Source organism: Rhinolophus sinicus, chromosome 16 (genome assembly GCF_057876585.1).
Source record: "Rhinolophus sinicus isolate RSI-liver-muscle chromosome 16, RSI-T2T, whole genome shotgun sequence".
Lineage (NCBI taxonomy): Eukaryota > Metazoa > Chordata > Mammalia > Chiroptera > Rhinolophidae > Rhinolophus > Rhinolophus sinicus.
In genome coordinates this window covers 74,711,121-74,835,521 of record NC_142516.1, presented here as the reverse complement: position 1 = coordinate 74,835,521, position 124,401 = coordinate 74,711,121, and the positions used below count along the sequence as shown (strand labels likewise).

The 124,401-nt window shown below is 40.9% G+C and overlaps 2 protein-coding genes and 1 non-coding gene across 3 annotated transcripts; 1 reads left to right on the top strand and 2 right to left on the bottom strand.

Moving 5' to 3' along the window:
* Positions 1-21,531: 21,531 nt before the first annotated feature.
* Positions 21,532-21,605, top strand: TRNAR-CCU (transfer RNA arginine (anticodon CCU)). The gene has a single exon. It is a non-coding gene; the product is annotated as a tRNA-Arg (tRNA).
* A 14,002-nt stretch (positions 21,606-35,607) lies between these two features.
* LOC148755032 (uncharacterized) lies at positions 35,608-63,428 on the bottom strand. The gene is given in 7 exon segments (XM_088792868.1): positions 35,608-36,241; positions 36,244-38,643; positions 41,706-41,804; positions 43,018-43,110; positions 56,658-56,784; positions 61,166-61,261; positions 63,297-63,428. Coding segments are annotated over 6 exon segments (2,928 nt in total). The 5' UTR covers positions 63,297-63,428; the 3' UTR covers positions 35,608-36,128.
* On the bottom strand, positions 62,979-120,156 carry LOC148755031 (uncharacterized). Its single transcript, XM_088793423.1, is given in 6 exon segments — positions 62,979-63,296; positions 77,835-78,685; positions 117,341-117,725; positions 117,728-117,831; positions 117,917-118,568; positions 120,112-120,156. Coding segments are annotated over 6 exon segments (2,355 nt in total).
* Positions 120,157-124,401: the final 4,245 nt, after the last annotated feature.

The following is a 124,401-nucleotide window of genomic DNA, read 5'->3' as shown; positions in this document are numbered from 1 at the left end:
CAGGAATTATTAACACTAGAGCAACCCCTACCCTGTTTAGCTATATGGTGAAGAGCAATTTTGTTGTGTAGTATAAGTCATGCAAGGGACTTTATAGATTTTTTCCTTTTGGCTAATAGTTTGGTTGTAGCTCAAGCAATTCCTCCAAAGGTTTTTGAGAAGTTCCTAATCATGTTTTTATGTATTGCAGTATGTGTCAATGGAAAAAGTATTCTTCCAAATCTCATACCGTTGCTGTGCTTTGACTACATGTGCATCTACGTGTGCATTTCCTTATGGCAGGAGATATGATGTATAGACTGAGGTTATTTGATTGACATATGTTGGTTATATAACTAGTTTCTTTCTGCACATGCTCTTACCCAGAATTATACAGAAAAACCCACAGGGGGGCCAAGCCTTAATGTTCATTCCATTCTAATGGCAGTAGAATTAGGTGAGAGTTCAACTAACGGGCAGGTTTTGGCAGTTTGCACATGTGTGAAGAGCCAGTTAAAACCATTTGGGTCTTATCTCTTTTTATGAGGGTTTAGACATGTTAGGTTTATTTCTAGGAGATGAGCCTGGGCGGTTCCTGGGGAGGGTATGCAGGCCTGGGCAGTCCCTCTTCATGGTCACTTTTATTAACCCTTTTCTGCCTCATCAAAATCCATGAGTGATAGATTAAGGGGCTGTGAGAAAGCAAAGCTTGAAATCTCTGGACTTGGATGAAAGCAAATGGGAGAGACAGGTACTTCTACATAGGTGGATACATGAGAGTTAATACTTCACTTTTCATAGAACATAGAGATGGTAATCGGGAGAAGAATAACAGTGTGAGTTTCTGTGCTTTCCTGGTCTGGGAAACAAAAGGGATTACTCTGACATTACAAGGCCATGTTATATTAGATGCAAAAAGACACTAGACAGGCTCCCTTAAGGTAAAGCTTGACGTTTGTCAAGGAAGGTACAGACTAAAGATGTGACTTCCCGCCATGGCCCACGTTAGTTAGGAATTTTTATGTTCATGCCATCCTATGTGGTTATTTTCAGTCTCCTGAGATTGTCAGGTTTAACATGGGGCCCCTTTCCTGTCCACAGTGATCAATAGCTATTCTATGGTTTAAGATAAATAGGGCAAGGGAATTTATAGATTTTTCCTTGTTGGCTACTACTTGGTTGTAGCTCCAGCATTTCCTCTAAGGTTTTTGATAAGTTCCTAATCATGTATTTAGTTATTGCAATACCAGCCCCAGGAAAGAGTATTCTTCCAAATCTCATAGAATTGCTGGGCATTGACTTTGTGTGTAACCAGTTCTATGTTTTTACCTGCCTAGTTGGTTTAAAGATGACGCCCCACGTTTAGTTACATTTGCAGGCAGAAGTAAGGGAGGATAGGAAAAAAAATAACATAGTGAGTTATAGTTCCAGGCAGATATAAGGATGGAAAGGAAACAATAACATAGGGAGGTAAGAAACAATCTCATATTATTTGTGAGATTGGAAAGAACCAATGTAAGTATGAAAGAAAAACGGTCTTGATTTTACAACCTCGTCCGGGTCTTGGATTAGGTGTCCATAACAGATGTCATTTGTTTTACTTCCTAGTAATTTAAAATTTCAAATCCTTCTTGTTGAGCATTCCAGTTAGATGCGTGAGCTTTTGTTAAATGGGAAACATGAATCAAAGAGTCAACACTGTTACATTTGTCCATGCACAGATTAGTTAAAGGTACCTGATATGGTCCTTTTCATCTCTCTGTAAAAGGTCTATTTGAAGGTGTCTATTCCACTATACATAATCTTCCGTAAATCTTAGTGGTTAACTTCTTTATGTTATGTATGTTTTATCACAGTTTTCTCAAATGCAGCTTTAAATAATACCTGAGATCTCAGCTCTGCCAATGGGAGAGTAATTGGTATCAGGATGGCCATCAGGTGCTATAAAAATTGACATAATAGGAGGAAACTGATTTCAGGCATTGTAAATTTCAGGGCAGAGATACTTCAGAGAGTTTAAATGCACCCTGTTAGACCCTTAGTCCACTACTTCTTCACTTTACGGATATTTTTCTGATTTGCCCAGAGTTGGAGCTCAACTGAGGGTGGTCTTGCTGAAGAAAGAAGTAATCAGAAATTAGTGGGAAAAGGTGCTTAGGACTAGAAAGCTTGTGTGTGTGTGTGTGTGTGTGTGTGTGTGTGTGTCTGTCTGTCTGTCTGTCTCTCGTATGGGGGAGAAGTGAATGACAGAGGTCCGTTTCAAATTCAAAATTGGTCCTTGGCCAATAGCTGTGTTGAATGTATGCAGGCTGAGACTTCACGTTATCTACTATAGGTTGTGTGATGTGGGCCTGAGCTAAATCATGACACCAGGTGTGATGCACTGAATTAAGACTTAAGCGTATCTGATGAGGGCTGGCATGTCTTTAAAAAGTTGCCAAGGGAGTTATAGTTCTGTATTTATATTTATAAAAACTTATGTTTTCTTGAAGCACTAGTAAATTCCCAGAAATATTTAAATCTTAAAAGTTACTTATTTACGTGAGAGCTGTGAGTATGGCCCTAGTGTATCCCAGTGCCTGCCTGGTTGTCCTAACAGGGGTGATAGAAGGTTCTCTGGCCCACTGTTCTGAATGTAAGCTCAGGCATATCCTATCTTCTCACTTCTCTTTTTCCTGGATCTGTATTGTTGCAGTTAAATTGTTCCATGGTGTAGCAACAGCTGTGTGTTAATGTGTGAGACACTGCTGTGTCTTTCAGTGCTTCTCTGAGTATTGCTATTTTTTATCCCAATGCCGTTTTGGATAGTTCTTTTAGGTAAAAAAGTAAAAAATATGTCGAAGATAGAGAACAAGCTGACAACATTTTGAGATTCAAATTTTAATTTGAGCAAGGTATCTTTAGCATTCTCATATAGAGAAGTGTCACTTATTCAAGTTCTCTTTAATGTCAGGAGTAAAGCTTTATGCTGTGTTGTCTAAGACTGAAGTAACCTCTTGATGATCCTGTTCTTTTTCTTCTCTCAGGTGTAAGATCCAATATAAAAACCTATCAGTCATAAAAAATAAGTAATGCTATAAAATGTTTAGAAAAATGTACTCATCAGGCATAATTTAGTAAAAAGAAGTTCATACAATATTATGACCACAGTCCTGTTTGGTAATAGAACAAGATGCACATATTGGTTTTAAAAAGGATCATCTCTGGGATGTGGACCACTTGCATAATGTCTATTTTCTTCTATTGGGTTGTGTATATTTTGCTGTATTAGGCAATTTTGAAACTGTTATTTGTTTCTTTGTCTTTCCTGAGTTAAGCCATTCTTATAATAGATACGATTCTTTTTTCTGTCAAAGATAAGAGTTTTGTTTAAAACTGGACGCAGGGGGTAGATGGGTGGTTCAGTTGGTTAGAGCGTGAGCTCTGGGCAATGGGCTGCTGGTTCGATTCCCACATGGGCCAGCGAGCTGCGCCCTCCACTAGTAGAATGAAGTCAATGAACTGCCGCTTAGCCCCGCGGGTGACCAGATGGCTCTGTTGGTTGGAGTGCGGGCTCTCAACTACAAGGTTGTTGATTCCACTCCTGCAAGGGATGATGGGCTGAATCCCTTGCAACTAACAATTATGACTGAGCTGCACCCTCCACAACTAAGATTGAAAGGACAACAACTTGACTTGGAAAAGTCCTGGAAGTACACACTGTTCCCCCAATAAAGTCCTGTTCCCCTTCCCAATAAAATGTTTAAATAAAATAAAATGAAACTGGACACAAAGTGGGGAGAAGAGATTTTAATTGGTAATATATACTTACAAGAGATAAACGAGTCCAGTGTGAATTGAACTCCACTTTGATTTGTACACAGGTGACTGGGACTTTAAAGGGGAAAATGTGGAGAAAGAGAGAGAGGGTGGGCTGGGGCTCAGCAGAGCGAGGGAAGTGAAAAAATACAAAAAGCACGAAGGCGGAAGTGGTCCATGTAAAATCCACCTGCGTTTTCTAACTGGTGCTTACTGAAAGTAAGCTCTTACCCTCTCACAGAGACTGTGAGACAGATGCCCTAACTTCAGGTGGTGGCTGTAAGAAAGAACTTATTTGGCTGACTTGATTGTCTCAGGCAGGCACTTTGAGGGGGTTAAATGTCATCCTAAGGATGAATCCTAAGCTATTAGAATCTGTGTTTTCTTCAGATCTTTATAGTCCAAAGTTGATACTCCTATATGAGATGCAGGTGTATCGATAAGTATTATCGATAGCTGTGCACAGACTTAATTTCAAGGCCCGATACGCAAGACACACCACCACATGCCAGGATGAAGGGGTTAAAGTTTTATTACAAGGTGAAAGTAAGTAAGACAAGACAGAGATTAGGGGAATATATCATCATACCACTAACAAGCAAGGAGGCAATTCATCATACCACGAGGGCCCAGTCAATTAGCGTCGTAGAAACAGCACCGGCCCTTCATCAGCATAGGCAAAATCCCAGTCGAGTAAAGTCATCAACAAGGGCGGAATATCTTGCAGCAGCCGACGGGGCCAGGGAACAACAACAACTACTGCTGTGCCTGCCTCGGCTTTCTGGGATTTTGAGGACTTCACTAACAACAGCGGCAAGGAGCCAATAAGCATACGTGTTAACAATACAAGGAACTGGACTTGGATCTGGCTAGGATCCGGGGCCAGTCCTTGGTACCAGATTAGATGTATCGGAGCTCGGCCCACCTGCGCCAAGGCGAAGGCCAGGTTCCACATCCTGTAAATATTTTCTTGTTCCTTGGGAGGGTAGCCAGTCCTTCCAAGGCCAAGCACGTACTCCAGCCACTGAGAGAATTTACATCCCCAAATGTTCCCAGGCAGACCTTCATATTTTCTGTTCCTTACAGCAGGCCAGGAGAATATTATGTAGATTTTCATAAAGGAGAGAAATATCTTTTTTTTTTCTTGCATCGCTGTACTCCATTTTTATTTTATTCCCCCGTCACACCCGTATTCCTAAGTGATATCTTTATGAACCTTCAATTCCTATGGCAGCTTTGAATTTAAAAGGTAAACTCATGGACGTAGTACCCGTATTCTTCTCCCCCCTTTTTAACTATGTATTGCAAAATTTTCAAGCATTAAGAAGACCATACAATATGCATTTATCTACATCTGTTACCTCTATGTAAACAACTTATAATTTTGCCATATTTTGTTTAATGGCTTTCCGTGAAAATTTGTTAAATATGTTTTCAATGATATAATTTCAAACCTAAATACATTACTGTGAGTGGCTTTATAAAGCAAGTATGTTTTCCTGTGTTATTTCAATATTATTTTTATGCTTAAGGGGAACCCACCGCACATTCAAGTTTCCCCAACTGTAACCAATGTCTTTAACTGCTGTTGCACTTTGAATCAGGATTTTTTTTCGTAGACTAAGCATTGTATGTGGCGATGAACTTCACGTTCAATCCCTGGGTTTGGGGATCCGGTCCCGAGATAACGCTGGGCAAGAGAGAAGGTCAAGCGCAATATCCTAGCAACCACATAAAGAAGTGGGAAGGTTGCTAACTCGTGAAAACAGGCGACAGTGGTGTTTTCTGGGAAATGTAGTCTTCTATGAAACTGGCAGGCACGCAGGGCCCTGGGAATGGGTCTTCTAGGCTCTGTCCTCTCCTGTACAGCTCTAGTCCCGACTCCCTGCTTCCTGGAAATCAGCTGATAGTCTTACAGGGGTTCCCTTGGAGGTAAGTAACTACTTTCCTCTTGCTGCTTTTCGGATTCTCTCTTTGTCCTTAAGATTTGGCATTTTAATTATGATGTGTCTTGGTGTCGGCCTAGTTAGGTTCATCTGGTTTGCGACTCTCCGTGCTCATGGACTTACATATCTATTTTATTTTTCAGGTTAGCGTAATTCTGTGTGATTATTTCTTCATGTAGGTTTTCAATTGATTGCTCTCTTCTTCTGGTATCCCTGTAATGCAAATGTTGGTATGCTTGATGTTGTCCATGAGGTCCCTTAAACTCTCCTCAATTTTTTTGATTCTTTTTTCTTTCTGCTGTTCTGATTGTTTTCTGCTACCTTGTCTTCTACATTACTGATTCTACATCGATCCTCCGCTTTACCTAATCTACTGGTGATTCCCTTTAATGTATTCTTCATTTCCATTATCGTATTCTTTATTTCTGACTGGTTCTTTTTCATCTTGCCTGTCTCCATTTATATGTTTCCTATCTCATTGTGGAAGTTCTCCTTGAGGTCACTGAGCATTTTGATAACCAGTATTTGGAACTCTGATTTGGGTAGATTGGTAGTCTTTACTCTGTTGTTAGTTCTTTTTCTGGACCTTTGTTCTTTTATTTGGGACATAGTTCTTGGTCTCCTCATTTGGGCTGCCTGTCTATGTTTGTTTCTATGTACTAGGCAGGGCTGCTATGTCTCTAGATACTAGTATGGGTGTCCTTGTGTCGTAGGTGAGCTGTGGGGTTCAGCAGCGCAGTATTTCTGGTCATCTGAGCCACGAACTCCAGTAGTGTCATTGTGTGGGTTGTGTGTGCCCTCCTCTTGTAGCTGACCTTGGTTTCTGTTTGCAGGTCAGTGAGAGGGACTGACCCTCAGGCTCTTTAGTTGTGAGGACTGGCTATGACCATAGTGGAGAAGTTGTGCAATGGCTGATCCTACAGAGCAGAATCTGCCTCAGCAGGGCTTTGGTATCTGCCCAATCTGCCCCTTGGGTGTGCCGTACTTTGAGGCATCTGGGTGATGCTTCAGCTCATTTCAAAGCTGGCCACTGAAACTGAAGTGGGAGAGGGAAGAACTCAGACTGCTAGGGCTCCACTTATGGCCCACAGGGATGAGGGGAAAGCATATAACATGGCTGAACCCAATGCTCATGGAAGATACCTCGGAGCAAAGACTGAGGGAAGAAGGCTGAAAACTGTGGTTTAAGCCCTCAGTGCTGCAGGGAACGGAAGCCTTAGGCAGTGAGACTAGCTGCTCCCTCCCTACCTTCCAAGAGCTTGCCCCGACCCCACCTGCCCAGTGCTAGAAGCAGAACAGTAACAGTGTCAGATCAAAATAACAGAATATTTGCAGTTCTGAGAACTGTGGTCCACAAACACCGACTCACAGCCCAACTAGTTCCGGCCAAGGTGAGGGAGCCGTGGAAGGAGGACTGGATGTGGTGGTGGTCACTGCCATTGCTCTGGGACACCGCTCACAACCCACCCCACCCCTGTCCCCACCTATCTGGGTGGATCCCTGCAGGAGTAAACAGAGCTGCTGAAACAGCTTAGTGGTGCAGGAAGAGCTTTGGAACTTCAAAAGCTCTCCATATTCCCACATGGACGTGGCACACTATGACCCAGGCGACCTGTTCACAGAGGAGAAGCCCGCCTTCTAGGAAATTGCCCCATTGTGTGAGAAGCTAGAATGGTGCAGAGAAAATATAACACTACAGTGTGAGAGAGAATAACAGGCTGCAGTCAGAGAAAATAAAACATTCTACCAACACCTACTAGGAAACAAATGAAAGACCTTTTCCTATCAACCTGTTGCAGAACCCACTCCTGTAGATGTCTAGGAAGAGAAATAATAAATCACTATTTGCCATGAATAACCAAGGCAACAAGACAACTCAGATAGAAAATGAAAAGTCTCCAGAAAATGAACTTAAAGATATGGAAATATGTGACTTAAATGACAAAGAATTGAAGATTACAGTTCTGAAAAAACTCATCGAGATGCAAGAAAACACAGATAAGCAATTTATTGAACTCAGAAGCACAAAGAACAACATGAACATTTTACCAAAGGGATAGAAATTTTTAAACGGAACCAAATAGAATTTCTGGAAATTAAGAACTCAGTAGAAGAAATTAAGAATGAAATAGTCAGCTTAGGTAGTAGAGTTGCTGATAGAGGTTCCAGATAGAGGAAAGAATCAATGACATCGAAGATAGAAACCTGGATATGACACAGATGGAAGAAGAAGAGACTTGAGACTTAAAAGACATGAAAGAACTCTACAAGAACTTTCTGACTCCATCAGAAAGAGCAATGTGAGAATAATGGGCATACCAGAAGGAGAATAAAGAGAGAAGGGAACAGTGAGTATATTCAAACAAATAGTCGACGAGAACTTCCCATACTTGTGGAAAGAACTGGACCCTCGAATCCAAGAAGCAAATAGAACACCGAATTACTTCAACCCCAACAGGCCTTCTCCAAGGCACATTATATTGAAGCTGTCAAAAATCAACGACAAAGAAAGAATCCTCAAGGCAGCCAGGGAAAAGAAGATGGTAACCTACAAAGGAAAGCCCATTAGAATATCATCAGATTTTGCCGCAGAAACTCTACAAGCCAGGAGGGAGTGGAACCAAATATTTAAATTATTGAAAGAGAGAAATCATGAGCCAAGAATAATTTACCTAGCAAAGATATCCTTTAGATATGAAGGAGGACTAAAGACCTTTCCAGACATACAGAAACTGAGGGAATTTTCTAACGACCTGCACTACAAGAAATAGTAAAGGAGGCTATTCGATCACCATCAACAGGGACAATTTGGCAACCAAAACATAAAAAGGGGGAGAGTAAAGACCTGAACTGCAATATGGGAATGGAGAAAGTAAGCATGCTGGAGAAAATGGAATACTCTAAATATCAAACTTTCTTTTATATAAACTTAATGGTAACCACTCAAAAAAAATCCAGAGCTGAAATATATACTGTAATAAAGGAAGAAACAGAGGGAATCATCATAGAATACCACCACAGAGAAATAATGGACAACAGCAAAAAGGCAAAAAAAAAAAAAAAAAACAACAACAAAAAAAACCACTGGAGATACAGTCTTACCAGAAAACTAAAGATAGAATGACAGGAAATCCTCACATATCAATAATCACCCTAAATGTAAATGGACTGAACTCACCATAAAAAGGCACAGAGTAGCCGACTGGATCAAAAAACTAAACCTAACCATATGCTGTCTCCAAGAGACACATCTCAGCTACAAGGACAAATATAGACTCAAATGGAAAAGATGAAAATTGACACTCGCAGGAAATGGTACCCAGAGAAAATCAGGTGTAGCCATAATGATATCAGGTGAAACAGACTTCAGGGTAAAAAAGGTAACAAGAGGTAAATATGGACATTTTATAATGATAAAGGGGACTATACAACAAGAAGATATAACAGTCGTTAATATTTATGCCGCCATTCAGGGAGCACCGAAATATACCAGGCAACTGCTAACAGAACTAAAGGGAGAAATTGACCAAAACACAATTATACTAGGGAACCTAAATACATCATTGACAGCTATGGATAGATCATCCAAACAGAAAATACATAACGAAATAGCAGCCCTAAATGACACATTAGATGAAATGGACATAATTGACATTTTTAGAGCACTTCATCCTAAAACATCAGACTATACATTATGCATTTTTTTTCTAGTGTACATAGAACATTCTTAAGGATAGACCATATATTGGGACATAAAACTAGCCTCAGCAAATTTAAGAAGATTAAAATCATACCAAGCATATTCTCTGATCACAAGGCTTTGAAATTGGATATCAACCGCAAAAAGAAAGCAGAAAACAACCAATGCAGGGCCCAGATAACGAGCTTTTTACTGCCAGCATGAGATCTGGTTTTGGACACTGCACCTGCGAGTGCTTTTGGATCCTTGGTTGCTATTCTTACACCGTATGTAGGGCGACGGATCCATGAAGTTACAACTGCCATGGCCACCCTAGGGGATGTTGAAAGCCAGAGGCGAAGGAAGTTAAGACAGGAGGTCCGCACAGTTGAGACCTGGAAGCCCAAACCAAAGGTAAAGGGGCGAGGTCGCGGGCCTCAGAGAGTAACACGCGCACAGATGTGGCGTGATCTCGTGGCAGCAGGTGTTGATCAGGAAAAAATAGACCAGCAACCCAATGCACTCCTGCTTGAACTTTGGAAACAGTTGCGTCCGGAACAACAATTCCGGAGAAACATAAAGGAGGAGTCTGGCAAAGCGCGACCCGTGTCCCTCCAGGACTTCATGCAGCCGCTTGAGGCCGACTCCTTGCAGCTTGATTAGGGGTGGGGCCAAGGTACCCGGTCAGAGGGGACGAGCAGGGACCGGAGGCCCCACGTGGAACTGTCCATACATTGGTCCCCTTCGAATGTACAGAGGATTTTGGCTCTAGTTGACACTGGTGCTGACTGCAGTCTCGTTTATGGGAACCCAGAACTGTTTCCCGGACCAGCAGTCTGCATTGATGGCTACGGGGGAAAAACTGTGACTGTGAAAGCCGTTTCCTTACCACTGGGTATAGGAAGGCTCCCTCCTCGTACCTACAAGGTTTATGTCTCCTCCGTTCCGGAGTATATTTTAGGGGTGGACGTGCTACATGGCCTCAGCTCACAGACGTCGGTAGGAGAGTTCCGTCTCCGGATCCGGGTGGTGAAAGCGGTGACACGCAGGCATGCTCACCACCCTCCTCAAGCGTTGCCACAGCCCTGGCGCGTGGTTACAGTGCGACAGTATCGCCTGCCAGGAGGACAGGAGGAGATTGGTCGTACAATATTGGAATTGGAGAAGGCATATATTGTGAGGCCAACGCACAGTCCCTTTAACTCCCCAGTATGGCCTGTCAAGAAGCCAGATGGGACCTGGCGAATAACTGTGGACTATAGGGAGTTAAATAAGGTGACGCCACCCTTGCACGCTGCAGTGCCTTCAATTCATGATTTAATGGATCGTCTGACTGTCCGCCTAGGGACATATCACTATGTAGTGGACTTGGCCAATGCTTTTTTCTCCATTGACATTGCACCCGAGTGTCAAGAGCAGTTTGCTTTTACGTGGGATGGGCGTCAGTGGATTTTTCAAGTCCTTCCGCAAGGATATTTGCACAGCCCCACTATCTGCCACGGGCTTGTGGCCCAGGATTTGGCACAGTGGGATCACCCATCCTCTGTGGCCTTGTTTCATTATGTTGATGACATTCTGTTAACCTCAGATTCTCTTTCTGATTTAGAGCAAGCAGCTCCCTCTCTTCTCCGCCACCTGAAGTCACGTGGCTGGGCGGTGAATGAGGAAAAAGTCCAAGGCCCTGGCTTATCCGTCAAGTTTTTGGGTGTTGTGTGGTCGGGTAAGACAAAGGTTATACCTGAGGCAATCATTGACAAAATACAAGCCTTTCCCCGGCCGACCAAGGTCTCCCAACTGCAGACGTATTTGGGTCTGCTAGGATATTGGCGGGCGTTTGTACCCCATTTAGCACAAATGGCAAGGCCCTTGTACAATATGATAAAAAAGGGGGCCTCATGGGATTGGACTGAGGCTATAGAGCAAGCCTTCGTTGCCACGAAATGGCCAGTGCAGGATGCACAGGCTCTGCAAGTAGTGGACCCAGGCCGCCCATTTGAACTTGATGTTCATGTAACCCAAGAGGGGTATGGATGGGGCCTCTGGCAACGGCAGGAGCGTCTCCGGTTGCCAGTGGGATTTTGGTCCCAATTATGGAAAGGAGCGGAGGTCCGCTACTCCCTAATAGAGAAACAGCTGGCTGCTGTGTATGCAGCCCTAGTGGCCACAGAAGCCATCACAGGAACGGCACGCATATTGGTTCGAACAACCTATCCTGTCCAGGGGTGGGTCCGTACATGGACCCAGGGACCCAAAACGGGGGTGGCACAGACCACCACCCTCGCCAAGTGGGGTGCCTACTTGGAGCAACGTAGCACCCTTAGTTCAAGCCCTTTGAGCACAGAGCTACAACAGGTCCTGGGGCCTGTGGAGCTTGTAGCCCAGGCTGAGCCAAGTGCTCTGCCTAGAGGGGAGGACTTGGAGCCCTCGCCCTACAAAGAAGGACGGTCCCCAGTACCTGAGGATGCCTGGTTTACCGATGGTTCTAGCCGAGGGGCTGCAGCTGTTTGGACGGCTATTGGTGTGCAGCCCAAAACAGACACCATTTGGTTTGATACTGGGATGGGCCAGAGTAGCCAGTGGGCTGAATTACGGGCTGTGTGGATGGTGATCAGCCACGAGCCTGGGCCCCTAGTTATTTGCACTGACAGCTGGGCGGTGTTCCGGGGCCTAACGTTGTGGCTCCCTACATGGAAACACCAAAACTGGTTGGTGGGACACCGTCCACTGTGGGGTCAAGCCATGCGGCAGGACCTCTGGGACCTAGGGCAGAAAAAGGAGGTGACCTTAATGCATGTCACAGGTCACTCCCCCTTAGTGTCCCCAGGTAATGATGAAGCAGACACCCTAGCACGGGTACGATGGTTAGAGCGGGCTCCTGCCACTGATGTGGCCCATTGGCTGCATAGGAAATTACAGCACGCTGGAAGCCGAACCATGTGGCAGGTGAGCAGACGCTGGGGCCTGCCTTTGAAATGGCAGGAGATAGCAGATGCCTGCTATGACTGTGCCGTCTGTGCCCAGGACAGCCCCCAAAGGCGGAGGCTCCCCTGGGAGACACAGCAGATTACGCGAGGGAGGGTGCCCCTCACTCGCTGGCAAGTGGATTACATTGGACCCCTGCCTAAGGCCCACAATGCGATATATGCATTTACAGCAGTGGACACTGCTACGGGGTTGATGTTTGCTTGGCCCTGTCCGGCTGCGGATCAGCGGCATACAGTGGTCGCCCTTACACGGCTGTGCGCCCTCTATGGGCGCCCCCAAGTCATTGAAAGTGACAGGGGTACCCATTTTACGGGGCAAGAAGTGCAGCGCTGGGCTGCCAGGATGGACGTGCAATGGTTGTTTCACACCCCGTACAATCCACAAGCAGCTGGCATGATTGAACGTTATAATGGTCTTTTGAAGCAAGGTCTCCGGGTGTCAAAACACCCTCCCACGATGCGTGACTGGGCCTCGCGTCTATGGGACGTCCTGAGAGTCCTGAATGAGAGACCACGGAAGGGAGGGCCCGCGCCAGTAGAAGCTCTGCTACATCGAATGGCCGCTCCCATTCAATTACAAGTTACCACCAGTGAGACTCTGTTAAAGCCAGGCTACGGCAGAAATGGGAACATTTTGCTGTCAGCACCCACATGCTTGAAAGCAGGGGAACGGCAGCAATGGACTTGGCCCTGGCAGGTCAAAAGCCCCCACTGTCGGTGGTTGTGTCTGATAGCCCCATGGGGGGCCGGTTTGACTCATGATTTGCAAGTGACGCCAGGGGTGGTGGCTGAGTGGCCACCACAAGTGACTGTAGTATACAGAGGTCCCGATACCGGGATGATTTTGCGAGGAAACTATGTGCTCTCACTATGGCCTATTATGGGGTCCCCTGTTCTGTTACATGCTATGATGTCTCTACTGCACTGCACATTTTCTCCTGTACTGAGAAGGGTGACTTTAGCTTGAAGTTATCACACATTTATCACATTTTACATTTTCTTCATTGTGTGAATTCTGTACTCCAAGAGATTCAATCTTTGACAGAAAGCTTTCATTTTTTCACTACAGTCAGTATTTTCCACAGTAGAAGTGCTGACAATTGAGTTCCTACAGAATATTTGCTACCATGTTTCCCCAAAAATATGACCTATCCAGACCATCAGCTCTAATGCATTCTTTGGAGTGAAAATTAATATAAGACCGGGTCTTATATTATTTTTTGTTCCAAAACACACATTAGAGCTGATAATCCAGGTGGTCTTATTTTCGGGGAAACATGGTATATTCATTACGTTCACAATGTTTCTTTCCCCACAGAGTTTTCTGATGTCCGCTAAACTTATCCTTAGTGGCTGAAAGACTGTCTTATACATTTCAAGGGTTTCCTTCCAGTGTAAGTTCTGAAAGGACACAAACTGAATGTTTCTGTCCTCCCCGAATTCATCTGTTGAAATCTAAACCCAAAGGTGCTGGGATATGGAGGTGGAGGCCTTTGAAGGTGATGAAGTCATTAGGACAGAGTCCTTATTAAAGAGGCCCTGACGAGTTCCCTTTCCCCTTCGATCATGTGGGGCAGCCTGCAGGGTCTCTGGTCCCGATCCCCACATAAGAACGCAGACCATGGTGAGGCCAAAACGGAACACCCACGGAGCCATAGATAGGGGAGTCATAGCACTATATTCTCGCTGGCGGCTGGGTTGGAGAAACAAGAAACAGGAGCCACACAATCCGCAACCCGCTGTCCACTTGTCTCTGCCAACCAACCTCACTCGCTAGCTGCAATCTGCTCTTGCTAGCTCAGCCACCATCTTCTTGCTAGCCCCGATTTTTCTGCTAGCATAGCCACAGCAGTTATATTAGTGGCCAATGGCTCACTGGTTACAGCTGACAGCCAAATAGCCACAGCTGATGGACATCCAATCACAGTTGATGGCCATTTACTACCTGAGCCACCCCTCCACATGAGGCCGAGAGCCTGGGAACTGCTCTCTGGGGCTCTGTCCCCACACCTTCGTCTTTGTGAGGACACCAGAAGATGATGGCCATCTATGAACCAGGAAGTGGATTCTCACCAGACACCAAATCTGCCAGTGCCTTGAACTTGGACTCTCAACTTTCAAGAAATGAGAGAAAGAAATGTTTGCTATTTCAGCCAATGAGTCTAATGGTATTTTTTTTTTTTATAATAGCCTGAACAGACTAATGGAGTTCTCTTCTATTTAGAGAGGACCTTCTCTAAGTTCTGAAATCTTTACTTTACCCTGACTAGTAAGTTTCCATACATTCATCTTTATGATTTCTTGTGAGTTCTCTGATGTTCTCAAAAGTGTCACTTCAGGCTGAAAGCATTCTAAATTTGTAAGATTTATAGGGCTGTTCATGTGTGAGAGCTCTCTTAGGTAATGTCCCAATGAAAGTTTTTCCATAATCGTTACATTCATGTTTAATTCTCTGTGAGTTTACTAATGCTCTCTGAGGTTGACTTCTGGTGAAAATTTTCCCCACCTCTGTCACATTTATACGGATTCTCCCTGGTATGATCAATCAGATCAAAATATGCCACCCTGAAATTATGCCACTTTGGCAAAAGGATTCTTCTGAGCTGAAAGCCACTGAAAAATAGTAAACATAGAAAAACCCTTTCACTCTCTCTCCACCTTCCGAAAGGTAGGGTATAAATCTCCTTCATAAAAGTGTTCCCCATCCTCTCTCTGGTATAATCCAAAGGAGGCAATTCTTATCGTTGTAGATGACACCAACTAATGTCCGCATAAACAAATCTTAATGAAATACCACTCATCTTCCATTGGTTTTCCCGTCTATATACTTTCCCACCATGTACCACCTGTTTAAGCTCGAAATAGTATTCCTTTGATCACTTGTTTGCAAATGGTATATAAGCCAGAAGGTCTGATCACCTCTTTAGTTTCATTCGATTTATCTAAGACTCTCCACATGCGTACGAAATAAATCATTTCTCTTCCGCTGTTAATGTCTTTCAATTTGCACGGCTCCAGCCATGGAACATAATAGAATACAAAAGGAACAACAACAACAAAAAACTAATTTTTCCTTCCCTTTGCTTTTCACATCGGACGAGTCTCTGAACACTTTCCCACATTACCAAGTTTACAGGATTTTTCACCCTCTGAGTTTTCTGATGTTTCCATAGGTGACAGTCATTGGTGAAATTGTGTAAATCACTACACTCCATTGTGAGAACTGTCTTCAATTTTGAGAGTTAAGTTGCAAACAAAAGCTTTTCTTCCTTAGTTACACTGGTAGCATTTCTTCCCTGCAGTCTCTGTTGTATTAGGAGGACTGATTTCCAAACAAAAATATTCCCAAATGTCATAGATTCATAGGGTTTTTTCCTGAGTAAATTCTCTGATGTCCTTTGAGGTATGATATGAAAACGAAACTCTTCCAGATGCATAGGGTTTCTCTTCCGTGCTGAGTGTTTGGATGTGTTTCCAAGGTTTGACTTCTGCTTCAAAGTTTTTCCAAATTCATTACATTGGTAAGACTTTAACCCTTTGTGGTTTCTCTGATGTACCCAAGGCTTGATTTCTCGATTAAGTTTTACCACATTCATTAAATTCATAATGCTTGTCACCTGTGTGAGTTCTTTGATATTTTCCAAAGCTGCTCGGTGGCTGAAAGTTTTTTCACATTTAGTACCTTTGCAGGGTTTCTCCCGTCTAAGTTCTCCGATGATGTCTTCTGAGGTGTGACATGGAGGTGAAAGTGTTTCCGCATTCAGTACATTTGTAGGGCTTCGCCCCTGTGTGAGTTCTCTGATGACTTCTGAAGTGCGACATGGAGATGAAAGCTTTTCCAATTCATTACATTCATAAGGTTTCTCCCGTGTGAGTTCTCTGATGACTTCTGAAGTGCGACATGGAGATGAAAGCTTTTCCAATTCATTACATTCATAAGGTTTCTCCCGTGTGAGTTCTCTGATGTACTCTGACAAGTGACATGGAGATGAAAGATTCCCCACTGAGTTCTCTGATGTACTCTGACATGTGACATGGAGATGAAAGATTTCCCACTTCATTACATTCATAGGGTTTCTCCCCTGTGTGAGTTCTCTGATGTACTCTAAGGCTTGACTTCTCGGAATAAGTTTTACCACATTCATTACATACATAGGGTTCCTCACCTGTCTGAGTTCTCTGATGTACTCTAAGGCTTGATTTCCAGGTGTAACTTTTACCACATTCGTACATTGATAGGGTTTCTCTCCTGTGTGAATTCTCTGATGTACAACGATGGATAATTTCCAGGAAAACCCTGTCCCACATTCATTGCATTCATAAATTTTCTTACCTGTGTGAGTTCTTTGATGAATAATGAGGGATGATCGCCTAGAGAAGGATTTTTGACATTCATTCCCTCCATGTGTTCTCTGCTGTCTACAGAAGGCTCACTGAGAACAAAACGTTCTTTACCTGTATTATTATCACAACACAGCTCTACTGTGTGTGTTCTTAGTTGCATGTTAATGGCTGAATTGTAGCCGTAGTTCTTCCCACACTCAAGAGTTTGCCCTTCTGTGTGAGTTGTCTGACATTCTCTGAAATGTGCTTTTTGATCAAAAGGTTTCTCTCTTGTATCAGTTCTCTGAAGTTGAGCAACCCTCCTGAAACTCGTCCACGTTTTATTACATTTATCTTCATTAAATTCACAGTGACTCTTCTTTATGTGAATACTTGAGAAACAAGGGCCCATTTATCACATAGGTTTCTTCCAAATTCATAATAAGCTCTCTCTTCTGTGTAAGCACTCTTCCGTGTAATGGAGGCAGCCTTATCATGCAAAGCACTACCACGTTCATCATAATCAAAAGACTGTCTCAAAGTAAGTTCGTCCAGTCAACTATTAAAGAAAAATTGCACATTTTGATTGCATTCCAAAGACTTCTCTCCAGTGTTTCTTCTCTAGCATTGGAATGAGAGGCATTAAATTCATAAGTCTTCTTTTTTGAGTCTTTATGTAGAGCCAATGGGTAGAAACCAAACTATGTGGGCCACACAGAGTCACATGTAGAGAGTATTTTTCTTGAAGGAACAATGTCTGTGCCTGGATTAAATGGTCTTCCAGAAACTTTCTCTTGCTCCCTAGTCTATGTTCTCTTGGTGGTGAATAAAACTGGACATAAATACTTGGTTTCCGTGGCTCTTCTCTAAAAGATCAACTCGGCAGTTTCTATAAATGGGAAAGTTTAAAAATCCCTTATGAAATTTAACACATATTTCATGTAAAAAGTCTTATAGACATATGCCCTACTTTATTTTTAACAGTTTCATTTCTTGCAATGTCTCGCAACACTGTACTAATTCAAAGTACACACTAACTATACTCACTTTACTTGGGATACAGGAGGCTTGCTGTAAGTGGAAAAGGGGAAAAGAAATTGGAGGTGTATATCGTACGTACTTTGGCATTTTGAAATATAATTTTTAAACTAGGGCATAAAGGAAAGGAATAATGGATTGGAAACATTACGGTTTCAAGAAACTTGGGTCCTGGAAACAAATAATGTCAGAGAATAGTATTAATTCATTAACAACAACAACAAAAATTCTTAACGGATTTTAGGTGTTCCAGCAGAGAAAGAGTTTGAATGGAAAAGATTATCAGCATCTAGGTTCTTAAACTCTCAAATGTAGATCAAAATGGTAGGATACTCATAAGTCTACATGCTCCCATTTGGAGGCTCCCCTTTTTCATTCTACATATCAATACAAAATAAAGGAACAAATTTCTTTATATTTAAAGAAATACTCCTAAAACAGAAGCTCTGATTCTCCTGGCTGTCATTCTTCGGATCACAAATGACCAAGAGGAAGTGTAAAAGTAACTGGAGAAAAAGCCATCGTTCCACCTGTATTTTTTCATTGCTCCATTCTGGCTCTGATACTTTGGTTTCCATTAATGTTTTTCAAAAGTAAATGTTTTTTGACCTCCAAATACTAAGTATCACCTTTTTAATATGCTTACTCATGTTCTTCAAACTAGTTTTAACTCTTTCCCATACTTAACTCGGCTTTCAATTCACTTTACAACATATCAAGTTTCTACCGATTGTGAGAACCTTAAGCAAGGATCACATCTTTCAACCTAAACAGAATAACTAAGGAAGAAGTGAAATTTATGTCCTATTACAGTACTGTTTGGCCAATGTATATATTAGGTTCTGGCAGGCGCTGGCTGCTCAATAGATCCTTAGATTATTATACTATTTTGCAACTGGAATTGTTCTGTTAGAGGTCTGGAAAATAGGATGAAATTTCTTACGTACAAGCCTGTATGACAGACTCTGAAAAGAAGGGATCTAAACTGGTAGTTCAGAGAAAAGGGGAATCTATCCATCTCCAAATCCACTTACCGTATTGCCCCGAAAATAAAACTGGGTCTTATATTAATTTTTGCTCCAAAAGATGCATTAGGGCTTATTTTCAGGGGATGTTTTATTTTTTCAGGTACAACAATCTACATTTATTCATGCACAACAATCTACATTTATTCATTTATTTGTGTACAGAAATCTACATTTATTCAAATACAGCCATGTCTTCATTTTATGGAACATCGTCATAACTCTCCAAACCCAAAATTACTCCTGAATTTCTTACAACTCCATTTCCTATAGAACCTTGGCCTCACCCTCTCATGTCCAACAAAAGAGATCTTAAATGAGCACTTCTTGTCCATGTAGCCTGCTCATAGTGCATTGGCAACACAGCTGTCAGTGATTTTATCCCATAAATTCTTCACGCCAGTCACGACCTATTGCAGACTAGGTTTCACAATGTTTCCACACTGGTTTCTCTCCATTCTATTTTCAATGTAGTCATTGATTTCCATGCGCAAATAGTCCTTGATTGGCTTGCGTATTGCGGTATCAAGTGTCTGGAGATAAGCAGTCATTCCTGCGGGAATCATTATTTCATCTATTCTTCTCTCTGCAAGGAAGTTCTTCATGTCTTTAGCGCAGTAAGTGCTGGCTGAATACCACACTAGCAGACCTCTTTGGCCCCCTCACAAAACAAGTGACAGCATTAAGTCGACCCACTTCCTTGTAACTGCTTGTGTGCACCAAAATTTTTCGGCTTCAAGAACATAAACGCCTGAAACACATTTAATAACTTCACTGTCTTCCAGCTTGAACAGTGTTGTCAATCTTCTTAGAGACAGTTCATATTGCTGAAGGAAGCCATCCAGCCTGTGTTGTGATGCTTTGAATTCTTCTGGGGATATTTCTAACTCTGGTGCCATGGCAAGGGCAAATGCTTGAGTATCACCCCTGGGCACAACCAAAGCGTCTGTTCTGTCAGCAATCCATTCACAGATGATGTCTTCCAACTCAGGAAATAATGGTTGCCGACCTGATCGACACTTGGGCTTCTTAGCATTTCCCTCCTCCACCTGTTGACTGAGGTTATCATACTCTGCTCACCATTTTCACACCATTCAGAGATCCAACTTCTCTTTGCACACAGCTGTAAGATTCTTGCCCTGGGAATCCTCCACGATTCCTTTCATGTACTTGATGGACTAGCTTTCTTTTTGCACTCATCTTGTCTGGGGGTCTAAATATTCCCTTTATATCCACCAATAAATCAAGTGTTAGTTGGAGACTTACAAGACAGGAGTGGGAACAAAAATGATGACAGTTAAGAATGATGCTCCACACAAAAGCAATGAAAAATTGCAGGGACCAAAATTCAGAAATCGTTTCTTTATTTCACACGAGTGCATTAAGTACATCCGTTACAACATATGACATACTGAATTATGAAGATTCATATTAGACACAACCACGTCTGTTCATTATCAAGTGCGCATGTAATTCGTTCATTGTGTCTGTACTCCGATTGGTCATTTGACAATAAGTCTCGAGTTCATCTGTTTTCATAGGCGTTTACCTCTCATTCCAAGATGCCCACTTGGGTATTTATAAATACTTATAATTTATATTATCATTTACTTTAAGTATTAACGTCAATAATCTTTATTTGTATTTATATATTATTTTAGAATTCAATACGTCCATGATGTGTTGCAACGGAAGTACTAAAGGCGTCCATTTGGCTGCCGATCTTACCTGGAGCTAATTTTGGGGGTAGGCCTTATATTACGAGCATCCTGAAAAATCATGTTATGGCTGATTTTCCGTTTAGGTCTTATTTTCGGGGAAATAGGAATGCCTAAGGCTGATGTAACTGAAGAAAAAAGGCATTTCAAAAAGAACAAGCAGCTGATGTCACAAGTAGGACGCCACCCCTTGTTCCGCCCTTTTTGAAATCGTAAGAGCTAGGACCTCTCTGCAATTGTTAATAGGTCTCTTGATACCGTGTTTCCTCGAAAATAAAACGTAGGCAGACCATGAGCTCTAATGCGTCTTTTGGAGCAAAAATTAATATAAGACCCTGTATTTTTTATATATTATATTACATTGTATTGCATTAAAGAACAGGTCATACAGTATGGAAAAATAAGGCTAGGTCTTATATTAATTTTTGCTCCAAAAGACGCATTAGAGGTGATTGTCTGGCCCGGTCTTATTTTCAGGGAAACATGGTATGTTTATGCTCTCTGATATTTGTGTTTGTCTATATTTTATATATAACATCTTTCCTTGGGATGGTATTACCAAATTATATTTGATGGGATTAAATTGAAAAAAGATTAAGCTCTTATATATAATTTAAATAATAAAAAGTTAATCCAAGTACTTGTCAGAATCACACAATCTAAGAAAATATTCCAAACTAAGCTGGTTTAACTTTTGGTTAAATACATGTGTTTTAAGGTTATTACCATTAAATATGGTATCTTTTGTTTTACCTGGCTTGCAAAAGTAAATTCATGGTATCTCTGTTACAAAATTTGTCAAGAAAATAGCTTGAGTAATAATTAACATTGAAATGCCATGACATGAAGAACTAATTAGGGGCAGCCACGAGGCTCACTTGCCTAGAGTGTGAGCTCTCAACACCAAGGTTGCCAGTTCAATTCCTACATGGGATGGTGGACTGTGCCCTCCAAAACTAAATTGATGGACAATGACCTGACTTCGAGCTGATGGATCCTGGAAAAAACAAACAAAAAAGCACACACAGAATACAAAGGGCCGGCCTGGTGGCTCAGGTGGTTGGATCGCCATGCTCCTAACGTGGAGGTCGTGGGTTCAATTCCCACATGGGCCAGAGAGCTGTGCCCTCTACAGCTAAGATTGGGAACAACAGCCCTCCCTGGAGCTGGGCTGCCGTGAGCAGCCGGAGGTTGGCGTGAGCTGCCTGAGAGGTGCCTTGTGCTGCTGCAGGCTGCTGTGTGCCGCCAGGAGCGGCTGGTGGCCAGCATGAGTTTCTGTGTGGTGCCGTGGGCTACCCTGTGCTGCTATGAGTGGCCGGTAGGTAACGTGAGTGGTCGGCAGCCAGCCTGAGTGATCGGCAGCCATCGTGAGCTGCTGTGTGCTACCGTGATCTGCTGTGAGAGGCCAAACAACGACTGGCGACCGACTGCCTCAGCCAGGGGGAAGCACGAGGCACACAATACCAGCATGGGCCAGGAAGCTGTGTCCTACACAAGTAGACTGAGAAACAACGGCTTCAACAAGAGTGGGGGAGAAGACAGAAGAAAGGGGGGAAAAAACTAATTAAATGTTAACTGAGGGCCACCCGGTGGCTCAGGCGGTTAGAGCTCTGCACTCCTAACTCTGAAGGCTGCCGTTTCGATTCCCACATAGGCCAGTGGGCTCTCATCCACATGGTTGCCGGTTCAGCTCCTCGAGTCCCGAAAGGGATGGTGGGCAGTGCCCCATGCAACTAAGATTGAATACAGCACCTTGAGCTGAGCTGCCGCTGAGCTCCCAGATGGCTCAGTTGGAATGCCCTCTCGACCACGAGGTTGCCGGTTCGTCTCCCGACAAGGGATGGTGGGCTGCAGCCCCTGCAATAAGCAATGGCAACTGGACCTGGAGCTGAGCTGTGTCCTCCACAACTAAGACTGAAGGACAGCAACTTGACTTGGAAAAAACTGCTGGAAGTACACACTGTTCCCCAATAAAGTCCCATTCCCCTTCCGCAATAAAATCATAAAATATATATATTAACTGAAATAAGGTTTTAGATAAAATTTTTCAGTAATAATTATGTTGTGTGCATGGGTGAACATGGTTTGTCAGCATATGTTCGTAACATTAAGATTTTAATTTTACTAAGCCATTTAAATGATAAAGATTGTTGAATCTCTAGGTATTTCAACATAATGAAATGCTAAACTGTTGCTTATTAGATCGCTCTGAGTTCATCTATTTTTGGATTCTTGTCACAGGAAACCTAAAAGGCAGATTGATATCCGTCAATACATATGTCTAGTATATTATTACAAAAGCCTATGCTTTTGAAGGTTGCAAATTATGTTCCTGGATTTGCCAGTGGAAATGCTAATTTCTTGCTTTAATTGTCAGCATAAAGTTCTGAAGGTTATGGATTCTAATTAATGTGAAAAGACATGATGAATGTCTTCAGGGAAGGTATAAGGCATGGGAACATACTTTTGAAGGAAGTGTAAGAAAGTAGTTTGTCTTAAGGATGGTTATTTATGAATGAGTGAGAAGAGACAAATTAAAGAAGTTGTAGATTTGTGGAAAAAAAACAAACCTTAAGAGAATTTTATAGGGTTTAGCTAAATGTGATTAATTAACTAAATTTATATATCAAAAGTAAAATGGCACAAAATTGGACGTCATAGGAATGGCGGCAGTGGGATGCACTTTTTGAGTTCTCCGTCCGATCTTATCAGAAACGGGAAGCTTATAACCCATCAAAGGACTCTCTGCTCATCACGCAGAACAGCGAAGAGACTCGCGCAGGGATTTCTTGCAGGTGGGGAAAAATTGAGCGAGCAGGGGAAGAAGGAAGGGAGCGGAGCGGAGACACGCCGCACCTGCGGCGGCGGTGGGGACGCGGGTGGAATCGCGGTCCACACCTGTGGCGGTAGAAATTCGGCCCCCACCCTTGGGTTGTGGAAATCTGCTCCGCACCTGTGCCTGTGAAATTCCAGCCCACACCCACGGCTACAGATATGCAGGATATTCCAGGACGGAGGAGAGCCCGGAAGCCAGGAGGTGGGCGTTTTGCCCTGCGTCCCACAGCCGGACCTCTCCGCTGCAGGGGCAGCGTATCCAGCAATTGAGGCAATAACTCCAGCTATCTCCAATAAGTCTTAGGCCGGACAAAGGACACAAACTCCATACCTGGGCTCCTCCCCCCGCTCTTCCGACACTACCCCCGCCTTTCTAGAGACTTGATCTAGCCCCTGCACTAAGGAGCAGCGGCAGATTACAGAGGAGCCTTGGAGCCCGGGCTCCGGGAAGACAGGTGGGCGGCTCTGGCCCAGGGAGGAGGCTAGGAGCTGGGCAGGGAGAGGGGGGAATCTTCCGTCCCCAGCCACCACCTTTTCTGGCCTGCGGGAAGAGTGTTAAGACAGCGGGGCTGGGAAAGAGAAGACCCCTCCTTCCATCCCCAGCCCCCACCCTTTCTGGCCAGCCTAGGGTGGGGCAACCACATCCCCAGCTGCAGAGACGCAGGGGTTCCCAGGACAAAAGAGAGAACACAAAAGCCAGGTAGCGGACTCTACTCTGCGTCCCACAGCAGACCTCTCCCCCCCGCAGAGGCAGGATATCTAGCATTTGAGGCAATTAACCTCAGCGGGACAAAGGACACAAACTCCATACCTGGGCCCTTCCCCCCGCTCTTCCAATCCTACCCCCAACCTTCCAGAGACTTGAACTGGCTCCTGATCTGAAGAGCAATGTCAGATTACAGAGGAGCCTTGGGGTTTGGGCTATGGGAAGACTGGCCGCAGGCTCTGGCCCAGGGAAGAGGCTGAGAAGAGTGTGGTTTGCCCTGGCCTAGGAGACAGGAGACTCATCCATCCCCAGACACCACCGTTTGTGGCCTGCGGGTGGGGTGTGACACAGCTGGACTGGGAAAGAGAAGACCCCTCTTTCCATCCCCAGCCCCCACCCTTTCTGGCCTGCCTGGGGCGGGGCAATTACATCGGCGGAGGCACTCCCAGGGATCAGCAGTAAGTGGCAGATGCAGCTCTCAGCTTTCAGCAGCTGAGGAATCCCCTGCCCGCCACACACACACACACACACAGGGAAGAGGTGCCCTAAGACTCAGGAGAACTGGACACAGGGCTGGTGGTGCTATTCTCGGTGTGCATATGTGCAGGCAAGGGCAGAAACTGCACTGGCTTTGTAAAACCTACTGTCCAGACCCCTCAGCCCCACGCATCTAAAGCTGCAGCCCCAGCGTCACTCTGGGCACCAGGTGACAGGCTCTACCTGCACAATACGCAGGGGACTCTGTGCTACAGCAGAGAACAACCTGGAGATTACTTGGTGGGCTTAAGCCACAAGTGGCGCTGTTTTGTTTTTTTTTTGTTCTGTTTTGATTTGTCTTTATATTTTTGACATCTTTGCCTGTGTTGAGTGGGGACTCTGTGCTACAGCAGAGAACAACCTGGAAATTACGTGGTGGGCTTAAGCCACAACTGGCGCTGGGTTTTTTTTGTTCTGTTTTGATTTGTCTTTATATTTTTTTGACATCTTTGCCTGTGTCGAGTGGGGGTTGTCCATTGCTTTTTTACATGTGAATGTATTTGACTTTTTCCTTGTTGTTGTTGTGCTTGGTGATTTGCTTTGTTCTGAAATTGCCCTACCAGTGCCCAGCTTAAGAGGCACAAGATTCAACATACCCAGCGGCCAACTCCAGACCAAGCCAGAGTACTACCGGGTTTGACCTACAAGTGACACACCCAGAGGGGATTCTTTACAGGCACATAGAGGCCAAAGGGCAAACCACATCTAAGCAGTCAACCCTCACGCAGCAGAATACCCTGCGTGGGCATAGTCAAGTCTCACAACTAGTCAGCCTAGGAGTTAACCCCACCTACTCACAAGCAAAAAGCAATTAAGGATCTTCTTTAACAGGACAATATACACAACACAAGAGTCACTTTTAGAGCACACGCAGGGGAGAAGAACGAAGTAGTGCAAGTCAAATATAAAGGACATTTACTATATACTAATCCAGCAAGAACCAAGAACTCCAGGGCAACTACCTAATACATCGAAGCAAACACAGAGAGTCAGCCAGAATGAGGAAACAAAGAAACATATCCCAAATAAAAGAACAGAAGAAACCTCCAGAAATGGAACTAAATGAAGCAGAGGTAACCAAACTATCAGAGATAGAGTTCAGAATACTGATAAGAATGTTTAAGGAACTTAGAGAGGACATCAAGAAGGATGTAGAAATCATAACGAACAACCAGTTAGAACTAAAGAACACAGTTACCGAAATAAAGAACTCACTTGAAGGAATTAACAGCAGGTCAGATGAAGCAGAGGATCGAATCAGCGATTTACAAGACAAGTTAGCAGAGATCACCCAAACAGAACAACAGAAAGAAAAAAGAATAAAAAACCATGAGGATGGTTTAAGAGACCTATGGGATAACATCAAGCGCAACAACATGTGCATCACAGGAATACCAGAAGGTGAAGAGAAGAAACAAGGGATTGAGAACATATTTGAAGTAATAATGTCTGAAAATTTCCCTAACCTGATGAAGGAAACCAACATACAAGTCCAGGAAGTGCAGAGAGTTCCAACCAGGATAAACCCAAACAGGTCCACTCCAAGACACATTATAGTTAAAATGGCAAAGGTTAAAGACAAAGAGAGAATCCGAAAAGCAGCAAGAGAAAGACAGAGGGTTACATACAAGGGAACTCCCATAAGACTATCAAATGACTTTTCTGCAGAAACATTGAAGGCCAGGAGGGAGTGGCAGGAGATACTCAAAGTGATGGAAAACAAAGGCCTACAACCGAGGTTGCTTTATCCAGCAAGGCTATCATTTAAAATTGACGGGGAGATAAAGAGCTTCCCAGAAAAGAATAAGCTGAAGGAATTCATTACCACCAGGCCAGCATTGCAAGAAATACTAAAAGGACTTCTGTAAATAGAAGAAAGATGAAAACAATCTAACCACAAATTTAAAAATGGCAATAACTATGTACTTATCAATAATCACTTTAAATGTAAATGGTTTAAATGCTCCAATCAAGAGACATAGGGTGGCTGAATGGATAAGAAAGCAAGACCCTTGTATATGCTGTATACAAGAGACTCACCTCAGATCAAAAGACACACAGGCTAAAAGTGAAGGGTTGGAGTAAGATATTCCATGCAAATGGAAATGAGAAAAAAGCTGGAGTTGCAATACTTATCTCTGACAAAATAGACTTTAAAATGAAGAAAATATTAAAAGACAAAGATGGACACTATATAATAATAAAGGGATCAATTTGACAAGAGGACATAACCCTAGTAAACATCTATGCACCCAACATAAGAGCACCTAAATATATAAAACAGATATTGACTGACATAAAGACGGAGATCAACAGTAACACTATCATAGTAGGGGACTTCAACACACCTCTGACAACAAGGGACAGGTCTTCCAGACAGAAAATCAATACGGAAACAACAGCCTTAAATGACACATTGGACCACTTGGATTTAACCGATATTTTCAGAGCATTCCACCCCAATGCTGAAGAATACACGTTCTTCTCAAGCGCACATGGAACATTCCCCAAGATAGACCATATGTTAGGCCACAAAGCTAGTCTGGATAAATTTAAGAAAATTGGAATCATACCAATTGTCTTCTCTGACCACAGTGCTATGAAATTAGAAATGAACTACAGGAAAAAGACTGGAAGATACACAAATTCATCGAGGCTGAATAACACGTTAGTAAATAATGAATGGGTCAAGCAGGAGATCAAGGAAGAAATCAAAAGATATCTCGAGACAAACGAAAATGAAAATACAACGACCCAAAATCTATGGGATGCCACGAAAGCAGTCCTAAGAGGGAAGTTCATAGCACTGCAGGCCTACCTAAAGAAACAAGAAACATCACTAATCAACAGTTTATCTTCACACTTAAGGGATCTGGAAAAAGAACAACAAAATAAGCCCAAAGGGAGTACAAGGAAGGAGATAATAAAGATCAGAGCGGAAATAAATGAAATAGAAACCAGAAAAACAATACAAAAGATCAATGAATCCAAGAGTTGGTTCTTAGAGAAGATAAGCAAAATTGACAAACCTTTAGCCAGATTCATTAAAAAAAAGAGAGAGAGGACCCAAATTAATAAAATCAGTAATCAAAGAGGAGAAGTGACAACAGACACCGCAGAGATACAAAAAATCCTAAGAAATTACTATGAGCAACTATATGCCAACAAATTTGACAACCTGGAAGAAATGGACAATTTCCTAGATGCATACAACCTTCCAAGGCTAACTCAAGAGGAGACAGAAAACCTGAATAGACTGATTACCACCAAGGAAATTGAATCAGTAATCAACAATCTCCCAACAAACAAAAGCCCTGGACCAGATGGCTTTACAGGTGAATTTTTCAGAGCGTTCAAAAAAGAATTGTCACCTATTCTCCTCAAACTCTTCCAAAAAATTGAGGGAGGGAAGACTCCCAAACACTTTTTACGAAGCCACTATCACCCTGATCCCAAAATCAGACAAAGACACCACAAAAAAAGAAAACTACAGGCTGATATCGCTAATGAACATAGATGCAAAAATCCTCAACAAAATACTAGCGAACAGAATTCAGCAATATATTAAAAAGATTATACACCATGATCAAGTGGGACTCATCCCTGGTATGCAAGGGTGGTTCAACATCCGCAAATCAATTAATGTGATACACCACATTAACAAAATGAAAAATAAAAATCATATGATCATATCAATTGACGCAGAAAAAGCATTTGATAAAATTCAGCAGCCATTCATGATAAAAACCCTTAAGAAAGTGGGAATAGAGGGATCATATCTCAACATAATAAAGGCCAAGTATGATAGACCCACAGCTAACATCATACTCAATGGGGAAAAGCTAAAACCATTCCCCTTAAGATCAGGAACAAGGCAAGGTTGCCCACTTTCTCCACTTCTATTCAACATAGTGCTGGAAGTTCTAGCCACAGCAATCAGACAAGAAAAAGAAATAAAAGGCATCCAAATCGGTAAGGAGGAAGTAAAACTGTCATTATATGCAGATGATATGATACTATATTTAGAGAACCCTAAAGACTCCACCAAGAAACTATTAGAGCTGATAGATGAATTTAGTAAAGTAGCAGGATACAAAATTAATATTCAGAAATCAGTTGCATTTGTATATACCAATAATAGAACATCAGAAGGAGAAATTTAAAAAGCAATTCCATTTACAATTGCTCCAAAGACTATAAAATACCTGGGAATAAATTTAACCAAAGAAGTAAAAGATCTGTACTCAGAAAATTATAAGACACTGAAGAAAGAAATGAAAGAAGATACAAATAGATGGAAACACATACCATGTTCATGGATAGGAAGAATTAATATAGTTAAAATGTCCATACTGCCTAAGGCAATATATATATTCAACGCAATTCCTATCAAACTACCAACGACATTTTTCACAGAAATAGAACACATAATCCTAAAATTTATATGGGATAACAAAAGACCCCGGACATCTTCAACAATCTTGAGAAATAAGAACAAAGTGGGAGGTATAACAATACCTGACTTCAAATTATACTACAAGGCTACAGTAATCAAAACAGCATGGTACTGGCATAAAAACAGACCCATAGATCAATGGAACAGAATAGAGAGTCCAGAAATAAATCCATGCCTATATGGCCATTTAATCTATGACAATGGAAGCAAGAATGTACGGTGGGGTAAAGACAGTCTGTTCAATAAATGGTGCTGGGAAACCTGGACAGACACATGCAAAAAGATGAAGCTGGATCACCTCCTTACACCACATACAAAAATAAATTCAAAATGGCTTAAAGATTTAAATGTAAGAACTGAAACCATAAAATTCCTAGAAGAAAATATAGGAAGAAACTTCACAGACATTACCCGGAGTAAGATTTTTACTGATATATCCCCTCGAGCGAGGGAAGTAAGAGAAAAAATAAACATGTGGGATTACATCAAACTGAAAAGCTTTTTCACAGCAAAGGAAACCAACAATAAAACAAAAAGGGATCCTACTGATTGGGAAAAGATATTTGCCAATGATATATCTGATAAGGGGTTAATATCACAAATTTATAAAAAAACTCACTCAACTCAACTCCAAAAAAACAAACAACCCAATTAAAAAATGGGCAGAGGACATGAAGAGACATTTTTCTAAAAAGGACACACAGATGGCAAACAGACATATGAAGAAATGTTCAACCTCACTAACCATCAGAGAAATGCAAATAAAAACCACAATGAGATACCACCTCACCCCAGTCAGGATGGCTATCATCAATAAATCAACAAACAACAAGTGCTGGCGTGGATGTGGAGAAAAGGGAACGCTGGTGCACTGTTGGTGGGAAGGCAGATTAGTGCAGCCACTATGGAAAACAGTATGGAGGTATCTCAAAAATCTGAAAATGGAACTACCTTATGATCCAGCAATCCCACTCCTAGGTATCTATCCGGAGAAATCCAAAACTCCAATTCAAAAATCTTTATGCACTCCTATGTTTATTGCAGCACTATACACAATAGCCGAGACCTGGAACCAACCGAAATGCCCATCGGTAGATGACTGGATTAAGAAACCGTGGTATATTTATACAATGGAGTATTACGCAGCCACAAAGAAGAAAGAAATCTTACCATTTGCAACAACATGGATGGACCTAGAGAACATTATGTTAAGTGAAATAAGAAAGAAAGAGAAAGACAAATACCATATGATCTCACTTATATGCGGAATCTAAAGAAAAGAATAAGTGAATGAACTAATCAGAGACAGTTTTGGAAACATGGAGGAAAAACAGAGGGTTGCTAGAGGGGCGGGGGGGTGGGGATAAGGGGAAGGTGAGAGGTTTTGAAAAATAGTCGGTAACCACAAGATGGTCATGGGGGTTTGAAAATTAATTTGGGGAATGTACAGAGGGATAGTGGATGGGGGAAGGGGGGTTCACACAGTGTGAGGGACATAAATGATAAACGTCTAAGTTTTGCTTTGTCTTGTGCACCTGAAACTAATTAAAATATAAATAAATAAATTTGAAAAAAAATGGCACAAAATTAAAGTTTTCTGATGCTGCTAAATAACACACAGTTTGTTAGACAGATATTATGAAAAAAGTTTTCTGCCTAAAAATCAAAGATTATATTCATCATCAATAAATTTCTATGTTTTATATTGATTAATTGGGTCTTTGGTTACTCAAGAAAACTAAATCTAAGAACTAAGTTTTGCTAATAGCTTTGCAAACGTCTGTATTTTACGAATACCAGAGTTCAGGTGCCATTCTCGGCAATAAGAGTATAGACCCACCCACGGAAGTTAGGCTATTGTTTTTCCTAACCTGTTCGTGTATTACAGTGGTTCTACCCCACTGTTACATCCCTGATAAAGAGGCTAAGATAGTAAAAGCAAGCCAGGGAATATGTTTAAATGTCTTTAAACAGTGAGGCTGGAGATGAGGCCAGAGGAAGACCAGATTTTGGGCTGCTGTTAGTAGAGAAGCAAAGGCCAGGGACATAGCAGCAGCCCCAGAAGAGGAACACCAGGTAAACGAGCATGCGTTGGACGTAGAACCCCAGATCACTAGAGTAAGGAATGTCCCAATCCTCCTAAACAGCCATGGCCCCTACGCACACTAAAAGGACAGTGGAAGACGGATTGTCCCACTCTGAAGGGAGCAGGGATCAATTCCTTCCCTACAAGTGCTGATGAGTGAGACAGGTCTGAGGGTCACGGAGCCCCTCAGGAGAAAGAGGCTGTTCTCATGACAGGGGAGAACTGCAGGTGACCCTTGATGTGACAGGTAAGCCTGTTAACTTCCTGAGTGATATGGGAGCCAATTATTGTCTTGATCGCTCACTCTGGACCCAATTCTTCTGAAACCTATTTGTATAGATAAACAAAGCCCCGAAATTTGGGCTCATATTCAAGCTTGTTCCTTACCACTGGCCTATACCTTGCACAAAATGTAAAACAAGCAAATCTGACTTAAAAAGAACTCTGGAAGTTTTCTCAAAAGATTTCTAAGCCCTGGCTCTAATTGCTGCCCATGGCTTTGGATTCTCACCTCAAATCTGTTATTTCCTATGTTGTTAACTAGGGAGAGGTTCCGCCAACACTTCGGAAATTTGAGAGAATGGCATCTACCTAAAGCCCACTCTTATACATATAGTTGTCACCCCAGAAAGCCAGGGCAATGAATACTATTAGAAGCCTAGAGTGGCAGGGTTCTCTTACAGACCAGTCACTTCCTGAATGGGAGGGACCCTTTGCACTTTCCCGAGCACCACAACTGTTATCGGGCTTCTGAGAGTTGTGGTTGTGTCCACTTCATTTAAATCTCCACAGGACGCCCACAGAAGGAAGACTGTCTCTCCTCTTCCTGTAAGCCAACTGAAGACCTTAAGATCCTCTTCAAACAGAACTACTGGAGTTGCTTGGTATTGCCGCTCTACTTGTGCGCTCCCTGGGATACCCATTAAAAGCCTTTAGGCTCTCCTCTGCCCCCGGCTCCTCTAGGGAAAACAAGAATCTAGTATCTTTATAAAATTGTTCTAATAGCTAGGTGCAACAGGCTCTCTGACTGCTTGATATGCCATAAACATCGCTCTCCCCACTATGATAAATTAGCAAGAAATTCTAGGGCCCATAGGCAGGGATGATGCCCACTCACAGGAAGCAGCCAGGAAAAGTCATTGTCCCCTCCCCTTACAACCACACTAAATTTATAGAAATAAAATGAATAAAAGGGTAATTGAAGCAGGGCCTGGTTGCCTCCCCCTCACCCCCCATAGTACAGCCCTGTCCGTGACACCAGCCTCACCTTTTCTTGACCTATAGCTTAACAATAGATCATCTCACTATGGCTTGAGTTCCAAATGTCCCCTCTCCTACCCACTTCCCCGTTTTAGAAAATTACCCTGAAACTTATGATAAATACCCATAGGCTTATTGATCACAGTCTGGTCTAGCATTCTTTCCAGGCTACTCCCATCAGTGTTCCTGGGTTTGACACCACAAGAGAATGACACTACCAGAGGGAAGGCTCCTTGTAGACTCGCCAGAACCTTCACGTAGCCTCTGGCAGACCACCAGATATTCCCCTAAAATACCCCAAGCCGGAGTGAAAAGCTTAAGGCAGAGGTGTAAATCCTCTGCCTTCTCAGACCACTGGGGCTATGATAAAAAAAGACTTATTCTATGACCCAACTCCTGCATCAGTCTATTGGCTGCATGGTGCAGGCAGCACTAGCCCTGACTCGGTTGGCCTCTGGATTCAACCCAAGACCCGGACGAGTCCTGCATAATCAACATTTTTCCTTCTTTCCTTACTTTATTTACTTCCTTCCATTCTCACAAATAATGAGAGGCAAAGCACTCACTATAATGTTAAGGTTTCCTTTCCCCATTAATTTCTGCCTATAAATATAGCTGAACAGGGAGCATTATCATTTAAGTGACTTTGCAGGTCAAAACGTGGAACTGGATGCACACGTAGTCAAAGCACAGCAACGGTATGAGATTTGGAAGAATACTTTTCCATTGCCACATACTGCAATACATAAAAACATGATCAAGAACGTCTGAAAAACCTCTAGGTAATTGCTGGAGCTACAACCAACTAGCCAAAAAGGAAAAATCTATAAAGTTCCTTACATGACTTATATTACACAACAGAATTGCTCTTCACAATATAGCTAAACAGGGTAGGGGTTGCTCTAGTGTTAATAATAACTCCCGTTCTACTTGGATAAAACACCTCTGGTGAAATAGAGTAGGAAATAGATAAAATATGTGTGCAAGCCAAGAAATTAAATACATCGCCCACTGACATCTCATGGCTCTTTAATATCTTCAGCTGACTGCCCTCAGGTATTGTCTCCTGGTTCAGGTCTAGTCTTGAAATTGGACTTATTTTGCTTGTTGTTACATGAGTATTTCCTGCTCTAAAACTTTATTTTGCATCGGTCAATGTTATAACGACACTACTCTGAAGACGGTCGCTCAACGTTTTCAGGTGATCGCTAACGCCTCTGAGACTTCATAGGAAAAACCTCAAGAAACTTCAGAAGATGTTTGCCCTTAAAGAAACAAAATGGAAAAGACTTCCTGTGTTTTGCGGCAATTGCTCAAGTGCGGTCTAAGGCTCCTAAGAAAAAATAAAACCACGTTCCCTTCTATGTGGGACAGAATGCACAGCGGACGGGGTCTTCCCAGCGATGAGAGACCAACAATCCTTTAATAAGTGATCAGTGTTGCTTTCTGATGATTGATCAGTGAGGCTTCCAAGGCAAGACCTCAATCAAAGGGGAGAAATATAAAAAGTAACAGAAACAAAGCCACTTTAAAATGGATTTGGAGCTGCCATCCCAAAGGAAGTACCTTGCACATCTTATTCCCCAGACATTTGGAATGTTAAAACTGGGCAAAAGAACCTTTGCACTGGGCCTAAAGCAGCATTTCAGCATAACAAGAAAGCAGACAGGATGACTATGGTGGAAATTTTTAAATAATCTTTAAAATTAGAAGCAGTATGGGCTGAAAATTTAAAATTCATTCAGAATGACCATCACTATTTTAGCTTTTCTGCACATAAATTCCTTCCTTGTATTCATGTAATTGTTCCCCTTCCCTTGCTCATCAATAGCCCTTGCCTTGCCTGCTAATCAACACCCTTCTGTTTCTGCCTAAATCAATGCTTCACAAATAGCTATTCTTTTGGATCTCAAATAAGTGCTTCTTGACTCTCACTTTCGTCTTTTACTTTTAGGTTAACAGTCGACAAATAGATTTTGTAAAAAAATCAAAAAAATGATCCCAATCATTAATCAACAAAAACTCTAAGGCCCTGCATGTCTCTGTGTTCATTGGGAGACGCACAAAGAGAGGTGAAAGCAGAAATGTTGGATTCAATTGGGCAATTTTCTCACCACTCCTCTCTTCCCTTTAGTGTATATAACATATAGAAAGGTGTGTCAAAGCAGCAAGCTTCAGAATTTCTGAGCCAGAGCACAGGATGGAATCTCATTCCCTTTTTAAGTGATAAATTGATTTAGGTCATTTTCACTGATGAAAACTGCTCAGTCTCCTAGGGGCTTTCACAGACTCCTAAATGGAATTCACAAGGACTTCCCAACACCTCCAGTCAGTGTACATGGGTGAGCTCATCCCTGTCCTCGTGCTGTTTCATACCATGATGAGGACATACTGGGAGGAATACTGGGGAAAGTAGAATGGTTTTGTAACTATGGTAAAAACTGATTTGGGTGACAATCAGAAATAAATGCTAAAATTTGTGAAAGCTTGAGGAATACAAAGATATAGGTATCGTTTGAACGTATCTCAAGACACTTCTGACTTTTTTTTTGTGAAGAAATATCGAAGACACCACATGAACCAAATAATGCAATTTCATTTCACCATTTTTGGGACCAAGTAAAAGTATGTGTGTCCTGGTATGATGTATCGAGAAAATCTCAATATTTCTTTTGTATTGCTACAAAAGGTACACAATCTAAATGTAATCATAAGAAAACATCGAACAAATCATATTATTTACATGATTAACAATAGAGAAGAGCTACGGTTAATAGGTACTGATCATTCAGGATACAGTCGGGGATTTCTCCATGTGACTCTTCTGATACATACCAACTTGTCCTTTATACAGTCAGTTTGTCATAGCTGCGGGATGTCTGACACGGAAAAGTAACAAGCATTTCCAAACCTATAACAACTCAGCAGAGAACAAGATTTTTCTTTCTTGCAAAAGTTATACTTTCAAAGAAGGAAACAGTTCCACACAGTAATTCTTGAACCCTGACTCCTTCCATGTGGTACTCTCTCATCATCCATAAAAGGAAAAAACAGCAAGGATAAACAGGATGAAAGTGTATTCATGCAAACAACAGCTTTTCTGCATTAGTTACATTCGTAGCATTTCTTCCCTGCATGCTGTCTCTGATGCATTATGATGGCTGATTTCCAAAGAAATATTTTACCAAAATTCATACACAGAGTTTTTTGCCTGCATAAATTATGTCATGCCCTTTGAGATATGACATGAACATGAAACACTTCCATATACATAGGGTTTCTCTCTTGTGAGTACTCTGATGTTTTCCAAGGTTTGACCTCCGCCTGAAAGTTGTTCCACATTCATTACATTGATAGCGTTTCTCCCCTGTGTGATTTCCCTCATGATTTCTAAGGCATGACTTCTGGCTGATTTTCCCACATTCATTACATTGATGATGTTTTCACCCTACGTAAATTCTCTGATGTTTTCCATGATGTAACATCAGGTTGACACCTTTACCCCATTTATTACATTGAAAGGGTTTCTTCCCTGTGTGAGTTCTATGACGTATTCCAAGAGTTGACTTCCTGTTGAAAGTTTTACCACATCCATAACATTGATAGTGTTTCTCCCATGTCTGACTTCTCTGATGTCTTCTGAGGGTTGTCATATACATCAAAGCTTTCCCACATTCATTGTATTGATAGGGTTTCTCCCGTGTGAGTCCTCTGATGTATTCCAAGAGCTGGCTTCTGGCTGAAAGTTTTACCATTCATTACATTAATAGGGTTTCTCCCGTGTGAGTTCTCTGATGTATTCCAAGAGCTGACTTCTTGTTGAAAGTTTTACCACATTCATTACATAGATAGGGTTTCTCCCCTATGTGATTCTCTGATGTACTACAAGGCCTGTTTTATGTTTGAAACTTGTCCCACATTCACTACATTCATAGGGTTTTTCACCTGTGTGAGTTCTCTGATGTTGTCTGAGGTTTCTCGCCCAGGTGAAAGCTTTTCCACACTCATTACATATATACGGTTTCTCTCCTATGTGAGTTCGCTGATGTTTTCCAAGGCTTGACTTCAGGGTATAACTTTTACTACATTCATTACATTTATAGGGTTTCTCCCCTGAGTGAGTTCTATGATGTAGTGCAAGACTTATCTTATGCTTGAAAGTTTCACCACATTCATTACATTGATAGGGTTTCTGCCCTGTGTGATTTCTCTGATGTCTGCAAAGATCTGACTTCTGGATGAAAGCTTTAACACATTCATTACATTGATAGGGTTTCTCCCCTGTGTGAGTTCTCTCATGTATTCCAAGAGATGACTTCCTGTTGTAAGTTTTACCACATTCATTACATTGATAGGGTTTCTCCCCTGTGTGATTTCTCTGATGTCTGCAAAGATCTGACTTCTGGATGAAAGCTTTACCACATTCATTACATTGATAGAGTTTCTCCCCTGTGTGAGTTCTCTGATGTATTCCAAGAGATGACTTTCTGTTGTAAGTTTTACCACATTCACTGCATTCATAAGGTTTCTCTCCTGTGTGTGTTCTCTGATGTTCTGTAACCTGTTCTTTGTATGCAAAAGCTTTTCCACATTCAACACATTCATAGGGCTTCTCCCCAGTGTGCGTTCTCCAATGTACATTCAGATTAGATTTCCTGAAGAAAGACTTACCACATTCAGAACATTGATAGGGTTTCAACCCTGTGTGAATTCTCTGATGATTTGTAAGAGTTGACTTCAGCCTGAAAGGTTTCCCACATTCAGTACATTGATAGGGTTTCAACCCTTTGTGAATTCCCTGATGTTCTCTGAGGCGAGATGAGGAGGCGAAAGCTTTCCAACATTCATTACATTGATAGGGTTTCTCCCCTGTGTGAGTGCTCTGATGTCTTCCAAGATGTGACTTCTGGTTGAAAGTTTTACCACATTCATTACATTGATAGGGTTTCTCCCCTGTGTGAGTTCTCTGATGTACTTCAAGGTCTCTTTTGCGCCTGAAAATTTTCCCACATTCAGTACATTCATAGGGTTTTTCACCCGTGTGAGTTCCTTGGTGTTCTCTGAGGTATGACATGCAGGTGAAAGCTTTTCCACACTCATTACATTTATACGGTTTCTCCCCTGTGTGAGTTCGCTGATGTTTTCCAAGGCTTGACTTCTGGGTATAACTTTTACCACATTCATTACAATGATAGGGTTTTTCCCCTGTGTGAGTTCTCTGATGTTCTCTGAGGAGTGACAAGAAGGTGACAGCTTTTCCACACTCATTACATTGATACGATTTCTCCCCTGTGTGAGTTGGCTGATGTACAACTAGGGCACATTTCCGGGAGAAAGCTGTCCCACATTCATTACATGCATAAATGTTTTCACCTGTGTGACTTCTTTGATGTAAAGTAAGAATTGACCTCTTAGAAAAGGATTTTTGACATTCATTACACTCAAACTGTTTTTCACTCACTTGAGGTCTCTGCTGTATATCAATGGGTGACTGAGAAGTGAAAGTTTCCTTATGTGTATTATTATCATCACAAGGTAGCTCTACCGTGTGAGTCCTGTTTTGTACCTTAGTGGCTGAATTGCAGTTGAAGTGTTTCCCACACTCAAGTGGTTGCACTCCAGTGTGAGTTCTCTGATATTTGCTGAACTGTGGTTTTGGACCAAAAGTTTTCTCTCTTGTACCAGTTCTCTGAAGTTGAGCAACCCTCCTGAATCTGTTCCCAATTTTATTATATTTATCTTCATAAAATTCACAGGGACTCTTCTCTGTTTGAATACTGGGAGAAACAAGGGCTGATTCTTTACATAGCTGTCTTCCAAATTTATAAGCTCTCTCTTTTGCATAAGCACTATTCTGTGTAATGAAGACAGGTTTATCATGCAAAGCACTACCACGTTCATTACATCCAAAAGACTGCCCCAAGGAAAATTCCGGCACATAACTGAAAGTTTGCAAATTTTGATAGTAATCAGAAGATTTTTCTCCAGTATCTCTTCTCTCATTTCGAGTATAGGAATGATATGCGTTACACTCATCAATCTTCTTTTCTGACTCATTATGAGAAGCCAATTGGTAGAGAACCAAGTATGTATACCCTACACTGTCACATGTAGAGATCATTTTTCTTGAACGAACAATGTCTCTGTGCAGATTACATGTCTTTCCTGAAATTTTCTCTTGCTCTGCAGTCAATGGTCTGTTGGTGGTGAATGAAACTTGACATAAATACTTGTCTTGAATTTCCTGGCTCTTCTCAAAAATTTGGCAGTCTTCTAAAAATGAAAAAGTTAAAAAAATTCTTTAAGAAATGCAACATTGTTAATATAGAAAGTCATATAGCTATATACCCCACTATATATTTAACTAAATCCAGGTTCTTAAACTACCAAATGCAGATTACAAAGATAGGATACTCATCAGTCCACATGTCCCATCTGGACGTTTTCCTTTCTCATTCTACGTATCAAAACGAAAATAAGTTTATAATGTAACAAATTTCCTCATATTTAAAGAAATAATCCTAAAACCCAAGTTCTGATTCTCCTGGGTGTCATTCTTAGGAACACAAATGCCCAAGAAGAAGTGTAAAAGTGACGGGAGGAAAGGGTATCTTTCCACCTCAATGGGAGTCATTGCTCTATTCTGGCTTTCATACTTTAGATTTCACTACTGTTGTTCAAAAAGGAAACGTTTTCTGACCAACAATCCTAAGTATCATGTTTTTAATATGCTCACCCATGTTGAAAACACCAGTTTTAACACTTTCCCAAATTTAACTCTGCTTTCCATACGCTTTTCAACATACCTGGTATCTACCAGTTGTGAGAACTTTAGGATCACATGTTTCAAATTCAACAAAATAAGGATGTCTGCGTTGTGAGAGAAAATTTTCATCTTCAGTTGGTCATATTTGAAATAAAGACACCATAACAATGAGGTACAGACGCCTTAAATGAGGTCATCAGGATGAGATATAAAGGTCTGAATTAAGGGGATGGAGGACACAAGTATGGAGGGAGTTACTGGACGGAAAGAGCAGATAGAGAGGACAGAGCTCAGAGAAAAATTAGGAGAAGAGACTAGGAAACAAAACTTATTCACTCAAATATCCATTGTATGCCTATTCCTATTCCTTGTTGTGACTCAGGTACTAAGGATACAAGGTTATACCAGGCCAATGAAATGTGAATAAGCATTCAGTGAAGCACAGACAAAAGTAGGATCAAATCCAAGGAGAGAGTGAGCTCGGGAATCATGATTAGTGCCATCACAGGAAGCAGACAATGTATGGGAGGGAGTATAGGCCTGTGAAGTTTGCAAATGGGACATAAAAGTAGAGATTCTGAAATATTATTCGAGAAGTAACAAGAGCTGATGAGTGCCTAGGAAAAAAATAAAACAAGGGCATAGATGGACTGACTGCTGGAGAAGAAGAGAGCCGCTATAAATAGGGCGCCGTGGAAGGACAGAGTTAGAAAGTGATCACAGGATCTGAATTCTTCATAGAAACAACACATTTGTGAGGAATGTATAGAGCAAGTGTCTCCCACTCATTACTCTGTTCCTTCCCAGCTTTTAGAACATGGAAACCAAAACAAATGCACATAAATCCCTTCCGTATGAACGCACAGCAAATTGAGTTTTATGGTAGGGTATAAAGCTGGAACAAAATGCCACTTTTCATATAAATGTCTTTTGCAGCTTTCTACACTGTCATCCGGTTCATGAATCAGTTGTCATTAGAGCATGCATTTGTTTCTGGACCCTCTACTCTGTTTCAAAGGTCTGTAATTGTCCCCATGCCAGTACCATTCTGTACCAGTTACAACAGATTTACAATATATCTTTAGTACCTGTTAGAAAAGATCCTACACCATCCCATTCTTCAGTATGTTTATACAACATGGGTAAGAATTCAGAATTTTAGAGTAGTATCCCAATCTACGAACATGGTATATCCTCCATTTACTTCAATTTCATGTTGCTTAAAGATTTTCAAACATTTCCATATTTTGTGCAGATGTATTTCTAAGCATATTTCCATTGTAACTCCTTATATAATGTGTTCTCTCTATTATCAGCATAGGATAACTACTATATGGATTCTATTTATTCTTTTCATTCCAAGAACCATATTTTGGCTTTTATTTAATTTATACTATTATAGCTTTCCAATTAATCCATTTACATATTTTTTTAAAATTAACTACTTCTGTTTTGCTTAAGTTTTCTCAAAATTCCTTGTACTTCAAACTTTCCATTACGTGATGCTATACCCATACCCCAAAACTGTACGCAGTAAAGGGTAATCTCAGCAGGTTTGGTGTTTCACAGCTGCACATTCCAAAGAAATGACTGCTCTCTGACAAAGTCGTTGGTGATGACTTGTAAGCCCGTGGAACATCCTGCCTGATAATAGTGTCTTTACATACCGGGGGCTAGGGCCAAAATGAATAGTTCAGGCTAACACTGGGATATATGGTTGGGGCCTAGGTCCTCCCCAGACGGGCTACATGCTGAGTAAATGAGGTCAATCATACAGGTGGTCCGGCCCCACATGACCGACCCACAATAAGAACCTTGGACACCAAAGCTCGGGTAAATTTCTCTGCGTGACAATACTTCATGTGTGCTGTCATACATTGCTGCTGGCAGAATTAAGCACTTTCCATACAACTCCACCGGGAGAAAAAAATAAGTTTGCATTGAGTCTCTCTTGGATTCTGCCCTGTGTGACCTTTCCCTTTGCTGATTTTATTTGCAACCTTTTGTTATAATAAACTCTAATATAACCGCTTAACTGAGTTACCAGAGACCTCCACACACAGGTTCACAAACACATTTTATACTTTCATAATTTTGATAAACCCGTGATCAAACAGATTTTCCAAAAGTTACATGTATTTTTAATTAAATATGGGGTATTTTATTCTCATACTGTAACTTCAAGTTCTATTCAATTATGTTGCTTCACGAACTAAATGTTTTCTTCTAACCCAAAATAAAATTATGCTTTGTTACTCCACTGACTCTTCAGAGAAAGCTTATACTATATTTTCAGAGCACAGAGCTTAAAAAACACATATCAATGTATATTAGCACGTCATAAAATATGCTATTAATATCTAGAGCAGGGGTCAATCAACATTTATGTACAGGGCACGATGGTGAATGCTTTTGTCATTGTAGGCCGTATAATATCAGTCACAACTATTCAGCCATTTTGTTGTACCACAAAGCCAGCCATAACCAATACACAAATAATGTATTCAAAAAACCTGTTATTTATAACAACAAATAGCTAGCTGCATTTAGCTCAAATAACATAACTTACCAACTCTTGACCTAGAATCACGGTTGTCGTTCACTGTATCTTGTTTGAAATCCGAGTGGTGTATATGCAAGGTCAGACATTTAAGTCCGTGAACTCCTCCTAAAAAAGTGCTACATATCTTATCATTGAATATCACTAGTGACCTTCAAAGTACTCCCCTTGGGAAGCTATGCACTGATGCCAGAGCCAAATCTACCCATCAAAGCAATTTTGGAACTCTTTCTTTAATGGCCATCAGAGCTGTCATATTACCCTTGATGTCTTGAATGTCATCAAAATGACTTGCTTTCCATATTTCCTTCATCTTCAGGTAAAGAAAGAAGTCACCAGGGTATAGAAAAGGTGAATAGAAAAGGTGTTCCGATACCCTTATTTGTTTATTGGCTAAAAACTCCCTCAGAGACAGTGCGGTGTCAGCCTGTGCACTGCCACGACGCAAGAGGTCCTTCAGGACCATTTTTGCACACAACTTTTTGATGCCAAGATTTTCAGTTCAGATTTTCTTGACTGTTTCTCTATCGATGTTTGCTTGGTCTGATATGCTACTCACAGTAAGCCAACGATTTTGACGCACAATTCAACGAATTTTTTCAATGATTTCATCAGTTCTGTTTGTGACTGGCAAACCTGACTTATCTTTATCAGTGAGGTGTTCTCTCCTCTCAGAAAAACGTTGAATCCATTTGTACGCTGCTGTTTTCTTCCTGTATTATCCCCATAAACCTGGACTAACATGTCTCTCGTTTCACTTCCCCTCTTGCAACTTGCCAAGAAATTTAATGTTTGTTCATTGCTCTAATTCTACCTCACACATTCTTGAGACAGCACACAAAAACACGCAACAACAATGTACGACACTCAGCAAGACACCACCACACGTCGACACAAACACGGTTGCGAGGCACTGACATACCAAGATTATGAAACCTTGGTGAGCTGTTTGTACAGTGCTGCCAATGTAAGCACATGCTGGCAAGTTCGTGAACTTAACTGTCAGACCTTGTATCTCTTCTCTCTCTTTTGCCATGCTTTAACATTCCATTTTAGTTAGCATTATAATCTTCCTCTATATTTAACTTTCTACTGGTTAAACAAAAATTCATTATTTAATTTGTCAGGTGTAAATGATACACTGTTGCCTAATTCAAAAGATGAACACAGGTAATGTTGTATCTTTTAAATTTACACCCTCCATATCCATATTTTATTGGATCTACTCGTATCTAAACTTCCAAAGGTGCCCAATGTTGAACTGATCCCATTTTGGATTTAGTTTTCCAGGGATACCTTCTACCAGTATTCTAAAACTCACCTGGATAACTGCCATTTAGAAATTTGTCCTCCACTAACAATAGGTCTTCCTGTTCCAACTGGAAGATCACTTCTGGTTTTATACAACAATACCCTGTAAACGGGAAATAATTTAGGAGATGGTTTCACTTCATGGGCTTTGATGATTCTAAATGTTTAGGAAGATGCGGCTTTAAGAGTGGCACAGAAACAATATTCACTTGACCACTTCTAAGGGGAGGTGTAAAACAGAAATATTTTCAGCTGCTCAAAGAACATCTCCTTAAACCCCTAAATCACAAGCCTAAATAACATTAAACTCTAATAAAGGTTCATGTTTAGTAGCTACAGTGAGAGAGAGAGAGAAAGAGCTACGGAGATCTACAGAAGGGTCCTTTCAATCTTTGATTGGATACTAACTTGTGGTCACATGTGAGGAAACTACGTAGGGGTGTGGACTTACCACAAAAAAGTAGAACGAAAAATCACCAAGGCACACACAGAAGTGGGAAGCTTCTGTTTCCAGAGGAGAGAGGCAAAGACTCCTCAGTAAGATTCGTCATCAGAAACCATAAAGGGCAGAAGGTAGTGGGGTGATGATATACTCTTAACTACTCAAAGAAAAGGACTATCAGCAAAGAATCCAGGAAAATGATCTTTTAAAGATAAAGGTCAAGTGAAAATATTTCCAGATGAACAAAAATTAACAGATGTTTGCGGCTAGTAGACGTGCCTGACAAGATACAGTAAAGAAAGTTGTCTTGACTGATTTAAAAAGTCATTGTGTACAACAATGAGTACATGTGTGCAATGTTGGGTTTCTAACACACACACGTGTGTTTTTATCTTTCCAAGAAAACCATAAAAGCGGTAGCAGGGAGTCAAGCTATACTAGAATAAGGAAATAATACCAAATGGTAACTCAAATGCACAATAAGAAATGAAGAGAAACAAGAATTAGCAACATAAAACATATATAACAAAACATAATCCCTAACAATACCACAAAAGAGGGCGTAGGAAGAATAAACTTACATAGGAGGAACCTGTCTCTACATCTCTAAAATCAAGTTAAGATAACTTGTAGATCTGGTAAGTGCAGCTGTGTAAGGTAAACAGTAAAGGAATAACTAATTAAATGAACTCTCAATAAAGGTTGTGAATAAAATCATTATATAAACCAAAATGTTACATGAAAATATATTCACATACTACAAAACAATAGAGAAATAGACGAGAAAAATACATGACACATGTAGAAAACAAAATGCAAAATGGCGTACAAATATCCAACCATATAAAAAATAACATTAAATGTGAGCAAACTAAACAATCCAGACAAAAAGGAGAGACTGTCAGATTGATGAGGAAATAAAAAACAAAACAAAAACAAGCTCCAACTGTATTCAACTATACGCGGTCTAAGGACATATACATTAAATTCAAAGATACAAAGATGTTGAAAATAAGAGGATGGCAAGAGATATTCCATGCAAACAGCAACCATAGGAAAGCTATAGTAATATGAAACAAAATACACTGTAAAAAATGTTATTAGAGATAAAAAGACATTAATATTTATACCGACAAATGGGTAAATCCATCATGAAGATATTGTAACAATTATAAACATGTACACATCCAACAACTAAGCCCCAAAATACATAAAGTTAAAACTGGCAAGTGAAAGGAAAAATAAACGATTAAACAGTAACAGTTAGACACTTCACTGTCACACTCAATATGGAGACAGAAGCTAGGTACAAAATACAGGATTTGAACAAAACTATCAGCCAACTAAACCTAACAGACATATATATACAACACATCTCACATAACAGGAGCACAATTCAAATTATTCTAAACTGCGAATAAAACAGTTCCTTGATGTGCTATTCATTAGGCACAAAACAAACTTCAATAAATTTAAAACTACAGAAATAATACAAAGTATCTTTTCTGGCCCAATAGAATGAAATCAGAAATCAGTAATGGAAAGAAATTTGAGCAATACACGAATATGTAAAAATTAAACACCAGTCTCCTAAATTTGAGGAGGAAATTACAAAGGAAATTGAAAATACTTTCTGATGACAGAAAGAGAAAGAACAACATACCAAACCTTGTAGTATGAAGCAAAAACAGTTTTTAGAGGGAAATTTATGGCTATAAACAACTTTACAGTTGACTCTTCAACAATGCAGGTGTTGGGGTGCCGCCCCTTGAGCAGGTGAAGATCCACATATAAATTCTGACTCCTGAAAAACTCATTCATAACTTATATAAATGGGGGTTTGCCTCCAGGATGATCCCATCCCACGGAGACTAACATCTATAGCTGCTCAAGTCCCTTATATAAAATAACATAAAACAATGCATCCCGTCTGCCCTCCGCATCCATGGACTACTAACCAGACTCAAAATACTGTTTTCAATCTACAGTTGGTTGAATCTGTAAATGAAAAACCCAGGGATGTGCAGGGCCAAATGTATATTTATTGAAACAATATATGTGTATAAGTGGACCCAAGCAGTTCAAACTCATGTTGTTCAAGGGTCAAGTGTATTAAGAAAGAAGATCTCACATCAACAACTTAACCCTTACATCTTCATGCAAACGAAAAACAAGTAGTACAAACTAAACCTAAAACAAGCAAACGAAACAAACAATAAAGACTGGATTAGAAATTCATGAAAGAAAAGATACAAAATCAAAGTAATTACAGTTAGTTCTTTGAAAAGATCAGCAAAACTGACAAATCTTTACCTAGATTAACCAGAGAATAAAGGGAGAAGATGCAAATTATTAAAATCAGAAATGAAGGAGATGACATTGCTATTGACTATACAGAAATAAAAAATGAGTATAAGGGAATATTATGAACAAATATATAGCAATATATTAGATAACTTAATAAAAGGGATAAATTCCTGGAAAGACACAAACTATAGAAACTAGGTCAAGAAGGAATAGAAACTCTGAATGGAGTTATCACAAGAGATTGAATCAGTACCCAAAACACTACACACAAAGAAAAGCTTATGCCCATAGGATTTTCAGCTGAATTCTACCAAACATTTAAAGAACCAATAATACCAATTCTTCACAAACTTCCAAATGACAGAAAAGGGAATATTTCCTATCTCATTGAAACAGGCCAGCATTACCTTGATACCAAAACCAAATACAGACATCACAAAACAACTACGGACTGCTACCTCTTATGAATACAGAAGCAAAAATCCCCATCAAAATACTAGCAAACTGAATCTAGAAACATACTCAATGTATTATACACCATGACCAAGTGAGACTGATCCCAAGTATGCAAGGCTGGTGTAACATCCAAAAATCCAGCAATGTAACTCACCATATCAATAGATTACAAACCACACGATCATCTTCATAGACAGAAAAAGCATTATGACAAAACTCAACACTCTTTCATGATAAAAGTGCTGAACAAACTAGGAACGGAATGCAACTTCTTCCATCTGATAACGGGTATCTAAGAAAACCCCACAGCTAGCATCACAGTTCATGATCAGAACCTGGAGCTTCCACCTAATATTAGAAGACAGGATGTTCATTCTGAACACCTCTATTCACTATTGTACTGGAGGTTCTAGCTGGGTCAACTATGCTACGAAAAGAAAAGTTATCCAGATAGCAAGGGAGGGAGGGAGGGAGGGACGAAAGGAAGGAAGGAAGGAAAGAAGGAAGGAAGAAAGGAAGGAAAGAAGGAAGGAAGGAAAGGAGGGATGATCGATTCACAAATGAAAATATCTTACGTAGCAAGAATTCGAAGAAGGGCTGTTAGAAATCAAACATCAATAATGGAGTCAGACTCCATTACAATTCACATCTGATGTTTGATGACTGAGAGGTGCCATGTTCCCCTTTATTGGATTTGAACTCATTAGCTAATATGGCACTCTATGAGGACTGCAGCATGAGGTGTAAAGAAAGTAAAAGGTTTTTGTTCAAGAGCCCAGTACTGTATATTTTGAGAAGTGACATTAAGCGCTTTGGTCATCATCAATGACATCAAGACTTCAAAGGAGTATCTTAATGACGCCTTGTATCTTGGCTTTAGTAGGGCCAGACTCATGTGTAACCGTGATTTATATGTTTGGGTACTGGGGAGGCAAGATGTCCAGAGTCTTTCCCCCAAAGGGGACTAAACTGGAGAGGAAATTGTCATTGTCATTGGATGAACCACACAGTCAGTTCATTGGCAATAGCTGAAATGTCTGTAAAACGGTGCAGATGGGACCGATATTGGTTAGTGCATCCTCAAATTCCAAGATGAGTGCTTGAAGTTTGGCCAGTTGTACTATCTTAGGTCCAGTCTTGATCACAGAAATCCCAGGTAAAGGAGGAAAAGAAGCAGTTCTCCAGGGAGATCCGTTACGAGTCACAGTGGCACTGCCATCCGCAAAATGAGGGAACTCCTTCTGCTGTTCGTTCAGTTGATCCCAAGAAGTTCCCTAGGGGATCAAGAGGTCTGGAATAAGGATGACCTCCTTCAGCACTGCACCATCTACCCATGGACTGAGCACAGGGCAGGCCAGGCCCCTTCCTGCTGCATGTGGGATGTGCCAGAGAGCTCGTGTGTATCTGTCTTGTAAACACCACTTGCACTTCAGCCAGGAGGTCTCACTGGCCATTCCGAGGTTGACGGACACTGCTTCTAGGACACAAGGCACACTGTTCAGCTGGGTACTGAAAGTCACAGACTCAGGACATGTGAGTATCTATTTCCAGGAAAGGCAAGTGTGCAGTCCACAATGCTGCTCCAATGGCATGTCACATGACAACGGGGGTACTTTCCTGCATCGGAGGCTCATGGGCATTTTATGTGTAGCATGGGTGGTCCAGAAAGTCCAAGAGGCATGAGAAGAGGTTGCTAAAGCCTCTACAGCAAGTCTCTCAGGGATAGAAGTGCCTCTTACATAACAATTTAGACAGATTATACAGCGTTTGGTTGTAGGAAACATCATTCAAAGTGGATGGTTTGTGACTAATATTATGAAATTTGTTAAAAGGAATATGTTGTCACCAAAAATCAAAGGAAGTAAAAAAAAAAAGCACAGGTATTGGTAACGTTGAGGATATGGAGAGTGCTAAGAGCTATTTCATGAATGTCAGAAATACAGCAGTCCCTCAACTGATGAAATAATTCTCAGGAATTTAACTGAGGAGGTGCGGCTTTGTACTAAGGATGGGACAATGACTCACTACGTTTTGTGAGGTCTTTTATGAGTATCTGTATGATCTGAATGACTGTGTCAAATGCATCTCCTCAGAGGAGCATGTCATGAATGTAATAATCTTATCTGTGCTCCTGAGAAAAGTTGGATGTGGTTAAGATCTCGCCTGCAAAGACTGTGCAATGGCATAACTGAGGGGTGGGTTCATTGAGTTACATTTGTCAAGCCAATGAAGCGTAAGTGTCAGACATGTAATTTCATTACCTTTCTTGGGTCACTAGGTCCATGATGCACTACAATGGGTGCTGTGTCACCACAGTGAGGTTGGTTAAGGCAATCATTCCAATGGTTCAGGTGAAGCATAACTATTTGTCCTCTATACAACACCTGCCCTTACAGAAAGCATCCTGTTAAAAGTCACAGGAATCCCCGTGTTAACTGTAATTTGAGCCCCAGTATGGATTAAGGCCTGATGTTTGCCAATTTGCCAATCAGTACATCTCAGCAGATGTTAATTAAGGATATGTATTTGAGGCGCAAAAGGAAGTTGGCACCATTTTTTTTTTTTTTTTATATTAGTATATCTTGGACTTCCAACTGGGTTAGTTTGCAGACTTCATTTCCAATACTTTGTTTCCTGCCTCTGTAACTATCCATGTTTGGGCTGTTTTGTAGTGCATACCAGGACACAAAATAGTTTGTTGCTCACATATTGAGGCAATCAGGAGAGAGCAGGGTAGGCACCCAAGACAGAACGAAAACAGTTTGAAGGAAGGAACCAGTGGCCCTGGATTTTACTGTGGTCAGAGGATGCAGCCAGAGTGAGAGTTGCTATTTATTACATTGGTGCAAAGTAACTGAGGTTTTTGCAATTATTTTTAACCTTTTAAACCACAATTACTTTTGCACCAACTTAATATAACTGACAAGTTATAATAAGCCAGGATTTGCGTGGTTTAAATGGACTGATTTGTGCCAAGCAAGGAAGGGGCGGACTTCATGATTATCTTGCACAGATGTGGAGACAGGACGGAGGACAAGAGGCTTGCCAGCTCTCAGAGCTAGACATCAAAAATGCAGACAAACTATTTCCTAAGGAAATGACAAACAGAATTAGCCCAAATAAAGCCACAGTCAGACATCTAAAAACTATAGAAAAATTTAAAAAATTGTGAAAGCAACAAAACAAAAGTAACCTTAAATATAGGGAAAACACAATTGGAACAGCGACATCTCATGACAAAGCACAAGGGCTACATAGGAAAGTGGCACAATGATTCAACTGCTAAAAACTCTTAACCCAAAATTCCACATGCAGTGAAAATACCATCAGGAATGACGTGTAATCGAGACATTCTCAGATGAAGAAAAATGTACACATTTATCACCAGCAGGACTACCCTAAAAGAATAGGACAAAAATTCTTTCACAGATTTTAAATGTCTAGGGATCTTAAGCTATCAGGAAAAAAAGTGATATGACAGATAGAAGATTTGTTCTTACTGTACATTGTAGCAACTTCAGCATATGGTTTTTTTTTCTCATTATGTCAAGAATGTTTACCTTTTCACTTAAACGAAGCACTTTACGGCTTCTCTTTGGCATGTCAGAATTGCCAGCCACTATTCTTGCGCTTTAGGTCATTATGAAATAAATCAAGGATGACTCGAACACAAACACTGCAACACCCTGACAGTCGATCTCATAACCCAGATGGCTACTAAGTGACAGTAGCAAACAGTGCGGAGACACTAGACAAAAGAATGACTTATGTCCCACACAGAACAGCCAAGATTTCATCACACTACTTACTCAGAATAACGCACAAGTTAAAACTTATTGTTTATTTCTGGAATTTTTCCGTTGAATCTTTGCAGACCTCGGTTGACCGCAGGTAACTAAAACCACGGAAAGCACAACCATGGATGAGGGGGGCTACGGTATATCCAACACGTATTCCTGCTCTTATGTTTTCTAAACTCCTTCATGGTGGAAGCAGCATTATAACTGTCTGATATAGTTATGAGTATGTGGAGAGAAAATGTTTGACAAAGTTACATTATAAATTAGGGAAGGTAAAAGGAGGCACACTTCACTCAAACTAATAAAATATGAACACTAGCAGCCTGTGATAAGTTATATAAAATGGAATTCCTAGAGAAAGCACTAAAAAGAACTACACAAAAACCTCAAAGACACTATGGGCAGATCAAAATGGAATTCTATAAAATTCTGAGGTAGCCCACAGGAAGGAAAAAATAATGAAATAGAAGAAAATAATAAACAGCAGACTTAAGCCCTAACATATCTATGATTACATCAAATGCAAAAGATCTAAAGACAACTTGTAAAACACAATCAGACAGATTTACAAACAATGTGACTATATACTGTCTACAAGAAACTCACTTCAAAGTAATGATGTAGGCAAGTTTAAACGTAACACACCAGAAAAAGATATACCGCACATACATTTAGAAAAGAAAAAAAAAGGCTGAGGGACTACATTTCTAGCAGATAAAGTAAACTGAACAGAAAAGAACATTAAGAGAGACAGAGAAGGACAGTACATAATGATTAAAGGAACAACCCACCAAAATGACGTCAATATGAAATATGTATATAGCAACAACAGAGACTAAAAATACATGAAGCAAAAACTAAGAGAATTAAAAAGAGAAGTCGACAAATCCATAATTATAATCAGAACCTTCAACATCCCCTTCCAACTACTGATAGAACTAGACAGAAAATCAGCAGATACACAACTTAACAAAACCATCAACCAACATGCTGTCATAGACATGTATAGAAAAGTCCACACAGTAACAGCAGAATACACATGCTTTTAAAAACTATAGAACATGTACCGAGATAGCCATTATCCTGGGACATTAGAAAACCACAACAGAAAAGAAGTTTAATAAAAATGAACTAAAGCGTATTCTCTGACCACAATGAAATCAAACTAAAAATCAGCTACAGAAAGTTTTACAAAAACCTCCAAAGATGTGGAAGTTAAACAACACATTTCTAAAGTCTTTCAAAGAGGAAGTCTCAAGAGAAACTAAAAGAAATACACTGAACAAAATGAAAGTAAGACATATCAAAATTTGTGGGAGGCAGATAAAACAGCACTGAGATAAAAACTGATACCACTAAATGCTTACATTAGAAAACAGGAAAATTCTCAAGTCAATAATCGAGCTTCTATCTCAAGAAATTAGAAAAAAAAACAAAATGAAGCCCAAATAAAGAGAAAGAGGGAAATTAAAGCCCATTCATGAGAAAATTCTCTAACTTAACTAGCACAGAGAATGTCTTCCACTTGATAAAGAAAACTTATAAAAATCGTATAGTCAACATCATATTTAGGTAAGAAACAATACCAGTTCTATTCAATCTCTTCTAGAAAATAGTACAAATCTGTGGACTCAATTTATAAGTATTACCATGGCATCAAGTCTTGAGATGTTACATCTAAAAATATCCTTTAGGGGCGGGCCCAGTGGCTCAGGCAGTTAGAGCTCCATGCTCCTAACTCCGAAGGCTGCCAGTTCGATCCCCACATGGGACAGTGGGCTCTCAACCACAAGGTTGCCAGTTCAATTCCTCAACTCCCGCAAGGGAAGGTGGGCTCCGCCCCCTGCAACTAAGACTGAACATGGCACCTTGAGCTGAGCTGCCACTGAGCTTCCGATGGCTCAGTTGGTTGGAGTACGTCCTCTCAACCACAAGATTGTCGGTTCGATACCGCAAGGGATGGTGGGCTGCACCCTCTGCAACTAGCAATGGCAACTGGACCTGGGGCTGAGCTGCGCCCTCCAAAACTAAGACTGAAAGGACAAAAACTTGAAGCTGAACAGCACCCTCCACACCTAAGATTGAAAGGACAACAACCGACTTGGAAAAAAGTCCTGGAAATACGTACTGTTCCCCAATAAAGTCCTGTTCCCTTTCCCCAATAAAACCTTAATTAAAAAAAAAAAAAAAAGCTTTCAACAGATGAGAGAATTTCCTGAAACTGATAAAGGTCAGTTTTAGAAACTAATAATTGATTCAGTTAATTAATTATGTCATGGTGAAGAATGAATGCTTTACCTCGAAGATTAGAAACAACAAATAAGTATATTCTGTCACCACTTGTATTCAATGTTACATTGGTGGCCCTAGCCAGTGACGAAACAAAAAAAACACACAAAAGGCGTATAGTTTAAAAATGAAGAAGTAACATATCTTAATTCAGATAACATAACTGTTCATATAAAACATCCTTCAGAAGCTCCAAAAGATCTGCTACAATAAGAATAATAAAGTTACAAAACACAACGACTATAAATAAATCAACTGAGTTTCTATATATTTCTAACAAACAATTGGAATTTGTAGCTGTAAAGTAGAGGCCATTTACAGTAACATCAACTTCATAAAATACATTGAACAAAATATGTGTAAAATACACGCAGAGCTACAACTCATTGCAAACAAAAAAGGTAAAGACCTAAATAAAAGGGAGAGATACACTATCACTTAATGTATCAGAAGATCCATATTATTAATACGTAAATCCTTCTGGACCATTGTGAAGACTCAAGCCTATATCAACCAGAATTCCAAGCAAAAGTCTTGAAGAAATTGATTCGAAATTCTAAAAATTATATGGAAATTACAAAGAACGTATAATCAAAATAATTTTCAAATTAAAAATATATTTGGAGGACTAAATCCTCCTTATTTGGTAACTTTCCAGAAAGCTACATAATCAAGAAGGTGCGTTTCACACTCACAGAACCATTAAACGGAATAGAGTCCAGGTACAGAACTACATATATATGGTCAATTTGTTTTTGGCAAAGAACCAAAGCCAATTCAATGGAAAACTAATAATCCTTCCAGCAAATGGTGTGACTATAACTAGACACAGATATAAAAAAGTGAACCACAACTCTTATTTCACAGCACATAAAAAAATTTGCTGGCAGTGAATCAAAGCCCTACATGTAAAATTATAAAATATGTTCAAGAAAACAAGGGAGAAAATTTTAGTGACTTTAGATTCAGCAAAAAAAATATTTAAAAAGATACAAAAACGATGAAATATAACAAACAATGAAAAAACCTTGGGAAAAAAAAAGAAAAAAACAAACGATATCTTAAAAAACAAAAAATTCTGCTGTTCCAAGACACTGTTAAGAAGAAAAAGCAAAAGATAGGAAGAAAACTTAGCAAAAGATTTATCTAATCCTGGTCTTCCATAAAGATTATATAAAGAACTCTGTCAATTTAATGTAACTCTTTAAAAGAAACAGTCTTGAAAAATGGGCTACATATTTGAACAGATTTCAAGAAACAAAATCCATGCATGGCAAAAAGTACCTGAAAAGATGTTCAACTAACTTAGTCATGAGGAAAACACAAATGAAAATCCAGTAAGATACAAAAACATCTACTAGATTTAAAAAAAGAACAAAACAAACAAACAAAAAAACCACTGTTTAATCATGCTCCAAGATAAAAGTTACAAAAGCACAGTTATTTAATATGCAGTTATATGATATGTAAAAAGTATTTCCTAGCTGTCTCTTACATAAATTAGAGATCTTTGTGCACATCCAGAAAATTCATTACGGCACAAAGTTATAGGAAAAAAAATGAAAGCACTACTGGTTAAAAGTCACATGTAAATTGAAAACAACATTTATTGGGCTTCAAAAATATGGAAATGTAGAAAGGAATAGACTAAAACAAAAAATGATTTCTACTCCCACAATTTTAAGTGGTCTCTTCATCTTGTTTTAAATATCTAGTTTATGACTATAAAAAACAAAACAAAAACAAAAACAAAGTAACGGCCACCATGGGAGCACACAGTGAGAGGCTGTCAGCCTGGAACCCAGAAGTGGGTCTCCACCAGACATGGAGTCTACTCCATGATCCTGGACTTTCAACCTCCACAACTGTGAGAAATCTACGTTTGTTGTTTGTTAAAAACAAAAACAAAAAACCATAATGACCTCCATTGCCACATATTGGTGAGAATGTAGAGCAACCATAACTATCAGACACTGCTAATGGGCACGCAAACCGGCACAGCCACTTTGGAAACATTGGGCAGGTTCCTATAAAGTGAACATAAGAACAATAATACCACACTTTGGAATGTTTACACAAGACAAATGAAAACAAATGTCTCAACAAAACATGTACTTAAATGCATACTGCAGCTCTATTCCTAACAGCACAAATAAGGAAAACCCTACATGTCTATCAAGTGGTATATGGCTGACAAATTGTGGTGTACACATGCAAAGAAATACTGCCTAGAAATAAAAAGAATGGTGACATACACAAAAGCATGCATGAATCTCAAACGCTAAGTGAAAAAAAGAATTGGAGAGAAATTCTTCCATGGATCAACACAGTTAAAATGGCCATATTACCCAAAGCAATATGATGACTTCATCCAATCTCCATCAAAACCCCAAAGGCATTTTCTCAAAGAAATAGAGGAAAAAATCATCAGATTTGTATAGAATCACAAAAGATCATGATTAGCCAAGCAATCCTAAAAAAAAGAACAAAGCGGTAGGGTCATACCTCCTGACTTCAAATTATACTACAAAGAGACAATACTCAAAACCACATGGTATTGGCAGAAAAACAGACACACAGACCAATGGAACAGAAATGAGAGCCTACGAATGAACCCACATACATATGGGCAAATAATTTTCAATACAGGAGCCAAAAACATACCGTTAAGCAAAGAAAGCCTCTTCAATAAATGGTGCTGGAAAATTGGAAAGCCACATGCAAAAGAAGGAAAGTAGATTGCTATAATATCTGTCACCGTACACCAAAACTCAATAAAATGGACCAAAGACCTAAACACAAGACATGACAAAATAAAATACGTGGAACAAACCATTGGTATTAAACTCACGGAACTTGGTCTCACAGAGGATTTTATGAGTTTGATCTCAAAGGCAAGGGAAGTAAAAGCAAAAATAAAAGAATGGGACTGTATCAAACTCAAAAGCTTTTGCACAGCAAAAAAAAGTCAATAAAACAAAGAGAAAACCAACCAAATCAGACAAGATATTTGCAAACAACACCTACCATAGAGGGGCCAAATACAAAATATATAAGGAACACACGTAACTCAACGACAACGACAAAAATCAAACAATCCAATTATGGGTGGCCAGTTAGCTCAATTAGTTAGGGCACGGTGCTAATAACACCCAGTTTGCTGGTTCGATCCCCGCATGGGTCACTGTGAACTGTGCCCTCCAAAACAAATGGGCAGAGGCCCGAAAGAGACACTCATCCCAAGAAGACAAATAAACGGCCACCAGATACAAGGAAAACATGCTCAACTTTACTAGCTACAGGGAAATGCAAATCAAAACCGCAATGAGATAGTATCTCACACCTGTGTGAATGGCTGTTATCAACAAGGCAAGTCATCGAAAGTGTTCAAGAGGCTGTAGGGCAAAAAGGAACCCTCATACACTGTTGGTGGGAAAGCAAATTGGAATAGCCACTATGGAAAACAGTATGGAAGTCACACAAAAAATTAAGAATACAATTACCATGTGACCCAGCAATTTCTCTCCTGTGTACCCAAAAAAATCTGAAAACATTTATCCATAAAGATATATGTACCCTTATGTTTACTGCAGCATTACTCACAGTGGTCAAGACGTTGAAACAAACAGAGCATCCTTCAATAGATGACTGGATAAAGACCTAGTACCTACATACAACAGATTACTTGGCCACGACAAAGTTAGACAGATAAAAGTCAAGAACCATATGATTTCATTCATATGTGGGATATGAAACTGAAAACAAAAACAAAGACAAACAGACAAAAACTCATTGACAGATAACAGTATGGTGTTTATCAGAGGGAAAGGCTAGAAGGAAAAGGTTCAATGAAGAGTCAAATATCTCCTGATAGAAGGAGATTTGACGTTGGGTGGTGAACACACAAACCAATATACAATTATGCATCATAGACCGGTACACTTGAAACCTATATCACTTTATTAACCAATGTCACGTCAATCATTTAATAAAACTTAAGAAAGAGGCAAGTAAAAGAAGAAAAATATGTAAATAATGTACGATGTACATAAAATTCTAAAAAGGCAAAAGTATTGGGACTAAAATACACCAGTGCTTGACAGGGAGCGGGGACAAGAAAGAAAAATAACTGCAAAGAGCTACAAGGGAAGTCTTTGGGGTGACAAAAGTATTTTATATCATTATTTTGGTGGTAGTAATCACCTATAAACATTTCCAAACTCAGCAGATTATACACTGAACATTCCTGACATTTAATTTCTGTTAATTACACCCCAATAAAAGTAATTTCAATATGAAGGAGAGAAGGAAAACAGAATTGCATTCAGAGGGAGTCAGGTGGTCAGGTCTGCTCACCCACGGAGACGAGGTGGCTGTAGATCTCCAGCATCACATCTCTGTAGAGGGCCCTCTGAGCAGGGTCCAGGTGCTGCCACTCCTTCTGGGTGAACTCCACAGTCACGTCCTTGAAGGACACTGAGTCCTGTAACGGCATATTTCTTACTCAGTCACAAGGGTTCAGAAACAGGTGATATGGCAAATAACTTTGCAAGCTGTTTTCTATCAGAATTATTGTAAAGAATTTAAAAGAAAATTTTATAAAGGACGCCTATGATGGCCTATCATTGTCTTACACTGTGAGGGTACTCACATAATTGGAACAAATTCTATTCTCGTGCCCAGATGTATTTGTATTTATTTCTAAATTATATACCACAGACTGTCAGTTAATATACGAATCATAAAGTTTAGTGACTTGTCTTTTAGATAGTTTTATAACTAGGCTTCCTGTCATCTTTTCCTGTGCCCTAGTGAACTGTCCTGAGCACTCTCTAGGATACACACACCCCTTGGAGTTCTCTGCTGGGGTAACAGGAAACCAAGGAAGAGACACGAAGAGATACGGGTAAGCCCTGGAGGTCGTACGCATCATGAGACTCGGCCATCAGACACAATGCTGTGCAAGAGCGGAGAAAGTTTCATTTAGAAAAATAGAGGAGACCAATTTAAGGATCTCGAGGGCATTACGCAAAGTGAAATAAGAAAGACAAATACCACATGATCTTTCGAAAAGAAGGATGGACAATTATTTTGTGAATTGTTGCAACAATGTTGCTACCCTTTTTTGAATTCAGAGAGATTGTGCCTCATGAATTTGTACCACCTGGACAAACACTTAACCAAGTTTACTATCTGGAAGTGCTGAAAAGGCTTCGTGAAAACAGTTCCATCATCTGACCTTTCTTCCAGTAATTCATGGCTCTGCCATCACAACAATGTACCAGCTCACAGGGCACTGCCTGTGAGGGACTTTATAGCGAGTAAATAAATAATTGTATTGGAAATCCCTCCCTACTCATCTGGTCGGGCCCCCAAGGACTTCTTTCTTTACTCTAAGATAAAGGAAATAGTGAAAGGAAGACATTTTGATGACATTCAGGACATCAAGTGTAGTATGAAAACAGCTCTGATGGCCATTCCAAAAAAGATTTCCTTTGAAGGGTAGACTAGGCGCTGGCATTGGTGAATAGCCTCCGAAGGGGAGTACTTCAAAGGCAGTGATACAGTGGTACCTGGGTTTTCGAACGTAATTCCTTCCGGAAGACCTTTAGAGTTCTGAAACGTTCGAAAACCGCGGCACGGTTGCCCACAGAAAGTAATAAAAAATGGATTAATCCGTTCCAGACTTTTAAAATCAACCCCTAAAACAGTAATTTAGCATGAATTTTACTATCTAATGATACCGCATAGCCATAAAATTTACGGTATTCATAAACCGAAATGTTCGTCAACTGTGACGTTCGAAAACTGAGATGCTACTGTATTCAGCAATGAAGTATGAAGCACTTTTTCTAGAATGAGTTCGTTAACTTAACTCAGACCTTGTATCGGTGGAAACTACAAAGAAACAAAAAAAACACCACAGTTCATACCGACAACAGATTGATGATTGCCAGAGGTGAAAAATGGATGAACTGTTTTCGGTTTTTTAGTACTAACTCCATTTCTCAATTACGGTATTTTCAACTTACAGTGGGTTTATCAGGATGTAAGCCCGTGATAAGCAGATGATCATCTGCATACATGGGTCTCTGCCCCTGGTTCCTGCCACAGAGCTCCTAAAACCCTTGTACGTGCCTAAGTGACAAGAGCCCCTGGAGCATCGTTTGTTTTAATGAGGTGACTGTGGGTGGGCTCCAGGATCGGTACTGGTCACCAGAGAGACCAGGCCATAATCGGAAGCTTGGAATGTTCAGCACTGCCTCCCACTTCTGTAGAGAGAAGAGAGAGGCTCAAAATAAAGTTAAGAATTGATCATTGGGCCGGCCCGGTGGCTCAGGCGGTTAAGAGCTCCATGCTCCCAACTCCGAAGGCTGTCGGTTCGATTCCCACATGGGCCAGTGGGCTCTCAATCACAAGGTTGCCGGTTCAACTCCTCGAGTCCCACAAGGGATGGTGGGCAGCGCCCCCTGCAACTAAGATTGAACATGGCACCTTAAGCTCAGATGCTACTGAGCACCCAGATGGCTCAGTCAGTTGGAGCGCTTCCTCTCAACCACAAGATTGCCGGTTTCGACTCCTGCAAGGGATGGTGGGCTGTGCCCCCTGCAACTAGCAAGGGCAACTGGACCTGGACCTGAGCTGCACCCTCCACAACTAAGACTGAAAGGACAACAACTTGAAGCTGAATGGCACCCTCAATAACTAAGATTGAAAGGACAACAACTTGACTTGGAAAAAAGTCCTGGAAGTACACCCTGTTCCCAAATAAAGTCCTGTTCCCTTTCCCCAATAAAAAAAAAAAATTCTTTAAAAAAACAAACAAACACAAAAACACACAGATTTTAAAAAAAAAGAAGAAGAATTATGCCTATATGATGACTAGTCTATGAAAACCCCAAACCCCAAAAGTACATATTTAGAGAGCCTCTAGATTGGGTTGCTGAACATAACAGTAATGTGTAAGGAGAGGGATGCACCCCAACTCCATGGGAACAAAAGCTGCTGTGCTCAGGACACTCACCCTATGTATCTCTTCATCTGGCTGTTCACTTGTATCCTACACCATGTCCTTTAATATACCGATAATTGCCTTTCCCTCAGTTCTGTGAGCTGCTCTAGCAAATTAATCAAACCCCAGGAGGGGGTCCTGGGAACCTCAGATGTATAGCCCAAGGTCAGAAGCACAGATGACAACTGGGAAATGCAGTTGGTACCTGCAGTGGGGTGGGAGCAGTGCGGTAGAACTGAGCCCTTTACTGTGGGATCTCATGCTATCTCCAGGCAGATGGTATCAGACGAATTAAACTGTAACATGTTTGGCTGGTGTTGCAGACACTTACTTGGGGGGGAACAAAACCCACACACTTGGTGACCAGAAGCATCAGAAGTAACATATTCTGTGTAAGTAGCAAAGGAGACACACAGAAGGGAAGACTACTGGGTTTCTCTACATCACCCGTGAGCTGAGGTAGAAGAACTAAAGGAAGGGGATGGGCAGAGGGTCACAGTGAGGAAGATGTTCTTCATTTACACTTAAGAGATCTATCAACATAGAGATGGAACTATACACTGCGCTGTTGGATGCATGACTTTGGAACATAAAAGGGAGGTCTAAAACTGAGGTATAGCGTCACTGCAACCACACGCAGAATTAGAGCACATTTTGAAGATACAAAGGTATATTCTAAAACTTTTAGGAAGAGGTAAAGGATTTACACTATCCAATACAATTATGAAAAATCACAAGTTGGGGAAATGCACAACACCAATTTCAAGACTTACATGAAAGCAACAGTAATCAAGGGAGTATAGTATTAGCAAAAGGACTGACACACATCAACAGAAGAGAATAATGACTCGAGAAACAGAACCACAAATAATATAAAATCAAACGATTCCCCACAAAGGTGTCAAAGCAATTCCGTGGAGAAGGTATTTATATTCATTGCAGCAAATGTTGCTGGAATATCAAACATGCATAAGCAAAAGTAAACAATCTTGATCTATACCTTGCACCATAAAAGTTAATGCTAAAGATCACAAACTGTAATTATAAAACTTACAAAAACAGGACAAAACATCATCGTGACCTTGACTTAGGAAGATTTTTTTATATATGACCAAAAAAGCATAACTAACAAAAGGAAAAGACTAAAATTTTGAAAACCTGATTAAATGCTTCTGCTCTTTGAAAACTCCATGGTGAGAGAAAAACACAGGAGACACCTATGATCTTTAATAAACATATTTGGTACTCAAAATCTTCACACATCAATCCCCTGCAAACAACATGCAATTGGCATGGAATAAAATACAGGGGAAAAAACATTACACAAAGGAAACAAAAAAAAGGTGAGAGTCACATTCTTTTTATGAGGCTAATATAAACATATCACCAAAATTGGATGGAAACACGGGAAAAGGAAATGATACGCTCGCTTAACTGTGATACAGATACTCATTTATAAGTACAAGCAGAAATATCCCAGCCAACTCATCAGCAAGTAGGGTGTATATACAGGAAATCAACCATGAATTAATATTGGAACATTCATTTGCTGCTCACGATATGTATACGTTAACTATAGCTTTATTTTAATGGATACAGGAAAAATATTTAATATAATTCAAAGTACATTCATGACTAAACTAAAATCTAAACAAAGCAGCAATTACATGGAATATACGAATCAAAGATTATCTACCAAGAGCCACTGCAAACATCAGAGCTAATGCTAAAACTGTGTATTTTCTCTCAAGACTGGCTTTATTTCTACTTCTCTTTTGCATTGAATATATGGACACTTATGAACCTCATAAATCCATCACAATGCAAAGTGGGAAATGAACAAAGTGCTCACCTGAGATGTGTTCATTCTGCTGCTCTGGGGAGACTGTAGAGAACTGGGGAGGTTCGACTGGGAGGCCAAAGAAGGACCGTGCAGGGGTAGCACCATCTGTCCACATGAGACGGGAAGTGGACACCTCGACTAAACCGTACAGTTTTTCACTGACTCAACTTCTCTCTGGTTAAAAAACAATGTACTTGATTTTCTGAATTATTAACATAAACAACTTAGTTACATTAAAGTACGTACAGGATAAGGCACTGCTCTTTCACTAATATTTACATAAAATACTCAGGCTGCATCATTTAACTTTTCCAATTAACACTGTTTACATCTCCAAGGAGAAAATCCTCAGAAAGCCCAGTAAAAGGAGTATAGAGGGTTTGAGGGCAAGAATATTTCAGTTTAGTTTTAACTGGATCATATTTTCTCAAATGGTCCTTTTCGTAAGATATTTTTGCTGACTTACCTGTGAGAAAGTGAACTGCAGTTGTTTTCCTCCTGGTTCTGTCATAAACTGCCTGGCCCTTGATATGTCACTGAAACCCCCTGGTCCAATTTCTTTAAAGCTTTCAAGAGTCATAAGGACATCAGCATGGAAACCCTTCATGAACCATCATTTTGGGATTCTCTGAGGTCAGGACAAGTCAATAATGTCACATGGGCACATGTGAGAGCAGCACAGTGTTGTAAAGCGTGAAATACAGGGGGCCACCAAGCAACACTGGGGACAGAATTTCCATCGTGGGTCTGGTTGCCCCTTACCCCAGACCTCACCCTCACAAGGTCTCCCACAAAATGACCTTCCCTAGACAGCATACCAGAGCCACCCCAGCTCACCCCTCTCTCAAGGGTGACGCCAATTCTCCACTGTCACACCAGTGTGGTGGTTGCAACACATAGTATCTCCAAATCTGGCCCAAGGGATCAAGAACTTCTGACTGTGCAAATATAGGACATGCTGTTTGCTGTGTTCTTTTGCTTCAGCTCTGAAGCTCTGGTGAGGAGAGTAAGAACAGGGCTGTTCTCTTCCAGGGAACAATCCTGTTCCTGAAGCCCTCCCGATTCCTACATCACAGGAGCTGCTTTGTTCTAAAGTAAGTGCTTCCCAAAATCTGGGACCTGGCTCTGGGAAATAAATTCACATTAGGGCCACAAACCTGACACTCTTGGAATGCCTAAAATTTCAGACTTAAAACACAGACTACCTGCCAGTGCAGGAAGAGCTAGGAGCCTCTGTCTGACCTCAGGATTCTGATGAGACCAGACCAGAAATTCCGGAATACACCTGACAGTGCTGAGAGTCCATTCACATTCACTTCCAGTTTTACCCACACGTCTGTAAGCATAGGTCACTCTCTTAAGTGCTGTGAACGGTGTAATGATGGTTTTAGGTAGGTGTGGCATTTAGATATATCCTGAGATTTAAAGCACATCTGCTCCTAATTCGGAACTCCATCATCCCGAGCTTGTGAGCTGAGCAATACGCTCCACCAACCTCGGCCTCGGTTGCTTTCTTTTATTCTAATGCGGATGGTTATGCCTACCTCATATACTGGATGTGAGGCTTACAAAAGCCACCCAGTGAAGAGAAAGACCTAAGTACCTTCTGAATATAATCGTAGTCGCCATTTACTCAGTTGGCTAGTTGCTTTATAAGCGAGAACTTCTCTCTCAAAACGCAATTATTTTTCAATAAGAAATCGGACTGAGGCAGGTTCCTTCTGTCGGCCCTGCCTACAGGTGACAGAGCTGGACTTTAACCGGTAGTTTTAGCCCCAGAGCTCGTCTCTCACGCAGACTCACCGCCTGCGCTTTCTGGCTCTCACCGTCTCATTATAACCGCACTTTCCCCTCCTGCTGCTAAAACCGGATTTTCTCCCGACCAGCGGCTGGCGGGCCGCGCACAAGGTCCCTGCACCCCGTCCCGCACAGGGACCTGCTCCTGACCGGGCTCAGTCCCATCTGCGCCACGGGAACCGAAAGGCAGGGGTCCCCCCAACAGGTACCCGCGGGCTCTGCACTGAAGATCCCGCCGGGGGGATTCCCGTGACCTCCCGTCCCCTCCTCCACAGACACAAGTCCCCACGCGCTTCAAGCTGGGCCCAGGTCGCCCAGATTCCCCTTCACCCCCGCGCTCTACCTTTACACGCGAACCACCATGCCCACGAGGAAAACCAGCTCTACCAGGTGCGCTCCGCGTGACCAAGGTCCGTGCGGAAGCCGGGAGGCGGGACTAGAGCTGCACGGAGGCCGACAGAGGCCGGAAGACTCATTCCCAGGGTCCTGCGCGGCCGCCAGTTCCATAAAGACTACATTTCCCATAAGACAACCGCTCTCACTCCTTTTCCTGCGTTAGCAATGTTTCCCCTTCTTAATTTGGTGTAAAATGTTGGTATAACCATCTCTTCTGCAGTGTTTTATGAAAAACCGAAAACGTTAGGGGTTAAACTTGAAGTTTACCGCCAATACCAGGTGTGGTCCTCGTAAAACAATCCCGATTAAATAAGCAACAGCTGCAAAAGACTGGTTATAATTGGGAAAACTTGAATGTGCACTGGGTTACTCTTAAGTGTAAATATAATTAACCCGGACGTGTAACTGACTTAGGACTGTGGCCAGCCATCCTCCACCTTCAGTGATTTCCACTGATGACTCATGATCGGCTTTGGAACCAGTAGTCAGGCAGTTTCAGTTGTAACTCCGCTGCAACAACCAAACCTACGAGAAGGGGAATGAGCCGGATCGCTCATTTGGCTCAGGGTGTTTCCAATATAGTGGCCATTATGGGGACTGGTAGGGGCTTAACTACATCAGATAAGTGAACATCACGCTAGAAAGCCAATAGTGAATGTTCCCGACCAACTGAGCAGCTATTAGAGTAGGCTAAGCAGAGATGTGGAGGGGAGCTTGTAGCTTCTGCATAATATCTCATCCTAAAAGGGGTATGGGGCAGTGGGGCATAATTAGAAAGCTATGTGTAAAAGCAAGGGACGCAAAGCAACAAGGTAAATGTAGGGTCTCTCTGCATGTGGTGGGATGGCCTTCACTACCTGTTGGGAGGAGGCAGGACGGAAGTGTAGGGCGGAGGTCATGAATTAGAACAGAGAATGCGGTTCCTGGAGCAAGAACATAACATTCTTATCTTCCATGGCAAGCATTACCCTGGACTCAGCCTCTGAGATGTTGAGCAGCGAGGGCAGGATGAGTCCTGGGGCCCATTAGTCGAGGTGACAGTTGTCTGGCTCATAGTTCCTGATGACAGACATTGACAGCTAGTTGGAGGAGCCACCCCTTTGGCATTTTATGACTCGAGACAGCCTCCTTCCTCAAAGGGAGAGGGGGCAGTCCTTCCAGTGTGTGGGGGCAGAGCCCCAGAAAGTAGTTTCCAGGCTCTCGGCCTCACATAGACAGGTGCTGGTTCAGGTAGTAAATGGCCATCAACTGTGATTGCATGGCCATCAGCTGTGGCTAGTTGGCCATCAGCTGTAACCAGTGAGCCATTGGCCACTAATATAACTGCTGCGGCTACGAAGGAGAGCCGAGGAGAGGGAGAGAGAGAAAGAATGGGGGCTAGCAAGAAGATGGCGGCTGGGCTGGCAAGCGTGGATGGCGGGTTGCGAACAGTGTGGATCCAGCCTCCAGTGAGAGTATAGTGCCGCCAGAGAGAATATAGTGGTATGACTCCCCTACCTATGGCTCCGTGGGTGTTCCTTTTTGGCCTCACCATATCCTGCGTTCTTGTATGGGGAGCGGGAGCAGAGACCCCTCAGGCCTCCCTGCATGACAAATGGCGCAGCGAGCAGGGTACGGTGCCGGCCAAAGCTCTCCAAAGGACGGTGGAGCAGTTTGTGCATATGAACACTGAGTCTGAGGAAGACCAGGAGGAGCAGCTGCCGGAGAGCTGGACCCCCGTGGAGGGGTGGGAGGATGTGGACGGTTCTCCCACCAGCACAGGAAAAGCCATGCAGCTGCTGGAGAGATGGAGCCCCGTGGAGAGGTGGAAAGATGTGGACGGTTCCCCAACCAGCACAGGCCAGAGAAAGCGAAGGTCGTTGCAGCCCTGTGGGCCGGGAAGTTCCTGCTCAGGCAGCCCGGATGCGGGACTTGTCCCAGGAGGAAAGGCTTGCTGAGTCCTCCGTGGGAGATAAGGGTGAGGTCAAGGTCGTCCTTCACCCCAGGACAGCCCTGGAGAAATGACTATGTACTATGGGGAATTGCCTTCCATCCCTAATTTAATGGACCGCTTGACTGTTTGTTTGGGAACTGTTGTTAGTGGAACTGGGGGATATTTGCTTTTGTGTCTTGACTGGCCGCCATTGAGAATATGTAAGCACCTTGATTGTGAGTCGCTGTTGTTCCAGCAGGGTACCCTGAGAGGCACAGAGAGAGTGGCAGTGCCCTGAGAGCCCTGGCTGAGTCCAGGAAGTCTGGCTGTGCCCTGAAGATGCCCTGGCTGTGCCCAGGAAGTCGGGCTGTATCCCCGAGAGAGTGGCAGTGCCCTGAGAGCCCTGGCTGAGTCCAGGAAGTCTGGCTGTGCCCTGAAGATGCCCTGGCTGTGCCCAGGAAGTCGGGCTGTATCCCAGAGAGAGAGTAGCAGTGCCCTGAGAGCCCTGGCTGAGTCCAGGAAGTCTGGCTGTGCCCTGAAGATGCCCTGGCTGTGCCCAGGAAGTCGGGCTGTATCCCCGAGAGAGTGGCAGTGCCCTGAGAGCCCTGGCTGAGTCCAGGAAGTCTGGCTGTGCCCTGAAGATGCCCTGGCTGTGCCCAGGAAGTCGGGCTGTTCCCAGAGAGAGTGGCAGTGCCTTGAGAAATCCTAGCTGTGCCCGGGGAAACTAGTGGTACCCTAAGAAGTCCAGGAAGTCTGGCCGTGCCCAGAAGTACTGGTGGTGCCCTGAGAAACCCTGGCTGTGTCTGGGAAGACAGGTGGTACCCCAAGAAGTCCAGGAAGTCTGGCCGTGCCCAGAAGTACTGGTGGTGCCCTGAGAAACCCTGGCTGTGCCCAGAGAGCCTGGCTGTGTCCAGGATATTGCATTCACCTTCAGGCTCCTCGCACAGGGCCCCTCGCGGAAGACGCTTGTCGCGTAGATGGTGAGGCGAGAGCCTGTAGGGGTGGAGTGTGGGGGCAGAGCCCCAGAAAGTAGTTTCCAGGCTCTCGGCCTCACATAGACAGGTGCTGGCTCAGGTAGTAAATGGCCAACTGTGATTGCATGGCCATCAGCTGTGGCTAGTTGGCCATCAGCTGTAACCAGTGAGCCATTGGCCACTAATATAACTGCTGCGGCTACGAAGGAGAGCCGAGGAGAGGGAGAGAGAGAAAGAATGGGGGCTAGCAAGAAGATGGCGGCTGGGCTGGCAAGCGTGGATGGCGGGTTGCGAACAGTGTGGATCCAGCCTCCAGTGAGAGTATAGTGCCGCCAGAGAGAATATAGTGGTATGACTCCCCTACCTATGGCTCCGTGGGTGTTCCTTTTTGGCCTCACCATATCCTGCGTTCTTGTATGGGGAGCGGGAGCAGAGACCCAGCAGGGTCTCCCACATGACACAGTGTCCTTCCTTTTTGCAAAGGGGACAAGGGCCTGAAGGGGCCCTCCTGGCTAGGTGAGGCCTAGCCTGACTTCAGTGACATTCCTGATGATAGTTGTAGCAGGTGTTTGGGACTTTCTTCGGTGGGGTCCCTCCTCGTGGGCCCAAATCTAGTTCATTCTGTGAGGGCAGGGCGCTAGCAAGGGTAGCAGCCATTAATTTAGCCTTTGTCTGACCTTTTTTCTTGTCCCTCCGTACCCTAGGCTCCCTTTCCACTTCATCCCTATTAAAGATCTGAAAGGCTGTACCTAAGAGGACTGGGAGCGGAGTCTGCGGACCCAGCTCTAATTTCTGAAGCTTCCTTCTGATGTCTATCTAGAGAGCTGATTGGCCAAAACAATGCAAGGCGAGAATAGCCCTCGCAGCTAGATGGATCTAGGTTAGTATATTTTCAGAGGGCGTTAGCTAAATTGGATTGAAAGAAGACCCGGTTTTCATTCAATCCTTGAGTAATTTCCCTCAGTTTCTAAGGGTTAACTGGTTTCATGCCATTTTTTACGCCCTTGAGAACACAGGTGACCATATGGTCTGGTCTAATCCCGCCCTGTTGGCCAGGTTTATAATTCTAATCTAGATTATGATTGGGAATAGCCTTAGGCCCAAACCTGTGTTATGCTAGATTCCCACTAGCTAGCTATTCTGTGTCTGCGTGTCTTTGGGAAAGAGCACAGATATAGCTTTTTTTTCCCTAAGGAGCAGCAGGTGGTTAAAACCATGCAATGAGCTGCCAAGTAAGATCAAAGGCTATAGTTAGGCTCTGGAATTCCTTAATGAACTTACAAGGGTCTTCAGAATAGGTCCGTAATTTTGTCTCTGAGCTAGATCTGCCATACGGAAAGGGACATGAACCCGAATTGTATCGGCCTCTCTGTGACATCCCGGAGGGGCAAAATGGAGTCTGCCTTAAAATGAGCTCCACTATGTGTGGTGCCTGCAGGAATGGGCGCTGGGGCAGAATAGAGAAGGGGAGCAGGAGAAGAGGTGGAAGGGGCAGAGCAGGTTTGAGGAAGGATAGGTAGGAGAGGTAGGAGTTGAGTTTCGAGGAGCTCTAGGAGGGACCTGGAATAAAAAGGCGTCATATAAAACATTCGGAGGGGGAGAATGAGGAATTTTCATAGGACACATGTGGAAGTGTTTCTGGAGGTCTGGGTACTGGCTCAGAGCCATAAAGGCTTAGACATATGGAGTTTCGGACCATCTGTGAAGGCGCCTACAGAAAACATCTAGTTGCGTGACTATTACAGTCTAAGTGCCATTAGTCGGCCTGACCTCCTGATCGTCTAGTTTATATAGAGGCCAGGCGGTATTGCAAAAGAAAAGCTCTTTGTTCTTTTTGAGAGAGGAGAGGTCAAATTTCGTCCAATTTTTGAGAAGACAGCCAAGGGGGGAGACGAGAGGGACAGAGGAGGAGCTGCCCATGATGCTAGGTGTGGTGGTCTCATTATGGCCGGACTAGGAGACCGAGGGACATCCCCAAGTTTCTCCAACGGAGTGTCTGTCTCAGGAGTTGTGGAATTATCAGTTTTTACCACATACTCCGGAGAAAGAAATGACCATTAGTTGTAAGGGCGTCCCTGCAACACCTAGGGTAGAGGGTCGTGGACCGGGTTGGTGGAATTCCTGGGACCCCACAGCCATCACAAGGCACATCACCTACCGACCAAAGGTCTTTTGTTGATCCATGGAGGTGGCAATGAAGGTCCAGAGAAGCAAAACAAGAATGGGGAGTGAGGAAGCAAAAACAACTACAGGGAGTGGTCAAACGAAAGGGAGTCTGTGTACCTTTGAATTGTGTGTATATCTGATGAGTGGGTCTTGTGGTGTCTTGCCCCAGGTGGGACCTAGTGGTAGATTGCTACCAGATTATTCTGTCACAGAAAACTTAATAAACTGGTGAACGTCTGGGAGGAATTTATGTATCCATCCCATATCCAGTAAGAGTGCGGCCAAGACTTGTCGATCCCGAGGAATAGAAAGTAGCCTCACACAAGGCTTGGCAATGGGATTCCCCAACCATCAGAGAGGTTGGACTTTGGATTCCACCAGATAGACCAGGCAGAGAAATTTCATTTTCCAACCCTCAAGGGAGGGGGACAAAGGCTCTGGAGGTGGGGAAAAAAGGGTAGAGTCCAACTATTGGGTTTGGCACCAAAATGTATTGGCGTGGAATTAACCCCTGGTCATTTGCAGAAGGTGAAAGGATTCACAAGACTCAGAAAAGTAGGAAAGCAAAGAAAGTTTTATGAAGTTTGGGCAGAGAGAGAATGCCCATGGCAGTGTCTAAAGGAGACGGCTGCCCCCAGGTGAGGGAATGTAGGGGTTCTACATTTCTTTTATGCTACGCAGGGGCCAGTTATCTTGCAGTTGTTCAGAGTTGTGGCTGGCCCCTTCTGAAAAATATTGTCACAGTTGGTTTCCTCCAAAAATTGTCCAAGTGTTTGTCAGTCCGCAAGGGTAATGTTTAATGAGAAAGCAGAAGTGAAGTAGTTAATTTTTAAACCTATTTTGCTATCTCCGAGATTCATTTTCATGAACTTTTTCTGACTTATCAGCTAATGTTTCTGACTCATCAGTTAATATTCCTGTAAGCTCCTACACTTGTTCTCATTAGCTCTTTTTCTGACTCATCACTTACTTTTTAGTTCCTTCCTATCCTACAAATAATATGAGAGGTCAAACACTCACTAAAATGTTATCGTTTCCTTTTTTCCCTTAATATCGGAGTGGAAATACAGAGGGCACCAAAAACATGTACACGCATTTTAAGAAAGGAAAAGACTATTGAAATTATAATGCCTAATATGTACCGATAACAAAAGATGAATACAACTCGTGTTTGACTTCTGCAATTGCAAGAGGTGCTCAAAGTGGTTCCATCAACGTCATGACACTTCTGATTGCGGGGAACTACTGCTTGAGCAACGCTGAGCAAAGTGTTCCCTTCTATCCTTTTTGTGGCATCCCTGGTAGAACTCATCATGGGGCATCATCTTTAAACTGACACTGCAGGGCAAAACATGGAACTGGTGACACACATATCAAGGTCCAGCAATGGTATGGGATGTGGAAGAGTACGGTTTCCTTGGGAAGGTATTGCACTATATGTATTAACAGAAACTTCTCAAAAACCATAGGGGAATTGCTGGAGCTACCACCATCGTACTACCCTCAAGGAAAAATGCATCAATTCCCTTGCATAACTTATATTCGACAGCAGAATTGCTCTTTACCATCTAGCTACACAAGGTAGGGTTGCTCTAGTATAGACCTACTCCTATACTTCGATAAAACACCTCTGGTTCAAGAGACGCGAGTAGATAAAATATGGGCACAAGCCAAGAGATTAAATACAGCGTACACTGACACTTCATGGCTCTTTAGTACCTTCAACTGACTGCCCTCAGGTATTGCCTCATAGATCAGGTCTATTCTTCAAATTGGACTTATTGGTTTCTTATTACATAAACTTTTTCTGCTCTAAAAGTTTGTTTTGCATAGGTCAATCTTATAAACACACCACTCTGACAATGGTCGCACAACGTTTTGAGATGATCACTAAGGCCTCTGAGACTTCATAGGAAAAACCTCAAGAAAAGACAGATATTTGCCCTTAAAGAAACATAATGGCAAAGACTTCCTGTGTTTTGGGGCAATTGCTCAAGTGTGGCCCAAGGCTCCCAAGGAAAAACAAAAACGAGTTCACTTCTATGTAGCACGGGATACACTGGGAAGGGGTCTTCCTGGCAACGAGAGAACAATGATGCTTTTAATAAATGACCAGTGTTGCTCTCCCATGATTGATCAGTAACTTTCAGGAAAAGACGTCAATCAAAGGGGAGAAGTATAAAAAGTAACAAGGGAGTCACTTTAAAATGGAGTCAGAGCTGCAATCCCAGAGGAAGTACCTTGCATGTCTGACACCTCAAACCTTTGGAATGTTAAAACTGGGCAAAGCAACTGGGCCTAAAGCAGCATTTCAGCATTATAAGAAAGCAGATGTGATGACTACTGGCTGACATTTTTAAATATTCTTTAGAATTAGCATCATTATGGACTGAAAATTTAAAATGCTTTAGAATTTCCATCACAATGTGGGCTGTGGACACATATGGAAATTCCTTCCTTCAATTCATGGAATTGTTCCCCTTCCCTTTGTCACCAATACCCCTTGCTTTTCCTCCTAATGGAAATCCTATTGTGTTTCTACCTAAATCAGTGCTTCACGAACAGCTATTCATTTGGATCTCAAATAAATGCTTGTTGACTCCCACTTTGGTCTTTTACTTTTAGGTTAATAGTTTACAAATAGATTTTGGAAACAATTCAAAGAATTATCCCAATAATTCTTCGATAAAAACTTTAAGGCCATGCATGTGTCCAGGTTTATTGGAAGAGGGACAAGGAGATGGGATAGAAGAAATGTTGGAATCAACTGGACAATTTTCTCACAGCTCCTCTCTCATCTTTAGGTTACATAATACATAGAAACGTGTGTATGTTTGTATGTGTGTGAGTGTGTCACAGCAGCAAGCTTCCAAATTCCTGAGCCAAGGGACAAGATAAAATTTCACACCCTTTTTATTAAGTTAAATTAACTCATTTAACTCATTTTGTGATGAATATTGCTCAGTCTCCTAGGGGCTTTCACAGACTCCCAGATGGAATTCACAGGAACTGCCCAACATCTCCAGGCAGGGTACAAGGTTTACATCTTGACTCTCCTTACGCTTAATGATTAAAGAGCTCTTGTGCTTTGCATGTGTTTTCTCCTGCGAAGCCATGGTGACTACGTCCCAGTTTCCTATTTGTCATCAAGTCACGGTGTTGGGACACAGACCCCAGTGTCACTGTTAGAATGCCCTGCCAGGCACGACCCTGCCACTATGCAGGTGTCCATGTGGCTTTCCCTCAAAGACACTGACCAACCAGGGGTCTCTCTAGATGCCTCCTGGGGCACCCCACTTCTGGACAAAATCTCCAATGGCTCTCGACAGGATCCACAGACTACCCCCTATCTAGACTCAAACAAATTCCTCAAAACCTCTCCCCAGAGTTCATCAATACCCTATAAAGAGGCCCACCAAAGCATCAAGCTCATAATAAAAGGGCCTCATTGTCTCCCGTGCAGATCCATAAGGCAGGCAGGAGAGAGGAACATTCATGTTCAGGGCTCAGGTTACATTCTATCGTGGAGGATGCGGTGTTGGGGAGTGTCCTCTGGACACATGCCAGCAAAGAGGTAAAGCGGGAAAGGCCTGGGTTCTATGTCACTAGGACTCTGCCTATGGATTTTTCCAGGAATGGATCCTGGCCAGTTGGTTAAGTCAGTTCTACCTTGTGGATACCTGACTGAGATGAAATGAAATGCTATTCCAACCAGAATTTTTAAATCTTTATTTAAGGGAGCATAATATTCTAAATATTTTGGGAAACACTTAACTTTTTCCAAAATACGAATAAAGGATTTGCTCTATAATGAAAACCTTTACAATGGCAGATTAAACATTCTCATGATCACACAAATAGAAGGATGCTTTGGTAAAAGCAAAAAGGCATCAGAAAAATTAATACTGGACACATGAGCCAATCTGAATGCACAGCAGCTTTATCTCAGATGATTTGACCATCAAAACAAAATAAATAACACTAATTAAGAATTATAACCTACTGTATTAAGCAAGAATCTGAGTACATGCAAACAGAAATTAAAATTTCTGGAAAAAGGAAAACTGTTTCATACCATGATGAGGACAGGAGGAATACTGGGAAACGTAACATGAGTTTGCAACTATGGTAAAAGTTGATTTGGGAAATGACCAGAAGTAAATGCTAAAATTTGTGAATCTTAAGGATTACAACATACAGACTATATAGCCTGAGAGTGTCTTCTGAGATACTTAATGACTTTTGTGTGAAGACACATGAAAGATACCACATTAACCAAATAACTCAATTTAGTATCGCTATGCATGGGACCAATTAACAGTATGTGTGTCCTGGTATGATGTATGGAGAAATCGTCAATATTTCTTTTGTGTTGCTACAAAAAGTACATAACCTAAATGTAATTATAAGAAAACATCGAACAAATCCTGTTATTTACATGAATAATAATAGAGAAGAGCTATGTTTAATAGCGACTGATCATTTAGGATGTTGTCAGGGGTTCTCTCCATGTGACTCTTCTGACACATATCCACTTGTCACTTTTCACTGAGGTCACAGTCATAACTTGTGAGAGCTGAGGGATGTCTAAGACAGGTCAGTAACAGGTAGATCCAAACCTGTAACAGCTCAGCAGAGAACAAGTTCTTTCTTCCTTGCACAAGTCACAATGTCAGAGGAGGAAACTGTTCCACATAGTAATTCTTGAACCCTGACTCCTTCCATGTGCTACTCTTCCATCATCACTGTAAGAGAAGGAACAGCAGAGGATACATAGGATGATAATGTCTTCATAGGACTTGTTTTAGCATTGACAGTCATATTTCACTACCTAAAAATTGGTGACATTACCGCTTTAGGATGACAGAGTGCTTGGGATATTTAGACTAGTTGTGGGCCTAAGGTCAAAAGTAAATGGTTATAGGTGAGCATGTAGTATATGGGATAGGGGTCTCTTTTTGTTAGATTTGTTATTTATATATATTAATTTTGGATGGACTGCTAGCAGGATTTCCCAAATCCATCCATTACCTTCGTAAGATTTCTTTCATCTGGTCGATATATTATGATGTCTCTAGGGCACTACACATTTTCTGCTGTACTGAAAGGGTGACGTTAGCTTGAAGTTATCACACATTTATCACATGTTTCATTTTCTTCATTGTATGAATTCTGTACTCCAAGAGATTCAATCTTTGACAGAAAGCTTTCATTTTTTCACTACACAGTCAGTATTTTCCACAGTAGAAGTGCTGACGGTTGAGTTCCTACAGAATATTTGCTACCATGTTTCCCCAAAAATAAGACCTAGCCAGACCATCAGCTCTGATGTATCCTTTGGAGTAAAAATTAATATAAGATGAGGTCTTATATTACATTATATAAGACTGGGTCTTATATTATTTTTTGTTCCAAAAGACGCATTAGAGCTGATGATCCAGGTGTTCTTATTTTCTGGGAAACATGGTATATTCATTACGTTCACAATGTTTCTTTCCCCAGAGAATTTTCTGATGTCCACTAAACTTATCCTTAGTGGTTGAAACACTGTCTATATACATTTCAAGGGTTTCCTTCCAGTGTAAGCTCTGAAAGGACTCAAACTGAATGTTTCTGTCCTCCCCGAATTCATCTGTTGAAATCTAATCCCAAAGGTGCTGGGATATGGAGGTGGAGACCTTTGAAGGTGATGAAGTCATTAGGACAGAGTCCTTATTAAAGAGGCCCTGACAAGTTCCCTTTCCCCTTCTGTCACGCGGGGTGGCCTGCTGGGTCTCTGGTCCCGCTTCCCACATAAGAACGCAGAACATGGTGAGGCCAAAAAGGAACACCCACGGAGCCATAGAAAGGGGAGTCACACCACTATATTCTCGCTGGCGGCTGGGTTGGAGAAACAGGAAACAGGAGCCACACAATCCGCAACCCGCTGTCCACTTGTCTCTGCCAACCAACCTCACTCGCTAGCTGCAATCTGCTCTTGCTAGCTCAGCCACCATCTTCTTGCTAGCCCCCATTTTTCTGCTAGCATAGCCACAGCAGTTATATTAGTGGCCAATGGCTCACTGGTTACAGCTGACGGCCAACTAGCCACAGACGATGGCCATCCAATCACCGTTGATGGCCATTTACTACCTGAGCCAGCACCCCTCCACGTGAGGCCGAGAGCCTGGAAACTGCTCTCCGGGGCTCTGTCCCCACACTCCACCCCTACAGGGTCTCGCCTCACAATCTATGTGGCAAGCGTCTTCTGCGAGGGGCCCTGCACTAGGAGCCTGGAGGTGAATGCAATATCCTGAACAAAGCCAGGCTCTCTGGGCACAACAAGGGTTTCTCAGGGCACCACCAGTCCTTCTGGGCACAGCCAGACTTCCTGGGCTTCTTAGGGTACCACCAGTCTCCCTGGACACAGCCAGGGCCTCTCAGGGCACTGCCACTTCTCTGGGCACAGCCAGACTTCCTGGTCTCAACCAGGGCTCGCAGGGCACTGCCACTCTCTCTGGGCACAACCAGACTTTCTGGACACAGCCAGGGCCTCTCAGGGCACGGCCACTCTCTCTGGGCACAAACAGACTTTCTGGACACAGCCAGGGTTCTCAGGGCACTGCCACTCTCTCTGGGCACAACCAGACTTTCTGGACACAGCCAGGGCCTCTCAGGGCACTGCCGCTCTCTCTGGGCACAACCAGACTTTCTGGACTCAGCCAGGGTTCTCAGGGCACTGCCACTCTCTCTGGGCACAACCAGACTTTCTGGACACAGCCAGGGCCTCTCAGGGCACTGCCACTCTCTGGGCACAGCCAGACTTCTTGGGCTCAGCCAGGGTTCTCAGGGTACCACCAGTCTTTCTGGGCACAGCCAGTCTTTCTGACATATTCTCCACGGTGGCTGGTCGAGGCACAAACGCAAACATCTGCCAGTTCCACTACATGGTGGTATGCTCCCAGACAAACAGTCAAGCGGTCCATTAAATTAGGGGTGGAGCCCATTCCCCATAGTCCGCAGTCACTCTCCAGGGCTGTGCCTTAGCCTCACAATGTGTGATCTCTCTGCAGAGCAAGGGCTCCAAGTCCTCCCCAATCGGGGGTTGAGGGACGACCTTGACCTCACTAGCATCTTCCACCGAGGACTCAGCAAGCCTTACCCCTGGGACAAGTCCCGCATCCAGGCTGTCTCAGCAAGAACTTCCCAGCCCACAGGGCAGCAAAGACCTTTGCTTTCTTTGGCCTATGCTGGTTGGGGAACCGTCCACGTTTTCCCACTCCTCCACGGGGTCCAGCTGTCTGGAAACTGCTCCTCCTGGTCTTCCTCAGACTGAGTGTTCATACGCACAAACTGCTCGGAGAGCTTTGGCCAGCTCCATACCCTGCTTGCTGTGCCATTTGTCAAGCGGGGCGGCCTGCGGGGTCTCTGGTCCCACTCCCCACGTAAGAATGCAGGACATGGTGAGGCCAAAAAGGAACACCCACGGACCCATAGATAGGGGTCTCATACCACTATATTCTTGCTGGCGGCTGGTTTGGAGACATAGGAAACAGGAGCCACACAGTCCGCAACCCGCTGTCCACTTGTCTCTGCCAACCAACCTCACTCGCTAGCTGCAATCCACTCTTGCTAGCTCAGCCACCATCTTCTTGCTAGCCCCCATTTTTCTGCTAGCATAGCCACAGCAGTTATATTAGTGGCCAATGGCTCACTGGTTACAGCTGATGGCCAACTAGCCACAGCTGATGGCCATGCAATCACAGTTGGCCATTTACTACCTGAACCAGCACCTGTCTATGTGAGGCCGAGAGCCTGGGAACTGCTCTCCGGGGCTCTGTCCCCACACCTTCGTCTTTGTGAGGACACCAGAAGATGATGGCCATCTGTGAACCAGGAAGTGGATTCTCACCAGACACCAAATCTGCCAGTGCCTTGATCTTGGACTCTCAACTTTCAAGAAATGGGAGAAAAAATGTTTGCTATTGAAGCCAAGGAGTCTAACGGTATTTTTTTATAACAGCCTTGAACAGACTAATAGAGTTCTCTTCTATTTAGAGAGGACCTTCTCTAAGTTCTGCAATCTTTACTTTACCCTGACTTGTAAGTTTCCATACATTCATCTTTATGATTTCTCCCCTGTGAGTTCTCTGATGTTCTCAAAAGTGTCATTTCGGGCTAAAAGCATTCCAAATTTGTAAGATTTACAGGGCTGTTCATGTGTGAGCGCTTTCTTAGGTAATGTCCGGATGAAAGTTTTTCCATAGTTGTTACATTCATGTTTATTCTCTGTGAGTTTACTGATGCTCTCTGAGGTTTGACTTCTGGTGAAAAATTTCCCCACCTCTGTCACATTTATACGGATTCTCCCTGGTATGATCAATCAGATCAAAATATGCCACCCTGAAATTATGCCACTTTGGCAAAAGGATTCTTCTGAGCTGAAAGCCACTGAAAAATAGTAAACATAGAAAAACCCTTTCACTCTGTCTCCACCTTCCGAAAGGTAGTGTAGAAATCTCCCTTCATAAAAGTGTTCCCCATTCTCTCTCTGGTATAATCCAAAGGAGGCAATTCTTATCGCTGTAGATGACACCAACTAATATCCGCATAAACAAATCTTAATGAAATACTACTCATCTTCCATTGGTTTCCCCGTCTATATACTTTCCCACCATGTACCACCTGTTTAAGCTCGAAATAGTATTCCTTTGATCACTTGTTTGCAAATGGTATATAAGCCAGAAGGTCTGATCCCCTCTTTAGTTTCATTTGATTTATCTAAGACTCTCCACATGCATATGAAATAAACCATTTCCCTCCCACTGTTAATGTCTTTCAACTTGCAGGGTTCCAGCCATGGAACATAATAGAATACAAAAAAACAACAACAAAAATCGCTAATTTTTCCTCCACTTTGCTTTTCACGTCAGACAAGTCTCTGAACACTTTCCCACATTACCAAGTTTACAGGATTTTTCACCTTTCTGAGTTTTCTGATGTTCTCATAGGTGACAGTCATTGGTGAAATTGTGTAAATCACTACACTCCATTGTGAGAACTGTCTTCAATTTTGAGAGTTAAGTTGCAAACAAAAGCTTTTCTTCCTTAGTTACATTGGTAGTATTTCTTCCCTGCAGTCTCTGTCGTATTAGGAGGACTGATTTCCAAACAAAAATGTTCCCAAATTTCATACATTCATAGGGTTTTTCCTGAGTAAATTCTCTGATGTCCTTTGAGGTATGATATGAAAACGAAACTCTTCTAGATTCATAGGGTTTCTTTTCCGTGGTGAGTGTTCGGATGTGTTTCCAAGGTTTGACTTCTTCTTCAAAGTTTTTCTACATTCATTACATTGGTAAGACTTTAACCCTTTGTGATTTCTCTGATGTACCCAAGGCTTGATTTCTCGATTAAGTTTTACCACATTCATTAAATTCATAATGTTTCTCACCTGTGTGAGTTCTCTGATATTTTCCAAAACTGCTTTGTGGCTGAAAGTTTTTTCACATTTAGTACCTTTGCAGGGTTTCTCCCATCTAAGTTCTCTGATGTCTTCTGAGGTGTGACATGGAGTTGAAAGTGTTTCTGCATTCAGAACATTTGTAGGTCTTCGCCCCCGTGTGAGTTCTCTGATGACTTCTGAAGTGCGGCATGGAGATGAAAGCTTTTCCAATTCATTACATTCATAAGGTTTCTGCCGTGTGCGTTCTCTGATGTACTCTGATACGTGACATGGAGATGAAAGCTTTTCCACTTCGTTACATTCATATGGTGTGTCCCTTATGTGTGTTCTCTCATGTTTTCCAAGGACTGCTTTGAGGTTGAAAGCTTTCCCACATTCATTAAATTCATAGGGTTTATACCCTGTGTGAGTTCTCTGATGTACTACAAGGCTTGACTCCTCAATGTAAGTTTTATGACATGTATATCATTCATAAGGTTTCGACCCTGTGTGAGTTCTCTGATAAACTCCAAGGCCTGATTTGCAGCTGAAAGTTTTCCCACATTCAGTACATTCATATGGTTTCTTCCCTGCGTGAGTTCTCTGATGTTCTGTAAGGTGTGACATGCAGTGGAAATCTTTTCCACACTCATGACATTCATAGGGTTTCTCCCCTGTGTGAGTTCTATGAGGTACTCTAAGGCTTGACTTCTCACAATAAGTTTTACCACATTCATTACATTCATAGTGTTCCTCACCTGTCTGAGTTCTCTGATGTACTCTAAGGCATGCTTTCCAGGTGTAACTTTTACCACATTCAGTACATTGATAGGGTTTCTCTTCTGTGTGAATTCTCTGATGTACAACGAGGGATAATTTCCAGGAAAACCCTGTCCCACATTCATTACATTCATAAATAAACAGATTTTCCAAAATTTAACTTTACCTTGCTTAAATATAAATTCACTATTTGAGTTATGAGATATTAATGATATACTGTGTTGCCTAATTGAAAAAATGAAAACAATTACATTCTATCCTTTATGTTAAACTCACAATACCCACATTTTATTGTAACTACTAATATCTAAACTTCGAAAGGTGCCCATTGTGGAACAGATTCCACTTTGGATTTAGTTGTCTAGGAATAATACCTTTTACCAGTATTCTAAAACTCACCTCGAAAACTCCCATTTAGAAAGTTGTCCTCTACTAACATTGGGTCTTTTTGTTCCAACTTCAAGATCACTTCTGGTTCTATAGCGCAATACCTTGTAAATGAGAAATAACTTAGGATGTGGGTTTCCTGTATGGGCTCTGATGATTCTGAATGTGAAGGAAGATTCAGATTTAAGAGTGGCACAGAAACGATACTCACTTGACCCCTTCTTTGGGGAGGTGAAAAACAAAAATATTTTCAGATGCTCAAAAGAACTCTCCTTAAACCCCTAAATCACAAACCTAAATAACATTAAGTTCTAACAAAGGTTCATGCTTATTAGCTACACAGAGAGAGAGCAAGAGCGAGAGCGAGAGCGAGAGCGAGAGAGAGAGAGAGAGAGAGCGCAAGAGTGTGCAAGCAAGCTATGGAGATCTACAAAAGGGTCCCTTCAATCTTTACTTGGATACTAATTTGTGGACACATGTCAGGAAACTATGTAGGGGTGGGAAATTACCAGAAAAAAGTAGAATGGTAAATCACCAAAGCACACACAGAAGTGGGAAGTTTACATTTCCAAAGTGGAGAGGCAAAGGATCTTCAGTAAGATACCTCACTAGAAACTGTAAAGGGCAGAAGGTAGTGGGCTGATATACTATAACTACTCACACAAAAGGACTATCAGAGAAGAATCAGGAAAATGATCTTTCAAAGATAAAGGCCAAACAAATATATTTCCAGATGAACAAAAATTGAGAGATGTTTGTTGCTAGCAGAGCCACCTTACAAGATACACAAAAGAAAGTTCTCTTGACTGATTTAAAAAGTAACTGTATAAAACAATGAATACATGTGTGCAATGTTCGGTTTCTAACAAACACAGATGCATTTTTATATTTCCCAATAAAACTATAAAAGACGTAAGTGGGAGTCAAGCTATACTAGACTAACGAAATACAGTAGTACCTCAGTTTTCGAGCATCACTGTTGACAAACATTTCGGTTTACATATGCCGTAAATTTTATGGATCCATGGTATCATTAGATAGTAAAATTCATGCTAAATTTGCTGTTTTAGGGGTTGATTTTAAAGGTCTGGAACAGATTAATCCATTTTGCATTACTTTCTATGGGGAAACCACACCTCGGTTTTTGAACATTTCAGAACTCAGACTTCCGGAACAGATTACGTTTGAAAACCATAATACCAAACAGTAACTGTAATACCAAACAATAACTGAAATGCACAGTAACAAATGAAGACAAACACAATTTAACAATATATTAACATATATAACAAAAATTAACATATAACAATACCACAAGAAGGGGGTAGGAAGAATAAACCTACATAGGAGTAACCTGTCTATACATCTCTAAAACTAAGTTAACATAAACTTGATGTAGATTCTGGTAAGTGCAGGTGTATGTGATAAATCCTAAGGGAATAACTAATGAAATAAACTCTAAAAATATTGTGTAAAATATCATTAAAGAAAGTAAAGTGTTACATTAAAAAATATTCACATACTACAAAACAACAGCAGAGAAATGGATGACCAAAATATGACACATGTAGAAAACAAAATTAAAAATGGGAGACAAATATTCAATCTTATAAGAAATAGCATTAAATGTGAAAGAACTAAGCAATCCAGACAAAAAGCAGAGATTGTCAGACTAGATTTAAAAAGAAAAACAACAACAAAAAAAAAAAAACAAAGATCAAACCACACTCAACTATATGCGGTCTAAGGACATACACATTAAATTGAAAGATACAAAGATATTGAAACTAAGAGGATGGAAGAAGATATTTCATGCAAAGAGCAACCATAGGAAAGCTATACTAATATCCAACAAAATAGACTTTAAATTAAAAAAAAAATGTTATTAGAGATAGAGACATATTTATAATGACAAAAGAGTAAATCCATCAAAAAGATGTTACAACAATTATAAAAATATACGCATCCAAAAACTGAGCCCAAAATACATAAAGTTAAAACCGTCAATTGAAAGGAAACATAGACAATTAAACAATAACAGATGGAGACTTCACTATCACTCTTTCAATAAGGGATAGAGTAACTACGTAGGAAACAGAAGATTTGAAAAACACTATCAGCCAATTAAAGCTAACAGACATATATATGGCACACTCCATATAACAGTAGCACAATTCACATTCTTCTAAAATGCACATAAAACAGCCACCAGGATATGCCATTTATTAGGCCAAAAAACAAACTTCAATAAATTTAAAAGAAGAGAAATAATACAAAGTATCTTTCCTGACCCTAATGGAATGAAATCAGAAATCAGTAATGGAAAGAAATTTGGGAAATTCACAAATATGTAAAAATTGAATACCAGTGATCTAAGTAATTAATGGATCAGAAAGGAAATTGAAAATACTTTTTGATTACCAAGAGTGAAGGTACAACATACCAAAACTTATAGGATGAAGCAAAAACAGTGTTTAAAGGGAAATTTATAGCTATAAATAACTATAGAGTTGACTCTTGAACAACGCAGGTGTGGTGGGGCCCCAACCCCATGCAGTTGAAAATCCATATATAATAGGAGCTTCCGGAAAAATGGCGGCGTGAGGTGAGCCTCAGTAAAGCTCCCCTGGAATTTACAAAGAATCGAACAACAAAAACTCCACAAAGGACTCCCTGCACAGCAGACAGGCAAGACGAAGAGGCCCACTACCGACTGAAATCACCTACAGGTGGGAGATTCGCGCGAGTGGAGGGAGGAGGAAAGGGAGAAGTGCGCGGAGACGGAGCCGTGCGGGCGCAGGACGCAGACCTGGCTCAGTGCTCTGAGCTCGCTGCTTCCCGAAACTACCGCAGCTGCGAGTGAGGGAAGAACTCGGACTGCTAGGGCTCCGCCTGGGCTCCACAGGGCTGAGGGGACAGCATATACCACGGCTGAACCCAACGCTCACGGCAGAGAACTCGGAGTATAGACTGAGGGGAAAAGGCTGAAAACGGTGGTTTAAGCCCGCACTGCCGAGCAGAGGACGGAGCCTTAGGCACTGAGACTAGCTGCCCCCTCCCTCCCCTCCCAGAGCTCACCCCGCCCCCACCTGCCCGGTGCTAGAAGCGAAACAGTAGCAGTGTCAGATCAAAACAACAGAAAATTTGCTATTTTGAGAACTGTGGACCGCAGACACAAATTCACAGCCCAACTAGTTCCGGCAAAGGGGAGAGAGCTGTGGAAGGAAGACCGGCTGTGTTGGTGGTCGCCGCCATTGCTCTGGGCCACCTCTCACAACTCACCCCGCCCCTGACCCCACCTATCTGGGCGGATCCCTGCAGGAGTAAACAGAACTGCTGAAACATACGGGCTCTGAATCAGGAGCTGGAAGAGCTTTGGAACATCAAAAGCTTTCTGCATACCCACTGGGACACTGCGCCCTGTGACACAGATGAACTATTAACAGAGGAGAAGCCCGTCTCACAGGGAATCCCCCCATTGTGTGAGAAGTTGGAATAGTGCAGAGAAAACATAGCACTACCGTGTGGGAGAAGAAAAATAAGTTGCAGTTGGAGAAATAATAAAACATTCTACCAACAAGTACTGACAAACAAAAGAAAGACCGCTTTCTATCAACCTGTTGCAGAAGTCACTCCTGTAGATGTCTAGGAAGAGAAATAGTAAACCAGTAATCGCCATGAATAACCAAGGCAACAAGATAGCTCAGAAAGAAAGTGAAAAATCTCCAGAGAAGGCACTTAAAGATACAGAAATATGTGACTTAAATGACAGAGAATTCAAGATTGCAGTTCTGAAAAAACTCAACGAGATACAAGAAAACACAGATAGGCAGTTAAATGAACTCAGAAACTCAATCAAAGAACAGCATGAGCATTTTACGAAAGTGATTGAAATTTTAAAAAAGAACCAAAGAGAATTTCTGGAGATTAACAACTCAATAGAAGAAATTAAGAATGAAATAACCAGCTTAGGTAGTAGAGTTGACCAGATGGAGGAAAGAATCGGTGACTTCGAAGATAGAAACCTGGAAATGACACAGATGGAAGAAGAAAGTGACTTGAGAATTAAAAGAAATGAAAGAACTCTACAAGAACTTTCTGACTCCATCAGAAAGAGCAATATAAGAATGATGGGCATACCAGAAGGAGAAGAAAGAGAGAAGGGAACAGAGAATATATTCAAACAAATTGTCGATGAGAACTTCCTAAACTTGTGGACAGAACCGGACCCTCGAATCCAAGAAGCAAATAGAACACCTAGTTACCTCAATCCCAACAGGCCTTCTCCAAGGCACATTGTATTGAAGCTGTCTAAAATCAACGACAAAGAAAGAATCCTCAAGGCAGCCAGGGAAAAGAAGACGGTAACTTACAAAGGAAAGCACATTAGATTATCATCAGATTTTTCAGCAGAAACTCTACAAGCCAGGAGGGAGTGGCACCAAATATTCAAACTATTGAAAGAGAGAAATCATGAGCCAAGAATAATATATCCAGCAAAGATATCCTTTAGATATGAAGGAGGAATAAAGACCTTTCCAGATATACAGAAGCTGAGGGAATTTTCTAATACACGACCTGCACTACAAGAAATACTAAAGGAGGCAATTCGACCACCATCAACAGGGACAATTTGTGGCAACCAAAGCTCAAAAAGGGGGAGAGTAAAGGCCTGAACCGGAATACGGAAATGGAGAAAGTAAGCGTGCTGAAGAAAATGGAATACTCTAAATATCAAATTTTCTTTTACATAAACTTAAGGGTAACCACTCGAAAAAAAATCCAGAACTGAAATATATACTGTAATAAAAGAAGAAACAGAGGGAAACATCATAGAATACCACCACACAGAAATAATAGACAACAACAAAAAGGCAAAGAAACAATGGAGACACAGCCTTACCAGAAAACTATAGATAGAATGACAGGAAATCCTCACATATCAATAATCACCCTAAATGTAAATGGACTGAACTCACCAATAAAAAGGCACAGAGTAGCAGATTGGATCAAAAAACTAAACCCAACCATAAGCTGTCTCCAAGAGACACATCTCAGCTACAAGGACAAGCATAGACTCAAAGTGAAAGGGTGGAAATTGACACTCCAAGCAAATGGTACCCAGAGAAAATCAGGTGTAGCCATAATGATATCAGATGAAACAGACTTCAAGGTGAAAAAGATAACAAGAGACAAAGATGGACATTTCATAATGGTGAAGGGGACTGTACAACAAGAAGACATAACAGTCATCAATATTTATGCCCCCAATCAGGGAGCACCGAAATACACCAAGCAACTACTAACAGAACTAAAGGGAGAAATGGACAAAAACACAATTATACTAGGGGACTTAAATACACCATTGACAGCTATGGATAGACCATCCAAACAGAAAATAAATAACGAAATAGTAGCCCTAAATGACACATTAGATGAAATGGACATAATTGACATTTATAGAGCACTTCATCCTAAAACATCAGACTACACACTCTTTTCTAGTGTACACGGAACATTCTCAAGAATAGACCATATATTGGGACATAAAATCAGTCTCAACAAATTTAAGAAGATTGAAATCATACCATGCATATTCTCTTATCACAAGGCTTTGAAATTCGATATCGACTGTAAAAAGAAAGCGGGAAAAAACACAAATACATGGAGATTAAACAACATACTTTTAAAGAAAGACTGGGTCAAAGAAGAAGTTAGAGGAGAGATCAAAAGATACATAGAAACAAATGACAATGAAAATACATCCTACCAAAATTTTTGGGATGCAGCGAAAGCAGTTTTAAGAGGGAAATTTATCTCATTACAGGCCTATCTCAAGAAACAAGAAAACTCCCAAATAAATAACCTCATGTTACACCTTAAAGAACTAGAAAAAGAAGAACAAGTAAAACCCAAGGTCAGCAGAAGAAAGGAAATAACAAAAATTAGAGCAGAACTAAATGAAATAGAGAACAGAAAGACAATAGAAAAAATTAACATGACAAAGAGCTGGTTCTTTGAAAAGATTAACAAAATTGACAAACCCTTGGCTAGACTTACTAAGATAGAAAGAGAGAAGACACTGATTAACAAAATCAGAAACGTAAAAGGGGAAGTTATCACGGACACCACAGAAATACAAAAGATCATCCAAGAATACTATGAAGGACTATATGCCACCAAATTCAACAACCTAGAAGAAATGGACAAGTTCTTAGAAACATATAGCCTTCCAAGGCTGAACCATGAAGAACTGGAAAATCTAAACAGACCGATCACCAGTAACGAAATTGAATCAGTCATCCAAAACCTTCCCAAAAGCAAAAGTCCGGGACCAGATGGCTTCACTAGTGAATTCTACCAAACCTTCAAAGAGGATCTAATACCAATCCTGCACAAACTCTTCCAAAAAATTGAAGAAGAGATAGTACTCCCTAACTCATTCTATGAGGCCAACATCACCCTGATACCAAAACCTGGTAAGGACAGCACAAAAAAAGAAAACTACAGACCAATACCTCTGATGAATACAGATGCAAAAATCCTAAATAAAATTCTAGCAAATCGAATACAACAATGCATTAAAAAGATTATTCATCACGACCAAGTGGGGTTCATTCCAGGGGCACAAGGATGGTTCAACATCCACAAACCCGTCAATGTGATACATCACATAAACAAAATAAAGGACAAAAATCATATGATTATATCAATTGATGCAGAAAAAGCATTTGACAAGATACAACATCCATTTATGATTACAACACTTAATAAAATGGGTATAGAAGGAAAATACCTTAACATAACAAAGGCCATATATGACAAGCCCTCTGCAAATCTCATAATTAATGGAGAAAAACTGAAGCCCTTTGCTCTACGTTCAGGAACACGACAGGGATGTCCCCTATCACCTCTGCTTTTCAACATAGTGTTGGAAGTCCTTGCCAGAGCAATCAGGCAAGAGAAAGAAATAAAAGGCATCCAAATTGGGAATGAAGAAGTTAAATTATCACTCTTTGCAGATGACATGATGCTATATATAGAAAACCCTAAAGACTCCACCGAAAAGCTATTAGAAACAATCAACCAATACAGTAAAGTTGCCGGCTACAAAATCAACGCACAAAAGTCCATTGCCTTCCTATATACTAACAATGAAATCTCAGAAAAAGAAATACAAAAAACAATTCCTTTTGCAATTGCAGCAAAAAGAATAAAATACCTAAGAATAAACTTTACCTAGGACGTGAAAGACCTATATGCTGAAAACTATAAGACATTTTTGAAAGAAATTGAAGAAGACACAAAGAAATGGAAAGACATTCCGTGCTCATGGATTGGAAGAATCAACATAGTTAAAATGGCCATATTACCCAAAGCAATATACAGATTCAATGCAATCCCCATCAAAATCCCAATGGCATATTTTAAATAAATAGAACAAAAAAAATCATCAGATTTGTTTGGAACCACAAAAGACCCCGAATAGCCAAAGCAATCTTAAGAAAAAAGAACAATAATGGAGGTATCACACTTCCTGACTTTGGCTTGTACTACAGAGCTACAATAATCAAAACAGCATGGTATTGGCAGAAAAACAGACACATAGACCAATGGAACAGAATTGAGAACCCAGAAATAAAACCACATAAATATGGACAGATAATTTTTGACCAAGAAGCTAAAAACATACAATGGAGCAAAGACAGCCTCTTCAATAAATGGTGCTGGGAGAATTGGATAGCCACGTGCAAAAAATGAAACTGGACTGCTATTTGTCACCATGTACCAAAGTTAATTCAAAATGGATCAAAGACTTAAGCATAAGACCTGACACAATAAACTGCATAGAAGAAAACATAGGTACTAAACTTATGGACCTTGGGTTCAAAGAGCATTTTGTGAATTTGACTCCAAAGGCAATGGAAGTAAAAGCTAAAATAAACGAATGGGACTATATGAAACTTAAAAGCTTCTGCACAGCAAAAGAAACCATTGACAAAGTAAAGAGGCCACCAACTGAATGGGAGAAGATTTTTGCAAACAGTACCTCCGATAAGGGGCTAGTATCCAGAATATACAAGGAACTCATGCAACTCAACAACAAAAAGACAAACAACCCAATTGAAAAATGGGCAGAGAACCTGAAGAGACATTTCTCCAAAGAGGACATACAAATGTCAAGCAGACATATGAAAAAATGTTCAACATCACCAATCATCAGAGAAATGCAAATCAAAACCACAATGAGATACCACCTCACCCCATTCAGAATGGCTATCATCAACAAGACAAATAGTAACAAATGTTGGAGAGGCTGTGGAGAAAAAGGAACCCTCATACACTGTTGGTGGGAATGCAGACTGGTGCAGCCATTATGGAAGGCAGTGTGGAGGTTCCTCAAAGAATTACGAATAGAATTGCCATATGACCCAGCAATCCCTCTCCTGGGTATCTACCCAAAAGATCTGAAAACATTTAGAGATAAAGACACGTGTGCTCCAATGTTCATTGCCGCTTTGTTTACGGTGGCCAAGACATGGAAACAACCATAATGTCCTTCGATAGATGAATGGATAAAGAAGTTATGGTATACATACACAATGGAATACTATTCGGCAGTAAGAAAAGATGATATAGGAACATTTGTGACAACATGGATGGATCTTGAGAGAGTAATGCTGAGCGAAATAAGTCAGACAGAAAAAGCAGAGAACCATGTGATTTCACTGATTTGTGGTATATAAACCAAAAACAACAAAAGAACAAGACAAACAAATGAGAAACAGAAACTCATAGACACAGACAATAGTTTAGTGGTTGCCAGAGGGTAAGGGGGGCGGGGGGTGGGGGGTGGGAGATGAGGGTAAGGGGGACCGAATATATGGTGATGGAAGGAGAACTGACTCTGGGTGATGAACACACAATGGGATTTATAGATGATGTAATACAGAATTGTACACCTGAAATCTATGTAATTTTACTAACAATTGTCACCCCAATAAATTAAAGAAAAAAAAAAATCCATATATAACTTCTGACTTCCCAAAAACTCAGTCATCACTTGGTGTCCATGGGAGGTTGGTTCCACGGTGACCCCATCACACGGATACTAAAATCCACACATGGCGGTGACGTCATAGGAATGGCGGCAGCGGGGCACACTTTTTGAGTTCTCCGTCGGATCTTATCAGAAACGGGAAGCTTATAACCCATCAAAGGACTCTCTGCTCATCACGCAGAACAGCGAAGAGACTCGTGCAGGGATTACTTGCAGTTGGGGAAAATTGGGCGAGCAGGGGAAGGAAGGGAGTGGAGTGGAGACGCGCCACACTGGCGGCGGTGGGGACAGGGGGGTGGAATCGGCACTTGTGCCTGTGAAAATCCAGCCCACATCCACGGCTACAGATATGCAGGAGATCCCAGGACGGAGGAGAGCGCGGAAGCCAGGAGGTGGGCTCTTTGCCCTGCATCCCACAGCAGACTTCTCCCGCTGCAGGGGCAGCATATCCAGCATTTGAGGCAGTAACCTCAGCTGATACCTCCAGTTAAGCCTTAATCCGGACAAAGGACACAAACTCCATACCTGGGCCCCTCCCCCCGCTCTTCCGACCCTACCCCCGCCTTTCTAGAGACTTGATCTGGCCCCTGCACTAAGGAACAGTGGCAGATTACAGAGGAGCCTTGGTGCTCGGGCTCCGGGAAGACAGGCGGGCTGCTCTGGCCCAGGGAGGAGGCTGGGAGGAGTGTGGTTTTTGCTGGGCTGGGAGAGGGGGGAATCCTCCGTCCCCAGCCACCACCTTTTCTGGCCTGCAGGAAGGGTGTGACACAGCTGGGCTGGGAAAGAGAGGACCCCTCCTTCCGTCCCCAGCCCCCACCCTTTCTGGCCTGCCTAGGGCGGAGCAGTTACATCAGCGGAGGCACTCCCAGGGATCAGCAGTAAGCGGCAGACGCAGCTCCCAGCTTTCAGCAGCTGAGAAATCTCCTGCCCGCCACACACACACACACACACACACACACAGGGAAGAGGTGCCCTAAGACTCAGGAGAACTGGACACAGGGCTGGTGGTGCTACTCTCAGTGTGCATATGTGCAGGCAAGGGCAGAAACTGCACTGGCTTTGTAAAAACTACCGTCCAGACCCCTCAGCCCCACGCATCTAAAGCTGCAGTCCCAACGTCACTCTGGGCACCAGGTGACCGGCTCTACCTGCACAATACGCAGGGGACTCTGTGCTACAGCAGAGGACAACCTGGAGATTACTTGGTGGGCTTAAGCCATGACTGGCGCTGCTTTTTGTTCTGTTTTGATTTATCTTTATATCTTTGACATCTTTGCCTGTGTCGAGTGGGGGTTGTCGATTGTTTTTTACATGTGAATGTATTTGATTTTTTCTTTGTTGTTGTTGTTGTGCTTGGTGATTTGCTTTGTTCTGAAATTGCCCTACCAGGGCCCAGCTTAAGAGGCACAAGATTCAACATACCCAGAGGCCAACTCCAGACCAAACCAGAGTACTACCGGATTTGACCTACAAGTGACACACCCAGAGGGGATCCTTTACAGGCACAAGAGCCCATTGAGGCCAAACCACATTTAAGCGGTCAACCCTCACGCAGCAGAACACCCTGCAGTGGGCAGAGCCAAGTCTCACAACTAGTCAGCCTATGAGTTAACCCCACCTACTCACAAGTGAAAAGCAATTAAAGATCTTTTTTAACAGGACAATATACACAACACAAGAGTCACTTTTGGAGCACACGCAGAGGAGAAGAACGAAGTAGTACAAGTGAAATATAAAGGACACATACTACATACTAACCCAGCAAGAACTAAGAACTCCAGGGCATCTACCTAACACATCGAAGCAAACACAGAGAGTCAGCCAGAATGAGGAAACAAAGAAACATATCCCAAATAAAAGAACAGAAGAAACTTCCAGAAATGGAACCAAATGAAGCAGAGGTAACCAACCTATCAGAGACAGAGTTCAGAATACTGATGATAAGAATGCTTAAGGACCTTAGAGAGGATATCAAGAAGGATGTAGAAATCATAACGAACAACCAGTTAGAATTAAAGAACACAATTACCGAAATAAAGAACTCACTTGAAGGAATTAACAGCAGGTTAGATGAAGCAGAGGATCGAATCAGCGACTTAGAAGACAAGTTAGCAGAGATCACCCAAACAGAACAACAGAAAGAAAAAAGAATAAAAAACCATGAGGATGGTTTAAGAGACCTATGGGATAACATCAAGTGCAACAACAAGTGCATCATAGGAATACCAGAAGGTGAAGAGAAGAAACAAGGGATTGAGAACATATTTGAAGTAATAATGTCTAAAAATTTCCCTAACCTGATGAAGGAAACCAACATGCAAGCCCAGGAAGTGCAGAGAGTTCCAACCAGGATAAACCCAAACAGGTCCACACCAAGACACATTATAGTTAAAATGGCAAAGGTTAAAGACAAAGAGAGAATCCGAAAAGCAGCAAGAGAAAGACAGAGGGTTACATACAAGGGAACTCCCATAAGACTATCAAATGACTTTTCTGCAGAAACGTTGAAGGCCAGGAGGGAGTGGCAGGAGATACTCAAAGTGATGGAAAACAAAGGCCTACAACCTAGGTTGCTTTATCCAGCAAGGCTATCATTTAAAGTTGATGGAGAGATAAAGAGCTTCCCAGAAAAGAATAAGCTAAAGGAATTCATTACCACCAAGCCAGCATTGCAAGAAATACTAAAAGGACTTCTGTAAATAGAAGAAAGATGAAAACAATCTAACTACAAATTTTAAAACAGTAATAACTATGTACCTATCAATAATCACTTTAAATGTAAATGGATTAAATGCTCCAATCAAGAGACATAGGGTGGCTGAGTGGATAAGAAAGCAAGACCCTTGCATATGCTGTATACAAGAGACTCACCTCAGATCAAAAGACACACACAGCCTGAAAGTGAAGGGTTGGAGTAAGATATTTCATGCAAATGGAAATGAGAAAAAAGCTGGAGTTGCAATACTTATTTCTGACAAAATAGACTTTAAAATGAAGAAAATATTAAAAGACAAAGATGGGCACTATATAATAATAAAGGGATCAATTCGACAAGAGGACATAACCCTAGTAAACATTTATGCACCCAACATAGGAGCACCTAAATATATAAAACAGATAATGGCTGACATAAAGACAGAGATCAACAGTAACACTATCATAGTAGGGGACTTCAACACACATCTGACTACAAGGGACAGGTCTTCCAGATAGAAAATCAATACGGAAACAACAGCCTTAAATGATACATTGGACCACTTGGATTTAATCAATATTTTCAGAGCATTCCACCCCAATGCTGCAGAATACATGTTCTTCTCAAGTGCACATGGAACATTCTCCAAGATAGACGATATGTTAGGCCACAAAGCAAGTCTTGATAAATTTAAGAAAATTGAAATCATACCAATTGTTTTCTCTGACCACAGTGCTATGAAATTAGAAATGAACTACCGGAAAAAAACTGGAAGACACACAAATTCATGGAGGATGAATAATATGTTACTAAATAATGAATTGATCAATCAGGAGATCAAGGAAGAAATCAAAAGATATCTCGAGACAAACGAAAATGAAAATACAACGACCCAAAATCTATGGGATGCCACGAAAGCAGTCCTAAGAGGGAAGTTCATAGCACTGCAGGCCTACCTAAAGAAACAAGAAACATCACTAATCAACAGTTTATCTTCACACTTAAGGGATCTGGAAAAAGAACAACAAAATAAGCCCAAAGGGAGTACAAGGAAGGAGATAATAAAGATCAGAGCGGAAATAAATGAAATAGAAACCAGAAAAACAATACAAAAGATCAATGAATCCAAGAGTTGGTTGTTAGAGAAGATAAACAAAATTGACATACCTTTAGCCAGACTCATTAAAAAAAACAGAGAGAGGACGCAAATTAATAAAATCAGTAATCAAAGAGGAGAAGTGACAACAGACACCGCAGAGATACAAAAAATCCTAAGAAATTACTATGAGCAACTGTATGCCAACAAATTTGACAACCTGGAAGAAATGGACAATATTCTAGAGGCGTACAACCTTCCAAGGCTAACTCAAGAAGAAACAGAAAACCTGAACAGACTGATTACCACCAAGGAAATTGAATCAATAATCAACAATCTCCCAACAAACAAAAGCCCTGGACCAGATGGCTTTACAGGCGAATTTTACAGAACGTTCAAAAAAGAATTGTCACCTATTCTCCTCAAACTCTTCCAAAAAATCCAGAGGGAGGGAAGACTCCCAAACACTTTTTACGAAGCCACTATCACCCTGATCCCAAAATCAGACAAAGACACCACAAAAAAAGAAAACTACAGGCCGATATCGCTAATGAACATAGATGCAAAAATCCTCAACAAAATATTAGCGAACAGAATTCAGCAATACATTAAAAAGATCATACACCATGATCAAGTGGGATTCATCCCTGGTATGCAAGGGTGGTTCAACATCCGCAAATCAATTAATGTGATACACCACATTAACAAAATGAAAAATAAAAATCACATGATCATATCAATAGACGCAGAAAAAGCATTTGATAAAATCCAGCAGCCATTCATGATAAAAACCCTTAAGAAAGTGGGACTAGAAGGATCATATCTCAACATAATAAAGGCCATATATGATAAACCCACAGCTAACATCATACTCAATGGGGAAAAGCTAAAACCATTCCCCTTAAGATCAGGAACAAGGCAAGGTTGCCCACTTTGTCCACTTCTATTCAACATAGTGCTGGAAGTTCTAGCCACAGCAATCAGACAAGAAAAAGAAATAAAAGGCATCCAAATCGCTAAGGAGGAAGTAAAACTGTCGTTATATGCAGATGATATGATACTATATTTAGAGAACCCTAAAGACTCCACCAAGAAACTATTAGAGCTGATAGATGAATTTAGTAAAGTAGCAGGATACAAAATTAATGTTCAGAAATCAGTTGCATTTGTATATACCAATAATAAAACATCAGAAGGAGAAATTTAAAAAGCAATTCCATTTACAATTGCTCCAAAGACTATAAAATACCTGGGAATAAATTTAACCAAAGAAGTAAAAGATCTGTACTCAGAAAATTATAAGACACTGAAGAAAGAAATGAAAGAAGATACAAATAGATGGAAACACATACCATGTTCATGGATAGGAAGAATTAATATAGTTAAAATGTCCATACTGCCTAAGGCAATATACATATTCAACGCAATTCCTATCAAACTACCAACGACATTTTTCACAGAAATAGAACATAATCCTAAAATTTATATGGAACAACAAAAGACCCCGGATATCCTCAGCAATCTTGAGAAATAAGAACAAAGTGGGAGGTATAACAATACCTGACTTCAAATTATACTACAAGGCTACAGTAATCAAAACAGCATGGTACTGGCATAAAAACAGACCCATAGATCAATGGAACAGAATAGAGAGTCCAGAAATAAATCCATGCCTATATGGCCATTTAATCTATGACAATGGAAGCAAGAATGTACGGTGGGGTAAAGACAGTCTGTTCAATAAATGGTGCTGGGAAACCCGGACAGGCACATGCAAAAAGATGAAGCTGGATCACCTCCTTACACCACATACAAAAATAAATTCAAAATGGCTTAAAGATTTAAATGTAAGATCTGAAACCATAAAATTCCTAGAAGAAAATATAGGAAGAAACTTCACAGACATTACCCGGAGTAAGATTTTTACTGATATATCCCCTCGCGCGAGGGAAGTAAGAGAAAAAAATAAACATCTGGGATTACATCAAACTAAAAAGCTTTTTCACAGCAAAGTAAACCATCAATAAAACAAAAAGGGATCCTACTGAATGGGAAAAGATATTTGCCAATGATATATCTGATAAGGGGTTAATATCACAAATTTATAAAAAACTCACTCAACTCAACTCCAAAAAAATAAACAACCCAATTAAAAAATGGGCAGAGGACATGAAGAGACATTTTTCTAAAAAGGACATACAGATGGCAAACAGACATATGAAGAAATGCTCAACCTCACTAACCATCAGAGACATGCAAATAAAAACCACAATGAGATACCACCTCGCCCCAGTCAGGATGGCTATCATCAATAAATCAACAAACAACAAGTGCTGGCGTGGATGCGGAGAAAAGGGAACGCTGGTGCACTGTTGGTGGGAATGCAGATTGGTGCAGCCACTATGGAAAACAGTTTGGAGATATCTCAAAAATCTGAAAATGGAACTACCTTATGATCCAGCAATCCCACTCCTAGGTATCTATCCGGAGAAATCCAAAACTCCAATTCAAAAATCTTTATGCACTCCTATGTTTATTGCAGCACTATACACAATAGCCAAGACCTGGAAACAACCGAAATGCCCATCAGAAGATGACTGGATTAAGAAACTATGGTACATTTATACAATGGAGTATTACGCAGCCATAAAGAAGAAAGAAATCTTACCATTTGCAACATCATGGATGGACCTAGAGAACATTATGTTAAGTGAAATAAGTCAGAAAGAGAAAGACAAATACCATATGATCTCACTTATATGCGGAATCTAAAGAAAAGAATAAGTGAATGAACTAATCAGAGACAGTTTTGGAAACATGGAGGAAAAACAGAGGGTTGCTAGAGGGGCGGGGGGGTGGGGATAAGGGGAAGGTGAGAGGTTTTGAAAAATAGTCGGTAACCACAAGATGGTCATGGGGGTTTGAAAATTAATTTGGGGAACGTACAGAGGGATAGTGGATGGGGGAAGGGGGATTCACACAGTGTGAGGGACATAAATGATAAACGTCTAAGTTTTGCTTTGTCTTGTGCACCTGAAACTAATAAAAAAAAAAGCCTAAATGAACTTCAAAAATAAAAATAAAAAAAATAAAATCCACACATGCTCAAGTTCCCTATATAAAATAACATAAAACAATGCTACAGTCGGCCCTCTGCATCCACAGATTGTCAACCACAGACTGAAAATACAGTTTTCAATTCCCAGTTGGTTGAATCTACAAATGTAAAAACCTAGAGATGTGCAGGGCCAACTGCATATTTATTGAAACAAAATCCATGTATAAGTGGACCCATGCAGTTGCAACTCATGTTGTTCAAGGGTCTATGGTCTTAAAAAAGATCTCAAATCAACAACCTAACCCCTATCTTTATGCAAAGGAAAAACATAAGCAAACTCAACCAAAAGTAAGCACAAGAAAACAAACAACAAAGACTGGATTAAAAATACATGAAAAAAAAGAACACAAAATCAATGTAACCACAGTTGTTTCTTTGAAAAGATCAGCAAAACTGACAAATCTTTAGCTAGATTAACTACAGAATAAAGAGAGAAGACTCAAATTATTAATATGAGAAATGAAGGAGGTGATATTACTATTGACTATCCAGAAATAAAAAAGGATTATAAAGGAATATTATGAACAATTATATGTCAATATATTAGATAACATAGATAAAAGGGAAAAATTCCTGGAAAGACAGAAGCTACAGAAACTAACTCAAGAAGAAATACGAAGTCTGAACAGAGTTATCATAAGAGATTGGATCAGTAACAAAAACAATACCCACAAAGAAAAGCCCATGCCCATACGGCTTTAGGGCTGAATTCTACCAAACATTTAAAGAAACAAGAATACCAATTCTTCACATATTTTCCAAATGACAGAAAAGAGAATACTTCCTATATTTCTTATGAATACAATAGCAAAAATCCCCATCAAAATACTAGCAAAATGAACCTAGAAACATAGTAAATGTATTACACACCATGATCACCTGGGATTTATTCCAATTAGCAAGGTTGGTGTAACATCCACAAATCCATCAGTGTAATTCATCATATCAATAGAAGTTTAAAAACCACAGGATCATCTTCATAGATATAGAAAAAGCATTATGACAAAACTCAACACTCCTTCAAGATAAAAATACCCAACAAACTAGGAACACATTGGAACTTCTTCGATCTGATAACGGGTAACTAAGAAAACCCCATAGCTAGCACCATACTGTATGATCAGACGCAGGAGCTTGCCCCTAAGATTGGAAGACAAGGATGTTCCCTCTCTACACTACTATTCACTATTGTACTGTAGGCTCTAGCTGGGTCAAGTAGGCAACAAAAAGTTATCCAGATTAGTAGCAAAGAAATAAAACAATATTCACAAATGAAAATATCTTATGTAGCAAGAATTCTGAGGAGGGCTTTTAGAAGTAAAACATCAACAATGGAGTCAGACTCGAATACAATTCACCTCTGATGTTTGATGAATGAAACTGGATTAGACTCATGAGCTAATATTGCACTCTATAAAGACTGCAGCCTGAGGTTGTAAGGAAAGTGAAAGTTGTTTGTTCAAGAGCTCAGTAGTGTGTATTTTGAGAAGTGACGTAAGTGCCTTGTTCAACGTTGATCACACTCTAGCAGTTCAATGGTCAGGAGTGTCTTAGTGACACCTTGTATTATAGCTTTAGTAGGGCCAGACTCATGTGTAACCTTGATTTACATGTTTGGGTATCAGTGAGGCAAGATGTCCAGAGCTCTTTCCCCGCAAAGGCAGCTAACCTGGACAAGGAATTGTAGTTGTTATTGGTTGAACCAGGCAGCCCGTTCATTGGCAATGGCCCAAATGTCTGTAAAACAGTGCAGATGGGACCGATACTGGCTAGTGCATCCTCCAATGCCAAGATGAGTGCTTGAACTTTGACCAATTGTACTATCTTGGGTCTCATACTTTTTTATAGGAATCACACTTAAAGGAGGGAGATACATTCCAGGAACCCCTGACGGGTGCCTGAAACTGCGGACACTACCAAACACTGTATATACTGTTTCTTCCTAAACATACATACCCGTGATTAAGTTTAATTTATAAATTGGGTATAGTAACAGATTAACAACAACTAACGATGAAATAGAACAATTATAACAATATACTGTAATAAAAGTTATGTGAATGTGGTCTCCCTCTCCAGGCAAACTACCACAAATTTCTTTTTTCTTCTCCACAATGTCACAGATAGAATATTTGTTCTTCCTGTAGATCATAGCAATTTCAGCATATGACATTTTATCCTTATTAAGTCAAGAACATTCACCTTTTCACTTGAAGGAAGCACTTTATGCCCTCTCTTTGGCATATCCGAATTGCCAGCTCCACTACTCTTGCTCTTTGGGGCCATTATGAAGTGAAATAAGGGTTACTTGAACACAAGTACTGCAATAGTGTGACAGTCAATCTCAAAACCGAGATGGCTACTAAGTGACTAACGGTACCATATACAGTGTGGAGATACTGAACAAAGGGATGACTTCTGTCCCACACAAAACTGCCCAGGATTTCATCATGCTACTCAGAATAATGCACAAGTGAAAACTTATGAATTGTTCATTTCTGGAATTTTCCATTTAAACTTTTCAGACCTCGGTTGACTGGGGTAACCATGGATAGACGAGGACTATTGTATATGTAAAAGATATTCCTTCTATTATGTTTTCTAAACTGGTTTACGGTGGAAGCAACATTATAACTCTCTGATATAGCTATTAGTATGTGGCAAGAAAATATGAAACAGTTATATTATAAATGAGGGACGGTAAAAGGAGGTACACTTCACTCAGACTAATAAAATGTGAACATTAGCAACCTATGATAACTTATGTAAAATGGAATTCCTACAGTAATCACTAAAAAGAACTATCTAGAAACACCTCAAAAACACTATAGGCAGATCAAAATGGAACTCTGTAAAATTTTCAAATAACCTACAGGACGGAAAGAAGAAAAGAAACAGAAGTAAATAATAAACATCAGACTTAAGCCCTAACATATCAATAATTGTATCAAATGCAAATGATCTAAGGACAACTTTTAAAATCAGAGACAATCATATATATAAAAACAATCTGAATATATACTGTCTACAAGAAACTCATTTCAAGGTAATAATGTAGAGAAGTTTAAAAGTAGTAGAACAGAAATAGATATATACCATGCAAACATTTTATAAAAAAAAAAAAAGCTGAGAGGCTATATCACTATCAGATAAGAGACTGAACATTAACAGACACAGAGAAGGACAGTACATAACGATTAAAGGAACAATCCACAAAAATGACACTCAATATGAAATGTGTACATAGTAACAACAGAGCTTCAAAATATATGAAGCAAAAACTAAGACAATTAAAAAGCGAAATAGATAAATCCATAAATATAATCAGACACTTCAACATCCCCTTCTAGCACCTGACAGAATTAGACAGAAAATAAGAGGATATGTAACTTAATAAAACCATCAACCAACATGCTTTCATAGACATTTATAGAAACTCCACCTAGTAACAGCAGAATACACATAACTTTTCAAAACTCTATAGAACAGGTACCAAGATAGATAATATCCTGGGCGATTAAAAAACCCCAATAAGTTTAAGACAAATGAAATACAGTGTGTTCTCCGACCACATTAAATCTACCTAAAAATCAGCCACAGAAAGTTATCGAAAAATCTCCAAAGACATGGAAGTTAAACAACACATTTCTAAATAATCTCTCAAAGAGGAAGTCTCAAGAGAAATAAAATAAAAATACACTGAACAAAATAAAATGAAAATATGATGTATCAAAATTTGTGGCAGGCAGCTAAAACAGCACTGAGATAAAAATGTGTACCACTAAATGCTTACATTAGAAAGCAGGATGAGGATCCAACATGGCACAGTAGGTAAACATTGTGATTACCTTCTCACGACCACAACAAAATTACAACTAAACTGCAAAACAACCATCATTGAGAATTTCCTAAAACCTTGCTAAACGGAAGCCCTACATCTAAGGATATACAGAAAAGCCAGCTCAAGACTGATAGGAGGGGCAGAGATGCAGAATAGGCTGGTCACACACCCACAGTGATCATTAAAGGTTGGCAAGGATATTTCAGCTGTGGAGGTCCTCCCCACTGCCCAGAGGAGCGAAAGGTCCCAGCCCCACCCCAGCCCTGGGTTCCAGTTTTGGGGAGAGAAGACCTCATAATTTCTGGTTGTGAAAACCAGTGGAGAATGTGACTGAGGGAGACAGCGGGCTGCTGGACTCTCAGGTGCTCCTCTTAAAAGGACCGCACACCCAGACTTACGAACCAAAGGAATCATTGTCTCTGAGCTCCCGCGCTAGGTAGCAGGTGGAAAGGCAGGAGGGAAACATGGTGGGGAACTGAGTTGTCTGCTTGGGACGCGGGCTGAAGAGGCAGCTTTCTCTGGGACAGAGGAGCTGGTGGAGGCCATTGTTTCTTTGTTGAGCCCTCCCTCTTCCCAGAAGCAGGTGTTCACCATATGACTCTCTACTGTTTATTCTCCACACCCTGGAGATTCGAGACCCCGCCCTGCCCAACTTTGAGACACGCCCAAGCTGCTTCCAGTGGCCTTTTAGTATAAACTGCCTGCCTTGGCTCAAGCTTCAGACTTTTCCAGGGTCTCTCAAAGGTTCATGGAACCCACACCAGCAACATCTGGCTTGAGTGTATTCTGTACCTCTGTCTGAACAGCCCTAAGCCCGGCACTAGCGGCAGAATGCCTTGGTTCGCGGCATGGCCTCTCAAGGTGCTTTTAAGCACACATGGGCGGCAGCCATCTGCAGATTTCTTTGTTGCTCCTGCTGGGTGGTCATGGGTAGGGCTGGGCTGTGTCTGAACTTTACCTAGAGCAGATCCCTCCAAGGTGGTCCTGGGGCTGGCGCCCCCAGTAGCCAGCTTCAAAATGAGCTAGAGCATCAACCTGCTGCCTCCAAGAATGACACACCCAAGTGGTGGATTGGGCAGGCACCAGAGTTCTGCTGAAGCAGATCCTCCTCTGTAGGATCAGCCCCTGTACAACAGCTCTTCCCCTGTAGTGAAGGCCAGTCCTCACAACCAGTGAGCCCGAGGGTCAGTCCCTCCTACTGGTGTGCAATTATCAAACAAGGCTCAACTACAAGAGGAGGGCACACATAACACACACAAGGGTACACCTGGAGTCTGTGGCTCAAGTGACCAGAAAGACTGTGCCACTGAACCCCACAGCACACCTACCACATAAGGCCACTCTACTAAGACTGGAAGACATAGCAGCCCTACCTAATACATAGAAACAAACACAGGGAGGCAGCTAAAATGGGGAGACACAGAAAAATGTCCCAAATAAAAGAACAGTACAAACCTCTAGAAACAAAACTAAACAAAATGGAGATAAGCAATCTATCAGACGTAGAGTTCCAAATACTTGTTAAAGGATGTTCAATGATCTCAGGGAGAACTTTAACGAAGAGATAGGAAACATAAAAATGGAGATACAAAACATTGAAGAGTCAGAAATCAAGAATACAATTAACGAAAATGAAGAATACATTCCAGGGAATCAACAGTAGGTTAGATGAAGCAGAGGGCTGAGCCACCAATGTAGAAATTCAGGTAGCAGAAAACACCCAACCAGAACAGAAAACAGGAAAAAAAAAATCACTAAGGAGAGTTTATGGAGCCTCTGGAAACACATCAAGTGCAACAACATTTGTATTATAGGGGTACCATAGGAAAAGAGAGAGGGCAAGGAACTAAAAACCTATTTTAAGAAAAAATCACAGAAAACTTCCCTAACCTGGTGAAGGAAATAGATATGTAAGCCCAGGAAACAAAGAGAGTCCCAAAGAAGATGAACCCAGAGGCCAACACCAAAGAGGCCAGACAAACAGAGAATCCTAAAAGCAGCAAGAGAAAAGCAGTTAGTTACCTATAAGGGAGCCCCCATAAGATTATCAGCTGATTTCTCAACAGAAACTTTGAGGCAACAAGAGATTGATAGGAAAATATTCAAAGTGATGAAAAGCAGGGACCTACAACCAAGATTACACCACCCAGAAAAGCTACCATTTAGAATGGAAAGAGATAAAAAGCTTCGACAAGAAAAAAACGCAGGAGTTCATCACCACCAAACCAGTATTACAAGGAATCTTAGAGGGACTTCTTTAAGTTGGGATGGGGGTTGAAAGTGGGTGAAAAGAAGGGACTAAGAACTACAAACTGGTTGTTACACAGTAGTCATGGGGATGCAGGGTATATTGAACTAACTAGGTAAGGTGCCAGATGGGTACTAGGTCTGTCAGGGTGATAGATGGGAATGGGGTTAGGGGCAGGGTGAAAAAGGTGAAGGGATTAAGAAATACACACAGGTAGTTATAAAATAGTCATGGGGATGTAAATATAGGAAATATAATCAATAATATGGTAATAACTATGTATAGTGCCAGGTGGTACTAGTCAGGGGATCAGTTCCTAAAGCACATAAATGTCTAACCACTATGCCATGCACTTGAAACTAATATAAACTAATATTGAATGTTGACTCTAATTTAAAAATTTAAAAAGGGGTGAAAGATCAATAATACTATGATAGCATCAGATGATGGCTGGACTTATCAACATAATCACTTTTTTAGCATAGGTAATAAAATCAACAATGTGCTAATAACACTGTATAGTGCTAGGTGGGTACTGTTCAATAAGTATCGTGTACACCTGAAACTAATATATTATTGCATGTTAGCTATATTTTAATAAAAATGTTTTTTTTAAAAACACGTAGTTAACATCATATTTAATAGGATAGGAAAAGACTACATGCTTTCCCCCTCAGAGTGAGAATATGGCAGAGATAACAATGTCTATTCTCACCACTGGTATTCAACATAGCACTCCTATGACACTATGCAAAGTGAAACAAGCCAGACACAAAAAATTAACTACTGAATAAATCCACTTGTATTTACCTAGAGTATTCAAATTTACAGAGACAGGAAGTAGAACAGTGGCTAATAGAGGTTTGGGGGAGGAAGGAATGGGGAGTTAGCGTGCAATGGATAGCTTTAGTTGTGAAGATGAAAAAGTTCCGGAGATAAATGTTGGTGAGGGTTGCACAACAATGTGAATATATCAAATGCTACAGAACTCTATACTTAAAAATAGTGATCATGGTAAATTTATGTTATGTATATTTTACCAAAAAAAATTGTATTACAGCTAATAAAAAATAAAAATTCACTCTTAATGAAAACCCTCCCACAAAGAATACTCCAGGTTCAGAATACTTCAGTGTTAGAGGGGGTATAGCTCAGTGGTAGAGAATTTGACAGCACAATGCTTCTGTGGTGAATTCTGCTAAGTATTTAAGAAAGAAATAATATCAATTCTATTCAATCTCTTCTAGAAAATTGTAGAAATTGTTTGACTCCCTTTATAAATATTACCATGATATCAGCTCTTTGAGACATTACATCTACAAATAGCCTCTAAATATATAGGTGCAAATATCCTTAAGTGTAGTAAACCACATACAGAAATATAAAAAATATAATATAGTATGAACAACTTGGGTTCATCCCAGAATTCAAGTTTAGTTGAACATTAAACAAAATCAATGTAATTCACAATATAATTTGAATACAAAAGAAAAAACATGCAACTATCTCAATAGAAAAAGAACATCTGACAAATTCAATGATGATTATCAAGTAATAAAAAAATAGTTTCAGCAGACTAGAGGACATCCTCAAATGGATGAAGGGCAGCTTTAAAAACCTACAGTTAAGTCAGTTAATTAATTATGTCATGGTGAAGAATGAATGCTTTACGTCTAAGATTAGAAACAAGACATGAATATCTTCTCTCACCACTTGTACACAATTTTATTTTGGTGGCCCAGGCCACTGACAAAACACAAAGAAATGAAGACATATAGTTTTAAAATGAAGAAGTAACATAGCGTTATTCACAGATAACATAATTGTGGATATAAAACATCTCTGGCAATCTCCAAAAGATCTTCTAGAATAAATAAGAATAATAAAGTTACAAAATGCAATGAATATAAATAAATCTATTGGATTTCTACACACTGCCAAGAAACAACTGCAAAGTGAAGCTGTAAATTACACACCGTTTATAGCATTAATTTCATAATATACATCTAAGTATGTGTAAAACATGCACAGTTAAAGTTACAAATCATTATATTAAAAAAAGTAAAGACTTATATGAAAAGGAGAGACACACTATCACTTTAATGGATCAAATATTCAATATTATTAAAATATAAATCCTTCCTAGACCATTCTAAAGACTTAAGACTACCACAACCAGGATTCCAAGCGAAACTCTTGAAGAAATTGATTAGAAATTCTAATAATTATATGGCAATGACAAAGAATCTATAATAATCAAAATAACTTTCAAATGAAAAACATATTTGGAGGACTAAATCCTCCTTATTTAATAACTTTCCACAACACTACATGATCAATTAGGTGCGTTACAGACACACAGAACCACTAAACGGAATAGAGTCAAGGGATAGAACTGCAAATATACGGTCAATTTTTTTTGACAAAGAAGCCAAGGCAGTTCAATGGAAAAATAATAATCCTTCCAGTAAATGGTGTCATTATAACTAGACACAGATATGGAAAAAGTGAACCACAACCCTTATTTCACAGCATACAAAAAAAAAAATTCACTGCCAGTGAGTCATGGGCCTACATGTAAAATTGTAAAAATTCTTCAGGAAAACACAGGACAAAATTTTAATGACTTTGGATTAATCAAAAAATTCTTTAAAAAGAAAGAGAAACCATGAAATATAAAAGAAAAACAAATGATGTATTAAAAAACAAATAGAAAATTCTGCTCTTCAAAGACACAATTAAGAAAATAAAAGCAAAAAACAGATAGGCAGAAAACTTAGTAAAATATTCATCTAATAATGGTCTTTTACTTAGATTATATTAAGAACTCTGTCAACTCAGTTTAACTATTAAAAAATACGGTTTCTTTAAAAACGGGCTAAAGATATGAACACCTCAAAAGGCAAAATATATGCATGGCCAAAAGTATGAGAAGAGATGTTCAACTTCATTAGTCATCAGGAAAATACAAATTAAAACCCAGAAAATACAAAGACATCCACTGTCTTAAAAACAACAACAACAACAAACGTAACGGCCGCCATGGGAGCACACAGTGAGAAGCTGGCAGCCTGCAGCCCAGAAGTGGGTCTCCACCAGACATCGAGTCTACTGGGGCTATGATCCTGGACTTCCAACCTCCACAACTGTGAAAAATCAACATTTGTTTACTAAAAACAAAAACAAAAAACCATAGTGACCTCCAATCCCACATGTTGGTGAGGATGTATGGCAACCATAACTATCAGACACTGCTAACGGGCATGCACACTGGCACAGCCACTTTGGAAACATCGGGCAGGTTCCTATAAAGTGACCATAAGAACAACAATACCATCCTTCGGAATATTTACACAAGAGAAATGAAAACAAATGTCTGAACAAAACTTAAATGGACACTGCAGCTCTATTCCTAACATACAAATAAGGAAAAACCTATGTGTCTATCAACAGGTATAAGGATAACAAATTGTGGTATATGCATTCAAAGAAATACTACCTAGGAATACAAAAAATGGTGAGATACATGAAAGAATGCATGAATCTCAAAACCTAAGTGAAACAAAGAAATGGAAAGAAATTCTGTGTTCTCCGACAGGAAGACTCAACATAGTTAAAATGGCCATATTACCTCACGCAATATATGGATTTAATGCAATCTCCATCAAAATCCAAAAGGCTTTTTTTTTTTTAAGGAAAAGAACCAAAATAATCATCAGATTTGTATGGAACCACAAGAGACCCTGATTAGCCAAAGCACTTCTGAGAAAAAAGAAGAAAGCTGGACGGATCACACTCCCTACTTCAAAATATACTACAAAGAGACAATAATCAAAACAGCATGGTATTGGCAGAAAAACTGGAAAAGAAATGACAGCCCACAAATAAAACCACATATATATGGGCAAATAATTTTCAACAAAAGAGGCAAAAACATACAATGGAGCAAAGAAAGCTTCTTCAATAAATGGTGCTGGGAAAATTGGAAAGCGACATGCAAAAGAATGAAACTAGATTGCTATTAGACACCATACACCAAAACTCACTCAAAATGGATCAAAGACCTAAATGTAACACCTGAAACAATTAAGTACATAGAAGAAAACACAGGTACTAAACTTATGGACCCAGATCTTAGAGAGGATGTTATGCATTTCCTCTCAAAGGCAAGAAATACATGCTAAAATAAATAAACAAAACTATATCAAACAAAAAAGATTTTACATAGCAAAAGAAACCATCAACAAAACAATGAGGCACCCAACCAAATGGGAGAAGACATTTGCAAAAATGCCCCTAATAAGGGATTAATATCCAAAATATATAAAGACTCATATTATTCAACGAATATTAATAAAAACAAGCAATCCAATTAAAAAATGGGCTGAAGACTTGAACAGACACTCCTCCCAAGACATACAAATGACTGGCAGATATATAAAATGATGCTCAACTTCACTAGCTATTACGGAAATGCAAATCAAAACCACAATGCCATACCACCTCACACCTGTTAGAAATACTATCATCAACAAATAATAAAAAGTGCTGAAGAGGTTGTGGGAGAAAAAGGAACCCTCTTACACTGCTGGTGGAAATGTGAATTGGTACAGGCATACTGAAAACACAATGGAGGTTCCTTAAAAAACTAAGAATACAATTACCACGTTACCCAGCAATCTCTCTTCTGAGTATGTTCCCCAAATATCTGAAAATATTTATCTGTAAAGATATATGTACCCTTATGTTCACTGCAGTATTATTCACAGTGGCAAAGACCTGGAAACAAACAAAGTGTCCTTCGATATATGATTGGATAAAGAAGACCTAGTACGTATATACAATGGATTCCTCATGAGAAAAGATGAAATACTGTCATTTGCGACAAAATGGATGGATCTTGAGATTATCATGCTAAGTGAAGTAAATTAAACAGAAAAAGTCAAGAACCATATGACTTCACTCATGTATAGCATATGAAACTGAAAACAAAAAACGTACAAGACAAAAAAAAAAGTGAAACAAACAAAAACTCAGACAGACAACACTATGGTGGTTACCAGAAGGAAAGGCGGATCAGAAAAGCGTAAAGACAGGTCAAATATATGGTGACTAAAGGAGATTAGATTTTGGGTGGTGAAGACGCAATGGAAATTACAAACGATATATTATAGACTTGTATATTTGAAAGCTATCTAACTTTATTAACCAATTTCACCTCAATAAATTTAATAAAATTAAAAACAGTTAAGTAAAAGATGAAAGAAAAGAGAGTAAATACTGTATCATGTACATAAAATTTTAGAAAGGCACAATTATTGCAACAGAAAGTACTTCAGTGGTTGACAGGATCCAGGGAGACAGATGGGAGGAGAAAAATTACTGCAAAGAGCTACAAGGAAGCTTTCTGGGATGTCCAAAGTATTTTGTATCAGTATTTTGGTGGTTGTGACGACCTAGACACTTCCAAAACTCATCAAATTATACACTGAAAATTACTGACTTTTACTGTCTGTCAATTCCACACCAATAAAGGTAATCTGAATTTTAAAGGAGAGAGAGAAAACAGAATTGCAGTCCAGAGGGAGTCAGGTGGTGAGGTCTGCTCACCCACAGAGACGAGATAGCTGTAGTTCTCCAACATCACATCTCTGTAGAGGGCCCGCTGAGCAGGGCCTAGGTGCTGCCACTCCTCCTGGGTGAACTCCACAGTCACGTCCTTGAAGGACACTGAGGCCTGTAACAGCATATTTCTAACTGAAGCACAAGGGTTCAGAAACAGCTGACATGGCAAATACCTTTGAAAACTAATTTGTATCAGGATTACTGTTGAGAATTTAAAACAAAATTTTGTAACAGATGCCTACTATGGCCCTATCACTGTCTTACACTTTGAAGGTACTCACATAACTGGTAAATGCTGATGCCACTGTGACATAAGGGAAAATACATATACAGATGCTCTGACTAATGATGATTCGACTAAAACTTTTTTTTACCATTATGATGCTGTGAAAATGATATGTCTAATAAATTACATGAGATATTAAACACTTCATTACAAAATTGGCTTGTGTTAGATGATGTTGCCAAGCTGGTGGCTAATGTAAGTATTCTGAGCATGATGAACGGAGACTAAGCTATGATGGTCGGTAGGTTAGCTGTACTAACTCCATTTCTGACTTATGGTATTTTCAACTTACAAAGGATTTATCAGGATGTAACCCCATCCTAAGCAGAGGAGCATCTGGATATATGGGTTTCTGCCCCTGGTTCCCGGCACAGAGCTCCTAAAACCCTTGTAAATTCCCAAGTGATAGGAGCACCTGGAGCATCCTTTGTTTTAATGAGGTGACTGTGGTGGGCTCCAGGATGGGCTCTGGTCACCAGAGAGACCAATGGGAAGGGTGCAATTTTCAGCCCTGCCTCCCACTTCTCTAGAGGGGAGAGAGAGGGGATGAAAATAAAGTTAGTAAGTGATCATGACTACAGGATGACTCTTCCGAAACCCCCTAAAGGATACATTTGGAGAGCTTCTGGGTTAGTAAACATAACAGCCACGTATAAGGAGAAGGATTCACCCCAACTCTATGGGGACAGAATCTCCTGTGCTCAGGACCCTCTCATAGTTCACACTATCTTTCATCTTGCTGTTCACCTGTACCCTATACCATGTCCTTTAATAAATAGGTAAATGCCTTTCCCTCAGTTCAGTGAGCTGCTCTAGCAAATTAATCAAACCCAAGGAGGGGTCCTGGGAACGTCAGATGTACAGCCCACAGGTCAGAAGCACAGGTGACAACTGGGATTTGCAGTTGGTACCTGAAGTTGGGTGGGAGCAGTCCTGTAGAACTGAATCCTTTACCTTTGGGATCTGATGCTATCACCAGGTAGATGGTGTCAGATGAATTAAACTGAAAGACGCCCACCTGGTGTTGGAGACAGTTGTTTGGTGGGGAAACTAAACTACCCATTTGGTGACCAGAAGTAGCAGAAGTAAATATTCCACGTGAGTAGTAAAGGAGACATACAGGAGGGAAGACTACTGGGTTTCTCTAACTCATCCATAAGCTGAGGTAGAAGAACAAAAGTAAGGGGATGGGCAGAGCGTCATGGTGAGGCAGATGTTCTCCATTTGCATTCAAGATGTCTATCAACATAGGGATGGAATTATATACTGCAGTGTTGGTCACATGACTTTGGACATAAAAGGGAGGTCTAAAATTGATATACAGAGCCACTGCAACCACACAGAAAATCAGAGCACATTTTAAAGATAGAAAGGTAGATTCTAAAACTTTTAGGAGGAGGTAAAGGATTTCCACTATCCAATACAATAATGAAAACAGAACAAGGTTGGGAGATTCACAATACTGATTTCAAGACTCACTTTAAAGCAACAATAATCAGACCAGTATAATATTAGCAAAAGGATTGACACACATCAACAGAAGAGAATACTGACTCGAGAAACAGAAATACAAATAATGAAGAATCAAATGATTCCTAACAAAGGTACAAAGCAATTCCATGGAGAAGATATATTCTTTTCAAGAAATGTTGCTGATATTATCAAATATACATCAACAAAAATAAATAATCTTGATTTATACCTTGCACCATAAAAGTCAATTCAAAAAGATCACAGACTGTAATTATAAAACTTACAAAAACAGGAAAGAAAATCATTGTGACTGGTTTAGTAAGATTTTTTTACATATCACAAAAAAATGGTAACTAATAAAAGAAAAAGATAAAAATTTGGAACGTGTTATTGATTAAACACTTCTGCTCTTTGAAAGATACATGGTAAGAGAAACATATAAAAGAGACCTATGATCTTTAATAAATGGATTTGATACTCAAAATCTTCACACAAAATCCTCATGCAAAAAACAAGAAATTTTTATCATATAAAATACAGGGTAAAAAAACATTACACAAAGGAAAAAAAACACACGAAAGTATCACATTCTTTGTCTCAGGCTAATCTGACAATAACAGTATAATGGGATAGGAACACAGGAAAAGGACATGATAGGCTCACCTAAATGTGAGACAGATACTAATTTATAAGTATAAGCAGAGAGATCCCAGCCACCTCACCAGTAAGTAGAGTGTATACAGGAAATCAACAATGAATTAATTTCAGAAAATTCATTTTGCTGCTAACGATATTTATTGATTAAAGGAAATAAGCTACGTCTTTATTTCAACAGATGCAGAAATAGTACTTGACATAATTCAAACTACGTTCATGACTAAACTGAAATCTCAGCAAACTGGCAATTAGAGGGAATATAAGTATCAAAGGTTACCTAACAAGAGCAAACAGCAGACATCACAGTTAATGCTGAAACTGCTTATATTTTTCTCTCAAAATTGGCTTTTTTTCTGCTTCTCCTTTTGCATTGAATATATGGACACTTAATAACCTCATACAGTAGTACCTCGCTTTTCTAACGTCTTCATTGACGAACATTTCGGTTTACGACGCCGTAAACCCCGAAGTAAATGCTTCCGTTTCAAACACGCCTCGGAAGTGGAACATTTCACACAGCTTCCGCTGAGTGCAAGATCCTGAGGCCTAGCTGTCAGCTGTTTTCAAACATTTCAGAATTCGAAAGGTCTTCTGGAACACATTACGTTAAAAAACCGAGGTACCATTGTAAATCCATTACAATGCAAAGTGGGAAATGAACAGTTCACCTGAGGTGTGTTCATTCTGCTGCTCTGGGGAGAGTGTAGACAACTGGGGAGGATCGGCTGGGAGGCCAAGGAAGGACCCTGCAGGCGCGGCACCACCTGTCCACATGAGATGGGAAGCGGTCACGTGGACTAAACCACACAGCTTTTCATTGACTCAACTTCTCTCTGGTTAAACAACAACGTAGTTAATTTTCTGAATGATTCACATAAACAACTTAGTTACATTAAAGGACATACAGGATAAGGCACTGCTCTTTCACTAAAATTAACATGAAATACTCAGGCTGCATCACTGAACTCTTTTCCTATTAACACTGCTTACATCTCCAAGGAGAAAAACCACAGTACGCCCAATAAAAGGAATATGATGTTGTCGTGCGGGAGAACCTGCTCGCTGCGCCATTTGTCCTGCGGAGCGGCCTGCGGGGTCTCTGCTCCCGCTCCCCACACAAGAACGCAGGAAATGGTGAGGCCAAAAAGGAACACCCACGGAGCCATAGGTAGGGGAGTCATACCACTATGGTCTCACTGGAGGCTGGGCCCACCTGACGCGCGACCTGCCGTCAGGCTTTCCTCCAACCTACCGATGACTCTTCTCCACTCTCCTCCACTCTCCTCAGCTCCTCGGCAATCCTCGGCTCTCCTCAGTAGCCGCAGCATTTATATTAGCGGACAATTGGCTAACTGGCCACATCTGACGGCCAACCAGCCCCAGCCGACAGCCATCTACCACCCAAGCCAGCACCTTTCCACGTGATGCCGAGAGCCTGTAAACTGCTTTCTGGGGCTCTGTCCCCACAGATGTGCTTGAAGGCAAGGAATGTTTTATTTTAGCTTTAATTGGATTGCATTTTCTCAAAAGGTCCTTTTTTATAAGATATTTTTGGAGACATACTTGGGAGATAGTGAACTGCACTTGTTTTCCTCCTGACTCTGTCACAAACTGCGTGTCCCTTGCCAAGTCACTGAACCTCCATGGTCCAAATTTTTAAAGCTTTCAAGAGTCAAAAGGACATCACCATGGAAAGCCTTCAGGAGTCATCGTTTTGGGATTCTGTGAGGTCAGGATAAGTCGATAATGTCACCAGGCACAGATGAGAGCAACACAGTGCTGTAAAGAGTGAAGAGCCAGGGGGCCACTGAGCAATAATGGGGACAGAATTTCCACCCGGTGTCTGGTTACCTCTTACCCTAGACCTCACCCTCACAAGCTCTATCACAAAGAGGCCTTCCCTGGGCAGCATACTCCTGGGCCACCCCAGCTCACCCCTCTATCAAAAGTGACTCAAATCCTCCACTGTCACACCAGTGTGGTGGCTACAGTATGTGGCAATATCTCCAAATCCGGGCAGAGGGTTCAAGAACTTCTGACCGTGCAAATTTAGGCCGTGCTGCTTCCTGCGTTCTTTTGCCTCAGCTTTGAAGCTCTGGTAAGGAGAGTAAAAACAGGGCTGTTCTCTTCCAGGGACCATTCCTGTTCCTGGAGCCCTCTTGATTCCTACATTACAGGAGCTGCTTTGTTCTGAAATAAATGTTTCTCAAAATCTCCATTGTTGCCTTTTATCTTTCCTTAGAAATATAGATAGGGTAGGAAGTAGATTTATGGGTAAAAAGGGACAGAGCCTGTGAGGAAACTCGAAGGAATGAAGTTCAGGGAGGTCTAGAAGAGTGTCCGGCTCCCTTGTTCTGACATTATAACCCTCTCTACTAGAACTGCTGACTTGGCCAAAGGGTTAGTAAGATTTTTGTCCAGAGATATCCCATCTTTCCCTGATTGGTGGCCCTGAGAGTGGATGACAGCAACTTTAGTAGGGGCCTGGACTGCCTCAAGTAAGTGTAAAATCTCCTCTTTGTGTTTTATGGAGCTATTCTGGGAGGTTAGAAAGCCCCTTTCTTGCCAGAAGGCGGCACGAGCCGCCTAGGACACGTCCCACGTAGGACACGATGGGCATACTTTGAGTCAGTGTAAATGATGACTCTTAGGTCTTTGGTTAGGAGTAAGGCTCTGGTTAATGCTATGAATTCGGCCTTCTGAACTCCCATCTCTATTACGGTAGTGGGAGAGACAATAGCATATCCTGCTCTTCTCTGTTCTTGGGATAAAGAGCTACTTCCATCTGTGAAACACATTTCATCAGGGTCCGAAAAGGGAGCATCTTCTAAATCCTCCCGAGCAGAGTGAGAAAAGTTTAGAAAATCAAGGATCTTGTGTTGGGTCGGGGAGGAGGGATCTGGTAAAAGGTAAAGGGTTTAAGGTATTGCAGTGTTTGATAGTTAAGTCCCGAGAGACTGAAAACAAGGTTTGGTATTGGGCAAGCCTGTTGTTTGACAGCCAGTGTGATGCCTTGGAGTTGAGGACATCTAAGGCCTGGTGTGGGGTAAACACAGTTAGTGGATGATTAAAGGTGAGCTTCTGAGCCTACTTTAATAGTGAGGCTAAACCGCAAGAACTCTGAGGCAGAAGGGTCAGCCTTTTGCCCCTGGGTCCAGCCTCTAGCGAGATAAGCAGCAGGCCTGGAATCTGAGCCTCGATTCTGCACAAGGAGCCCTGGGGCACTTCCCCTCCTCACAGAGACACAGAGTGAGAAGGGCTGGGGCAGATCTGAGAGAGCTAAGACAGGGGCTTCAGTTAGAGCCTCTGAAGGGGACAGCAGGGGCACTCGAGCTCTGCATTCCAGTCTCAGGGCTCTTGCTCCAGATCCTTAAGGGCCTCATACAGAGTCTTTGCTACCACCGACCCGAACTGTGGAATTCAGATGCGGCAGTAGCCAACCATTCCTCAGAAAGTTCGTAGCTGCCTCTTGGTGATTGGGTGCTCTAAAGGGTGATGAGTTCCTACTTCTCATTGCTAATCTGTCGTTGCCCAGGTGAAAGAATAAATCCTGAGTAAGTTACTTGCTGCTGAGAAATCTGAGCCTTTGGGGCTGATACACGGTATTCCCGTTGTGTTAGAAAATTTATTGTAGGCTGATATGAACTTTCCTTCTCTGGGCTACAAATTAGGTCATCAACATCTTACAGGATAGTAGCCCCAGGGAGGGAAATGTCCCGAAAATCTCCACTTAGATCGGTGCCAAAAGGGTGGACTGTCTTGTAAGCTTGTGGTACGACAGTATATTGAATGTGGCTCTGAGTGTGGGGGTCCGTGCAGGTGAAGTCAAATAAAAACTGAGACTGTGGATCTCGTGGTATACAAAAGAAGCCATCCTCTAAATCCAGAACAGTGAACCATTCGGAACCTGAGGTATTAGTCCTAATAGGTATAATGGTTAGGGAATAAAGGATGAATTGCAGTTACTGCCTCACGGATTATCCTTAGATCTTGAAATAACCTGTATTGGCCAATGGCTTTTGACCAGTAACATGAGCATATTGCGAGGTGAATTGAAGGGAATTAAAAGCCCATGCCTGAAGAACTTGTTGATGGTAGGCTGAGTATTGAGGAAAGCCTACCTGTTAATGGTGCATTGGGGCTTACAGGGAAAATAGGTACTGGTTAGATGAGATGCTCTGACAGGAGTTTCCTGATCCCATACAATGGTGGTGACCTATTTTCTGATCTAGGGAGGGATCGGAGAGAGGTCGGGGTTAAATGCTTGAGAAGGAAAATAGGCTGCAGAGCGGCTATTAGAGTAGGGGTAGGAGAGATTTGGAGGGAAGCCTGTAGCTTCTGCATAATATCTCGTCCTGAAAAGGGGTATGGGGAACTGGGGTCTAATTAGAAAGCTATGTGTAAAAGTGAGGGACGCAAACAACGAGGTAAATGTAGAGTCTGTCTGCAGGTGGTGGGATTGCATGAATTCCTATTAGGAGGAGGCTGAAGGTAAGTTTGGGCCGAGGTCATGAATTAGAGCAGAGAATGTAGCTCCCATATTAAGATGAAAGATAACATTCTTATCTGCCTTGGCAAGCGTTATCCTGGCCTCAGCCTCTGTGATGTTGAGCACTGGAGCCTGGATGAATCCTGGGACCTGTTAGTCAAGGTGACAGTCGTCTGGCTCAGTCAACAATGACTAACATTGGCATCTGATTGGAGGAGCCGCCATATCAGCCTTTTAGGAGTTGAGATGGCCTCCTTCCTCGAGGGGAGAGGGGACAGTCCTTCCAGTGTCCTTCCTTTTTGCAAAGGGGATATGGGCCAGGGAGTCCCTGTTGGCTAGGTGTCATGTTGATGTCCGAGTGGACAGTGTCCCGGGGGTAATGTGTGTGGCTTGGGGAGCTGGAAGAAGATGCATGGAGCTGGAGGCAAAGTAGACATACTTTATTTACAAGCTTCCTGGGACACAGCCAGGGGTTTCTCACTGCTGCACACAGCTGGACATTCTCAGGTTACAACCTGAACCCAGTAGCAGCCTCATAATTCATAGCAGCCTAGCTCAGCAGTTGCCTTTGGGCACGGGCCCCATAGCTCCATTGCTCGGCAGCCCCATTCAATACAGCCCATGGTCTCTACCGGGTACACTCCCCTTTTCCCCCCACCTATCCCCTAAAATGGCTGGAACCCTTTATACCCTAGAGACAAAATGGCACACAGCCAAGGTGCTTACATAGCATACACACAAACATCTTCAGGATAGACAGCGCTTGTTGACACATCAAGAAATTCCTTCTTTCTACCCATTTAATTGTATTTTTCCCCTTTCTCATCAATACCCCTTGCTTTGCCCCGAAATGGAAACTATATTCTGTTTCTGCCTAAATCAGAGCTTCACAAATAGCTACTCGTTTGGATCTCAAATAAATGTTTGTTGACTGTCACTTTGGTGTTTACTTTTAAGTTAATAGTTCATAAATGATTGCGTAAAAAAGTCAAAGAATTACTCCAAATAATGCATCAATAAAAATTCTAGGGCCATGCATGTGTCTGTTTTTATTGGGAGAGGTACAAGGAGATGGAGGAGGAGAAACAATGGAATTAACTGGGCAACTTTCTCACAGCTCCTCTCTTCCATTTAGGTTACATAATATATAGCAACATGAGTGTGTCAAGGCAGCAATCTTCCGAATTCCTCAGCCAAGGGACAGGATGGGATTTCACCCCCTTTTTAACTCATTAACTCATTTAACTCATTTCACTGATGAAAACTGCTCAAAGACCCTGTATCCCAGGGTCTTTCACAGACCCAGAAATAGAATTCATATGGACTACCCAACACCTCCACTCAGGGTTCAAGGATTGGTTCTTGCCTCTCCTTGTGCTTTGCTTGTGTTCTGTCCTCAGAAGCAATGGTGCCCACGTCCCAGTTTCCCAATTCTCATCAACCCACGGTGTTGGGAAACACACCTGTGTCACTACGTTAGAATGCCATGCCTGGCACAGCCCTGCAACAAAATGCAGGTGTCCAAGCAGCTTTTCCTCAAGGACACTGTGGCCAACCAGGGGTCTCTCTAGGTGACTCCTGGGGCACCCCCTTCTGGGTAAAATCTCAAACAGCTCTCAACAGGATCCAATGGGTACCCTCTGGTCAAGACTCAAACAGATTCCTCCAAACCTCTCCCCAGAATGAATCAATACCCTATAAATAAAGAGGCTCTCCAAGGTATCAAGCCCATAATAAAAGATTATAAGGCTCAGGGACTCATTATCTCCTGTACAGATCCATAAGGCCGGGAGGAGAGATGACCATTCATGTTTAAGGCTTAGATAACATTCTCTAGTGGAGGAAAGGGTGTTGGGAGTGTCCTCTGGACATGTGCCAGCAAAGAAGGAAAAAGGGAAAGGCCTGGGTCCCATATCACTAGGACTCTGCCTCTGGGTCTCCCAGGAATGAATTTCCGCCCACTGCTTAAGTTACTTCTACCTTATGGATACCTGACTGAGATGAAATGAAATGCTATTCCAACCAGAAGTTTTAAATATTTATTTAAGGCGGTGTAATGTTCTAAATATTTTGGCAAACACTTAACATTCTGCAAAATATGAATAAAGGATTTTCTCTATAATGCAAATGATTACAATGGTAGATTAAACATTCTCATGATCAGAACAAATAAAAAGATGGTTGCACAAAAGGAAAGGGTATCAGGAAAATATTGGACACAGGAGCCAATCTGAATGAACATCAGCTGGCTTTATCTAAGCTGATTTGACCATCAAAACAAAATAAAACTAGTAATACTAGTTAAGGACTATAAGCTACTGCTTTAAACAAAAATCTGAGTCTATAGAAACATAAATTTAAAATTCTGGAAAAAGGAAAACCGTTTCATACCATAATGAGGACATGAAGAATACTGAAAATAGTAGCATGATTTTGCCAACTATGGTAAAAGTATATAATAACTGAATGTTTCTGTCCTCCCCAAATTCATCTCTTGAAATCTTATCACGAAGGTGCTGGGATTTGGAGGTGGAGGCCTTTGAAGAGATGAAGTCATTAGGCCAGAGCCCTTCTTAAAGAGACCCTGAAGAGATCCGTTGTTCCTTTCACCATGTGAGCTCACCTGAAGAAGATGGCTATCTACGAACCAGGAAGTGGAGCCTCACCAGACACCAAAAGTACCACCCCCTTGATTTGGAACTGCCACTTTCCAGAACTGTGGGAAACCAATATTTGTTAAAGCTAACCAATCTATGGTATTTTCGTTATGATAGCCTGAAGGGACTAGGATAGTTCTCTTATGTCTAGTGAGGAGCTTCCTGAGGAAATCCCATGTTCATCAGCTTAATAAATTGTGGCCCCCTTCTCTGAGTGCTGCGATCTCTCCTAGACCCTGACTTTTAACTTTCCCTACATTCATCATCTTTATGATTTATCCCCTGTGAGTTAGTTCTCTGATGTTCTCAAAGTGTGATTTCTGGCTGAAAGCATTCCAAGTTTCATAACATTTACAGGGCTTTTCATGTGTGTGAGTTCTTTTAGGTAATGCAAGATTTGATGTTTGGATGAAAGTTTTTCCATATTCATTACAATCATGTCAAAATGAGTTTTCCAACGTTCCTTGAGGTTTGATTTCTGGTGGAAATCTTACCTATTTCAACAGTTATAAGGTTTCTCCCTGGTATGATCAAGGAGATCAAAATATGCCACTTTGGCAAAAGGATTGCTATGAGCGAAAGCAACTGAAAAACGGTAGACAGAAAACCCTTTTCCCTCCAACTTCATGTGACAAATGTCAGGGCATAAGTCTCCCTTCATAAAATTGTTCCCCATCCCTCTCTGGTATAAGCAAAAGTAGACAACTCGTATCATTGGAGATGGCACCAAGCAATATCTGCATAAACAAATCTTAATGAAATAACACTCTTCTCCCATTGATTTCTCTGAATATTTACATTCCCAAACCTAACCACCTGTAGAAGTTCTAAACCATTTTTTCTTGTCCAGACACCTGTTTGCAAAATTATTCTCCTTTTGTTTAAATGGCATATAAGCCTCCCGATCTGATCACCTCTTTGGAGTTTGCATTTCATTTATCTGAGGCTCTCCATACGCATATGAAATAAACCATTTTTTCTCACATGTCATACATTCCCAAACTTTTCCCTTGCGGGATTTCTCTGATGTCCTTTGAGGTGTGACATGAAAATACACTTGTCCATTTTCATAGGGTTTGTCTCCTGTGTTGAGTGCTCCAATGTTTTCCAAGATGTGACTTCCAGTGGAAAGTTTTTCCACATTCGTTACATTCATAGGGCTTCTTTCCTGTGTGAGTTCTGTGATGTCTTCTGCGGTGTGACATGCAGGTGAAAGCTCTTCCACATTCATTACATTTATAGGGTTTCTCCCCTGTGTGAGTTCTCTGACGTTGTCTGAAGTTTGTCTTGACAGTGAAAGTTTTTCCACATTCACTACATTAAGACAGTTTCTCCCCTGTTTGAATTCTCCGATGTTTTCTAAAGCTTGACTTATTGGAGTACGTTTTATGACATTCAGGACATTGATAGGGTTTCTCCCCTCTGTGAATTCTCTGAGGATTTATAAGGTTTGACATCTTCCTGAAAGTTTTTCCACATTCATTAAATTACATTTATAAGGTTTCTCCCCTGTGTGAGTTCTCTGATGTACTACAAGGCCTGTTTTGTGTGTGAAAGTTTTCCCACATTCAGTACATTCATAGGGTTTCTCCCCTGTGTGAGTGCTCTGATGTTCATCTAGGGAAAATTTCCAGAAGGAAGCTGTCCCACGTTCATTACATTCATAAATTTTTCTTACCTGTGTGACTTCTTTGATGTAAAATGAAGGATGACCTCCTACAGAAGTATTTTTGATATTCATGACACTCATAGCATTTTTCCGTCACTTGAGTTCTCTGCTGTATACGAAAGGCTGACTGAGAACTGAAAGTTTCCTCACGTGTCTTATTATCACAAGATAGCTCTAATGTGTGAGTTCTCTGTTGTACGTTTATGGCTGAATTGTAGTTGAAGTTTTTCCGACATTCAAGGGGTTGCACTTCTGTGTGATTTCTCTGATATTCTGTGAACTGTGCTTTTTGACCAAAAGTTCTCTCTCTTGTATTAGTTCTCTGAACTTGAGCAACCCTCCTGAAACTGTCCCCAATTTTATGACATTTGTCTTCATGAAATTCACAGTGACTACTTGGAGCAACAAGGGTTGACTCAGTACATAGGTTTCCTCCAAATACATGAAAAGATTTCTCTTTTGTGTAAGCACACTTCCGTATAATGAAGATAGCCTTATCATGCAAAGCATTACCACGTTCATTACATTCAAAAGACTGCCCTAAAGTAAGTTCATCCACAAAACTAAAAGTTTGACCATTTTGATTGTAACCAAAAGGCTTCTCTCTAGTGTTTGTTCTCTCACCTCTAGTATTGAAATGAGATGCATTAAATTCATCAATCTACTTTTTTGAGTCATTATGAGGAGCCAATGTGTAGAGATCCACGTATGTAGGCCCCACAGTGTCACACGTAGAGAGTATTTTTCTTGAAGGAACAATGTCTGTGCCCAGATTAAATGGTTTTCCTGAAACCGTCTCTTGCTCTGTAGTGCATGGTCTGTTTGTGGTGAATAAAACTTGACCTAAAGGGCCGGCCCGATGACTCAGGTGGTTAGAGCTCCATGCTCCTAACTCCGAAGGCTGCCAGTTCGATTCCCACATGGGCCAGTAGGCTCTCAACCACAAGGTTGCCGGTTCAACTCCTCGAGTCCCGCAAGGGTTGGTGGGCAGCGCCCCCTGCAACTAAAATTGAACATGGCACCTTGAGCTGAGCTGCAGCTGAGATCCCGGATGGCTCAGTTGGTTGGAGCGTGTCCTCTCAACCATAAGGTTGCTGGTTCAACTCCTGCAAGGGATGGTGGGCTGTGCCCCCTGCAACTGGCAACAGCAACTGGACCTGGAGCTGAGCTGCGCCCTCCACAAGTAAGACTGAAAGGACAACAACTTGAAGCTGAACAGCACCCTCCACAACTAAGATTGAAAGGACAACAACTTGACTTGGGGGGGGGGGGAAGGCCTGGAAGGCCAATAAAGTCCTGTTGCCCTCCCCAATAAAATCTTTAAAAAGAAAAAAAGAAAAGAAAAAAAACTTGACCTAAAAAATTGACTTGGTTTTCCTGGCTCTTCTCTAAAAGATCAAATCAGCAGTCTTCTAAATATGAGAAAGTTAAAAAATTCCTTATGAAATTTAACATATTTTTAATGTAGAAAGCCATGTAGACATTTGTCCTACTACACATTTCACAATTTTATTTCTTGCTTAGTTATCCAGCACTGTGGTAATTTCAAGTATATGTTAACTATATTCTCCTTCCTTGGGATGCAGGAAGCGTGCTGTAAGGGGAAAAAAGGATAAGAACTTGGAGGTGACTATCATGAGTATTTTGGCATATTAAAATATAATTTCAAACTTGGGCATAAAGGAATGGAATGCAGAATTAGGAACATAAGGGTTTTAAGAAAGTTGGGTCCCATGGACAAAACAAATCAGGGAATGAATGGTGTGAATTCAACAACCATAAAAAAAAATAATAATAATAATGGTTAAGTGTTTTTGAAGGTACCAATAGAGAAAGGGTGTGGATTACGGAGATTATCAGGACCTAGGCTCTTAAACTATCAAATGCAGATTAAAATGGAGGATACTCATATGCTTCCATTTGGAGGTTCCCCATTTACTTTCTACATGTCAATACCAAAATAAATTTATAATGGAATAAATTTCCTCATATTTAAAGAAACAGTCCTAAAATCCAAGCTCTAATTCTCCTGTCTCTCATTCTTTGGAACACAAATGTCCAAGAGGAAGTGTAAAAGTAAATGGAGGAAAAGCCATCTTTCCACCTAAATGGGATTCATTGCTGTATTGTGGCTCTGGTACTTTGGTTTTTATTACTGCTATTCAAAACTAAATAATTTTTGACCAGAGTATCCTCAGTATTACCTTTTTAATATGCTCACTCCTGTTCTTAAAACCAATTTTAACCATGTCCCATACTTAACTCTACTTCTATGCAGTTTTTAACATACGTGTTTTCTAACAATTGTGAGAACCTTAAGGGTCACCAGTTTCTACTGAGTCCTAGAAAGTTTGGAAATATCCTTTATGTTTAGCTATCATTAAAAAAATATTATGTATATTTGACTATTACCCTACTGCCACCCATATGCCATGAAAGCATGTCAGGCTTAGCTAAACACCTAAGATGATGCATAGCCCAGTACACACTCAAAACCCCAAAAAGATGAAAGAATTAAGAGACATCCTGCTGGAAAATTTAGTTTTACATGACCTGTATTACTTTATGTGTTCAAACTATCATTCCACAAATCTACAAGTCCACAGTACTTTCTACCATCTTCTGGTCCAGCCTATTTTCTTCTACAATTGTTCATTTCAAAAAAAAATCTGGTACTCACATTCTTTTCTGACTTCCCTGTAGATCCACTTTGAAACACTCATACTCTAGCTATCATTCACTATTTACACACTCAAATTGAAATATTACCTAGCCATAAACCTAAAATTCCACTCATAGGATCCGTATTGCTAACAATCCCAAAACACTGATGAAAGCAATCAAAGAAGATCTAAATAAGTGGAGAAATGCACTATGTCATGAATTTGAAGACTCAGTCTAGGAAATCTAATTTTGGTTAACTACCAAAATTATTCTATCAATTTAATACAAGTCCTACCAAAATCCCAGTAAAATTGTTTATACACAAGCATGTTCTCAACTTCATGTGAAAAGAAAAAGACACAACAGCTATAACAATTTTGGAAAAGAGGAATACAATTTACCTTATGTTCAGCCTTATTAAGTAGCTATAGTAATCAAGACAGTGTAGTATTAACAGAGAAATGAAAATATAGACCAATGAAACAAAAATAGAACCAAAAAATTGATCAACACAGGAACAGCCAAATGACTTCTCACAAAGGTGTAAAAGCAATTCAATGCAAGAATAGTCTTTTCAATAAATGATGCTCAACAATTGGGCCACCATGGACAAAATAATTAATGTTGGCCTATACCCATCATGTACAAATACTAATGCAAGATGTGTCATGGATTTAGATGTAAAGCATAAAACTATAAAATTGGAAAGGAAAAACAGAAGAAACATATGGAAACCTGGGTCTAGACATGGAGTTTTGGACATAAAAAAAAACAAAAAACCCAGTTTTAGAAATGTACGAAATTGGATGTCATCAAAATTGCAAATGTTTGGTGTGACTGGATGGCTCAATTGGTTAGAGCGCGAGCTCTTGTGTTAGCTCTTAACAACAATGTTCCTGGTTCAATTCCCGCATGGGATGGTGGGCTGTTCCCCTTAAAACTAAAGATTGAAAACGGCAACTGGACTTGGAGCTGAGCTGGGCCCTCCAAAACTAGACAACGAATTGACTTTGAGCTGATGGGACCTGGAGAAACATACTGTTCCCCAATATTCCACAATAAGATTAAAAAAGAGAGAGAGAAAAAATTAAAAATGTTTCTGCAATGAACAATGAAAGACATTGTTAAGAGTATGAAAGCTGGCTACAGACTGACAGATGAAATGGGCAAAAGACACAACAGGTATTTCCCAAAAGGTAATATTTATGTAGCAAATAAGTCCATGAAAAGTCATCCAACATTATTAGCCATCAAGGAAAGCAAATTAGAGCACTACAAGACATCTGCTCACCAACTGGAACAGCTAAAATTAGAGATAACAAATGCTGATGATGTTGAAAAAAAAAATAGATCTCTCATACACTAAAGGTAGAAATGGAAAATAGCACAGGCTCTCTGGAAAATTAGTGGCAATTTCTCATATAACTAAACATATACATACCACACGAACATAAAATTGAATCCTTTCAGTAATTTAACCCAGAGAAAGGAATACCATGTTCACACAAAAACCTATACATTACTACACCTGGCGGCTTTATTTACAATAGGAAAATACTAAAAACAACCCAAGTATCCTTCAGTGGGTCAATAATCACTGATACAGAAACAATCTGGATAAACCTCAACGGTATTATAGTTCGTAAGACAAAAAAAGTGAATCTCAAAAGATTATGATATGTGATTCCATTTACTTAACTTTCTTGAAAGGACAAAACTATAGAAATGAAGAGCAGACTAGTGGTGGCCAAGGGACACAAATGACCCCTAGGGAGAATGACGGTGGGTAAGTATAAAGACAAAAAGTAGCACAAAGTGCTTTTATGGTACTGTAACAATTCTGTATCTTAACTGTGGTGGTACTTACACAAAACTATTTATGGCGTAAAGCTGCACAGAGCTAAAGGCTTGCATGCACGCGCAGACACACAAAAAGATACAAATGAATGGAAGTTAAAAGTGACTACTGAAGAAGGTCAGTAGTCACCTAATTAAGAGTAATGTGCCAATACCAGTTTCTGGGTTTTGATACTCCACTACAGCTACTAAGATGTCACCCCTAGAGGAACACGGTGAAAGGGGACACAAAATCTTTGTGTTATTTTTGCTATTCCTATGAGTCTATTTTATTTCAAATAAAAATAAAAGAAATGCTAAATCACGTTTCTCTGATGCATGCATTACTATTAGAGGAATTCCAGGGGTGCATACAAAAATCAGAGAGATTTTCACCTTGCCTTACATTAAATTCGTACACATAAAGTATATTTACAAAAACGGTCATTAAACTCATCTATCAAGTTTTCCAGTATTGTTCACAGTACTGGTAGAACTTGCATAATGTTTGGCAACAAAAACATAGTATCATCAATTATCATTTAGTTATGATCTTAAATGTTTCCTTAGCCAAAACCTTACTTCTGTATTTAAACCTCTAGTAGGTCAACTGGGGATGTATTACAGACTTACTGATGGAGCTTTATAAAATGGCACTTCTGTAGGCCCTAATCCAAACTTATGGAATCTGTTTAGTTGATATTCTTGTATATTAATGGGAATATTTTTGGTCTATTATAACTCAGGGTAAGTACGATGTCAACAATTTCCCTCTAAAAATGTTGTTCATGCATTTTGATGAATCGAACATTCACTGACTTCTTTGAAAATCAGATTTGATGTCCTTAAAGATATTATGCCTAAAACTTTTCTTTACCAGTGGGTTTATTGTATTTTTCTCTCAAGGAAACAGTCAAATTTTCTTGTCACTGCACTATTCTTATTATGAACCCACAGCAGACTTTTCCTATTTGAAAATTATTACTTACAATTCTTATCTACAACCATGAGAGTTCAGACATCTACACATGGTGTTTAACTCTGATGCTTGCCTGAAAGCTCTGCTGTAAGTTGGGCCAGAGTTCGTCTCATCAAGAAAGGACAATCTCTAACCCTCCGGTAAGGACGATGTACTAACTATTTCAAAGTGCTGACATTTCAATGAAAAGATTCTAACAAACATGCTTTTGAGCTAACATCATTTGGAAAACTTTCAGGTCATTAAGGTGCAGTGTCAGAATTTTTTCAGTCAGGAAGGAGATGATTTCATGACGCTGGCAACCCAAGATCCACCAGAACAATAATTAATTACATGTAACTGAATAATTAATTACCTGTTATTATACATAATTGATGGGGGAACAGAAAATTGCCTTGGGCATTGGCATTTGGGATAGTGCTTTCAGAGTGAATCAATATGAAATACCTCTCATCTACCTGGCTTTGGAGTTAATACACAATTATAGAGTACTTATTTATATTATATACCAGAGAAAGGATGAATTACACAGACGACATTCTTTTTAGTGGATTTCCAGGAGGGGAAAAGGGCTCCTTCAAGAACTGTATTTTATGTGGAATAGACTGTGAAAAGTCTCATCTTCTTGTGAAAAAGCCATGAAGTGGACGGGAGATTTACAAAAAGGAAATTAAAGTAAACTAAAATATCCCATGATTCTTTTATACAAGTAGGAATCTTAGCCAAAATAGAATGTGGAGCAATTTGGGGGGGGGGGGGTAAACGGGACTTTATTGGGGAAAAGTGTGTATTTCCAGGACTTTTTATTGGGTAACGGTGATGTGTTTTTCCCAGGACTCATCAGCTCCATCCAAGTCAAGTTGTTGTCATTTCAATCTTAGTTGTGGAGGGCGCAGCTCAGTTCCAGGTCCAGTCGCCCGTTGTTAGTCGCAGCGGGTACAGCCCACCATCCGTTGCAGATGGGAGTCGAACTGGCAACCTTGTGGTTAAGATCCCGCGCTCCAACCAACTGAGC